The 144,179-nt window shown below is 44.1% G+C and overlaps 2 protein-coding genes and 1 long non-coding RNA gene across 3 annotated transcripts; 2 read left to right on the top strand and 1 right to left on the bottom strand.

Annotated features, from left to right (window-relative positions):
* Nucleotides 1–15,247: 15,247 nt before the first annotated feature.
* Nucleotides 15,248–40,927, top strand: ATP1A1 (ATPase Na+/K+ transporting subunit alpha 1). Its single transcript, XM_088531330.1, has 23 exons — nt 15,248–15,312; nt 21,670–21,771; nt 22,887–22,946; nt 23,932–24,135; nt 24,486–24,599; nt 25,152–25,286; nt 25,476–25,593; nt 26,673–26,941; nt 27,666–27,864; nt 29,207–29,316; nt 30,492–30,626; nt 31,204–31,396; nt 31,878–32,053; nt 32,624–32,760; nt 34,607–34,757; nt 35,429–35,597; nt 36,273–36,427; nt 36,742–36,865; nt 37,642–37,787; nt 37,902–38,032; nt 38,564–38,665; nt 39,709–39,800; nt 40,585–40,927. The coding sequence occupies exons 1-23, from the start codon at nt 15,301–15,303 to the stop codon at nt 40,611–40,613; spliced, it is 3,063 nt and encodes a 1,020-aa protein (XP_088387456.1). The 5' UTR covers nt 15,248–15,300; the 3' UTR covers nt 40,614–40,927.
* Nucleotides 40,928–58,520: 17,593 nt separating this feature from the next.
* On the bottom strand, nt 58,521–99,119 carry CD58 (CD58 molecule; the record flags this gene model as incomplete). Its single annotated transcript, XM_088531348.1, has 8 exons — nt 58,521–58,587; nt 91,208–91,265; nt 91,944–92,012; nt 93,401–93,451; nt 93,652–93,708; nt 96,682–96,777; nt 97,794–98,039; nt 98,801–99,119. Coding segments are annotated over 8 exons (963 nt in total), but the record flags the coding sequence as incomplete, so codon positions are not given.
* A 14,013-nt stretch (nt 99,120–113,132) lies between these two features.
* LOC148593367 (uncharacterized) lies at nt 113,133–115,248 on the top strand. Its single transcript, XR_015913739.1, has 2 exons — nt 113,133–113,249; nt 115,161–115,248. It is a non-coding gene; the product is annotated as an uncharacterized LOC148593367 (long non-coding RNA).
* Nucleotides 115,249–144,179: the final 28,931 nt, after the last annotated feature.

Below are 144,179 nucleotides of genomic sequence, written 5' to 3'. Positions count from 1 at the left end.
ACATTAGTTCTTTAAAATAGCCACAATTATGGCAGGGTGGTGTGAGTGTACTTGATCCTGTCTCAGAGTAACAGATGGATTAGATCAGCATGAGCTAAGTGGTGAAGTAATTAGGTATAAAGGCTTTTAGGATATGCATCACCTATAGAGTCAGAATACACTTAATTTGCCTGTGTGCGGCTGGGTGATTAGAGCCAGGGTTCTCACGACTGTATCACTGTGGAAGAAGGCATGGAGGCAGGCACCCTTTGTACAAGTGTGTGGCCCAGCTGGGAGCTACTTTTTTCTGTTAAAGATGTAACTAGGCTCTGTGGTGAATCCTCACCAACTATTTTAGACTTAAATGTGGTGAGAAGTGAGGAGATTCTTGTGTTGAGACCCCCATAGATAGATCTTGGGTCACCTAGGTCAGCTCTAAACACTACTGTTTGGCTCAGCATTCATTCCTAGATTTCTACCCCAAATTCAAAAGAGAAAAGAACTTGTCTCACAGTCTGGTGTAAAATTCTACATCTTAGCTAAACACAGAAGCACATGCAGTACTTGAATTACCTTTCTATGTTACATTGCTACAATCTCCCTTCAAGGCATTCAATTTTATACTGACACTGACTCAGTTTATAGTCATTAACCTGGGTAGATTGACAGCAAGGAGCTTGGCTTTCCTGCCCCAGCCACATCAAACGAAAAAGAATCCTGCAGCAACAGAGACAAGTGCTACTTGCCAGTGGGAGCCATAGGTGTAAGCTGCATGTGACTGCACAGTTGTATTGCCTCAGCCCTCTCTGAGCACTGTATGTGCTGAGGGTTTACTGCCTAAGAGGGACCGCTGGTGATGTGCTGCACCATTCCTGAGCAGAGGAAACAAGGTTCCACACAACACATTAGGAAAGCAGTAATTTAAGAAGTTAATAGTGTAAGGTTGTGCACCAGCTGTGCCAAGGTCCCACTGCAGTCCTGGTGAAGTGAGAAAGCTGCCATCTTTCTGCTACACTTCAGCTTGCTTTATCTGCTTTGTAACTCCATGCATGGAGATCCCACCTTTGATCATACACCATCTTGTTCTGCTGTGGGTTTAATTTTCTGTCTTTCTGTCTTTCTCCCCCAACCTTAGAAGTTGACTTCAGGGTTTCTAAATGGTCATAGATCATGAAGGCAGGACTTTGGAAAACTTCAGCATATTCCTGATATATTGCTATCTGTGTTGGCAACGCAGACAAATAATATTTCCAAAACACAACTGCAAAGCAGGTTCCCTCTTTGGAAGAACAAGGAACAAACTTCCTTTCCTCCTTTGCCCAAACAATCAATCTTTCTGTCTTTTTTTTTTCTCTCTCTCTCTTTCTCTCTCTCTCTCTCTTTTTCCCCTCCTCACTTCCCAAAGAGAATTGTGCCTTTTGATGACCCTGTTTATACTGTCATGAGAGAGGCACAAAGCTAGCATGGCAGTCCATTTTTCCCAGGGAAGAAGCTCTCCCAAGAACCTCAGCCTATTCATGAAATGTGATAGCCCAGAGAACCACCTACCTAGCTCATACTTAAGCGATTTATTGAAAGATCATGTAATACAGTCTGTTCCAAACTCTTAGAACATCAAATAACTCCCTTATTTATAGTATACACACTTAAAACAATGAACCTCCTTTCTGAACTTGATTGGCCAATATAGACTTAAGAGACTTCTTCCCATTAATCAACCTCTCAATCTGTTGTTTATGCTTTCAGTGCTTGTGACTTTTGTGACTTCCTGTAGGACTTGTTGATTAGGTTTACAGAACCTCCTGCTTCCTTCTCTGCTGTTCCCTGGAAGAAGAGGGTACCAGTCCCATTTGGTAATGTCAGCTTCTTGCCTAACAAACCCAGCTTGCACCAGAAAGACTATGAGGCAGCTGTGTTTTGAGTTTACAGATAAAACTGGGAAATATTGCCCCAAAACTGAAGGAGGAGGAGAAGGGTATTTCTTCAAGCTGTGAAGCAAAATTAAAAATACAACTGCAAATTTTGAGAGACATGGAAGTTCCATTTCTATGATAGGTTTAACCTGAAAAAGTTGGAGTAGAGCATCAACTATGTCAAGCAGTTCCCTCTGTGCCCACTGCAGACCCACTGGTCAGTAAACCGAAATAACATGTTTTGGCCAATGCCCTGGGCACTAAGTCAAGCTCAATGTACACGTCTTGCTCTTCCTTGCACAGAGAGCCAGGCAGGTAGAAGTCCAGCAGCAGCTCCAGGTTGGGTGCAGCATCTGAAGCCCACAGGCCCAGCAGCAGGACAGCTGAATCTGTGGCATGCAGAGCCCAAACAAGGTCCAGGGTGGCTTAACAGCATAGGCTGAGCTGAGCCAGCAAGGGGACAAGCCTGTGCCCCACTCCCAGTCCTGCTGCGAGTTATTCCAGGCCCCTCTTATTTCAGCGTGAAAACCATTTATTCCCCAGATTTTTCTGTGTCTTCATTGCTTGTGACTCCCTTAGGGCAAGGAAATACTTTCCTTTATGTGTTTTACAATACCTAGAAAATGAATTGCCTTTTTTTTTTTTTTTATGGGCGGTCCATGCCCTTGCCTGGAGAAGCATGAAAAGAGATTGAGTGGGTGTGACGAACTTGAGCTCTTTGGAACATACCTTGAGGAGGCAGTCGGGTGAGTTTGACAAGGCCCTTGGAGAGCTGTGTGTGCATGCTGCAAAAATAATATGCAGAAATGAATGAAGATGAGTCTGGTGGTGTTTGTTGTTCCTATCTTCTTACTCATTGGCATAAATAACAGAGAGGAAGATCTCACTGTTTATGTAGGAGCAAAGCCTTCTTTTCTGTCCATGGGGATGGACTGGAGACTTAGTCTCAGGCTGTTTTCCTCATGAGCAATTTGTGTTCTTTTTTTTTTTTTTTCCCTCTTAGTGAGGTCTTATTCTTAAAAAATTGAGGAAGAGCCATGCCAGCAAACCTTCCTTGTGGAAAGACTACTTTTGCTGTCACAAAAGAATTTCGTTGGCTTAGATGCTTTTGATGAATGAAATAAATATGATTACTTATTGGCAAAAGATTTCCATGTTGATTCATCAGCATCTGCTCTAAAATTTTTGCCATTATAGAAATTTCAAATTCTTTGCCCTCTCCTCCCCCAAAAAGGAGGAGGAGGTGGGAAAAAGTGTTCCTTAACAATATTGCTATGCTGGCACAAAAAAAAAAAAAAAAAAAAAAAACCACACCTTTTCTAGACCTGCCAGTGAATTTTCTGATGTATTTACTAAACTCGCATATAAGCTATTTCTATTAAATACTTTCAATCTAACTAGAGCTCAGGCGTGGAACAAGCTAGGACATTGAACCTCCCTCCTGAACACTGCTGTTCAGAAAGCGAACTGAACTCTCACACTGAGCCCAGCCTTTCCCAAACCAAAATAAATTCCTCTGGCTCCTCAGATCTGAGAAATTCAGCTCTGGAAAAGCTAGGTCTGGTCCTCTTTTTTTTTTTTTTTTTCCCTTTTATCTGCAAGAGAGGAATCTGCTAGATTTGAGCATTAGATCAGAACATCTTGAGGCTTAAGGGTGGATCTCAGTTATCCAGCTCAGGTCTATTGCTAGCCATAATGGGCTTTCATTGTTTCTGGAGGACATGCCCATGCAGACAATAGCTATGTGCTGGCAAGCCAAGGTCTAAATGTATTTAAACACTATATAATCATGAAGAACCACAGTGGGGTATAGGGCTGCTGGTAGGTATGTACTTGGCAGACACCTGTGTACCGTGCAGAGCAATGTCATTCGAGGAACAAAGCGCTTTCTTCTGCGACAGGCTGTAACCTCAACACTGCTCCCGCATCTATAGTCTCCACTGTAATTGCTTCTTGGAATGCTAGATGTTAACTCTACGGCCTCGGGGAAGGCTGTTTTTTCAGCCCTCTGCAAGGAAGAGCAAAGAGGGTGATAGAACAGCACCCAACAGGCCCACTCAGCAGAGCACTAGAGAACTTTTTTTTTTTTTTTTTTGTCTTTTAGCAGGGGAAAATCCAAAACTTACACATCTGCTAAATTACTGTAATGCCAAGCGCTGCGAACCCAGTGTTGCAGTCCTGCCACAAGTGTGTGTTGCATTAACACAAACTTTCAGCAGCCTGTCTCAGAATGCATTAAAAAGAACAGTTTATATCCTGATGAACAGTAGGTACATGCCTAAGTAGAGAGTTGGCTTTCTGGTTAGCCTGGAACTGGAATCTTAAGCAGAATATGGGTAAATCCTAGCTCTGTCATTAATTTTACAACAAGCTCAGGCATTTATGCAATCCACTGCCCCTATTTTTTACATGTAAAAATGTGTAGGTCTTTGAACTAGGCCAAAGTTCGTGGAGAATCATGGCAACTCCCAGAGTGATTCCATTTGCTCTAGGTCTGATAGCCGATATCAGAAGAACACTATGTTCTTTGGAAAGGCCTGTTTCTCTCTGCTGAATATAGAAAAGAATGCAAATCCCACCTTTGCCTCTTTTTGTGGTGCCATGTTTTCTCTCCCTTCTGTACAATGCAGATAATGGCATGAGGAGGCCCTTAGTATGGAGCTATATTTGGAGATGTAGTTTGGCAGCAGAGTAAAACCACGAGTGACTAATACAATACATCAAAATGGTTATCGACATGCCTCCATAATGGAAACACTGTGCGCTGATAACTCTGCACACCTTGATGTTACTCATGGCACATGTACAGTGGGGCTCCCCTCAGCAGATATCGCATGGGGCTGTCAGGAGAGACAGCTCATTGTAAATCCGCATGATCTTCCCAATCAATAACATGTTCCTGTGTGCACAGCCTGTGCTGCTGCTGGGGTCTAGCTCATACTGCAGACTTCTGATAATTCGATTAAAACTAGCACCACTTTTTTTTTTTTCTAATTCTGTTGTACCCTGAGACTTATCACAACCTCCAGCCAATCACAGAATCATTATGGTTGGAAAAGACCTCCAGGATCATCAAGTCCAACCATAAACCCACCACCACCATGTGTAACTGATTTATCTAGGGCAGCAGAAACACTGTCCAAGTGTCTGAAGGCTGCGTGATAGTCCATTGGGTACGCCAGGGTGGAGATGGGTGGCTGCCATGTAGGATGGAAGGACCTGCTGCCTCTTCTCCTCAGCGGCGCTGAGGGGCTGCCTAGGTGCCTTGCTGACACAGCTGAGTGTCTGGAGCACCCCAAGAGATTGGACACGTCAGAAGAACATGTGGGCAGATAATCTGGAGCAGCCTTTTGGCCCCCTCAGAGAGCAGCTGCAAATCCGCCCAGTCTGCAGAGCCCAGATAAAGAAGACACAACGGAAGAAATGGAGCAGCAACGCCCTTCCCTGAGCTTCTCGCTGCTGGCTGGCTCTGCCTTTCAGCAAGGACTTTGTGATTTGCTCTCCCGTATCAACAACTCTGGTCCCTACCCAGCTTGATTTGGAGCCACCACTGCTCTGCATGAACATTTGGAAAGATGATAAACTTCCTGCTGGTCCAGTCTGCATTTGGACTGCAGCTACACTAAGAATTTGATCACACAGTGGTGCTACAATGACAGCATCCAGTCATCCTCCTGTGGGTACGTTGTGCGTCCAAGGCCATTCAAGCCCTTCCTTTACAGTGCATATACTGAAGCTGGTTCAAGTGCAAGAGCTTGTGTGTCCTTCTGCCTTTACATAGAGTACACAACGATGCGAACAACATTTACAGGGTCTTCACTCTAATCTTGTCAGGTCTAACAAGCTTCCTTCATCATGAAGGTAAAGCTGATACATCTTGCCCTTCCTGTCTAAGAAAAGGTGTAAACCGAAATGCCCATACATTCTTGTGAAACTTTCCTGGAAAAAAATCTCTGGCCTAGTATTTATCTCTGTGGACATTAGACATCCCAAGTAATGGGACATTACAGAGGAAATGAAGAGGAGGAGATAAGGGCTGAATTTTTGTAGCAATGCACAGAATGGATTTCTAACCATTTGCTTTGATAGAGCTGCCATACTCCTGCCACTTTACAGAAGAACAGTTCTCAAGATCTCAGTCACCCCCAGGCAAGTGTGCTCTTTAGGTTTTCTTGTTTGGTTTCTGAACATAGACATGCTAGTATTTAAAATTACATGCTGGTTTTTGTTGTTGTTGTTTGTTTGTTTGTTTGTTTGTAAAAGCCAGCAGCCACATCTACTATGGGTGTCATTTGAACTCTATCTGCCTCTTTCTCATCAGGTCTCTTCTTGTAATTAATTCCCTTGCCTTTTCTATGGGGCAATACTACAGAGTGTTGATCTCTTCTTCCTCAGAACAAGTGAAGTGAGGGGTGCAAACAGGCATGTTGGAAAATCTTTGAAAAGAAAGGCCAACCAGAAATTGCTACTAAATCAAAATTGTGTTACAGACAAGGAGGAGTCATGAACTTAAACAAAAAGCCATAGCAGGTCAGCATGCTGATTGTTCGTATCTATCTATTTGGGTTGCTCTGCACAGTAACCTCTGTGAGAACACAACACATCTTAGGGCTAGTTTATGTGCATAGGATAATTTTGCTGCTGAATGTGCATTTCTTGCTAACGATAACTGCTCATCTCAAGGCTATAATGATACCGATGCACGCATGATATGAACTGCAACCCACTGTACTGGCAGTTCTCTTATTTTATTTCCCTACCACAACGACTGGAATGAATTGTTGATGAAGCTTGTTTTTGCTGGCTTTCCATTTGAAGCAGGAGAGGATTTTATGAAACTATCTTGTCTGTTTGAAAACCTTTGCTATTTGTCATATTTCCCAGTAGTTACACTGTCCTGAAATAGCCCCATATAAACATCAAGCACTTATATGTGCTTCATGTTTCTCTTGCCATGCCACACAGCTTGAGAGAACTAGTGAGAGAAAGCACCTTCCAGTCATCAAGTAGCCCAGCTGAGGCTGGCATAGCTGAAATCCTTGCTCTTTTCTAGGCTTGGGGTTACCTCAGCCAAGGAGAGACAAGCAATTTCCCTGCATGCAAACTGCAGAAGCCATGAGAGTTTCTGAGCTCAGGATTAAGATCATACTCAGTCTGTGGCCCAAATCCAGTTTCAGCTCCTTTCCCTGCTGACACTGGGGGGGGAGCCTGCGGGTATCTTAACAGAGGCCCTCCCTCTGTGCCTCGGTGTGGGGAGGGAGACGAAAGCACTGCTGTAGCAATTCCCAGTGTGCAGGATGCTTTTACAGTTCTGAAGCACTTGGACATTACAAGGTCCAGGACATTATAAGGAGCTGCATAGGACTGGCAAATCCACGGTCTCCTGGTTCATGGGCTGCAGTCTGAGCGGTGGAAATCAAGTGGGATCAATTCTCCAATCTGTTTCACAGTGTTTGTCCACACTACTTGAGCCCGTGTAAGTGATGGGAGAGGTGGGGAATGCCAGAGGAGCAGAAGGAAGGGACAGAGGATGATGGCAATGTCATACCACCTTTGCCCTGATAGCACTGCCAGATGTGCTTCTGGGACATCCAGGCTCCTGAATCAGGAGGTTACCTCTCCTTCTGAGTGAGACATGTTATAACCCTGCTGGTGGATACCTCTTTTTTATTTTTTCTTCTTACCACATGCTGCTTTTTAAACAATTAAATAGTAGTGCTACTAAAATGTCTGCTCCATAGCACTTGCCTTATTACAATATCTGGTTTTGTAACTTTTTGCAAAAATTTTCATGGGGACTGGATTATCCCAAAAGGAAACCTGCACAGTGATTTACTTTTTTTCATTTCATCACCCAATACTTTCAACCTTTTTTTTTTTTCTTTTTCTATAAGGCAGAAAAATTGCTCAGCTTCAGAAGATATTTCAGTGCTTTTCCAAACCAACAACTAGCTGATTCCCAAAGCTCAAGTGCCCCCATGCCAGTTCAATAACTACTCACTGAAAATGCATTTGGCGGCAGATTTGGAGTTAGAGTCTGGGCCTTCAGAAGGGGGTCCTAATCCATAATCTATTATTGTGCGCTGCAATTGCCAAAAGAGCCCACACAGTGAGGTAAGACTGTACTATGCTCTCTGCTTCCTTGAGTAAAGTGCCTGATTTAATGAGAAGCAAGTCCCTGATTCAGCAAAGCACTTAAGTGTTTTGATGAATCAGGGCCAGACTGAACATCTTGTGCAGAACTCAGTTGTCTAGCGAACAATATCAAATATTCTGTTGATGGATGCAGACTTAAATGGAAATTAAAGACACGGCTGTTCAAGGCTGTAGGTTCCCAAACTCATTGTTAGGGTTTTATTGTATTAAGGTAATCATTTCTACGGGAACGGAACCAGTCACCTCTGGAAGATCCATTCCACCCTTGTCATTCTGGGAAGAATATTTGCAGACCTCTCCGAACTCCAACACCAAGCACCAATTAGACACTTTGTGCATCTTACCTAGAAACTCAGCACATTTGGGCTATTTCAGAACAACAAGTTCCAGCCATACACTCTTTTACTACCAGGAACACCCAGTTTTAATACCCCAACTGGATGTGTTTATAGCAAGGTGTGGGGAAAAGAGGCATGGTCTCCTGTAGGCCAGAGATATTACAGGGTATGACTGACGCACTCAACTCCATTTGGGAAGCACTGGACAAATCTTAAAACCTTCTGTCATCCTTGCTTTACACCTACTCAGTAGGCAAAACACTGATCCATGTACTGACCTCAGTCTTTAAACATATCTAAGGTTCAGATAGGATACAAATCATCAAGGATGCCTATAAACTGCTTCTTTTACAGCATAGACAATTCTGTTAAAAGTGCTCTCAAACTCAGAGCACATTAATCTTGTGAAAAGAAGCATTGAGACAGTGTGGAAGTGCCAAAACGAAGACTGTTACAAACTGTCTGAATACTGAAATGAGGAACTACAACTTCTGAGGTAGTGGAGTGAGCTGCCTTTGAATTAGTATCATCTCCCCACTTTCCATCAGCAGAGGATTTGGCCCATGTTCACTCGTTACATTACTCTATCCAATCATTCCTGCAGTCTTAGGGATTGCTCTGGCTCTGTCATATTCAGCCAATGGTCCAGGATTTCACAGAGCTTGGGATCATGCACTGTATTTTGGTCACACTTGACTTACTTACAATTTGTGTGACCCAGGAACACAGAGTGCTGCAGTAGGTACTAATGGGGAACACCTTCCTGCCTTTGGGGACAAAACGGACTGGGTAAAATGAGCAAGGCAAGGAGGAGAATGATAAACTTCTAAATGTGAAAGCTTGCTCCTTTGCATTCATCAAATGGCATTTCACCTGCATGCTGAAAGAAGCAGTGTATTCTAACTGAAGAGAGCACCATAGGGCAGGCAGGCAGATTTTGACACATCCTCACTCTGGGGTGTCTCTCCCTGAAAGAATCATGTTATGCTAATGCATTTTTAAAGGATTTTTTAATCAGTATTTTGTATATGCTTGGAAATGTATCTAGCATAGCAGGAGGCCAAATACAGTTTACCTGTTTCTAACAGAAGCAATATATGCTTTATTCTTTCTTCCTCTTCAGCCTAGAGAAACAACTAGATAACTTCACCTCTTTTTTACTTATCACTAATACACCAACTTGCCATCTCAGCCAGCTAAAAAACAAGTGGAAGTATTTATCTAAAGAAAGCTGTATTCTTAACCAACTTATATATGCACTTAGATGCATTCACCTCACAACCATGGAATACAGATAGGTACAAAAAGGGAAAAATACATTAAGACATTTTTGGCTTAATCCTATTCACTTTACAAACATTCCCATAGGGTCACTAGTTCTCAAAGGATTCACAGAAAAGGAGTAAGCTACATGGTACTCGGTTTATCTGTTTTGGAAGATGAAGTGCACACAAAAAAACTCTGGAGAGATATAAACTATGGTTCCAGGGAGTCTAGGGATTTCAAAGCTGCTTTATCTTCTAGATAACTAACTGGCAAAGAAGGAGGAATGTAAAACAGTGTCCGTAACTAAAAATGGAATGATACATTATGGGCTTAAAAAAAAAAAAAAAGGTGTCACAAATACCTGTTACAGCTTTGTGTAGATCAATAGTTTAGAATAATAGTTGTAAACCTTTATTATTTTGACTTGCGGACTTTTAAATGTCTTTTTTTTTTTCCTGAAGAAGTGGAAATCCTTGAATAGTGTATACAAATCTGTTGTCAACGGCTTTGCTTTCCTTGTCTTCACAGGGTCCCCCTACAAGCAGTCTTCAGTCTTTGGGGATTTGTGAACCCCTAAGGGTTGTTGAAAACCCTTAGTCTAGCAGTTAGAGCAGGGACCAAACTCCCCTCAGCTGAATCCTTTGATCTCTTCCTGTATGACTATTGTAAACCTCCCATTCCTCTGCAGTAAAACAGTAGGGAAAAAAAAAAAAAGTTATGAAGTTCTCGGGGTGGGATACTTCGAACTTACTATTGACCAGCTGAGCAACTGAAGTTCCCACCTACATAAGCAGCAAGTGCCTAGGAATTTTGTATAAGCACAACACTGAGGCACTCAAAATGACTGGAATGCTTGATATTTCTGCTCTTCGCCTCTGCAACCCACATTGCCATGACTTTGAATGAAGGTTATACCATTTATGTGCAATGGTGAAGGACAGAGACTTAATTTTCAAAGAGTCATTAATGACCCATTGTAATGTTTTTGCAACAGTATTTGAAGGATTTACTTAAAAGGGTTCAGAAAAATGCAAAATAGTGTCAACAGTGCAAAATGTTTGTATCAATAAGCCAGGAGGAGGAAAAAAGCACATGAAGAACTTAGCCAAGCCTGACCAGTGGTAGTGGATCTTGATCTTTGCTCACCCCATAGTTAGATATTGTTTTTCCCAGTTATTTTAGTGGTATCTCGGCTTCATCTCTTAAGGCGATCTCATTAAAGCCAGGGGACAAGCCAGAAGGGGTGTGAGACTGGTAATTACAGCTGGGAGGTCGATAAAAATACAGTTACATACAATCACCTTGTGTTCCCCATGTCCCCAGTTAAGCAAATTACCCTTTAAAAAGCATGAATCCCTTTTGATTGCCTCTATCTGCACGGCGGCTGTTTCTGTTGCTTGCTTTAGTGCTCTGTAGGTAACTTCATCCTCTACAGACTCTACAGATAAGGGAGAAATGGATGAGCAGAAATAGTTTATTTGGGTCCAGCTGCATTCCCTTCTTTTGCTGAGTAAGTAGGAGATGCAGGAACTTGTCATCTCTGAAGTGAATGGCTCAGTACTGTCCAAAGGCAAATTGCCCCAGTGTGCACAAATGTAATTGCCACAGAAGAAGAAGCTTTTCAAGGCTTAGGCCAAAGCATGATACTTGCCACAGCATATGCAAAGTGCTGATGGACACAGGGGATACCACAGAAACCCACCCTGGGAGGAGAGGGGTCCTTTCCTATGCCAGGTAGCATCCATTTCTAGGATCTAACATCCTAGCTTCCCAGCAAATGCAGCCCTAGGCTGTTGCAGTTGCAAAGGGGTGAAGCTGTGTCTAGCTATATGCAGTTTGTTAGTTAAAACAGGAATATCGCAGAGGTTGAGGTTGGAAGGGACCTCCGGAGACCGTCTAATCCAACCTGTCTACACAAGCAGGGTCACTCAGAGCACGTTGCACAGGATTTCGAGCATCTCCAGAGGAGACTCTATAACTTCTCTGAGCAACTTGTTCCAGTGCACTGTCACTCTCATAGACAAGAAGATTTTTGTCATGTTCAGATGGAGCTTCCTGTGCTTCACTTTGTGCCAGTTGCCTCTTGTCACTCAGCACTATCCTTTTGACGCCTTCCCTTAAGGTATTTGTATACATTGATAAGGTCCCCTTTCAGTCTTCTCTGCCTGAGTAAAAGCTGTTGTATCCAGCAACAACAGCAAAGACCCTTGGACTCTTACCTAGAATCTGACAAAGTTTTTCTACATACCTGCCTTCTCCCCTCAGTGACACTGCTATCCCATCCCTAAGATGGGCCCAGTAAAACTCCCTCCTGCAAAACACTCTCTGATTCTCAAAGAGGCTAAAGAAGGATTGCGTGATGTCTATGCTGGTAATAACAGCAGGAGGCATTCACGTATTGCCCTGCACTATTTTCACAATGCCCGTTTTCTCCATTCATTGCAGCTAGTGCTACCTACCCCAGGAATTTGAGCAGCCCACAAGCACACCACAAACAATGAATGGTCAGAAGGAAAAAGAAAGAAAAAACACCAAATCTTCAAAATAGACTCACAGTTACTCCCAGTCTGAAGTGAGTGGGACTCACAAGCCACAAGGCAAGAATTTTCAAATAGTAAAACTTGACTGGATTTAATCCACTGGCAAGGGTGAAGTTCCCTGTGTGTTATCTCTACTTTCCTCAGTCACGCTGCCAGCATATCAAAAAGGGGTTGTAATTGCTTCTAGTTACCGAAATCAGAGCTTTCCTTCTTTTTTTTTCTTTTTCATGTTCTTTTTTTTTTTTTAAACTAATCTCTTAGACCTGTTTGGGGAGGAGAATACAAGTACTTTAGCCTCTATACCTGGTTTTAAGTAATACTATTTCCTTTGATCCCTACGGATTTGATCTTATTCAAATCACTGCCACTAAGAGAACCGGGACACATTTTTCTCCTGAAAGACATACAAGGTGTAAGCTTGCAACACTACCATTGCACGCTGAGGTTTCATGTCTGAAGAAGTGGCAACATGTCAAGTATGCCAAAGAAAATGATGGCAAATTCACACTATTCCATCTCAGCTGTATTGTTTAGGTCATAGCTGTTTCACTTCAAGCGGCAAATTGTCTTGGAAGTTGTTTGGAGGTTTTTTAGTGTCACATGTGTTTCACAGCTACACTGAAAGAAACTGAAGTTTGATAAAGAGTGAAAATGGAATAAGTAGGTGATTTCAGTTCAGAAATTTCTAATTAGTTCCTAATATCTCCCCTCAGCTGGAGAGCCCTAGCACTTTATGAGAAATCTCAAAAGAAGGCCTGAAAGATGCGTAATGAGAGCTAAGTAAGAGCTCTGCCTTGGGGTCAAGATGGTGCAGCCTGACTGCTGCTCAGGCCCCACGTGTTTTCTAGGTGAACAGAAGGCTTCTGTCTCCAAGTCTGTCAAAACAGTGCCAGATGCAATAAAGACCATCAGCAACATAAAACGGATCTCAGGCAGAAGGCTAAAAATATGACTCCAAAAAAACCTTTCTTCCTTGGCCTCCAAAATTATATTTGAGCTCACCACACGTTTTTACATTAAAGTTGACTGTGTTCAGTCCCAGAAGTGTCTCAGTACTGTACAGGCCAAACCTTTTGCCAGCACATCTGGAATGCCAAAATGCAGCATTCGTTGGTGTGTATGGACTCAGATGTGAGGTCCAGGACCTGAAAGGCTGAAGTTGTCTTCTGCAAAAGGGTGTTCAAACCATGCTTACTAGGATGGCGCTTAACTATCTGAATGTGCTAGAATGGAGCCCAACTACCCGAATGAGAGCTGTTCTCTGCAAGGAAGTTCTCAGCACTCCCACAACTGATTCAATGTCCTTGGGCCCTCAGCTGGGAAGTCCTCCTGTGGGGAAGAGGCTACTGAAATACTTCCACAGTGCAGTGGGTATTTCCAGCACACATGCAAGCTCCTGTAGGCTCTGCTAAGCTGTCATGAGCAAAACACTGCAGATTTTCCTTTGAAGCCACATTATGAAGCCACAATTAAAAAGCAAACAGATCACACACATGGACACAGTAACATTTTTAGCATTCATTTTTCCCAGATTTTTAAGTATAAAAGGGACCATGAGGATCACCTAGTCAGACTTCCTCAGCAATACAGAGCATAGAAACCTGCCCCATAGCTTTTCACTGAGTCCTGGGCCTGTAGTAATTACTGAACTTTAAAGCCTTTAGAGTCTTGTCAACTTTATTCACGTATACTGGCGTGCAGTATGAGATTTAGCCTTAGGTTAGCAGGTTTGGAGCATTTCAGGCATCATGACACCCAAGCCAATGGAGCACCTAATGTGGTGGCAGAGAATAAGAGAGCAACTTTTGTGTAAAGGCATCGCCTGAAGTCCTGAATCCTCAAAGCAGGGCTGACTTCAAAGTTCAAGGGGGTAGCCCAGGTCAAGCCTGGCTGGGACACCTGCAAGGACGGACGGCAACACACCAGCCTCTCTGGGTGCGAGCCACAGGGCAGCACCACCACCCTCGCAGCAAAAAAAGGGGTCATCCTCGGGTCAGAACATCCTTCACTAAAACGTGCATACTCTGTGACTGGCCACGGGGCGAGAGCCGCACACATCCCGCTCCTCAGTCGAGCCCATTCACGGAGGGGCCATCGGAAAGAGCCGTGCTGGCAAGCCACAGAGGGGAAGTGTGGCAAGGAGGGAAGCCCACAGCCCTCCTCGGCGTGACCACGTCAGCGTGCCGGCAAGGCGCATGGCGCTATGCGGCACCGCGCGCCCACTGCAGCTCCAGCGGGGCTTCCTGGTTGCATCTCAAGGAGAAAAAAAAAAAAAAAAAGAGGTGTTGCTGCCTCCAGGGCTGCGTTTTGATTTCTTTTTCTAGGAAAACTCTGGGGGTTATCTGCACCTGGGTGCTTTTTGATGTGCTGCCGGCATGTTAGTGCAGAGGGGCTGGATTTCCGCAGGGCGCTTTCTACCTGTGGCTCCGCAGCACTGCGGCAGCGATTCAATATTGACTTAGGGAACGCGAAGGATACACACGGCACGGCCGGTCCCTGCAGTGACCTTGGAGACTCCCGCGGCCACGCAGTTTTCAGCGACTGTAAATAACGGCCGCGTAGCGATAATAAATACACGGGGAAATCTCCAGCTTCCCGGCGCGGCGCGACATGGCGCCCGCGGCCCCTCGGGAGGCGCCGCGCGGGGCGGCGGCCGCTCCGCTCCGCTCCGCAGCGCCCCCCGCCGCGCTCCCTCCGCGCGGTCCCGCCGGGCCCCCCGCCCGCTCCTCCGGGGGCGGCCGCGGGGAGCGCCCCGGCCGCGCGGCCTCGCTGCGGGCGCTGCCCTCCGCCCGCCGCTCCCCCCGCGCTGCCGCTCGCGGGGCGGGGCGGCGGGCGGGACGGGGCGGGGCGGCGCGAGGGCTCTTTAGGCGGCGGGAAGCGGCGGGTGGCTGCGGCGCGGAGCTATCGCGGCGGGAGGCGCAGCCGGGGCAGGGCGGCGGGAGCCGCGGGGCGTCCAGGAGGAGGAGACCGAAGCCGCGGGCGGAGCGTCGCTGCCGTTGCCGCCGTTGCGGCTATTGTTCCGCACCTGCCGGCGGCCGCGACACGTGGCGCCGCTGAGCCGCGCTCCTCGCCCGCAGCCGCCGCTCCCGCACGCAACCGCCCGGCACCATGGGCAAGGGGGTGAGCCAGAGCGGGGGAGGGTGGCGGGGCGGCCGGCCGGGGCGGGCGCCCCTCGGCGTGACGGGCGGTGGGGCGGAGCGCACTGCCCGGGGCGTGGGCGGCCGGTCGGGAGTGGGAAATTCAAGGAGCCGCGGCCGGGAGGGCAGCGCTCGGGCCGGGTTGGGATTCGGTTCCCCCCCCCCCCCCCCCGCCACCGCGGCCGCCTCGCGCTCCGACCGTTGCGCGCGCCCCGCCAACGGGCGCCGCGGCCGTTAGCGGGTGCCCCGCCCCGGCCGCGTGCTCGGAAGTAACGGAGGTGCCGGCCCGGCCCGGGCGGGCACAAAAGCGCCGGGGAAGGGCGGCCCCCGCCGCGGGGCGGAGGGGGAGGTGGAAGGAGGCGCGGCTGGAGAAATGGCCGCGCGGCGCCCTCAAAAGGGCCCTTATTCCGCGCGCCTCTGCCCCGCGGCGGAGACGGTTATTTACAAATTAAAGCTAGCGGCCGAAATACATATGTGTATATAAATATATATGTGTATATATATATATAGGAGCCCGGCGATTTAATTTTAACGTTAAATTTTCAGGCATAGTTTCCCTAGCCTTATGCGGCAAGGTGGGGAGTGCTCGCCTGATGGCTCTTCCATGCGTTGGGAGCTGGGGTGCTCGAGGAGGATGCTCCTCTCTAGTTTTCTTCTTCCTTCCATAATTTTTAAAGCCGAGTGATGCCCCATCCAGGTACAAAGTGGATGTTTTCCCCGTGGAAACCCTCTTGGCTACCCTCTGGAGGTGGTAAACCTCTCTTGTCTGGCCAAAGCATGCTCCTTGCTGAAGGTTGACCTGACAAGTTTTCCAGCCAACACAGAAACATCCCTTGCAGAGTATGGCCATGTTATCTGATGCCCTTTTGGAGCTCATCTCGCAAGTGTGGCTGCTCTAATATCTTTTTTTGGCCATTATAAGAGTACTTTAGACCTGCAGAGGCCTGGGCATGGGTGAGGAGGCAGGCCAGCAGGCCCTGGGTGGTAGTGCTGATATACCCATTAGTAGAAACAAGGGGGTGATAAGATTTGATGGACTAGGGAAGGTAAGGTGATGATTTCAAGATATTACCATGTTCCTCCCAGAGCGCTGCTGTGCAGATTGTGTATTTGCGTGAGGAGCTGCCCGGGTGTCTTGTTTCCTTACAGTCTTCTACCTTGTAACCTGCAATAAAAAGAAGTCCTTAATTCAGATTCTTTTTATTTTTAATAAAAATAAATATTTGAAGGCTCTGGAATGCAGAAGTCAAGATTCTGACTTTCCACCACAATGTCTATTTTTGCACTGTGGAGAGCAGAAATACCTCTTGGGTTGCTCTGATGCATTTTATTTTATTTTTTTGCAATAAACAAAAGCAGCTTTCTGCATATGTCTTTTCTTCTCTCAAATATTTTGCTACTAGATCTTCCACATTTGGGGGGTGATGTGATGGCCACTTATCTGCCTTGCTGCCCCCCTACCCTCACCCCTTTTCTGAGAAAACTCGTAACTGCGTGCTTCCATGAAGAGAGCATATCCCTGAGGACATAGGCATACCAGCATTGCCCCCACTTGCTTGTCTGCCCTTGCTGCTTACAGTTGTTCTGCATTTCCAAAACGCTGTTCAAATATTGATCAGGATGACGTGGAGTCAGTCAGTGCTGTATAGCAGCGGCAATATTGCTGGGAATGGCAGGAGAGCTGGGGACACAGCTATTAAGGGTAGTTAGTTGAAAAGGTGGCTGGAGCAGTGCTACCCTGGCTACCCATTAAGCTCCTTTGCCTGGTGTAATGTATTCCAGTCTACTGAGTGTTTTAACAGATAGTAGTCGCTTGGAAGGAGCTGGCACTGCACAGTATGAGGCCATTTAAGAGATAAAATTTGGGGGGAGAGATTGATAAGAGTTCTGGATATTCTAGTTAATCAAAGCTGGTCTGACTTGATCAGTGGGAGCTAAGTCTTGCTTTCGTTAGGATTCATGTACCTTATGTGTGTAGCAAGCAATTTGCCCTGTGACTGAACCTCCAGCATGATGGGTAATACAACACTATGGCTGCCTCAGATTTTCTGCTAGTAAGTCACGAGACTGGCTCATTTAGCAGTGAGGGGGCATGCAGTAATAGGAACGCCCTGACGAAAAAGTGGATGTGAAAGAGCAAGGAGCTGGACAAGGCTCTGTATGATTGCAAAACTGAACAGCCAGTGCCTGTGCTGACTTAGGGTGTCCAAGGAAACAGCCTTTCTTTCCCTAGGGAGCCTGGTGTTGAAGAGACAGTAAGTGTGTGTATGACACAGACCTCTCCAAGTGTTTGCATCCATGGCTCTGAAGAGAAACTGACTGGAGCATCTGTTTTACTTTAAATGGTAATAGGGGTAGGGGAGGAGCCCGAATAGTAGCTCTGTCAGAGGCTATGTGTAGTGGAGACAGCCTGGAAGCTGTCTGTGTACAGCAGCATGTTTCGTTGCATTTGCCTTGCTGCATGCATGCAGAGCACAGTTATCAGTGCTTGATTTGATTTGCTTCTGAAAAGCAATATTAAATCCAAGTTAAGCTTATCTGCTGTTTAAAACTGGGAAGGCTTATTCCTTAATGCATCAACTGAGGGGAAATTATGCAAATCAAAGCATTCCTTATCTGGTGGACTTCTAGTGGACTAATTAAGGTTTCTTAATATGTCTGAACCGCCCCTACTGAAGTCATCTTTGTTCCAACTTTTATTAGTAGGGAGGAGTGAGAATATATTGCATTTGCCGAAGAAGTGTGCACTCAAGGAAGTGTAATGGAATAGGAGGGTCTTTGACAAGCCTTCTGTACCTGTGGACTTTATCCCCGCAATCTAGGGGATCCTGACATGCCAAAAAACCCCACAAGGTAGCGCATTTTGAAACCTAAGAGCCTTTCAAAGAGCAGCTGGAGCTGCTAGTTGCTCTATGGGAGAGCCATATCCAGTCTGTTGATCCTTCATGTATTTGACTACTACTACTAGAGATGTCTTAAGTTAATATCCTGAGCACAGAGTTGTGGGAGGTGACGCTTCATAGTTGACAGAGCTCCAAAACACACAAACACACGCAGGACTCCTGTCACACACCAGTAGTATTTACAAAGCCAGTTCTGCTCCTGGGTCTTCAAGAAAGAGAGGAGACCTTGGTTCCAGTGCTGAGAAAACATAAAGCACAGGGATGGTCACAATTCACCCCTGGGGACGGAAAGCCTTGCAAGTTTTAAGCTCTCCTTCGCATGAGGAGGGGCAGTCCTGTGGAAGCTTTGGGCTACGACGCAGTAGCCTGCTTGCCGAATCCAAATAAGAAGCATTTGCAGTGAGAAGTTCTGTTCACTTAGCAGAAGTGAAGCACTGCTGTCTTTGCTCTTGAGAATCCGTTTGACTGCTGCAGTCTGTCTGTTTTTAATTAGTGGTAGGAGGTTAAGCAGAGTTTGTGAACGGGAGGGAGAAAGCTCTAGAGAGGGTATTTCTGTCCCTTGCTAAAATTACGCGTGCTCTGTGCAAAGCAGTACATCTCATTCAAGTGAGTGATAGTCACTGGCATGACTCATCTGGCCGATATATTTACTGAAGTTTGACTCATGAGAGAGCTGGCTGCTAGTTTTCTCTGCCCGCTTGATAACGACCTAAATATTAGAGGAGACCAGGCCTCCAGAGTGTACTTAACCTATCTGGGCTTTTTACTTGCTGGTGCTTATGAGGGTAGGTGACGCTAGAGGCAAGGGGCTGTGAAATTGTCCCACTGCCTGCCTTGCACCCCTCCCATTTCCTTGCTGGTGCTGGGCCACAGCTGAAGTGCCAGTCAGAACTGGCTCCATTAGCGCAGGGCGGAAAAGCACAAGCCCTATCTTAAAGACAATAGGGCTTTGGGGAAGGGGTGGTGGATTCAACTTCTTGCAGCTGTAGGTACAAATGTTCTGCTTTGACCAATGGGAATAAAAACAAAACAAAAAGCTATGTTCTGTGCCTTTTCCTGTCACCGTTTTCATGAGTCAAGAGCTCCTCAGCTAAGTGGAGTAGCAGAGGGGACAATGCTGATGAGGCAGACCTTCCTTTGTGTTCTCGGTAAGTTGTAGGTCAGAAGCACTGTGTGTTACAGGAAAAGGAGGGGAGGGCAGAGAAGTCTTACAGCACCCAGGGGAATGGTGAGTTCCTCACCCAGAGGCTGCGCAGGCTGCTGCCTGCAGACAGGGATCGTTGTGCCAGGAGAGAGGCACTGGCAGTGGAGGCAGGAACAGGGGCTATGCGTCAAAATCAGGCTTGAACGATAGGACAGGAAGTTCCGATTCTGAATGAAACAACCTGATAGCGATTGTCTTAACCTTTCCTGTGATGTTGAGGTTAGAATGCAGTAGCAAGGCAAAAAAAAAAGAAAAAAAGAGTAAATGTGCTCCCCCCCCCCCACCCTTCCCTCCTCCTTTCTAGCCACCAGGGCTAAAAAGTTTTTTATTGTTGGGTCATTTTCTTCCTTTCCCTCTGTATTAAGTAACTGTAGTTCTTAGTAGCTTCTGAGAGCTGGGGGTGCTAGACCGCCTGAAAAACTTGCCAAGCCTTTTTGGAAAAAGGGTGTGAATATGAAGATGATAGAGTGCTAATCTATCTACCCATCTTCATCCCCTTCATTGGAAGCCACTTTGCATTTTGAACAGTAATTCATTTAAAATTTCATTTTAAGCATGAATGTTTTGAGAGGGACTGTCTGGACTTGACAGTTCCTGAAGGTCTAATAGACTGTTGTTTGAAGCTGAGGCTAAAGGAAAAAAGGCTCCAAAATGACTGTCTTCAAGTCGCCCTGTGGCAAATTCTTGTGATCCTGGAATGTGTGGACTGTGCTGTCTAAATTTCTGTGGTTTCACCTTTTTTTTTTAATCTATTTATTTATTTATTTTTACAAAATAATGAAATAGGAGTTTTGGTGCAGCAAAGAAAATGTCAAGAATGCTTGCAGTATGTAGTCCTGTGCTTTTCTGGAGGAAAGAACACCAACATCTAGGATCTGCTACATTTATTTAGAAAAAAAAATTTCCACTGCCCAGCTCTGTGGCAGAGTGCAGGGATATGAGGAATTCAAAGTTTGCCTCCTGTTACGTAGTTGGACTTCTGTGTCTGTGAAATATATGAATATAGTTGCAATGTGGTTTGTGTGTGTGGAGTTCACTGAAAAAAATCCTTGTCTAGACATGACTGACAGTTTTCTTAGAAGTTGTATTTTTTTTTGTTTGTGCAGTTTCACTTTTTATTTTTGGTTTCTGTTTCTCTCAGTAAATAATAACAGAAAAAATATTCCTGTGTTTTGTCATTAAATGGGACGATTCTAGGATAATAGCAATAGTTTGTGTCCTGATTGCTCTCGGGAGTGGGATTTGTGATTGGACTTGCTTGTACAAACAGCAAGGCAGTGCCTCAGGGCCCTCCTCTTAACCTTGCTACTGGCCTGACTGTGCTGCTAACTGCTGTTTCATCTCAAAGCACTCTCCAGTTCTTATTGGGTGAAAGTGTCATGACATAAAACTTGGCAGGGATGTAATAGGTCTTCCGCAGAAGAAAAGGGAGGAAAAATCTGCTATTGGAGCCTTGTGAAAGTCTGGAAATCTGTAGAAGATTTAAAGGAGAAACTGCATTGCAATGCCATACTGGTGCCTGACTTGGGTACCTTATAGAGAGGACCCTACACTTCTTTTGTTTAGGATTATGCTTAGGACTAAGTGTAAGATAAAAATTCCATGCAGAAACAATCTCAACTGAAGAAAATCAAACTCCATCTGAATAAACATTCCATCTGGAATGCCAGTTTGAGAATGAATGTGTGGAGCCTCCCTCCAAATCTCATTAGTTAGAGGCAACTGTGGGTTTGTGAGTGGGTTTGTGCTTTTTATTTGGCTGGTTTGTTTTGGGGTGCGGTGTTTTTTGATGTGTGTGTGTGTGTTCTCCTCTCTCTGGTAGGATCCTCCTCTCCTGGAAGAATAGCTAATTCCTTGGAGAGAATGTCCAGTTGCACTTACACATTGGTTTCTTATGATATTGTATTTTCAGGTTGAACTGAGGCTAACATGAAAATTGATTGAAAAATATATAATCTAATTTCCTTCTATGTGATATTGTACATTGCCTGGTTGTAATATGTGCATCATGGGTGCTGCTGAACAGAATTGTCTGTTTACTAGCTTGTTGGATTTTTTTAATTGAAGTGACATAATTTTATTTAAACCATAATCATTTTGTCTGTTCTGCACAATGCACAATTATATGTACAATTGACATTTATGTTTCATACACACAGTTGACATTTACTGCTGCAGAAGTTGACTGTAGGTATTCTTTACAATATTATACTTTTTTCTTTTTCAAAAAAAGGCTGGAAGAGACAAGTATGAGCCTACTGCTACATCAGAGCATGGCACGAAGAAGAAAAAGAAGGAGAGGGACATGGATGAGCTGAAAAAGGAAGTTACAATGGTAAGAGCCAGAGGCAGGGAAAAAGACTGTTCACTACGTCCAAAGCCCTGTACATCACAACATTTAGAAGAAGAACTGTTGAACTGACAGCATGGTGGCTTGCAAGGCAGTGATCTTCTGGTCCCCTGTGTTTCCTAGCCAGACATCCTACAAGTGTTTTAGCATCGTGCTGAGTATGCAATAGGCCCTGAAAACATCACTTCTTGAAAGGCACCTGACATGAAACTCAACCGTCTGCTTGCCTGCGTTACACAGAGCAAAGTCTAGCAGCTTTTCTTCGCTTGGGCTGTCCAGATAGCAGCGGTGCAGGCTTTATTGTGCTGTTGTGTGGACAAGGCAGCTGTTTTCACCCTCTGTACGGCTCCATTTGCTCTGTTTAGACAGACATCAGTAGTAGTAGTATTCCTTCTATGCACATACGATGCTGTGGAGAGATGCCCATCCCTGTATGTGAGGGATGGATGATGCTATACATCCATGTATGACCAGCTCTTGTTGATGTGCTGAGGATTTTGAGCTGTGTTCTCACTTTTTCCGCTTGCTAGGGAGAGGGGAAGTTGAAAATTGCTCCAAGGTCAGGTTTTCTGTTTTATTAGCAACACTAGCTCAAAGTGTCTGCTCCCTCTAGCCCAAATGTTTATGCACAGCAATGCTCTGCACCAATGGGGAGCTTGCTTGTGTTGAAAAACAGCCTGGCTATAAAAAGGAGTCTCTTTAGGGGGAGAAACACTTCTTAAGCAGGCGGTGTTACTGAAAGCACGTATGAAATTACAGGACTGAGCTTCTGTACACGTCTGGGTTTGTTCCTGACAGCCCCCTCCCTGAAAACCACAGAATCTGTGTGGGGAGAAGACTGCACTGAGCTGTAGTTGGGGTATGTTAGAAAGCTGTCATCTCCAAATAGCCATAAGAATAGTGATAATAAGGCTGCCTTGAGTTGCTGAGATAGAGATTCTCTTTGGAGAGAAGATAAGCTAGAGTCTGGTTATCTCACAGAGCTGTTACTGATGGGAGGGTGGGGAAAGGGAGACAAATCACTGGGCTCTTGCTGACCCATTCACAGGAACGGTTACCTTCTATTCACTGTTTTTTTTTTTTTTTTATTTCCTTCTCAGGATGACCACAAACTGAGCCTTGATGAACTTCACCGTAAATATGGAACAGACTTGAGTCGGGTAGGTAGACTTTATTTTCCCTTCTGCTTTGTCCTGGTCTGAAAAAGAACAGCCTCGGCTTAGCGTTTCGTGAAAGGGAGACCCAAGTGGTCTTTTTTTTTTAATCTCAACTCCCCCAGTCAAGTTTCCCAGGCTTTGGAAAAATAGATGTGCTCACTCTGTCCTTCCACTATGCAGCTTGTCTGTTATAGTTTCATGGCTTTGTTAGAAACAAAGTCACTGTTATCTGCCTCTAGGTTGTTTCAAGGTCAAGTTGATTCTTGGACTCCCCCCCCCCTCCAGCCCCGCCCTCAAAGCTTTTAATAAAGGCAAACATTTGTGTCCTGTTGCAAATAGTCTAGCGAGCCAACACATGTCCAGAGACAAAATGGCAGTTTAATTTTATTATTTTTCTAAAAAAAATAAGTAGATGCCCTAGCTAACCTTGAAGTCCAGTGCAGTAGCACTGCAGTGGTATCATGCCTTTTCTCACTTGCTTTTTATTTACTATTTTAATATTTTTAATCTGATTACATATGGCAGCAGCAAGTATGTTCTTACCCTCTAACAGCATAGAGACTTGCATCCTTCTGTCAAAGACTATGGTTTCTAAAAGCTCGACTTCGTAGCAAGCCAGCTGTCGTCTTCATGGCCCCCAGCTTTCACTTATCCTATAATTTGGACTGATCATCTTCTCGGAGCTTGAAAGTCCACTGCTGTAGCCACCTCATCTTGCCTTTCCTCAGTGTTTATAGAGTGTTTGTAGTCCCAGGGTCTCCAGACTGCTCAGTATTTCCTAGCTCCTCTTTTAGAGTCAACCTTTCATATTTTGCAGTTGTGCTGCAGAGTCTCGACTGCTTTGTAGACTTCCATTCCCAATTACAATCTCCCTGTTGTGACATGACTCCTGCATTTTTGAGCTGAAGATTCAAAACTTCAACTACTTCTCTGGTCAGTGCTGCCACAATGTCCCTGAAGGGAACCCCTCTTTTCTCCTCCCTTCTAGGGCTTGACAACTGCACGTGCAGCTGAGATTTTGGCCCGTGATGGCCCGAATGCCCTCACCCCACCACCAACCACTCCGGAATGGGTCAAATTCTGTCGGCAGCTCTTTGGAGGATTCTCGCTCCTGCTGTGGATTGGTGCTCTTCTGTGCTTTCTGGCTTATGGCATAGAAAGTGCAACGGGAGAGGAGCCCAGTAATGATAATGTAAGTAAAAATGTCTGCTTTACCTCAAAGGCAGGCTGAGCAGCTAATTTGGCTCCTAGATCTACTTCATCTAAGCATTCAGTCCAGAAGCTTTTCCCATAAGCATGGGAAATTTGGTGGGTGAGCTTAACATGTCTTGGAGAGCTTCCGCATAATGAAAGAAACAGCTGACTTCCTTCATGCGTTAACAGCACTAGCTCGTGGGTAGCCCTTGTGTACAGAATGTACAGAGTTTGCAAGTACTTTCACACTTTGTATTGGGGCACTTAATCACTAAGCAACTGATCTAGAAAAACTGTAGGCCTTTCAGACAGATCGTGTTCTCAGTCACTCTTTTCTCTTCTTTGTAGCTGTACCTTGGCATTGTGTTGTCAGCTGTGGTTATTGTTACTGGCTGTTTCTCTTACTACCAAGAAGCAAAAAGTTCCAAGATCATGGAGTCCTTCAAGAATATGGTGCCTCAGGTATGGAACAACTAATTTACTTGACCTGCTGAGCTATAGCTCAGCATTTGGGGCTTTTGCCAGGTTTAAGCATGGATTTCAATTGAAAAAAGGCCTGCCTTGATGGGAATGGTATGTATTGGTCTTTAGCAGGCAATATGTCTCTTGTGCCAAGTTGCCAGTGTGGGTAACTTGCTCTTAATGTTGAGGAGTATAACAACAACTCCAATTATGCTTCCAGTGGTCATGCTACTAATCCTGCACAGTTCTGCAGGTTTATTAACAGTTGTAGGCCGCTCCCTGGATAGTATGTGGAGTAATTTGTGTGATCAATAACTCTTAAACCCCAAATCCCTGCATAAAGAGGGTCAATATCTTACTTAACCATCTTACTTGCATCCTGGCAACCAAGAACTTTAGTATCAAAAGCTATTTTTCTTTAATCACATGCCTATCTGAGGTGAAAGCAGAAACTTTCTAGGACCCTGTAACTGTTATTTTAAGAGATTTAGAGATTTCATGCACCTTCTTAGGAGTTGCTTTTGACACAGGTTGTTTTTACTGTCTTTTCAGCAAGCTCTTGTTGTCAGAAATGGTGAAAAAATGAGTATAAATGCTGAAGGTGTTGTAGTTGGAGATCTGGTGGAGGTGAAAGGAGGAGACAGAATTCCAGCTGACCTTCGGATCATATCTGCTCATGGTTGCAAGGTACAGTGGTGACCATGCTTTTGAAAACCATGTGCCATAATGAAGGATGATAAATCAGTTTGGTTTCAAAGAATGTCTTCTATGCTATCAGTGGGTTATGGAAGAGAAAGGTGGGCAGTGCATAGTGTTAACCTTCATCACTGAAGCATCTGCCTGCTAGCGTATGAAGCAATAATCTCTTCCATACAGGTGGACAACTCCTCTCTCACTGGGGAATCCGAACCTCAGACCAGGTCTCCAGACTTCACCAATGAGAACCCACTGGAGACCAGGAACATTGCCTTCTTTTCTACCAACTGTGTAGAAGGTCTGTGACTATCCTAGTTTTGTGAAGTATTAACAGTGCTAGGGAATGAACTGCTTAGGTAAGCAATATGAGTGCTCTTCATGTTTAGTTCTGCATTTGGGAGGCCAGTCCTGTGGTACAAGAACAGGCAAGACATTCCCATCAAAGACTTTGTCCATTCCAACCACAATACTTGTGCAGTGGGCAGAAAAGACTCTGTAACACTAACTGGTTTCTAGCTCCTTTCAGAGGATGTGTAACTTTAACAACTCATGCTGGAGGCAGTGCAGTAAATGGCTTATATTAGCAACTATGTGGTGCATCTTCAAGCCTGATTGTCTAAATACAGCAGTGCTAAAGTGTAGGCACCAAGGATGAACCAAAATGGTCAGGCAGAGCTATTGGGAGTAACACAGCTCCTGCAGAAGGCAGGAACTCCAGAGCATCTCAGATAGAACTTTCTGTAGCAGCTCATGAGTGTGGTAGAAGGCACTGCTTGTTGCAAAGCCCATGGAAACCTATCCACAAAGGCATCAAGGTGCATCTTACCCAGGGATGGTGTAGAAGTTGACTCCTTACACTACCATGTCCTCTCCTGGCAGCAAGCTGACTTCCAAATTAACACATCTTTAGCACTTGAAATTTATGCTCTTCTTTCCCCTCTCTGTCTTTCCATCTCTCCCAGTTTTGCAAGAATGAGGCATATTCTTGATCTTCCTCAAAAGTTGTGGACAGGAGAAAAACAGGCCTCCTATTAAAGAAGGAAAGAGGGCACCATCTCTTTCTTGGAGTGGCTTCATCTAGCTTTCTGTGCAGTTGTCACTTCAACCAGGTGGATTCTTGATTCCCTGGCAGAGGGCATACAACACAGTTATGCAGGAACCCTGTGCTGTCCTTTTAAGCAAAAGGATTTGCAGCAAGACAGTAAAGAAAAGCTATGGTGGGAGATTTTGGCCTAGCCTAACACCCACCTCCAGCATTTTGGACAACGCTTGCTTTACTCTGGGACAGGCTGAAGGAGCCCTAGTGCATCTGGTTTTAGTTAGTGCTCAGTAGGTTTTAAGCCAGGATTTGGTTTCTAAAGCCTGCCTCTCTTCCAGGCACTGCTCGTGGCATTGTCATTAGCACTGGGGACCGCACTGTGATGGGCCGTATAGCGTGCCTGGCTTCTGGACTGGAAGGGGGGAAGACTCCCATTGCCTTGGAGATCGAGCACTTCATCCACATCATCACGGGGGTAGCTGTATTCCTGGGCGTCAGCTTCTCCATCCTCTCGCTCATCCTTGAGTACACTTGGCTGGAGGCTGTAATCTTCCTCATTGGAATCATTGTTGCCAACGTCCCTGAGGGACTGCTTGCAACCGTCACGGTGAGTGATGTTGGGGGAGAAGGTGGAATGGGTTTTGCACGTTGCTCTTCAAGAAATACTGCTCTGTACTTAGTGTGTTCTCAGCAGTAAACCTTATTCTCAGTGCTGAATACATAAGGCCAGGTCTTGTAAACTTACTCAAATCAGTAAGATACCAAGGCCATGTGGATGACAGGTTTTGCAGCTGTTTTGTATAAGTGTGTCTCTAACTTGCAGATCTGCGCCAATGCTTGGCATCACAGGACTGAAAGGAGCAAGGCTAGGAGTTCTGGGCATGCCTTCCTTTACATTTTTTGCCACAGCAGGGAGGGGCCCTTCCATTAGCAAAACAGTTGGTTTAAGGTTTTTTCTCCACACACACAGACACAGAAGGATTAGCAAAGCCCCCAGTAAGTTTCACTCTAGTCCAGCTCCTGATCGGGGAGTGAAACCCGACCTCACTCCAGTGAGAAATGGTCTCTTCTGCAAGCATCACACCTGTGATGCGGCACCTGTAAAAGTGTTCAGCACTTCTTTCTGGAGGTTTTGTGGGGAAGGAGAGTATGTAAACCTAGGAGCTGGACCAGGCTGTTGCTGCTTATCTTGCAATGGGAGGGTGAGTGTGAAGAAGTTGAGGAATCTCTTCAGGACGTACAAGTTTGTCATTCCGTGTCTACAGTGAGTTGGGTAGCAGTGTATTGGTGCACAAGGATATCTAATCCGTTATCTTCTCCCTTGCCTCCAGGTGTGTCTGACACTAACGGCCAAGCGTATGGCTCGTAAGAACTGCTTGGTGAAGAACCTGGAAGCTGTGGAAACCTTGGGCTCGACATCAACCATCTGCTCTGACAAAACAGGCACTCTGACGCAGAACCGAATGACAGTTGCGCACATGTGGTTTGACAATCAAATTCATGAGGCTGATACTACAGAGAACCAGAGTGGTAAGACTATATCTTTGCCCTTGGGGCATCTCATTATAAAGGGATTACTGTGGGCCTTCCAGTACACCTGTGCTTCTAAGAACTCCTCTGTCTGTAGCTCTTCAGGTCAAGGCTGGTTTGCAGTGCAAGGATTTGTAACGTGATCCAAAACTAGTATTAAAAGACTTAATGTGACCCGTAGAAAGTTTTGTACATTAATTGATTAAACCATCGTGATAATGCCACAATGCCTCTTGCTTCAAATTTCTCCATTAGAATTTGGGGCTTGGGAATGTTCTGCCCCTTTAATTTATAGGTAAAAATACTTGCTGTTCCTTTCTTGAACACCTGATTATTTTTGCTAAAATATACCAAATGGATTTGCCCATCTTAAGTCATACACGGAGCCTTGAAAGTGCAAGGAGGAGAGGTATTGACCATGATAGCAACTACAGGGCATATGCTGAAATCTGCATGTTGAAATACTTGGCTGCCCTTGAGAACAGGGTTTTTCCCAGAATGGCCTGACTGTGTTCAGAGTGGTAGCAATGAATGAAACCACTGTAAGACTTAACAGGAAGTTTCTTCCAGAAATTGGTAAGAATGTGATATCTCAGCGCACTGTTCTGCCGAGCAAGGGGTGCTTATCTCTTTAGAACTAAGTTTAGTGTGCCAAATTCAGAATTTCTGTATCATCTACCTTATGAAACATTGTGCTTGCACTATGTTACTAACATAATCTTTTTTTCTGACTCCCTCTCTCCCTCTGCCTCAAAGCATCATGCTTTTAGGAACCATTTCAAGAACTGCTTTGTTCTTAGTTGGTACTTGGTACTAGTGATTTTTTAAAAAGCTAAAAATATGAAGTATTATTTAGAAGCTCTCAGATTTTGTTTGCTAATACTTTTCTTGGCTGCAGTAGAAGTAAACCTATGTACTTTCCCTTTATGGAAAGTATATTAGTTTATCCATTATCTGTCTACTCAATTCATCTCCTTTGAAGCCAGTGTAAGAGCCCACATGGATGAAGTAGGATCTCTGTATTTAAGCATTATTCCTTTGGGAGTTGCTTCCTTTGATGTTATTTGTCCAGATTTACTTGCCCCTGTTTTTTGTTGTCAGCCTAGCTTCTGCTGCTACTGGATGCAGTTGTTATCTGGAATCTTGAAAGAAGAGGTATCTTCTTTCTGTGTAGCTACTTTATCCTCAGACGAATCAGCTGCTTACCAGATACCTGGAAAGCAGCAGGGAGGGAAAAAATTTAGTGGGCTAACAGGCTATACTGGAGCTTCCTTTTCTTGTAAGCTGAAGAAGGCTTCTCACCATTAAGCTTGTTTTCTTGACACTCTTCCCCTGCTTTCAGGTGCTTCCTTTGACAAGAGTTCAGCCACTTGGAGTGCCTTGTCCAGAGTTGCAGGTCTCTGCAACCGTGCCGTGTTTCAAGCCAACCAGGACAATGTGCCTATTCTTAAGGTGAGTTCTTGATAGAAGCACTTGCCGTATTCCTTCTCTCTACTCCACATAATAGTGAGGATAAACACCATGTGTCAGGAGCAACTGTGGAGTGGACAGGCATATGCTGTTGATTTTTCATGCAGTCTAGCACTTTTAATAGCCCACTTGGTGTGGGCAGAGTAGATGGATCTGGGAGGGCATTTCCCACAGCAAGCTCCCTGCTGTCTGCTACTGCCTGCAGTCTGTTTGGCAAGTAGGATATTTGATAGATCTAGGTAGTGGGATTAAAGCTTTCCTAGGCAGTTTCCAGTGCCTGCGCCTTCCAAGAATTAACCTTTCGGTGTTTGTATGTTTAAAAGCAGCAACACGCAGTTTTGGGGGCTGGGAGAATTGCATACCAGAGGCGGGGGAGCAGCAAGTTGTGGGATTGTTTGTCTTTAGCCATTCTACTCTCACTGGCAAATCTTAGCTTTGTAAGCTTTTTCTGGTTCAGCACTAGTGCAAATTCTGTAGCATCAGTCCAGGTTCCAGCACCTGAACTGTGACCTAGCCAGGGCTGAAGCTAAAGTATAAAGAAAAAAAAAATCATCTGCTCAGCAGAGGGCACAGAAGGATGAGGAACAATGGATTTAAATTGCATCAGAAGAAACTTGGGCAGGACATTAAGAACATTCAGATTTCCAAGGCTGGGAACTCTCCCCCACAGTCTCTGCTAGTGTTAACCTTGCTTTGGAAAAAGCAGGTTAGAAGTTTGCTGCCAGGTGCTTTCTAAGTTTATTTTGTCTTGAGGTGGAAGAGTACATAAAGATGTCTCTTGCCATGAAGAACAGTAGGTGGTTAAGAGATCCCCTCTCCAGTTCTCTCAAAGTACCCTTTTAGCCTCATTTTCTGACTGTACCTAGTTATATAGCTTTTTCTGCCCTTTAATAAGGGGCTTGATTCTGGCATTGGAAAACCACACTTCTTTTAAACTGGAAGGCCTGGCATTATGAAAATGCAGTATTTGTTGTCAGTGCTAGATAATAGAATTATTTATCCCTTGCTGATCTCTTTGCTACTCTTCTGCCTTGTTATTGTTGAAGCTGGAATTGGGCAGGTATGGATATATATTTATATACTTTTTCAAAATGTCTGATCTTCTGTGTTGAGTCCACTGCTATGTGCTCTAGTTCATTCTTATTATTATCCCCCAGAGGGCCGTGGCAGGAGATGCTTCTGAGTCAGCACTTCTAAAATGCATTGAACTGTGCTGTGGTTCTGTCAAAGAGATGAGAGAAAGGTACCCCAAGGTGGTGGAAATACCATTTAACTCCACCAACAAGTACCAGGTAAGTGAGAGCCGTCTTGAAGGAGAGCCATCACTTGAAGCATTTGTGTGAATTCACATGCAGCGTCGCCAAAACTTGTTTTGGCCCCAAAACCTTGTCTAGCCAGTGCTACCTGTAAAGTACCCAAGGCTATGAATTTAAGTAACAAGTCATGCTCATTTACATTGTATAAGTGCTTTCAGAGCTCTCTTGATACTGAAGTATAAGAATTATCAGCTGCAGGAGGAGGAATGGTCATGTTTTCTGCCTGTACAGTCAGGCTGCAGAGAGAACAGAAGAGCTCAAATCTGGCAATCTGTTTGCAGAAGAGTGATCTTAAAGGCAGAACATGGCTAAAAGAAAGCCCCAGCCACACCTGAGGTTATAATATTGCGTTAAAGAATATTCGGCAACTCCCCTGTTTGCAGGAGTTTTCTTAGTGCTGGTGAATGTGAAAACCAGAGCAGAATGCTGCAAACTGTTCTAAGCTACTGTTGTCACAAACACTCATTGGTGGTGTTTATTTATATACTTTGGGTGTTTATTCATGTACTTTGCTGTACGTGTCTAGAAAACTGTTGAATTTCTTCTACCCTAGCTGTCTATCCACAAGAATGCAAATCCATCAGAATCCCGTTACTTGCTGGTGATGAAAGGAGCCCCAGAGAGGATCTTGGATCGCTGCAGCTCCATTCTCATTCATGGCAAAGAGCAACCACTGGATGAGGAGACAAAAGATGCTTTTCAGAACGCCTACCTTGAGTTGGGAGGCCTTGGAGAGAGAGTATTAGGTGAGGAAAAGCAGCCTTAGTAAATCACAAAAGATCCGTCCCTCATACTTCTGTGCAGAGTCGTGCAGATTAAATGTAAGGTTGTGACCTGTTCCCACAGTGTAACCATAGCGCAGAGTCAAGGTCATTTCAGCAATTTGTATAGGAACAGTCCTGCCTTCAGCTTTTAATCTAAAAGGCAGCCTGCTGCCTTTCTTGTCCAGCAACTGGGTTGCCTTTAGTTTCCATAGGCTCACATCATATTAAACTGGCCCCACTGCACGTGAACCAAGTTGTGGCTGGGTACCTAGCAACAGCTATTAGTTATCAGAACTGGCATGAGTGTGACTTCTGCCTAATAGCCGTGCCTCAACTCCTGAACACTGAGGCTGCCCTGTTATTCTTGTGTAGCTGCTTGCAGAAGCAGGCAGTGTTCAGTGCTCTCCATCTCTGCCTCCCAGTATGTTGGAATAGGATAAAAATGTCTTCAAATGTGTTGCAGGCTTCTGTCACTTGCTTCTACCTGATGATCAGTTTCCTGAAGGCTTCCAATTTGATGCAGATGAAGTAAACTTTCCTGTAGAGAAACTTTGCTTTGTCGGGCTGATGTCTATGATAGACCCTCCTCGTGCCGCTGTGCCAGATGCTGTTGGCAAATGCAGAAGTGCTGGAATCAAGGTATCTTCTTTTTGGACTGAAAATAGCCATGTTTTTATATCTGTGGGTATTACGGGCTTCACATTTCCTGGGCAATGCTGAAACATGAGCAAAGGGAAGTATTGATCTGATGGCTTTTCTAAAAATCTATTTTTTTCAAGGTTTAACAAATGCTTTGGGCTTAATGTCCCTGAGTTAAATTCCAACGATGGTATTAACATGCTGAAAAATGAGTCAGATGACAAACTTAGTGTCCTAACAGGACACTGATAATTTGGTTTTGTCCCACAGCATCTGATTTGGCTCAGGTGTTCCCTACTACTGACTGAGCAGGGATGAGCAAAGCACAAACTGGAAGAGGAACTGGAAATCTGTTAGCTTAAGACTGACAAATTCTGTCTTCCACTCACCTTACACCTTTGCAAACTGGGAGCGGGTTATATTGTCTGTACCTCAGGCTAGCTGTTTGTTAGGACCTTTTGGTACAGCAAAAACCACATGGCCTTCAGTGTGTAGGGACCTAATCTCTGGAGCAGTGCTGCTCGGTGGTAAAGGCAAGGCTTTCACAGCAGCCTCATGTTTGCATTTCAGGTTATCATGGTAACTGGAGACCATCCGATCACGGCCAAAGCCATTGCCAAGGGTGTCGGCATCATCTCCGAAGGCAATGAGACCGTAGAAGATATTGCTGCTCGGCTCAACATTCCTGTGAGCCAGGTCAACCCAAGGTACTGACCTATGGGGAAGGGGGGCACGGTCGCTAGAGTGATGCAGAAGGCAGTTTTGCAAGACAATAAGAAGCAAGCGCTCAATCTCTCAGACATCTCTCGCTGGACATGAAAAGCTAAACATCTGCCTAGCTCAGCATGTGGTGGCTCTTCTTACATGTATCATGTTCTATGTGAAGAGGGCACCAAGCTGTCTTGAACCTGTTTGTAGATACTAATCTCTTGCGCAGGGGGAATAGTTGGGAATAAGGCCTACGCAGAAAACTTGAGCAGTTTCTTTGCTTTTCCTGTTCCACAGCTCTCACATTAGGGCAGGGAAACAACCCCCCCTTCCGCAAGCTGAGCGTTTTCCCCACTAGCTTATATCACTAGTAAGCTCTATGTGTTGGCCCAATGTAGAGGGCAGGAAAGAGTTGCTTAAAAAAAAAAAGGCATGGGGAAGGGAGATGGCTGCCTGGGGACAGTTGAAGCAGTGCTGTTCCAGAGTCTGAAACCACAAACTCTTGTGAATTTGGGTCTTTAAATAGAGGCTAAGTCTAGCTTGGCCCCCAAACATATATTTAGTCAAGCTTATTTACTAAGAACTGCTTATAGGTGCATGGGAAAATTCTTACACAAAGAAAATGACTAGTTTGTTGGTCACAATGCAAACCGAATGGGCCAAAAAGGGGTCAACTCAGGTTAACTGTTTTAGGCTGTTGAGTAAAAGGAGCCAAAATACTGCTTGTAGACTTGGTCGCTCAAAGCAGAGCTCTGTACTGTCAAACTCTGTTCTGGGTCTGTTTGCAGGTGGTCAGGTAAAGCAGGTCCTAGGGCTGGATAGAAGAATTGAGCCTGTTTGGTCACTGCAAGCAGAATCAAGGTGTTTGACGTGAAGATGGGATTCCTTTTGCTCTTAGGGGTTAATGTGTGCCTGATAGCCTTGTATATAGCTGAGACATCCTAAGAAAATGTGGTTTGGCATAAGCGGGCTGTTTGCAGAATGGTTGGGCTGTCTGCATTGCTTAGCTTGACCCAGCCTCTGTTTGGGCTGGAGGGTAGCCATGTAGCTTATGAACTGTGGATAGAGACACCCTGTGGACTGAATTGCTTGGGCAAGACAAATATTGTGGCTGAATTCCTCTTTTTATGGAGAGTATTTTTATAACCTACTAATGTGCGCTGAAGATCACTGAGCTCTGTGACTGAGCATTTTAGCAGCTGACTGTAAGGGTGGGGAAGGAATTTCCCTGTCTAAACTGTGTGATGTCACCAGCTTCAGGATTAATTTATTGGACCTATAAGGGATGGTATGTCGTGTTAGAGAGGTGGTATTTTGCCATAGCATGCAGGGTACCAAACTAGTCTAAATATAAATGTTGCATGCTTTTGTTGCTCAAATGCATAAAATAGAGACTGAACCGACACAGCAAGAGCTGTCTAGGAAGAGCCAAGTGTAGATGAACAGCTGGTTGCAAAAAGGATTGCCTACAGAAGACCACAGCATCTCCTCTGATGTTGAAAGCTTATTTGTATTTGAGTCAGATGTTCCCTTCTTGCAGGGAGAGCAAGAGCTGTGAAACAGTCTTTGCCTTGATGCCTTTAAAACCATAGAAACAATTGGGCTGCTCATGGGCTTTTGTCTGTTGCTCAGCACTGTCATATTGCCTTCTTCCTTGTGTTGCTTATTTGTCTTTAAACTTGGAGCATCAGACCTCTGTGTAGGGGCTGCCTGGACTGGTGTTTAGTTAAGTGCAGCCAGGAGCTAGTTCTCTCCTTTACAGTACTGGAGAGTTCATAGATTAATAGGGGCACATGGACCTAAAATTCTGGAGGTTAACTGGTGATCACCTTGTCTCAATTGCAGGGATGCAAAGGCCTGTGTAATTCACGGCACAGATCTGAAAGACATGACTAGTGAGCAACTGGATGACATCCTGACTCATCATACAGAAATTGTCTTTGCCAGGACATCTCCTCAGCAGAAGCTTATAATTGTGGAAGGCTGCCAGCGACAGGTAAAGAGGAAGAGAGACCAAAATTTTTGCATTAGACAAGTCCCTTGACTTGCATATAAACTACCAACCAGTGTTGCCTTCTGAAATGGCAGGTCTTGGCCTTCTTGGTGTCCTGAGATTAAAGGCCAGACTAGACTTTGGCCTTTGTGGGCAGCCATGGCTCTATCTTGCAGGGTTAGTTCTAGCTGCTTTCACAGCATCGTTGAAATTGGAAGGGACCTCGGACACCTAGAGCATGAGGCAAAGGGTGGCATCCAGGCGAGTTTCCAAGGAAGGAGACTCCACAATGTCCCCTTAACTCCAGTGTTTTATAACAGCTAGAATTGTACATGTCTGCGGTACAGAAAGGTGTGTTGCAGCAATGCTTTCTGCAGCACTTCCTGCAAAAAGCTAATGCACTTAATCTCTGAATGTTCTGAAGATACATAGAGAAGAAAAAGATGCAACACTGCCATAAATCATTCAAAATCTATTTTGGAGAGAGCAGCATCATTCCCTTATGAGCCTGATTGTCCCTGCAACCATTTCCAGGCTTCAGAGAGAAATTGATGTCTCTTTACTGCAAAATGAAGTAGATATTTGCTTGCTCTCCTGGAAGACAGAAGAAATCTGTTGTCCAAAACATCTTGTGCATGTTTTTCAGTCTTTCCTACGTTTCTTTTTGTGGCTAGGGTGCAATTGTAGCAGTCACAGGTGACGGTGTAAATGATTCTCCAGCCCTGAAGAAGGCAGACATTGGTGTTGCTATGGGTATTGCTGGCTCAGATGTCTCCAAGCAGGCAGCTGACATGATTCTGCTGGATGATAACTTTGCCTCCATTGTCACTGGGGTTGAAGAAGGTGAGCTTAACTTGACAGCAATGGTGTCCAGAAATGTGTGAACATTCTTCAGCAATTTTGCTTACTTATTCCCTCTGATGTAGGAGATGTCTGAGGTCTTTCTTGCATTTGTCACCATGACAAGCATTTTCAAGGGTGGGGGGGGGAACATCTTTCCTCTGTCTTCAAAATCTTTTGCATTTCTATGGGACCTGCATTGTTCCTTTGAACTGGTATCAATGGAACAAGCTCCTAAATTCCTACCTACTTATCCACAGAGGAAAAGGGTGGAACGCAATTGAGTATCAAAGACTACTTTGTCCTTTGCCTATGACTGTGGCCTTACAGTTATTTGCTGAGTCTGGCAGATTTGTTCTCTGGAGTAATAACAGGAGCAAAAGAGCAGGTACCTCTAGGGGCTCTTATTTGATATCTAGCAAGCAGGGTCTGATGTCCTCCTACCGTGTGCATGGGCCCTGGCAGTGGTGCCCAGGAATATTGCTCTGTGCGGATATGGTGGTGTGCTTGGATGCACAGTCCTTGCATTCTCGCGTAGCACCCTTGCAAGCAAGAGAACTTAATTAGCTGCACCACTGCTTAGTCTTGGAGTATTGTCCCCTGAAGATGCCCATGAGCTACTTGGCTGCCTTCTACTGATAAGCAAGAACTGTATTACCCTCTCTTTCCTTGTCCCAGGTCGTCTAATCTTTGATAACCTGAAGAAGTCCATTGCTTACACCTTGACCAGTAACATTCCTGAAATCACGCCTTTCTTGATCTTCATTATTGCAAACATACCCCTTCCGTTGGGAACTGTCACTATCCTCTGCATTGACTTGGGCACTGACATGGTGAGTCTTCCCATCCTGCAAGAAATGTTCTGGATACCCCTTGAAAAGAAAGGTGGAAGGAAAATACTCAGATGTGTTGCTTGCCCTAGTGTTCTGACTTGAAATAAGTGATTGATTGATGGTCCAGATCTCTTGGCTCTCCAAGTCAAAGGATGCTTCAGTCCCATCTGAGGACAAGCTGGGGAAGGGAGTGAGGTCCTCTGAATCCTACAGCTGGGGCTTTTGAACAGTTCAGACTAAAAAAAAGAGCCAGGGAAGTCGATATGTAGTGCAGAATAGAAACTGTTCTAACAGCTGTCCTACCACCCCAAAAGGTTCCTGCTATCTCCCTGGCGTATGAGCAAGCAGAGAGTGACATCATGAAGAGGCAGCCCAGAAACCCCAAAACAGACAAGTTGGTGAATGAAAGGCTGATCAGCATGGCCTATGGGCAGATCGGTAAGCTGATCCCTCTGCTGTGGTCCTGATATGAACTTGGTTGTGGTGAGGCTTGTGCACCATCCTTGGTCAGTGACTTGCTCTGCTTTTCAGTTGGGCTGAGGCTCAGGATGTGCAAACCGGAACCGTGGGCTATGAAACTTGCATTGGTTCTGCCCCCATGGCACATAACAGTAGCTTGTGCAGCTTGAGCCATTGAATCACTTGCACAGTAATTTTGTTTAATTGCTTAGCGCTGGAAAGTGCTGGCTGACAACCAGCTCTCCTCTGGTTCCGACTTGTTTAGCAAGAACATAGATCCCATTGTTAGCTTAATTAGAAGTAAAGGATTCTCTCTAGCATATCCCTAAGCACACAGTATTAGGACCCTTGATTAAAGGCAGCTACAAAGACCAGTTCACAGGATGGGAGCTCATGCTTAATTGCAGCAGACCTTAGGAACCTACTTGACTGTATTTTGCAAGGGGTGGGGGCGGGTGAGGCTTAATAGGAATATAAAGGGAGTTTTATCTGGTGTCCTTGAGTACCATGCCTTCATGGTGCAGGGCAGAACATAGGTAACTCTGTACAAAATTGGGAGAAGGAGCTGCTGAGCAAAAGGTCTGCAGTTGGGCTTGATCTTTATGTGAACTATGTCTACAACTGCTTCCTGGGGGACAGAGTGCCCCGAGGAGTTATTTCTGCTATGGCTGGAGTTTCCAACAAACTGGTTGTCTGTTATGACTACATCATGAAGTAGCTTTATCCATTTTATCCTCCCTTTCTCATCTCATCAGGTATGATCCAGGCCCTTGGAGGTTTCTTCACCTATTTTGTAATTATGGCAGAGAATGGGTTCTGGCCATCTGGCTTGCTAGGGATCAGAATTCAGTGGGATGACCGATGGATTAATGATGTGGAAGACAGCTATGGACAGCAGTGGGTAGGTCTCAAGGCAGAGCTTGCCAGCCAGAGCGCTAACATCGGCTTAACATGAGCGCAAGAGAGGAAAGGAAATCTGTCAGAACTAATGCTCTTCGATTTGTCTGCTTCCTAGACCTATGAGCAGAGGAAGATTGTGGAATTCACTTGCCACACAGCCTTCTTTGTCAGCATTGTGGTTGTGCAGTGGGCGGACTTGATCATTTGTAAGACCCGAAGGAACTCTGTCTTCCAGCAGGGGATGAAGTAAGTAAGGTTGACCTTGGAGGGTTGAGATACAGGCGCCCCATGTTTTCCACACCGCGTGGCATTGTAGTTCTTCACACCCAGCAATGCCTTCCTGGTGGATAAAGGACTAGGTGTCTCTTTCATAATATCTACTGCAGTCTGTCAGACTGGGACAAAATGAAGTGCTAATCTCCAGTGGGGTCAGTGGGACTGGCTCACTTCAAATGCCTGTGGCAGAGAGATTCAGCACAGCAGCTTTGTGCAGCCGGCAGAACAGCTGAGGTCTCCAGAGATCTGGTGGCGTTAATCCCAACCTTCTAAACTTGCAATGAAGGTAATGGCTAGTTGGCCTGGTGGTTAACTGTGTTATCTGTCTCTAGAGATGAAGGCTGCCTTTGACACTGTGCCCTCAATTTGGGCTGATAGCCTCAGCCAGGTATACTGTTGTGCTAGGTTAGAATATCTGCCTCCAGTCACTGCTGTGTGGTAACTAGGTGTTAGTCCATGAAAGTGCTCTGTTCCTGACTGCTTTCCTCTTTCTTCTACTAGGAACAAGATTTTAATATTTGGTCTCTTTGAGGAGACTGCTCTAGCTGCCTTCCTCTCCTACTGTCCTGGGATGGACGTTGCTCTAAGGATGTATCCCCTCAAGTAAGTTGTGTTGTATTTTCATGTAGCAGAACCGTACAGTAGTGCTTGGGTGGAAAGGCAGTTAAAGGCAGATGACCTAGTCTTAAACCAGAAGATCTCAAGCTAGAGGAAATGAGTGAGCTTGCTGTATTCTGGCATGTCAGGGATCTGCTTTTCTTTGCTGCTTGTAAAGCTTGCGGAGAGCTTGTAGTTCCGTGCCCCCGCTAAACCTGAGCAGCATCACCTCAGCCGTGCTGCTGTGCTTGTGTGGGGTTTTTTGGTCCCTTTTATGGGACTGTAATTCTAATGAAAACAGTTAAATTGCTCTAAAATAAAGGCCAGTTTTCTGGAGAACCAGTGACAATGTCTTGTGGCTTTTTCTGCCCCCTCAGAGAACTGGCATGGGCCATAAGTGTTTTGGAAAGATGCCACATCTGTGTGAATGACCAGTGGCACATGAGAACTTTCCCAGCGGTTGGGAGGATTAAGCATCACCAGGAGTGGTGCAGCATTTCATGGCAAGACATTTAGACTTGAACAAATTTTTAACAGTTTAAGGTCCATAAAATTCTCATGGAAAAATGTGCTAGCACATCTGTCATTCCATTCAGAAATGTGTTAGTGTTTTCCAACAAGAAATCTGGCGTCCACCCAATGCCTACAGCGGCTATATGTTATGTTAGCATGCGTAAGTCACAAGAGGAAGCGAACGTGATTCAAACAAGCAGTACCGTGGGTACAAAGATTACATGTGCGTGGAGGAAGTGTTACTAGATTAACAGCAGGGAGGTACTGGCGCTGAGTTGGTCAAAGGTGCTACAACATACCTTTTGTTGGGGTTATAATCTGAAAGTGGATGAACTGATTACAGCAAGAAAGTTGGTGGTAACTGTTGGCTCAGGAGATTCTTGGCAGAACCACAAGGTGATGAGAGTTGGCACCCTGGCATGTTGGGACTTGCTTTACTTCCCAGATCTGCACTCTTTGTCATGGACCAAGCTCTGTTAGGCAGAGTGTTTCTGTAAGACACTGCCTGTGTTCTCACTGGCTCCTCTCTCAAACAGGCCAACCTGGTGGTTCTGTGCCTTCCCGTACTCCCTCCTCATATTCCTGTATGATGAAATCAGAAAGCTGATCATCAGACGCAACCCTGGTGGTAAGAATGTGCTTAAAATCTACATTTTTTTCCTTCCTTGGTCGTCCTCATGGCCATGATCTGCAGAGACTCTGACAAAGCCCAAGGCCCCCCAGTGCTGCACACTGAGCAGCATAGGAAGTCTCCTTGCCTTGTAGCAAGTCCCTAAGCAGGATTTTAGAGGGCAGCTGTAGGGTTAAGGCCTGTTGCTTCAGGAATCCTGCTGGCTTTGCTGGAGTGAATATAATTAAAAGCAGGCAGGATTAAAGTTGGAAAAGGACCAATTCTGCTAACTTTACTGGCTGTCATGCCTGCTGTTCATCAGACATGTGAAGCAGATGTGGAAAATGTTCAGCACGCTCAGTCTTGGGCTATATATTTTTTTTCTTTTTTGGCCTGCTTTTTCCTTGCCCAGTTGAGCTGGTTGGGAATTCAGCGAGCTGCAAGACAGTCCTCTTCCCACAGGCTTGCTAGCGTGGGCCCAGCATTGGCATTCGTTCAAATTCAAGACTTCCTCTGTCACCTTCCTGTCTTCTCCCCCAGCGTGTGAAAGCACCTATATGCTAAACTAGGTTTAAAAAAAAAAAAAAAAAGGTGGATTATGGCTAGGTAGTTTAAGAAAGCCAGAACAGGGCCTGAAAGCTGTGGAGCGTCAAAAATTTGGCAAGATTTTCCATTATGTAACAGGGCCTTTAACTTGGCACTTAACATACATGCAAGTGCCACAGCCTAAAAGAAGCACTCGTGACCTTCACACCCAGGCAACCTTGTAAGCCTAATCTTGCTCTCTTTGCTTTTCCTTTAGGTTGGGTGGAAAAAGAGACTTACTACTAAAAAGCAATTGTAAAACATTCCACGCACAGCCCACCGCCACCTCTCCACCGTCTCCCCTGTGTGCCTACTTCATCTTTGCGAGTGCAGACTTGTGCCTGGGCAGGAATGAGCTGGAACTTGAAGGAAATATGAAGAAGCATGGACTGGAGGAGAAAGCGAGGGAGGGGGGGAGGGAGTGTCTGACCATCAGTCCATGGGGACAAGAGATATTGAGTAGTTTTTATGTGCCTTTTTGTTTTCGTAAAAGGAAAGAATCTGAAGATTTTATATGTGGATTTTTACAAATAAAGATGGATTGTAAGAAGATGCCCCCACACAGTCTTAGGCAGATGTTTTCTCAAGGCAAAACTCTGTTCAGGGCAGTGGGGAAGCCAAGTAGAGGGCCAAACTGTCATCAAGGCATGAGAATGACCAGACAGGTTAGCACTTGGCTTCCCAACAGAGAAGCAGAGCTCCTTGACCAGGAGACAGCAGGGCATGCAGTTCTAAAAGGGCTTTGTGCATCCTGCTTTGCAGGACAAACAACCTGTGTTTCAGAGCCTGAAGACCAGGAAGCCTCAAGCTTCTCTAACCCTGTCTTGACTGCCTGCTGCAAAGGCTTCTGCTAATGCAAATGTAGCATTAGAGAGAGAGATCTTGTGGCTGCTCTAAGAGGCTGCAGCCCCCTTGATGGCTGCAGAATGAGAACACTGTGCCTTGGATCCAAACCTCCTCTTTAAAGACTGAAACTATAACGTTTGGGTCTCTTTTGCTAAGCAGAGGCTTGTGTTTCCTGATGTCCTGGCATGAACACCTCTTTAGCAGAGTATTGCCTCTGTCCTGCTGCTCTTGGCTCACAGCTGCAGTGGCTGGACAGTTGGTTGTGCTTGGAGGAGAAAGTACAGGCTCCTTCTTCCACTCTCCACACTTTCCCTTCCTTCTCTTGCTTTCTTCTAGTTTGTTCTTGTTCTTGGAGTTATCTGGTCTCAGCTCTGTGCCATATGCTGAAGGAGCAGGCGGTGGGAATAAGGAAGAGGCAGCAGGGACAGTGGGGCAGGGGTCTGACATCTCTCAACCCCATCGCACACCCAGCACGAGGGTGAGGGCTGCGTTCAGGCCTCTCCCCTCGGCCACGTCCTGGGCTGTGGTGAGTGTGGTGCCAGGGCCCTTGGGCTGGAGGGAGAAGGTTGTGCTCCTTTAGTCTGGATGTTTGTTTTGAACAGTAAAACAAAATGTACGGGCAAGTGCTCACTTGTATGCTTGACTGATGAAAACTTTAAACTTAAGTTAAACTTAACTATTACAAGAGCAGCCAGCAATTCAGAGGGTTTGTGCTGTTAAAGTAAAGCTGAAGGTACTCCAGGCCCTTGGTCCTCTTCTTGAACTGCCTGTCTTTGCTCTTCTTGGGTGTGCTCCTACCTCTGTATGGGGTCACTTCAAACCTGAATGCCGAAAGGATCTGCAGTTAGAACTGTTGTCATCCCTCTGTTTTGTTTTTTTTTTAAGAGTTATTTTAAAGCCAGGTCATTTTCCTGATCTCCTGTGCAATGCTGACTTGCAAACAGCTCTAGCAGTACAACCCGGAGGCAGGGAGGGGTAGTGAGAGGTTGAGGGTGGGACCTCTGTAAACTGTCTCGGACACTCTGTAATGTGGAACCCTTAGCTGGAGGATTTAAAAAAAAATAAAGTGCTCCACTTGTCTGAGTCTACCCATGTTAAAAGATGATTTAATGCAACTGGGGTTGAGATCATCCTGTCTGGGAGGGGAGGATGAGTTGTGCTAGAAGGGGGAAGGAAAGAGGTGGGATGAACTTTACTGGGTTACAGAGCCGTGCAGAAGAAATTACACATGCTGTACCCAGAAGTGACACTTGCTTGAACTTTCTGAGCGCCTAAGAAGACTTCCTGCTGCAATTAAGTTGTGAAATCAACCTGCCATAGAAAGAGAAAAATACAGGAGGAGTCTGCTCTTCACCCTGATGTTGGCTTTAACCAGCCTTAACTGCAGGGCTTTCAGTAGAATCACATGAAAATTTACACGGGAGGGGACCCATGAAGGTCCCTAGCGCAACTTACCTGCCCAAAGCTGAGCAGTTTTCCATTTGGCTAGGTTGCTGATGACCCTGTTGGGCTGAGGCTTGGAACATTTTGAAGGGGGTTGGAGGTACCATACGTGTGTGCCACCAGTGCGAGCGCTGAACCGGTGCCCTGTGCTTCAGTGACAGGCCGTGCTTGTGCTGGGACAGCAACAGCAGAGCACAGCCATGCCCAAGCTATTCCCAGCAGAAATGTTTCCCAGTTATGCTGTCTGCCTACGAGTAGCATCTCACATGGACACCAGCCAGCTCAGGAGTGGCTCTTATATTTTGTGCTGTTGATTTGTCAGTGTAGCTTGTCAGTGACATTAAAGTACTGTGAGGCTGCATCTAGAACAACCAAATGACTAATGTTAAAGGAAAGCTTTATCCACCTGTGGACCGTTGGGTATTTATCATACACGGCCAGGAAAAGGCACTGAGGATGCTGTAGCTGGTGGCAAATGAGGCTCTGACAGTTGGGAAAGGGAGGGAGGCAACACTAGATATTTTTTATTAGCCTTACATGTTTGCCAATATTTACCAGCTGAGCGACATATGATAATTAAGAGGCCAAATGGGGTTTGGGCTAATGAAAGTTGCAGATTTCTATAATAAATGGGCTATACACACTCCTCATACCACTTTAAGAAACCCAGTCTTGGGAGGTCAGCAAGATACATGAACTAGGCCAGACAGGTTCCTTCTCTGCCCTCCCTTTGTTGTACAAAGCCTAAAAGACTATTTAAAAGCAGATTTATTTCAGCAGAATTTTCCAAACTCTGTAAGTTGAAAAGTACTAATACAGGTGCGTTCCACCTGCATTTGCAGAGTGAGCATGACTTGCTTGAGGCCAGGCAGCCACTGCCAAGTGAATCTGAAGGTACTCCAGGCCCTTGGTCCTGGCAGAGGTTGCTGTCTTTGCTCAAATTGCTCTGCACTGAGCAGAGCTGCAGCTGAAACCAGCCAGGGTCTGGCATAAGATATGAGCGCACTTGACTCTTCCCCATGATTTTCTTTTCCAAAGGGAGCTTCATGCATTGCAATGTGCAGGCCACAGTGCAGAGTCTACATGAAATGAAGAGGGTGATGGTGATTTCTTACCACAGTTATAGTTGAAAACGTGGATGAAGAATTTCTAGGCTTTTGGCATTCTGATATGAAGCTGAAACTTCATTGCTCTTGAAGAACAGCGTGCTGGCTTTGCTCCCATGCCGAATCACCACTTCCCTGCAGCCAGGCCACGGAGGGAGCGAGGTTCAGGTCAGCCCTTGTGTGGGCTCTTGTTTCATGACCTTGAGGCTGGACAGGACAGGACATGGGCCAGGCAGAGCTGCAGGCACGTGCCAACAGCAGTGAGATGAGGCTTTGATGAGTTCCGTTATGGAGGGACTGGGCACCATCCTTGGGGTATCCACAGAGACAGGCCACCCTGCCCTGGGCCCCTCATGCAGCTGCTGCACTCTCTCCTGGGCCAGCAGGAGCTGGATCCAGCCTTGCAGCCCGCCTGCTTCTTGCCCCCCTCCAAAACAAGACGGTCGCCTGGCAGCTTCCATCTTGGAGGGAGCAAGAGGACCAGGGCGGGCTGGCACAAGGATGACTGTGAACAACAGGAAGGTTGTGTCTGCCGTGATTAAACAACACAAGACCTTAAGTGTCTGTCAGCAGCCAGCTTGGCGTCAGTGCACTGCCAACGTTGTTCTGCCTGTGGTTTCACCACCTTGCCAGGGAGTGCTCTTCTGATTGGCCTTGGGAGCCAGCTGAGGTTTTGTGCTGTCCCTTTCTATACACTTTACTGGCTCCGAATAAGGCTCTGGGGCTTTCCTTTTTGTCTCTCCCAGGAAATGGAAGCCTAGTGCGTTGTCTCTTCAGAGAGGCTCGCTGGATGAGTGCTGGGGGGGTGTCCTAAAGGAATGAGGTCTTCTCTAGTGAGCAGTTTGGAAACCTCTCTTGCATAAGATCTTCCCTGGACCTTGCGAGCAAAGAGGTGTTAGAGTAAACACCTGCTTGGCAGGTATTGGGGTCAGTGGGTCTTTACTGTCTGCCCTCAGCATGTCCTATGGAGCAGTGATCTTCCCTGGTGACATCCTTGGGGAAAAGCCCTTTCAGCTCAGGTTTGATGGTACAGGTGGCATTCACAGAGGTGGCATTCATGGTGGCTTCTTTTGACGTCAATGAGCTCCTGTCACATGAGTGAGCTCGTCCTCATGATGCTTTTTTTCCACCTTCAGACAGCAAGACACCCTGGTGGTGACAATTTCGACTTCAGTTTAAAGCAACAGGAAAGCCTTGTATGAGGTGTTCATGATTCACTCCCTCTCAGACAGGGTAGGGAACTGAAATATTGATAGTCACAGAGGAGATGGACACAGAAGGGCTTCCAGATGGCAAAGGAAAAGTTCAGAGAGGACAGAATGACAACAGCTGTGTACGCTTGGCCTGCACTTCTGCTTTGAGCAGGGTTCACTCCGGGGCATAAGGGCAAAGGTTGGATGAGAGGCCAGCCAGGACCAGCCCAGCAGACTGGTGATGCCCACCAGAACATGGGAGTCTCAACAGATCTCTACAGAACAGTTTCCTCAGGCTCTAGCTGAGGTTTGGACTCTTTTTTTTTTTTTTTTTTTTTTCTCTTTCAGTCTTCAGGAGACCCATCAAATAGAAAGGAGCTAATCCATCTAAGGGACCTGCTCCCCAAGCATAATTCCTCAAAGGATAAAGTACTTTTCTCCCAGAACTGACAGGAGGAGGTAGCACATTCCTGAGCCTGCTCCACAGCTGTACTCTTCTCTGACTCCAGGACCTGCAAAGAGAGGGAGGGAAAATGACCAATCTGTGAGGCCTCTGAACCAGCAGATTATCCCAAACATGAAGAAGATTAACTCCAGTTAGGTGGCAATGTGTAAGCAAACACCCTCAGGAGAGCCGAAGGATCAGCTGAGGGCCTTTTGGGAGGCAGAGAGCCTTAGCGGAAGAGCAGGGAGTCTGACTTCAGACCTTTTTTTCTTACTCTCTCCTGCTCATGATCTGCAGCCCTCCTCTCTGTCCCCGGCTCCATACTGTCCTGGGGAGGCTGTCTGGGCTTTAGCGATGAAAAATTTGGTGGAGGGTCCATTTTCACAGGAAGATTTGTTTCCCTCCTTGTCTTCCTCATCATGCTCAGCCTCCCCGCAGTGAGATCATCTGTCGTTCTGCTCCTTTGCTCTGCTTGCTCCAAACAGAGCAGCATCTTCACCCAGCTGAACTTTTGAACCCCCTGACTCTTCAGGAGGTAGGAAAGCAAATACAGTGAGTTTGCCCAGCTCTAATAACAACATTGGCGAAGGGATCTTGCATTTCTATGGCTGCTTTCACTCTAAAAGGTCCCAGATTTCCTTCACAGTAGAGCTAAAATGTCCCTCCACCTCTGGGAAGCTCGTGCCGCTGCTAGGCAAGGAGCCAGTGCGAACAACGGGGAGGGGAGATGTGATCAGGAGCCGGATACAGAATACCTGCTCCCAAGCAAAGTGCCAGGCCACCCTGCCCACTGCAGCAGTGAAAAGCCGTGCCTCCTCGGCACTGGGGAACTTCTGTGCCATGGAAAGTTTGGAAAGGCTGCAAAAGAAAGATAGTTTTTTTTTTTTTAACATTTTTTTAAAAGATTTTTGATAGTATGTAACCAATATGAACTTGCATGCTTAGCTGCATGAAATCTGGGTTAAAAATAGCCATTGATTCTAATGGTGTGGGGCAGCCTTAGGTGAATGAGTCCCAAGGTGAATTATGAAATCTAATATATGTTCTCTCCATAACGAGTTTGTTTTCTATTTAGAGTTATTTACCTTGGTCTTCATACCTGCTGGAAATAGAATACTGCTCTCAGATTTCACAACGGATCCGAGCTAGATCGGGACACAGCCACGTAGCAGACAAGGAGAGTGCTGTTATTGAGGACACAGTGCCCTTCTTAGCTATGCCATTAGTCGAAGGAGTTTCTGACCATGTCTTCTTGCACAGGACCATTGGCTTAGCTAAGATGTGGTGCCAGTGGGTGAATATGGGCTCCAGATACACTTGTGATTTGCTTTATATATGTAATATCTATCTGTCTAGCCACAGATATGTTTGACAATACATGAGTTGATCATTTAATCATAATCTGATCATTTATCGAACCAGTGCACTTCTGCATTGCATAGCTGTATAAATCTGGTCTAGATCAGGCATGGTAATACATTGGGCAAATTAGCCAGAACACTATGACATTCATGTCAGCCCTGGGGCATCTTTGGGAGGGCAGTCAGTACCTGATTCAGAAGAAAAGAATACTGAATTGTTGTGTCAAAAATTCATAAGTGATTTTGAGCCAACAGAGCAAGTTTCTACTCATCTGCCCTCTGCATTGCACGGCCGGGTTGTGTTTAATCTGATGTCAGGAGCCTGGTAGCCAGAGTTACGACCTTGTCAAACTACAGCCTGAATCAGATGGGAAGACTCTCCCTTCAGCTTGTGCTGTTCCAGCGCCTGAAGCTGGTCCCATGGGCAGAGGCAGGGCATGCAGGGGAGAGGGAAGCGGCTTGACAGCTAGCTGTTTTCTTTTTTTGTTTGTTTTTTCCTCAGTAAAACTATTTTCCCCTGTGGTTTTCAGTAGTAATTACAGCTAGTCACACAGGTCCTTTTTTCCGCATTTTTTTTCTTTTAAAACTATTTTCTAAAAGGAAATCATTGCAACACTTAGTCTGAGACATCACTGTCCGTGGACTCCTCTTTCTCACATCTATTTGCCCACATGTTCTTATTTGCCTGCTCTTCCATTTTTTTTCAGGAGGCAGTCTGTCCTCAGAGAGATTAAAATAGAAATGCAAAGAGCTGTTCCCTGGAGAAAAGGATACTCTCAAGTGACCTTCTTTCTCTTCCTTAGTGAAAAATTGCCATCTTGGATGAATTGCTTCAAAACAAGAGCTATCCTTTGCCGGCTTTGAGCCAAGTCATCCCATTACTTTGCATGTACTTGGTTGCTGGCCCTTCCGCTAACATCCATGAACTTTCCCCCACCAAAGCACATGCATGTTTCAAAGCACAACTACACTGTAACAGATTTGTTGGGTCTTTTCTGTCCATAATCATATACACTCCTTAATGGTTGTGCTGTCTTTGCCCAGAACAGTGAAATATTGACACCTGAACACTCCTTCAGGCAAAGTCTGGTTGCTTAAGTATATAACTGCAGTTGTCTCCAGATATCATAGTTACATAAATACCCTTTTGCTGACCGCCATTCAGGTTTGAGCAGGCTTGTCCCAGCACCTAGGGAGAAGGCAGCAGAGCTGTTGCTCCCATGGTGTCGCTGGGGCCTGATCTCACCAGGTGTGCCCTCGAGAAGAGCAGGGAGCTGCCGCTGGGCATCTGGCAGCAGCAGCCCTGCAGCTGGCTCTCACTCCCTTTCTCATCAGAAAGGGCAGTTGGACCAGGCTCACTCCTTGCTTCCCATCCATGTAAAGCGCTTGGGAAAAGACAGCTTTTGCTTTAAAAGGCAGTTTTTTGCTGATCACAGGGAAAACCTTATCACCCTTGATCTGGGAGCGCAGAGCTAGCCAGATTAGAGGTATTTCTCTGTACTCACATCATTCCCAGCAACCTAAATCTCCCATCATCAGCCAAAGCATGAGGGAATAGGGGTTAGTGGTGGCAGTGGAGGAGAAGAGGTTCTTAGCAGAAGATCAAATCTCAAAGCACTGCATTTGCACTCATCAGGAGGCAATAAAGAGGCGAGGCAGGCAGGAGAATTAGAGATAAGGGCAAACAACACACTGTTCCCAGACCAATGTCCTGCCCCGGGTAAAAGTGGGGGGCGCAGCCTGATGCATTCTTGACATTTTGTTCTCCCAGCTGATGCCAGCTCCGTCCTTATCAGATATCTCCACGGCCAGTGATTTTTCACAGTGGATAACACTGCCAAACTCTATAGGAAAAAAAATCATAAACTTTTGTCCTAAGCAGCTGAGCAGAATGCTCCCTTCCCAGACTTCAGGCAGAGGGTTTTTTTTTAGCTTTACCTTTTCCACAGCTCTTCGTTTAACCCCTTCTCTGCCCTGCACATTGATCCGCCCTGACCTGCATGAAGATGAGGTTGGATGATGAATCTTTGGTAAATGCTCTCGAGGTTCCTGCATTGCAGGAGCAACTGTACTGAATATGCAGGCACGGAGTTGAGATAGGGCTGCACAGCCAGAAGAAGGTTGCCCTCACAGGCCAAGTTAGCAGCCCAGAGAGGCTCTGCTTAACCCCTGACAACCGTGTCTCTCCATGGAAAAAAACATTCCCCTTTTCTCCCTCCCCACTGAGGCAAGCTACCCCTGTGCTGGCATGTGCCCAGATCCATAGTTCCCAAGGGCTCTACGTGCTCCACATCCAGATGTTCCCTCCATTTCCAATGCACCAAGGGAGCCACCTCTGCCGCGGCCACCTCTGTTCAGCCACTGCTGGCAGCAATCTGGCCTCACCTTCCAGCACAAGTAGCACCCAGTGCTCCCTCTCAAACACCTGAGCTGATTCTGGCCACATCTCAAGGATGCCTTAGCTGCTGCTCTTCCTTCATGCTGAGTTATATGAACCTGGGCTTGGTGTCCCTGCAAGGTGTGAGAGACACCCTCCTTGTTCTGCTGGGTGCCAGGTTCTTGTCTAAAGTGGTATTTGGGCATCATGGTTACGTATACCAAAGCCAGGGGAGCTGGGGAGGCAGGCTGAATGCTACCCTTTAGGTTCTGTGCACTGAGATGAGACAGCTTTTCATGAAGTTACTACACACAGGCAATGGCTTTAAAAGCACACCCTTACCAAGGGCACCATGTGATGGTATTGTTAAAGTGAGCTTTTTCAATGGGTTGTTAAGGTGCTGCTCTGCCCTCCACCGGCCCATGTGCCACTTTGTGCTCCAGAGGACTTCTCAGCCCTCCCTTGGATGGGTCCTCCTAGCTTGGGCAATAGAAAGCACGTTACCTTTGGCCAGGCGACTCTGGCCTTGGTCAGCTCCAGGCAAATCTGCCATCAGTGGAGGAAGGAGCCTGGCTGGGGTGCGTATTCAGGAGACAGTGCCCACACCCCAGGGTACCAGGCATGGACCCTCAGGCTCCTTGCAAGGGATCTGCCTTATCCTGGACCTCTGCTGAACTGCAGCATCCTGCTCCAATCGCCTGGGCTCTACCATAAACGCATTGCGCCCATTCTCTCGTCTTCCTTCTCAAACCGAAAGGGAAGAGTAACAGCAGGGTTCATTAGTGCAGGGCACAGCTATAAACAGGCAGAACAACTCACCTGAAAAACACTGCCTGGTGACTGCTGCAGCGCTTCTTGCCATTGTTCAGACCTGCCGGATTGCTCCAGGACATCAGACACAGCAACCTTTTTCCTTGTCTGGGTATTTCCTACTCCCTGCGGGGCTCGGGGATCTCATCCTTTCCTGTAGCGCTAGCCTCAGATTTTAGGGGAGGGTTGTGTGCGCTGTTTCATCTTCCTTGTCTCTTTAATCTGCTCCAAATTCCCACTGTCAGAGACACCAGGATCTCTCTCCTCAGCTTCCTCTTGAAGGTGAGGTCAGCTTGTAGAAATCTGCTCTTCATTAGGAGCTCTACTCTAGCATATATAATGTATATTCTATAACATGTAATGTCCATTGTATATGTGTATATACATATATATATATGCTGTCTCTGAGATTGAATATATACACACTGCACAGTTACTTGTCTATAATGTGTGCATGTATTTATACACACTGTACTATATATCACTAACTACTCTGCAGCGCTTTGCAATGGAAGTCTCTTTTAACAATGATGTAAAGGGTATTCATGGTACAAGCCTTGGGGGAAGAAATCAATCATTTTATCAGAGGAACTGATACAGCTGATTAACTGGGCAAATTTCTGGGCCAGGTAAAGCCCTTCTTTGGGTCTTTCTTAAAAGAAGCAGGATTATTTTCCATTTTTGTCCACTCTTGCATTGTATGGAAGCAAGCAGCTCTAGCAGCTACCAGTCTGACTGTCTTCGCAGAGTGCTCTACTGCAGACCCACTGAAGTGTAGCAAATTTTTGCATATAATCAGATCATAGCATAAGATACCAGCTATGTCTAGCCATATTCACATCATCTTGTCTTGAACAGTTTGCCCTGGGCTCACGCACAGTCTTCCTTGACCCACATACTGAGCTCTGCAATCCTAACTAACTCATCTGGACCCTTTTCTGCAGTGCTGCAGATCTCCATCTGAAAGACTAGAGAAGGACTCTGCTCATGAGAGTCTAGCCATTTTATTTTTTGGAGGGAATATGCTGCGTTGCTTGGCGCATTTGGAGTTAGTTCTGGCTCTCCAGATTGTCTATCTTGTTTTAGGATCATGGACTGATCTCTTCTAAAGGATTTGGCTATGCTTGTCCTTTCCTTTCTCCTCCCCTCTCTTCTCTGTATGATGTGATTTGCTCATCCATCACAAGCTTTGCTAATGTCGCCTTCCTTTGACGGAAAAAATGCTTCTCTTATTTAATGTGGACTGTAGAATGCCTCTCATTTCTTTCAAGCTTAGCTTTCTTCACCTTAAGAGGTACTTATCTGAAAACTACCACCAAGTGCATCAGAGGAGACAGTGTAAGAACTGAGGCTGTTTTGCAAGGTCTTGTTATTTACATGCACCTTGTACAGACACAGAGCAAAACTTTGACCTTCCTCGTCTGCTTCCCAAGGTTCTGGAGCTCCAGTGGAGCTTTGAGTGCTCTGTTCTTTGGTTCTAACATTTCCTCTGTATTTCCGGCACCAAGTCATTATAAGCATTTACTCAGTATTCCAGGTATTAATTTATAGAAGAGGGGCCTGCCTATGGTCAATAAAGAGGTGCCTTTTTATCAATTGCACTCAAATTCTGCCTCTTCTCTACCCTCCAAAAAAGTGTTTCCTAGCACCCTCTCACCCACTTCAAGCTTTCAATGCAAAGCACTGGAAGTCACAGGACTGTCTGTTCCTGGATCCTTGCAGTGGCAATACTGGATCTTCCAGGGAAGCAAATCATGCCTCCACGATCCTTCCCTATCCGACCAGGCCAGATTTTTTACTGACTTCACATGTGCACACTGGTTTTATCCCTGAATTTATGAACCAGATGCACCAACGAGGTCTTTGAGAGGTTTTCCAGAACAGCCCAAGTACATACCACTTGGTCTCTATCTAGGGCCAGTCTCTAGCACCTCAAATTGGAGTCAGCTGGGACTATCCTGATTTTACAGGAATATGTAGCAATGGGGGACTGTTACACAAGTGGCTTGCGGACAGCCATGAAATCTGGCTAGACTGCATGCCTTCCCCCTGACTCTGCAGGAATTAAGTGCATCTGTGATGGGAGCGAAAAACTTAAGAGCGTAAAGAGCCCCTGGGTCACAGCTCAAGAGCAGAGAGAAGCTGCAGCTCGGCCAGAGGCTGTTTCTAGGTACCACACAGACACTGCTAGAGGTGCGATGATTGGACATCGGCAGTCAGAAGACGCTGCCATCTGTCCCCACTCCTCTTCACCTTTCCAACTGTGCAAGGCCATGCAAGGACAGTGTTGTGCCTTGTGCGAGCCCCATGGCCATGACTGCCTTTTACAACAGACAGAGGAGGCCACCTTTGCATGGGCCAAATGGACAAAGAGAACAGAGACAGCCCTCTTGGAGCAGGTGTCCCACCCTGAACTGGCTTTCACTTTGGTGGTTATATAATGATGACAAAATTTCATCAAACCGTGGTCAAGCTAAATCACTTGAGACCCATTCAATGTCCAGACACAAGGACAGTATGCCACTGCTGTTACACTTTACAGTCACATCTGGTGTTCGCAAGGGAACCTTCTGTCACGTCTCTCCCAGAAGAAGCTTCCGGGAAGCTCCTGCTGTAGCATTTACCAAAGTCCCCACCAAAGGCAGCCTAAAAGAGCAAAATGCACAGCCCAACTCATTTTGGTGGATATGACTCCATTGGTGCACAGCAATAATAAGTCCATGCTTAACACCGCTTCTCTGAGGACAGCATTGGCAAAAACCTTAATTCGCCCTAGCAATATAAACCCACTGGAGGTGGGTGGAAGCAAGTGGAGTGAGAGTGGATGTGTACTTGTAGTGCTCATGTTGCAGAGAGAAAGAGAGGAAATGAGTCTAAAAGTGCAAAAGAGAGGAAGTGGGAGAAAAACAACACAAAGAAAACGCTGCATCCATTGAACGGGACTTGAATTGTTATCTGGGCTGCTGTTTGACTGACTTACGGTATTACTAAATCCTATTCTCCCCGCACAGGGAAAGAAACCCTGCAACTGTGCATTGTCAGCATGACGGAAGAAACAAGAGCAGCTGATCCCGGTTGGGGCAGTATTCCTCCCGGCCTCACAGACCAGCCTTTGTTCCCAGTGCAATGACAAAGGGCTCCCTTCTTTTCTCTACCCCCATCAAGTTGTTTGGTGACGTGTCAGAATAGTGCATTTTTTCCAAGAATAAATCCAGCCTGGCTTGGATGACCTGGCCCCTTCCACTCGGGCCTCCAGGCCACCTCCCAGCCCCTGGGGAGCCCTCACCTTGTATGCCCGTGCCCATCTTGGTGTAGTCTGGAGAAGCTGTGTCCTTGTGGGAACCCGTTATTATTAAGCTACAATCAGAGGCAGGGCACAACCGTGAGCCCAGAGCCAGCAGATCCCCACGGGAGTTTCATGTGTTGAGCCAGGAGTGTGCACGGTGCTCATATCCCTTTCCCATTCACCTGTCTGGTGGCTCTCAGCATCACCTAAAGCTGTCACTTGGATGCTCTGCTTTCTTGTCCTCTTCTAACAGATGAGTGCGGGGTAATGAAAAACGTATTGGTGGGTGTTAGCTGCTCTTCCATGTTACCTCTTTCTCCCCCACATGGAAGAATTTACAGATTTCACAGATTTTAACTGCACTTACACCTTCATTATTTTTTCATGGTATGCAGAGATGAACTCACACACAGACATGCAGAGACACAAAACAGGGTTCACGCCCTGACCCCCACCCACTGGCCGACATATGAGAAGACACATCTGGAGGCATCAGCACAGACACCTACTTACAGAGCATGGACAGAATACTATAGGAAGATAATAGTAGACAGACAGATGCCTTATAGTGCTATCCAAGAAATCCTAAGTCTGTCACTGTCCCCTGAGGGAATGTGACAAGAGCAGCACAGCACATTCCAGAAGCACAGGATGGCTGATGTTGGAAGAGACTCCTGGGGATCATGTAGTCCAACCCCCTGGATCAAGGAGGGTCAGCTAGAACATGTTGCACAGGGTTGCATCCAGGCAAACTATGAATATCTCCAGGAAAGGAGACTCTACAACCTCTCTGGGCAACCTGTTCCAGTGCTGTATCACCTTCACAGTCAGGAAGTTTTTCCTCAAATTCAGGTGGAACTTCCTGTGCTTCACTTTGTGCCTGCTGCCTCATGTCCTGTCACTGACCGCCACTGAAAAAGAGTCTGGCCCCATCTTCTTGGCACCCTCCCTTAAGGTATTGTACACACTGATCAGATCACTTCTCAGACTTCTCTTCTCTAGGCTAAACAGGCCCAACTCCCTTAGCCTTTCATTATGAGAGAGATGCTCCAGTCCCCTGATCATCTTTGTAGCTCTATGCTGAATGCTCCATGTCCCTCTTGTACTGGGGAGCCCAGCAATGGACACAGCACTCCAGGCATGGCCTCATCAGGGCTGAGTAGAGGGGGAGGATCATCTCCCTCAACCTGTTGGCAACGCTCCTCCTAATGCAGGCCAGGATACCACTGACTTTCTTGGACACAAGGCATGTTGCTGGCTCATGGTCAACTTGTCCACCATTCTTCCAGGTCCTTCACTGCAGAGCTGTTCTCCAGAAGGTCAATCCCAAACCTGCAGTGGTGCATGGAGTTATTCCTCCCTAGATGCAGGATCCTGCACTTGCCTTTATTGAACTTCTTGAGGTTCCTCACCGCCTACCTCTCCAGCCTGTCCAGATCCCTCTGAATGGCAGCACAGTCCTCGTGTATCAGCCACTACTCACAGCTTTGTAGCATCAGCAAGCTTGCCGAGGGTGCACTCTAGCCCTTCATTGATGAATAAATTGAACAAGACTGATCCCATTATTGACCCCTGAGGGACACTGCTAGCTACAGGCCTCTAACATTAGATTTTAAGGATCTTGTTTCAGTGTCTCCCTTTCAGAAAATGGGGAAATCATTTTCTAATTTGTGAGACCAGCACACAGCAGTGAACAGAGGAGCCTATGGCACAGGGGGCAAGCTTCTGAAACAGTTTTGACCTATGAGAAGTGTTCAGCAAGAATATCACACACTAGCAATCATCTGTACACACAATCAACATCAATGCTCTCAGGTGAGTCAAAATCTATCCTTGGAAGTTGTGTCTCCAGTTCTGTTTGTATACAAAAGCTGAGCTACAAGAAATGTCCTGCCTTGATTAAAACACGAGCATTTATTAATGGAAGTTAATAAGGTAAGGCTGACTACATCATTCAAAACAAGGTGCTTTAGAACAATATTCTCCTCTCTCATTATACTTAATTTGGAGCTTGTTCCCTTTTTTCATTTTTTAGCTCTGTCTGATGCCTGGCAAAATAACTCGCATGAAGTCTTGCAGCCACTAATGCAGACATACAGAGGAGACCTGCCTCTGTCCTCAGGCCTCCACAAGCAAGCCAGAAATACTTAGCTCAGTCTTTCCTCTGGAATCTGGGTCCTGGGTCTTTGATTTTTTTAGAGCAGGAATGGGCCAGATGATTCCGCATGTAGGAAGAGGAAGCTCAGGAGAACAGCGATGAAAAGGATAGATAAAAGACACTTTGTGGTGCAAGACTTCTTGCTAACTTATACGTGTTTATTTGTCTTAGCTGTTGGGCCAGTTCCCCATCAGGAGAGGTACTAACATGTCTACTTGTATCAGAGAACACACAACTACAAAGACATGCCAGACCTGTGCATTTCTGGGAGGTTATTGAAGAAGCATCTCTTACTTTTGCTTATAGGAGTCATCTATGCATCCAGATTTAAGGAGAAATGAGACCAGGGATTCATTTTATTTTATAATATAATATAGCTCAAGCTAAAATGGGCCAAAGCACTTAATTTTGCTTCTACATTTTTGGGGGTGAATTGGCCTTATGCAGTTGGAATAGCTTACAGCATAGCTTAACCAAGACTTCCCACAAAAGAGTAGTCATGTAGGTTGTAATCCCTGTGGCAACAAAATCTTAGAGAAGGGTGAAAGAGATGTTTGCTATGATGCTATTTGGAGTTGGTCGAGAGAGGTAGAGTTTGGCTCAAGATGGTGTTTATGGTGCTCAACAGAGAATAATTTACAGTGGCTAGGAGGAAGCCTGTATGTTATTATGGCTAAAATCATCTCTCAGTATCTAGCCTCTGTTTTAAGTAGGTGATATGTATGTGTTCTCATTCCAGTACCCTTCAGTCTTTTAGCTGAAATGGCAATTCTCCTTTGCTGGGATTTATCCACCTCAGGTATTAATAGGCAGCAATCATACACCCTCTTAACATTTATCTTGCTGGGCTAAAAAAAGCAAAGCCCTTCTAGACTCACATGATCATGTCTGCTTTTTTTTTCTAGGTCACACTAGTGCCATTCCTGGCACTTGTTACATCTTTCTCTCTCCTCTTCCAGTTCTTGAGAATGGCACTGCTGTCCTCCTCCATTACAATGTCATTTTAACTCGAAAGAAACATGTACATTCTTCCTCCAAGGAAACACCTACATTTTTCTTCCAAGGTCAGGTACCTCCACTCATCTTCGCTTTTCTTTAGAGCAGTGCAAATCCTTCAGTCTCGCTGGTCCAGCCATGACAACTGCCTGCCATGCCCCTGGGATGGACAGTTTCATTGCCAAGTTCTAGCTCCTTCATTATATTGCTCATGAGCTGGAGAGAGTCCAGCACAGGGCTACAAGGATGATTCGGGGCCTGGAACATCTGCCCTATGAGGAAAGACTGAGAGAGCTGGGCCTGTTCAGCCCGGAGAAGAGAAGGCTGAGAGGGGATCTAATCAGTGTCTATAAGTACCTCAAGGGAGGGAGTGAGGAGGATGGTGCTGGCCTCTTTTTGGTGGTGGCCACCAACAGAACTAGAGGAAATAGCCAGAAACTGAAGCATCAGAAGTTCCACAGGAACTTAAGGAAAAATTTCTTGACAGTGAGGGTGACAGAGCACTGGAACAGGTTGCCCAGAGAGGTTGTGGAGTCTCCTTCTCTGGAGTTCTTCAAAACCCGCTTGGACGCAGTCCTGTGCCACGTGCTCTAGGTGACCCTGCGTGTGCAGGGGGGTTGGACTAGATGACCTCTAGAGGTCCCTTCCAACCTTAAGCATTCTATGATTCTATGAGCTCTTGGTCTTAATGTTCAGTTGTTTCCATTGCTTCTACCATTTTCCCACCTGGACTAGTTACATAACATTGGATGGAGCATCTGCTTCCTGCTCCAATCAGTGTTATGTTCTTGCTGTCATATTTTCCTTTATTCATCATTGTATCTTAGTCTTTATGCTCTTCATCCAGCTACATATCAAAAGTAAAGGATACCACACAAATCCCAACTAAAAAGAACACACAGCCTTGCAAATCCTCCTCCCCAGGCCTTTATTTAAAGTTTGTTTTTCCAACCTCACTCCCAGAGGGCTATGTTCCTGCACATACACCCTTCAACTTCTAAGGAGAGCCCTCTTACTGGAGATGCCACCAATGTGACAACACCTCGCTAGCAGCAATTCTGTTATGCCTGGGCATAGGCTTTGCTCTTTTTGTCCAAATATCATTGAGAAATGAGTGCTGCTTTGGGTAGTGTCTCCAGCCATCCTTCTTTCATTTCAGTGGGAATCTGGCCATGGTACTTGCCTCACCATAAAGGAAATTGCTAGTTTATCATCGTATCACTTTTGTAAATGGAATGAAAGCTTCTCTTAAAACAAAGGTTGTGTTTTCCTGTAGCTTCTGGTGGTCCTTGGCTTCATTCTGCCCCTGCAGCTTTTCCTTGGCAGATCTCCCTGTAGTTTCTCCTCCTTTCCATGTTCCTGGGACACGTGCTCACTCTCATTCCTGAGCATGTGTACTTAGTGCATAGGAACGGCCTGGGATAGGATGACAGGATCTTTGCTGCAGTGGGATTTCCAGCCACATGAGCACATACCTTCTGATAGCCTAAAACCAAATAAAAACCTCTTTAGCAGATGTGTGTAAGCAAGTGAAATATGGTAGCTGTTGAGCAACTGTGGAGGAAAACTACCATATAGCTTTAGTCTTCAGAGCATAGGGACATTTTATTCCTTTAAAAGTTTTGGCTGGAGCTAACTAGAGTGGAAACCTGACCTCACAGAAATGGCTGAGAGACTTCCTTCAGTGTGGAAGTTCTAAACCTCATTTAGCCTTACCAAGATCCCAACTCTCAAGCTCACTTAAAATAGCAAGGACAGGTTGCAACAGAACAGCACCAGAACATACGACAGTCTTTGCCTCAAGAAAGCAACTCTGGTTACGAGTTTTAGCCAAGACTATCACTTCCCCAGGAGATAGGCAAATACTACTACACTCATCATATGGTGCAGTTGACTGACAGCTGTTAAGTGACCTGGGCATTGTTTTTGACAGAATCCAGCCAGACACCACAAATCCAGGCAGTTACAGCTGGCCTTCAGCACTGAGAGCTGGGAGTAGGGCAAGACCCAGGTTATGTGCATCTGCGGTAGATACCCCCACTTGAGCATGTCAGTTGGACTGCCTTTATGTTCAGAGAAGAGACATTGGTGTATTTAGAGCATGAACGCTCTGCTCCGTCTGAGAGATCTCCTCACCTGAGTTCACCCTCCATGGAGAGGGCCTTCTCTTCATGTCTCTCCACCGGTTTGAAGGTGAACCTAGAAGATTAATTTAAATGGAGACAGATAACAGGGGACACATCTTAAGCATCTTAGTCCAGGGGTTGTAGCTCCTTCTCCCTGACACCACCCTTCTTGTTGCAATGCTGCCAGGTAGCATCACTAAGAAGAGCACTTCCGTTAGTTTCACTGAATTTCCATCCCAGATGCCCCAAGCATTGCCAAGGACAAGTGATATAATGCTCCCACTTGCTGTCTGGGAAGCCACCGCAGAGCAAAACGAGGTGGCAGCGTCACGAGACTCTGTCCCATCCACCTCCCATTGGTCTTGCTCAAGGTCATGCCGCAAGGCAGTGCCAGGAATAGTGCTTGCGAATGCCACTTCCTTATCCTGCCTGTCCCAGTGCCAGGTGCCCGGATGCCCAGCCCTAGGCCTCACAGGAAAACAAAAAATAAATTAATAAATTCCTGAGCAAGTGCAGCAGCAATATCTGGGTGTTGCAGTGAAGTTCAAGAACAGGTTAACTGCAACACCGGCTGCGCATACAATAGCAGCACGAGGTGCCAGTGCTGGAGGCCCAGGGAAACATTATGCTGGAAATCGGGGGCCCCATCCAACTGGGTCACCACTCCCCACTGGTGGAAATGCAGACCTTTGTGGGCAATGTCCAGACAGGATGATGAAACAAGCTGGGGGTAGGTTCATTTATGCTCATTTAGACAGCTCAAAATCTGTTAGCATGGGTGAAGATCTGGGCACCTGTCGACTCTGTAGTAAAATGTGTTTCTTTTACTTTAGTGAAAAAGCTGTGCATCACAAGCTACTGCCACCTAATGAGAAATGAGTCTGGACAATTAATTAGTACACAATGTCTCCTCTGCTAATCATACTGATGGAAGACGAGGTGCATCCCCCAGGAAGGGCAAAGGCCATTGAGCTAAACTATTTAGCAGCATTTATTTATATCCTCAGCAGCTCAATAATTTGAATGTTGCCTGATAGCATCAGGTCTCAAGGGCTAGGAAATATTGTCCATCTTGAAGAAAACCCCACCAGATATTTCGTAAGAGAAAATAGCCTTTTAACATAAATGAATACTTTCAAAAGCAAATGCATTCCTTTTCTCTAAATTTTCAAACACGTGCACATACCTACAAAGAACTCCCAAAACACTCCATGCAAATGGTCAAAAAATGTCAATTTCTAATGGAAATATTCAAGAAAACATTAGCAAGGTCTCAGGACATAGACTGATCTCAGTCGCATCAGAATGTCCTACCCTAGAGGTTTACCATGGAGTCTGAAAAGAAAATTTGCCCCTTACATATTCATCCCATACCTCTCCTCTGGCAGGCACAAACTAACATGTAAAAAAACCTAGCCCTTTAGTTAAGGTGAGTTCATCATGCTTGTGCAATTAAAGCCTATGTTGTAACACATACACACCAAGGGACAAAGCTGATGCCAAGGCACAGCTGTTTCTGCAACACAGCTGGCTTTCTGGCACCCTGACTCAAGTCTTGCTCTTACCAAGCTGCAGAGAAGCAGGTGGTAAAACTGTAAACTGCAGCCTGTTGCTCTTTTTCTGTGTGGGCTGAGGCTATTCCGTGATCCCGCATCCTCGCTAACACTAGCACAGCCCTTCCAGCCACCCTCTGCCAGACTCAGTAACCCGTGGAGAAAGGCACTGGTGCTAGCAAAGAAGCTGTTTACATACGCGAGTGCCTGCTGGGACTTATTTACAAAGCACTGCTGAGAGCTACCAAATCTGCTTGTATAGCTCTGGAGACTGTTCAAATTCTCTGTTCCCAGACCAGTGATTAACGCTGGGCAGAGCGAAGTTAGGACTGAGGATAAAACTGAGCTTTCAGAACAAGGGCCTCTGATCTCAGATTGAACAAACATTCCCCCTTGCCTGTGTCAGCTGGTTTGATTTCCACTAAAAGGGCAGATTTTGGAAAGTGCACTCACATGGGTGAATTACCTTCCTGGGCAGAGATAGCTCCCGCGAGCACTGTGTCCTGCTCTATCAGGTCACAGAGGGAGCTCCCTCTCCGAGCAGCTCGCTCAGAGTAGCCTCAGAGGGAAGTCTCCCAGCTCAGACCTTGGCAGGAACAAGAGTCTGCTCTTCAGAGCTTCACCTCCTCATTAACCCTTGTTTATGAAGAGCCACAGGGCTAATGTATGCTCGGAAGGTGCACCTGATCCTACTGGGAGCAGATCACAACACAGAGGCATCAGTGCAACAGCTAAACCTGCCCTTTGACAGGACTGCAGCAGCCAGAGCAGGAGTTTCTCACATTCTGAAAGCATCTCTGGACAGGCAAGGTTAAACTTCATTGGCAAGGACGTGCTCTGTGTGCACAGGGTCTGCAGAAGCCCTGTACAGAGCCCACAGATAGCACAGTCTGTGGGATGCATAGTCCTCTTTAACAACAGAGTGGGTCTCTCCCACTTCTCTGTGCGTCTCATACACTGAGCATATGAAATGTGGTGAATGATTATTAGCTGCCCTTAAAGCCTATGGCTTTTAATCTATACATACAGAGCGTACAGGAAATACAGACACATATACAAGCATGGAAAGCCCATCCAACCAGCAGCTGTTGCCTCCACTAGTGCCAATAATTGATGAGGTCTTGCTGAAAAGTGCTCCAAGCTTGCATGTGCTCCCGTTTAATTTTGTGCTAGTCTTTCGCAGCTGAGTTCACAGAGAACACCGCTATTGTGCAGGCTAGAGCCTTTCTGTCATGCCAGCACACGCAACGCCTGTCGTTTCATAAGCGGCCTGCCATCAGGAGGACAAAGTCCCGTTGAGTGGCCACTGGCTCTGCCTTCCCTCACAGATAGCGAGGCATCAGCTGAATGCAAGTTTGGCAGGGTCCCAGGGCATGGCACAAGGCTAGCCAAGCATGTGAGAGCCATTATCATCAGAGCCCAACAAAGTGAAGACATTCATTTTCATCTCAAACTAATATTTGTCCATACTCTTTCCAAGCAGAGGAAGAAAGACACACACTGTTCCAGATCTCCTACTGTGATATACTTCTCCTAATACATTGCCTCTATGGTTACACTACTGTACTCTAAAGGGGCTGCAAGCATGAGAAAACACATTAAAATCTGAATCCAGGGATAGTATCCAATAGTGTAAAGAATAAAGAAAAAATAAGGAATCTTTGGGGAAGGAGGGTGGTAAAAATGACTTAGTTCCATGTGTTTTCCTACTACAATGGCTAAGGAAGCTAAGAGGAAAACTAAAGGGCAACTGTAAAAGACTTATTCATTTTCTTCTAGATGAATGGGGGTGTTGGTATTGGCCTGAACATTTGCCCTGGTATCTCCTCATCCATCTTTTACATCCAAGGCAGAAAAGATCCAGTGCTGAACCTGTCTCTGCATTTTAGGTCTGGTTAATGGCACAGGCCAGTTAGCCAGCCTCATAAGCTAGCCGAGATGCTCAGTGAATTTATTCCTACTGAGTGTAATCCTAATTCCTTGTAGAGTTTGTCTTCTTTGTAACTTGAAACTGTCCATGAACCAGATTCACTCACATTTATAAGTAAACAAAATCCTTCTTTAAACAACGACTTACGACAAAGCTGAGCCTGAGTAATTTGACACGTTGGAAACACGCTGCTTCTGCTAGAGCAGTGAATACATCATGAAAAGTTGTCCTAGGAAGCTTCTGGTATGTCTATTGCCCACAAAGTAGTGGGGATGATTGGGGTCCACAAAGCACTGAGCTGCGATGTCCTGCTCTAGGCAGGCAAGACAAGCTGTCTACTAGAAAGAGATGTCTGTGCCTGCGCAAGTGCCCAGTCCAGCAAGACAGGAGAGCCACCATGGCAGACACGAGGGTAGAAGGAGGCAGGATGCAACAGCTCTGCCATGGCGCTTGTGCAGCTACATCCTCCCCAAAGTGGAGCTATTTGATTTTGCGACAGCTTAGAGCACAGGCAAAGTGATGTGCCCTGTCTCCTCTCCCTACAGAAATGTGTCCTTTCCTTGCTTCAGAGAGGAATGAAACAGAGCAGTGGCCCTGCTTTTGAGCCGCTCCATTTATTCACCTCCAGGCTTTCTATGGTGTTTGTAGAAGTGGGTTCCTTCAGGCTGCCCCAGCACGATGAGGTCTGGAGAAGGGAGCAGACTGAGAGTCAGTGACAAAATGGACAACACAGCCCTGGAGGGGGTTTCCCTTTTCTAGCCAGCTTTCCTCTCCTTTTGCAGCCTGCAGAACATCCTTTGGGGTCACCACAGCCTTCCCCTGCACCATCCATGTTCCTGAGAGTGAGGCAGTGCAAAGGTGTGCAGTGCACACAAGGAGTGGGACAGGACCTCACCTTGCACTTCACCTTAAGCTGCAGTTTGGACATTAGCAGACTCGCAAGCTTGCAAGCAGCCTGCAACCATCCCTGCAGTTTGCATGTTTCAGGCCTCCTTGTAACTTGGTTGGCAGCTGGAGGTAGGTGTCTTCACTTCTCTGAAGACATAGCAGAGCAGTTGCTGAATGGCTCAACCATTTTCCTATTTCCATGCATAAGCTTCCTGCCCTTATTTTCAGGGAGATCCAATAGGCCTATCTGAGCCAGAAAGAGGTGACTGAGAAATAGAGCCATGGTCAGTGCAAGCTACTTAAATGCATGCTGCATGTGTCTGGGAGGGGGGCAGTGCTAAAGCTGAGCTCAGCATGGGCACCAGATATGCAGGGGCACCTTGCACCTCCCTGGATGCTACAGGTGCCAGGTTCTGAGCCGGGGCTGGGTGCAGGGTAAGGTAGGCATAAGAGCAGCTCCATCCTGCCCACAGAGTCCACAGCCTGCTGAGGGGTGGGGAAAGTTGGGGCAGTTGCAAAGGGCTCAAATTCATCCCTCCGTTGGGGTCTGCCCCAAGGCTGGTAGCAGGATTTGTCACCTCTGGATACTCCTTTTCATGTTTGGGGGTGACCAGGGTTGCTAGCGGTCTTTCCACAGGGTGCAGCGCAGAAACAGGATGAGATTCAAGTTAAGTCTGTGAAGAAAGGCAAGAGCCACCATAAGCACACTTGAGCCTCAGTCCAGCAGGGACAAGGGGTTCCTCTGTGTTGTCTCTTTAAATAGCATTCAGGGAAGCAGGATAAGCCAGTGAGTGGTTCCCAGGAGCCAGGATTCCTGGATCTCCGTGTCTGCCTTGCCCATGACCTTGATTTTTGACTCTGCCTCTGTGTTTCTGAGTCCCTGCTACTGCAGCAAGGGAGAGGGCACCATCCATAAGACGTTTGTGCCCACTGAGAAGAGCAGCAGCGGGTCACTTCGGCTTGGCACTGACCAGCAAAGGGAGGAGAGCGTCACACCTCCGTCATGTACCTGGACTGCCTGCCAGAGCACTGGGAGTGCAGAGCCTCAGGAATTAAATGCCTGGAGAAATGGCAAGTTTCACCCATCTGTTTCCTCCTGGCCACCTGCAGTGGCCTGTCTCCATGGGGCTGCTCTAGAGAGTAGGGAAAGGCCGTGACTCAGGGAGCTGCTGCCACAGAGAAATTTAAGCACCTGCACAACACACTGTGGGCGTGAGCCAAAAAAGCTAAGAAATGTCTGAACCCCACAGAGCCCTTGATCCCCTGCTGCTATAGCACCTCATCCAGTGCCCACTTGCAGCCTGGGAGCGTGCATGAGCTCTGCTCTTGCCTTAGCCCAGAGTGTGTCTCCTCATCTGTGCTACTGCTCTACGGCCTGCTGGGGCCCTGCACCCAGGCCAGCAGTTAATATTTCATCTTGAGGTCCAGGAGTCTCAGTGGAAATTGCCTTGAAATGCCAAAGGTAACTTTAAAATAGTCCCTTCTGGACTCTGAAATGTTGCTATTAGAAGTATATTCACTGATAAGGAAATGGTGCTGGACCCAGGTTAACAGCTTGGGGAGGTTATTCATGGAAATCAGTGTCATGGTTTTCGCTGTATTATTTTCATCTGTCTTTTCCCAACTCCATCTCTATGAAGGCTAATCGCATCATTGCTCTTGTAGCTCAAAGGAGTTGAAGCAAAAGCAAGCTCTCCAGCAGAGGCAAATCTGGCCACCCTGGGCAGGTTTCTTTGTTCTCATTCCATGGGATCATTTTTCTACCATGAAACAGATTTATGTGAAGAACAGTGGTGGCATAGGGAATAATGACACCATTTTGCTTAATAATTAACCTGCACAGTTGCCTGGTGCTTCACGTTCCAGCAGACTCACAAGGCAGAAAGAGTGGTGTCTGTGGAACCAAGCACAAGATGAGCAGTTAGAAGAAAAAAAGTGATTTCTCCTTCTTCCACACTCTTACTTTGAGTTCTGACCTACCTCACTTTGCCAGCATCTGAGTTTCTTCGTCAACAACACTAAAAAGCAAAGGTGCTAGTACCTATATGCATATCTTCCTACTTACAGACCATTACCCCGACGGTGCTTTGAACTCTGCGTACACTGCACGTAACTCCATAAAGCAAACTATTTGGCAAGAATTAAAAAAGGAAGTCAAGAGAAATTCAACTCCTTGATGCTACCTTAAAAATACCACCTTGCAATCTACTACTGCCTGGTTTGGAAACCACCAGGAATGACCTCAAAGACCCAAGATACATGTTTCAGTAGATTTTGTTTGGGACTGTTTGCCAAACTTTTTCTTTTTTTTTTTCCCCCCTGCATTCTAATACCATTTCATCACAACTAAAACATTGCCAGGGAAAGAGCTGCTTTCAAAGAATTTGTAAATCTTAACTTTTGTGGATGGAATGTTCTTTGTGAGTTTGAGAGAAAAAATGATATTTTTTGAAGTTAAAAAAAAAACCAAAATCTAACTGATTTTAATATTTCTGAATAAAATATTTTAAAATTATTCAAGCAAAACATTTTAACCGAAGCAAAAAAAGGGGCACTTTTTTCCCCAATAAAATACCAATTCTCTGATATCTTAGAGACTGAACTTTTTAATCCCAACTAAAGATATGTAGATTTTTCTCAACATCTGGAATCTTGGGGAAAGGAGGACTCCGTTTCCCACTTTGCTTGGCAGAGTAGAGCAAAATACAATAAGCCAAAAAGAATTTGGCTGCAAAAAAATCTACGCCTGAGGCAGAATGCTTTATTTCGGTGGAAATGAATGCCCAGGGTGTTAGCACGCATCCTATGACCTGAACTCAGCTCCTGTATCTCTGTCTATTTTAAGGGGTGTCCAACTTGCTGCTCTCTGAAATGTGATTCCTTCTGGAAACCACCTGCTCAGCGAGACAGCTGCTCTTCTGCTGAGGGCACAACCTGCAACATGCAGTGCAGCACGTGAGGGGTGGGTGCGAATGCCCCACACAGGGCCCTCAGCAGCAGCCGTGCAGGGGGAGCGCATCTGGTTTAGCACCTCCTCCAAGCAGATTTCCAGGGTTACCCAACCGCAGTTCACTCGGGCTAGACTGGTGAATGTGGGAGGGACTTTGGCTTATGCATTTTTACACAGCTCCCATGTATTTCCAGGCCTCCTGCATTAGGCAGTCAGTCTTCAGGCACACGCTGGCACTCCTGTCCTCCCCACCCGCCCTGTTCAAGGTTTCTTCCTGTGGAGGCCTCCTCCACCCGCTGCAGGCTTTAGGCCAGAAGGTCTCTCTGGTTGCCAGTGCCAGGAAACCTCTTCTCCACAACTCATGGAGGCTCCCAGCCAAGCTTTGCCACCCAGCTAGTCCAGTGGGCTTTAAGTAGCTATTGGCTATGTGAAAGTACACAAGCAGATCAGAGCTGGTTATTCAGCATCCAGGTATCAGAGCAAAAGAGAGAAAAGCTGGTTTAATCGTTTCCTGTAAGATGTCCCTGTCCAAGGGTTAGTTTTGGAAGCTTCAAAACTGAAGCTAAGTATAGCTAAAGATCAAGGTAACCCAAAACTCAGGGTGCTGGAGGACTTCTCACTGGGCTCCCTGAGGAAAGAACGAGAATCAGTGACAAACAGGATCATATTACTGCAGACCATGCCTAACACGGGAACTGAGGTATTGATCCAGCCATGGCCTTGCCTTCTTCTACAGTCATCCCTGAAGATGTGGTGTAATCTTTGACTCATCAGACCGAAGTGTGAGATACAACAGTCCAAATCAAGAACAACCTATAGGAACTGGCAGGTTTCAGAGGAAAGCCTTGAAAACTCATCCCCTTCCTAACCCACAGTTCTTGTTGGTCTTGAGATCTCTAATGCGGGTTTCATTTGCTCTGCAAACACTGAATTGTCCTGCCATTTTCCATTCACATACTATCTGGAGAACCTGCAGAGTGCACTGACTTGTTGGAAAATAGCAGGGCAGGAGGGATAGGATAGGGCTACAACTGAGAAATTGCACCCCAAGCGCAATGGCCTTGTTGTGCAAGTCCTTCAGAGTGGAGGTGAGTGATCAAGGAGAGGGACTGTCACCTCCACCACTGCTTTAGCTTAACACCAGCACAGGTCTTTGCAATGCCTAGACTATAAAGCTAAGGGGACCAGGAAAAAAAAACATAACAAAAATTCTCCCTTTCCAGCCCTTGCACAAGCAAAATTGTCTCAACCTATCTTCCCCAGCCCATCAAGCTCAATGGTGTGTGACTAACTCTTTCATTGACCAAAGCCCAAACACTTCACTCACGTGACCTTACATAACTGCTCATCTATTTAGTTAATGAATGGAGCTTGAGAAAATTTCCATTGCCCAAGGCCCTTGGGGGAAAAATGCGTGAGCACAGTCTCCACCTTTTATGTGCCGATGTGGGATTTTCCTATGGATTAACTGAGTACAGTGGAATTTTTTTGTTGTTGTTGTCACTGGTGGCTGAAATGGCAAGTAAACAGTAGAGCACCATGGAGAAGAGGGAAAAAAAAATAGTCTTGCGCTTGAGCCAGAGGAAACAGGAGACTCCCTGTCCCAAGAGGGGTGGCAGGGACAGAGTCATCTCTTATGGTCAAGGACTGCTTCCATTCCCAGGCAGGTGGCAGCTGCCAAGCAATCACGGCTGTGTTTGCTCAGCGCTGTACAGAGCCAACACACCTTCCAGGCCTCTCACTTCCCTCCCCAGCCATCGACCCAGCAGCACTAGCCTGCGGGTGTTCCAGGAGAAGTGCTTGATGGGCCAGATCCACTCCTGGGGCTGGCATGTAGCTTTTGCTGATGTACCAGAAGTAGGACTGAGCGCAGCCCCTGCTGAAAGGGCTGCTGCGGTTGCTCCAGGATCACTGAACCCCTCAGTGATCTCTATAGCTTTTCTGCTGCTCACATGGAAGGCATCCATGGCAGCCTGGCCTGCTCTTCTTCCTCCAAATGTTCTGTATCTCTTCACCTCCCAGTCTGAGGTTGGGCAGCAGTGGAGAGGGTGGAGCAAACCCATCACCTATATAGGCATGTCAAAAGCAGACACATTAGCATTTACTGCAGGCAGGAGCAGGAGGGAGGCTGGGGATACTGTGGTATTTCTCAAAGTTCATAGTTGTGCTTTAGACTTTCCCATTTTAACCTCTGCCTTGTGATGTTGCCTTGGAAATGATGGTCCCTCCAGAGGTGGCAGGCTGTAACAGGAAAGTTGTAATGTTCCAAAAGCACTGTTATGCAAAGGAGTTTGTAAGAGCTGGAGACACGTGATTTACAGAAACATGATTCGTGCAGTTCTCTGATGTACTTTGAAACTAAAGCATGTGTCTAGTGTGCAGTGTGAGCTTCTCACAGCACAAGCTGCAAATGCCACAGCAAAGGACTTGGAGAATGATGCTCGAGTTATTAAGGTAGATGAGCACAACTCATCTGGATGCTAAGCTATCGTGGAACATGGAAGTGACTGCACTGAAATAGTGGAGGATGCTTCTTTCACTTCATGGACAGAAAATATAAATGCAGCCTTAGCCTCTATAATGTCTGGTCCGTGTACAATGATGAGTGAATATTTAACTGCAGGAAGAACATTCCCTTCCAGAGATCGAAGCGGCCAAGTTAATCAGTTCCAGACTATATTCAAGTCACGGATGCCAAGAGGACAATGCAAGTTCAAAACCTTGAGGATGTTCAAAGTCTTTGGCTACTTCCTGGGCAGTTGCCAGTATTCTCCTAAGATGCTAACAGGGAGGGATCTTGCTGGCTGCTGGGAAAGGGTGACAATTAACTTACTCAAGGACATGTTTCAAAGAATGGGGAGGAGGAGCAGAGCATCGAACAAGGAGTTTTCAAATCCTGCTTTTGAATCCCTAAGGGGCTTCAGAAGCTTGTGAGCAGCTGAGCACAGGGAGAGCCCTCAGGTACATCTGCAGAGGTTTCCCAGACAGGCATCTTGCTGCATGTTCATTGTGTCCTGATGGTTGAGCTCCTCATGGCAAAAACTGTCACTGGTTAAAGTTTTCAGGCTTTGAAAGGTGCTCAGTTTCTACTAGACTTCCTCTTACACCGCAACATAGTTCCAGGGATTCTTCCAGCCTGATATAATTTGCCTTCATTTGTCTCTCCCTCACACAGCCAGTCAGTTCCCTCCAGAGATTAAGCAGTGGGAAGAGGAAGGCTGTTATTAGTACTCAGCTTTATAACAAAAGAAGCTCCTGGTGCCACAAAATTGGGCGAGGAAGGGGGGAAGTGATGCAGTAGCTTAAGTCCATCTGGATGACTGAGCATCTCTTAAGTACCTCAGCCAAAGCACTTTGCCTTTTTTTTTGTTGTTGTTGTCAACAGTGAGAGAGGCAAAGATTTTACCATACAGTCGAAATCCTCATTTATTATTCATTATTTATTATTCCTCCTACAGGAATGATAGATTAGAAGCCATAAACTGCATGCTGGCTACAAAAGAAAAAAAAAAAAAAAAAAAAGAAAAAAGTCAGTGTTGCTATTTTCATTTTGGATCCAGGTCCTCTGGACTGAACCATCTCAACCAGGCACTGTGAAAGTTCTTTTTTCCCTGAAATACGATGGCAGCGGTAAGGGGCCCCAGCTAATCTGATTAGAACAGCTAAAGCTGTATCACATTGCTCTAGTAGGGTCACACGATCAATTGCTGGCCTGAAAGAATACTTTCCCCCCTCCTCAGCGTCCAGGATGGTTTTCTGAGCCTCATCTCACCTGCAAGTTTCCATGCTCCTAAATGGCACTGGTATAAAGGCCAGGCCAGAGGCTTTGCAAAAAAACATGAGCATAAAGAAGCTGCAAGCAGTGGAAAGTTAGCGCTCAGCTGCCCTGGGGAACCTGTATTATTAAACAGGTGCAAATGCCAGCTGCTGCCCGCTCTGGGAGAAGGCGGCTTTCCTCTGCGCCTTTGCAAAGCCGTGCTCCTGCCAAACTTGGGGGTTAAAAGAGCTAAAGCTCCAAGTAATGCTTATATGGAACCTCGGTTTTACCTGCTCTCACTCCTTTGCTATTTTACCTCCCAGCCCTACTGTAGACCGAGATCATTTGCCAGCAAATAAGACAAAGGATGCTTGCTGCCAAAATCTATTCTGCAAAACAAGTACTAGCACTATGCAGGCAAGTAGGGGCACAAAGAGTGCGCATAGAGATCACCCTCTATTATTTTGCTAAGCCTCTGTTGACTTTGAGTCAAGACTCTCTGGGAAAGGTAACAGCTTGTATTAGACAACTGATAGAGCTTGAAAAAAAAAACAGACAAGCTTTTAGAAACACAAATCCTCTTTCCAGGTGAATCAAAAGTCTATAAACATCAAATTAAGCACAGGCTGGAAAGGTTTGCTTTAAGTCTTCTTTTTTTTTCAGAGGATAAACGATGTTCCACGGTGAAAGAAATTGCCCCTAGAAACACAGCTGGAGAGGATCCCTGATGAATGAGCTCCCAGGCTCTTCTGCCATGAGATGGGCCTTCCCCATCCATGGAAACCATCCCTGTTGCCAGATCCATCAAACAAAGCCTGCTATTACACGCAAGTAGCAACCTTGTGCAACACTGGCAGATCTTTGCCCCATTTCATCGTTGCCCACAAGCAGTGCACAAGTGCAACTCAGACCAAGCCTTGTAACACAGAACTGTTAGCGTGGTCTACACTCACTCTGGAGGCTTTTGGTCACCTCATACAACTGCTTCACCTCACTCTTCACTATGAACAGCCATTGCATCTCATAAGGAATGCAGGGAGTAGTTGGCAGGCTGTGGGAGAAGCCATCAGGGTTGAACAGTGCTCAGGACCTATGCCAGCACTAGAAGAACCAGATGAGTGAGAGAGGACATGGCATGATGTCACTGTCAGGCTGCAGATGATGGCCAAGGAGGGAAACTATACTCTGACAGGTTTCAGGGACAAGCACCAGAGGTCCTGTCCCAGATGCATGAGCATTCTGGGATCTGTAGTTTTGCTTTAGGCCAGCACTTTCAATTTGAACCGTAGTGCCTTTTGCCTGTGGGCAGATGCCTTGGCTTCAGGGTTGCACAAGACGATTTGCATGAAAATGCACTGCATCCAGGCATAACGCCCTCAAGTGTCACAGGAAAAAACAGGCAGCAAATGCTGGCCCTGCAACTTATTGCTCAATTCTGCAATTTCCCATTGCATGGTGTGGCCATTTTTTGACCTACTGCTTCAGGCCTATCTCACCCACTGCTTTGCCTGTGTTACAAAACACTAGTGATGCTTCCCCAGCAACCATACCATTTTGTTCAGGAGAGAAAAACCCAGAACTGAGTCATGCTGCTATCAACAAGCAGGTGTCTCGGGTAGCAACAAAAACACCCGCATCAATAATGGAGAGGGCAGAGAGAGAGAGATGCAGTGGAGGCAGGGAAGCCAATCAAGTTAATGAAATAAGGCGCAAGGTTAGCGAAGGGCTATTTATAGACTCCAGCTGGTTCAGCCCTGCGCACTTAGAGGCTGGTTCAGACTGGCTCCTTAACAGCAGTAATAATCATTACAGAAAAGAAAGGGGGAAAAAAGTGAAAGCTTGGAAAATTCGCTGCCGGAGGTAAAGCTTCAGAGCCAGGGCTGGCTGGAGTCAGAAGTAACTGAATTACAGAGAGATTGAAAGGTTAATAGGAAACCAGCTGACACTGAAAGGGAACAATTAGAGAGGTTAAGGGGCTTAATATTAGATTAATGGTTGCCTAGAGGAGCAAAAGCAGAGATTTCAGGAAAATGGTAAATAGTGCACAGAAAGCTGCTTCTCATGGATGGAGATCCCCAGGTCTGCTCCTGAAGCTCCCCAAAGTAAATTGGAAGAAGCTTTCTCCGCCACTCCCCACCAGTTTTGTGCAGTCTCCCTAGCGTCCATCTCTTCGTCTCCCACCCCTTCTGCTTGTCTCTTGAACTCCGTTCAGGTTTGCTCTTCCTGTCATGTGCTGTCTGCATGGTCTTCTCTTAATGCTGCCTTTGCATTCCTCCTCCTGTCTCAAAGGTCAAAATAGTAAAAGGATACTTGGACTTCCCATGGCCGTGACATCCCTTGTCAGCTTGTTACTCTGCAGTAGCAAAAGTGTTGGGGAAGGGACATGGCATGAGCTGCCAAAGCTCAGATGGCAGGGCCTATCTGACCTCCCAGGTCTATGCCACAGCAGGTTCTTACCTCTGCATAGATAGATGGACAATACTGACAGCGGAGGAGCTCCTTACTACCAGCAGCCATTTGAAAAGGCTTTCTTAGACATAAGAAGTTGGAGATACCGCAGGGAACAGTGCATTAGCAAGACAAGGACTTATGACATGGATTGATGGTACCTCCAGGCCTAAAAGGGGGATTGAAGGTCCTAAGGAGGAGACATTCAGCCCATGGACTGACAGAGAGACCACAAAGAATACAGTCCTGTTGGACGCCAGGGCATGTGCATACTGCTGCTGCATGGTGTGCTGAATACTGAAGTGACAAAATGTTAAAACAGGCCTCCTGCAAGAAGACAACAAAAGAATGGAGCTTAATTGTATAGCTCAGAGGATCTGGATGCTCTCCTGAAACCTTCTGCTGAAAAGGGAAGGAAACAAGCAGTTCTCTACTTCCCTGTGGCACAGGAGGAGTAGTGAAGGGCTGTTTTTTGTTTTGTTTTGTTTTGACCCGGGGGATCTGTACAACGCACAGATTCCCCAGCCTAACCCTGGCCTGTCCCACATCCCCAGAGTTGCTGCTGTTGCTAACACCCTCAGTCCCCTGAGGTTCCCCACACCTCTTCGCATAGCACTGCCAGCTGCTGCTGAGGATGATGCAGGGGGCACTTAACTCTTCTCTGCATTGCCCTGAGTCACTGCTGAGGCCCAAGGAGAAATCCTTCCCTCCTGCACCACCCAGGCTGCCACACTCAAGGATCTTCTAAAGGCACGTGCACTTCCCACGGGACCCGGGGAACTTTCCCCGAATGCCTGGCCCTTGGCTGCTGCCTGTGGACTCAAACAGGCACGAGCTGGCTGGATCCATCCATATCTTACACTGCTTCCCACAGCACAGACTCCCCTCTGAAAAGCTCCCGGGCAAGATTAGAAAGCAATGCACTCAGCACTTCCTTCTAGGGCTGTAAAAGCCAGCCGGGGACTCAGATGTTGTGCAGGCACCAGATAGAGAAGTTTCCCCACTTGTGATAATGACAGTGAATACCCTGGCCTAGATGAGCTGTGGCCATTTGTGGTGCCCTAGCTTCAGTGCATGCGAAATATTGTGCTCTGCACTAATACAGCCTCTGGAGGCGAGGTGGGGCCTGTCTAAAGGAAAAGACCAAAGAAATTCTGTCTTGCATCAGAAAGCAACTCAGGCTGTTTTCCTCTCATGTGCATGGCAGCTGAGCACCAGTTTCTCCATTCCACTCCTGTGACACAGCTAGAAAGACCATAAAAATTGCTAGAGATACAGAGAAATTCAGGGGACGGACTCATTGAGCCTCTCCCCCATGCAGCCACATCTGCTGAAGCTCAGCAGCCGCAGCCATCTGACAGGAGATGCTCTCCTTCCCACCAGCCTACGGTACAGGAACATTTTCTAGGTCTAACACAGACCTCCCCCATGCCTGGCAGGTCATATCCCTGGGGGTCCTGAAGATCTGATCCCAGATCTGTGCCAGAGACTGGAGATACCCATTACCACCAGCCATAGCATCCTGGAGCTGAATGCACCTCAGCTAAGGATCTTAAAGTGCTTGTCAAATACCCATTAATGCTCCAGACATTCCTAGGAGCCAGGCCTGCATTTATTTGGCTCACCGTTTTTCTCGGGAACTCATCGTGCTGTTCCCCCAGCCTGGAGAGGAAGAAAGGTAAAACAATACCCACCATTTCGCAACAAATTACAAATTAAATGGACTCCAGCACAGCCGTTAAGCAAAACCTTACCTTTTCCATAATCACCCCCTGCAGGCAAGAGCCTGAGAAAATGCAGCAACAGCTATTCACTAACAGTTAGGCAAACTTTGACACAAAATTTTGTTGATATGCCCTGAGTCAGACGGGCAACACAGAGCAGATTTCTGAGAACAAAAATCAGGAACCCTATCCTTGGGTTTCTTGTTTTACCAGTTGTAAATCTCAGTTGTCTTCCACCCTTAAAGATGACTGTCTAAGGAAAAGAAATTCAGCTTATTCACTTTTGTTTTTTCCTTTGGTGCATATTTATAATAGGTTAAGGAGCCTGCAGGATTTCAATCCAAGGGAAAAAAGATGAAATATTTTTCCACTTGCTTTCTTACTTTAAAAATATAGGTCTTTTGGAGCCTAAAAGTCTCCGGGCTGTCTAGCCCAGATCATGACAAAAACAGGAATAAATGAAAGGCAGGAGAGCAGGAGGAGGGCAGGTAAGGGGAGAGGAAATTGAGTCAGACTCCCCAAGTGCTCTTTGCAAGCTACATCTTCATCAACAGACACGATGACCAAATGACCAAAATATGGGTAAGAGGTGTCATTCAGGATTGGACCCTCCCGCTGCTTCATCCAGAACCTGCAGCAGTCAAGTGCAGAGATTCCCAAAGAGAAGCTATGAAGGCATAAGATCATAGATAAGATGGACCCAGTCTCCAGGAATGGGAGGGCTGGGGCAGGAAAGCAGAGGGCTGGCTGTTCCTTTTGTCTATCCCTGTTGGCTAGGCTTGTGCTGAGGACTCCCTGGAGAGGATATGCTGAATGAAAAGAGCTTAGAGGTGGGAGGGGAGAACCAACAGTACAAAAGGCAATTGCGAAGTGAAGCAGAGGTAAAGAAATCTCAGGAAATTGTCCCACTTCAGAGCCTGGAAATTGTCCCACTTCAGAGCCTCAACTGTTTCTTACTGGCAAAGCTGTGCATTTTGCAGACTTTCTCTGCCCCTTTCCTACACTTCCCTACCCCAAAGCCTTTGGTAGGTATGGTTAGACCTGCTTGGGTCTGAGCCTAGAAAACGGAAAAGAATAATTTCAGTCAGTTCCAACTCCCCCTGGCTCTATCCCCGGTTCAGCCATACCTGTTTAAACTGTTTCTGTGGCTGAGAAATTTAATTACAGTCAGGCTGAAACATACAGACTTTGGGCTGCTTTAATAGTCTGGTGCTGAAACCTGTATGGTCATGTCTGGAGGTGGTCCACAGGGGGTACCCCCAAGGGGTACACAGACTGTGTGGGTACAAGGGCACAACATCCCTATAAATTCCCAAGAGCTCTGAGGACTGAAGCTCAGTTCTTTCAGTAAAAGCCTTTCCTTAGGAAACATGTTTTCCCAGTTTCCTCGAGAATCTGCTCAGGTAACTCCTGCAGAAACTTTCAAGAACTTGAGTGTTAAAAAAAATAATCTGTTTAAATCGCCTCCCTCCTGCCCGACTCCCAGCCAGAAGCGTGTTGTTGCTTTTCCTAAGTGCACCAAAACACAGACATCCTTAAACTGCCTGCAGTGACTAAGCGCAGATCCTGGGGGAATGCCCACCCCTTGTCAGGGAGCGCAGGAGTACCCGCGGTGCCCAGCTGAGAGCCCCTGCGGGTCCCGCGTGGGCTTCCCAGGCCCACCGATGCCTTGAGCTGTGGTCCCAGCAGCAGCCCTGCATAGGAAGGAGCTGGCAGGCGCTGTGAGGAGCTCTCGCCAAGCAGATGCCACAGCAGCAAAGTAATTGCTGGTGCTAGAGCACGGCCTGGTGGCCGGTTTGAGGAGATGCACTTGGAAATTTTTTGGACTGAGAATGAACTTGCAGTCAAGTTTGGGAAAGTTTTTTTTTATGAATCAGCCTGGTATTTATTTTATTTGATCCCCAGCCACTCATGATCTTTCTTTATTTTAGAGATTTTGTGATTTTTTTAGCCAATTTAAAGGTTTTATGGTTGTCTTGGTTACTTTGGAATAACCAATGCAGTTTTGATTATGCAATTCCCTGTGAAAGTCCAGATTCTGGATAGTGTAATCCCAGCAAGCCTCTTAACCTCATGGAGGCTAAGAACATAAGGCATCCCACATCACTGAGAGCTTTTGAAAGCTGTGCCCTTCATTTTAGATACTTGAACAGAAACCTGCTCAAAATGACAGCACACTGCAGACATGTGCAGTAGATAGAAGAGATGTGAAAATCACTTTTGTCTTACTCCTCTGTCAATTTTAAAATTACTATGTGCTGGACAAGAGAAATGATGCTGCAGGTGAAACAGTTCTCAATACAGAGGTGGTCCCTTGGATGCTCAGAAAATGATGAATACAAAAAAAAAAAAAAAGAAAGAAAAAAGAAAAAAGGAAACATCAAAAGAATAAACTTCAGGGCAAAAAGTGTAGAAATGCCATGCCACTTCTGTAGAAATGTACCAACAGATTATCTTAGCCTTGGATCTCAGCCTGGAGATTTGGAGGCTATTTAGGTACCAATGAAAGAATAGGTAGTGTATCATGAAATGTATGTATTTATTGTATAAAAGAACATAGACTTCTGGCAGAAGGTTTGCATTATGTCCTCCTGAGTCTACAGCTGGATAACTACACACCCTATGAATACACACACACACAACACAGAGTAGGAAAGGCTCAGTTTCCAAGACCCTGAAGTCTAAATGGATAAGAGAAATCCATCATTCTATCCATTGGCATGGATAAGGTAATGGCAAAGAGGATATATGCATCTGCCCAGATCTGCCAGGGTCTCTCTCAGATGCTTCCTGGCCCATGTTTCCTCACTGTGGTGCGTGACAGTTAGTCTCTAGCTGAGGCTTCCCATTATTCATAGCTTTTGCTCTTTTGCCACATGTGAACTGTCAGCCTGGCACTTTGCATCTTCAGAATAAACAGGGGGGTGTAGGCAGGAGGAGGGCAGGCAGACAAAAACAACACAAAGGCCTTCCTGAAGAATTGGGTGCTAGCTTTGCTCATGTCTGAGCTCCTCTGTGCTCTATGGAAACCCAAAACATTTAGAATGGAATACGTCTTTAATGTCTGTGTGGGACCTGTAGCCCTCCAGAGTTTAATCATCCTACTCTTTCAGCAGCTGGTGGCACCCCTCTCCCCACAGCTGCTCCAGGATCTTTCAGTGGAGAGTGAAACAGCTTAGAAACAGGCCAAGTGCTTCGCCTCCCAGTACAAGCACTGGTCTCCTAGCAAATACTCCAGTAACTTAAAAACCTTCTACTCTTAAAACTCTAGTACACTAAAAGGCTATTAAATTACCTCTTCAGCATATTCCCCTTTCCTCCATACGCCGGGCACAATAAAGAGATGTCAACACTCATATGAACATGTATAGGACATAAGCATTTGCCCACACCCAAAGCACAAGAGTTCCAAACACCATTGCTCCTTTCTTGACAAGTCAAAGCACCAGTTCGCAGAGGTCACTTAAAAACAAAAGTTCTTCTGAATGCAGCGTTACACTTTCTGCAGATGGGGAGAGAAAAAAAAAAAAAAAGGAAAAAAAATCCACCCAGGGAAACCCATCTTCTCTGTACTTAGACCCACAGAACTTGACCACCAGAAAGAATTTCAGCATCTATTTGTATATTCCCTATTTCTCCGCATGTGCAATAAAAGATATTGCTAATATAATCTCTGGTTCCTTGCAGCTGCAACTGAAGGCTTAACCATATGATGGCACCTGTGCATGACAGAAAGCCACAACTTAGACCAATGAATACATGTTCCCTAAATCACTGAACACATCTTACAGACTTGGTCATCTTGCATCTTCTATCCCTGGGATACCATGGGATGATACCACCACCTACTTTGGAGAGCAGGAGTGGAACTGCCTTGAGGGTTTATGAAGTCCTCAGCTGTTATGTGATGGCATAAACATTAAAACACAAAAACACTGAAAGTAAAATGAATTATTTCACAGTAGGGCTTGGGTTATGCCTAATAAAGAAAGGTAAGGACTACATAGAATAAATGCACAAGGTAAAATGAAATATTGAGGCAGGATCCAGTTACTGCCAGACACAAGGATCCGCTGAAAATACCAATGTCATTTTCAGAATATGTAACTATAGAGGGACTAAGTGAAGATGGTGCAGGAAATCTTAAATCTAGCATTCACTAATCCATTAATGTTTGATTTTGCTTGACTTATGAACTTCTATCATCATTTATTTGGCTCTAGAAAAAGAGAAGTGAAAATCTGACAAAGCTGAAATATTAATATAGAGCACATTCATTGTGATGTTTCAGTTCATCACATACTTACTACTGTGATTAGAAAAAAAAAGATTTAAATCAGGCCGATTGATAGGCTGCAGAGCTGAAACAGAGGAGTTTCACATTTGGCTGGCGTGGTAGAGCAAAGCTCATGATTCAGAGCTATGACAGAGGTAGACAATAACATATTCTAGCTGCATTTGATACACTGACATATTTGGGCCCCATGGTCCCAAATGGTCCCAAATTAGGTATGATTTCCTATGGCTTTCTTTTCTCCTAGACTGGCCACAGGCATCAGCTCCAGACCTTCTGCAAGACAACTCTTCATCAATACTTGCAGGCTTTGGAGCATAAGCAACTTAGCAACTGTGCAGGGATAATAACAATAACATTTTGCATCGAGATTCCTTCACTCCTCAACTATACAGGCAAAACTTTGCTGCTGGGGGCTGATCTGCTCCCACTGATGGACCAGGAAGGAGTAGCAGTGGATGTGGGGAATGGAAGGGCTCGCAGAGCTTGGTGCACAAGCATAGGACACCAGCAGTTTATCGGTAATGGAAAAAATGATCTGCAGTAACCCCGGGTCACTGCATCTTCTTGCAAGGTTAACACCCTCCAGCTCAGGGCTGGCTATCAGCCATACCTCTAAGTCCTGAGGTCAATTCTTTACAGCTTCCTTCTTTTGAAATCTGGACTTTTGCCCGCCTTGCCTGCTGGGCCTTGTATTAACCTTACGTCACTATGAGGCTTCTGAGAACATTTTCCCAAGGCTCTAGACCTCTCCCTCTGATGACATAAAGAAAAAACCTTGAGCAACTCAACAAATTTATAAATCTCCCCCCTCCAAAATCTTGTTTGTCCTTGAAAACATCAGCAACAAAACATCCCACAGGGTGAGCTCCCTCCACCCTCATCAAATGTCCCTTGTCTCATCAAGTGGGTGGGAACCAGCTTTCTACAGCTCTGCAGGAAAAAAATAGCTCATCCATAGCTGATTTATTCCCACAAACACACAAACTTTTCACTTCTATCCCTCTCCGAAGCACAGGAGTGTAGGCAGAGAAGTAACCAGAAAATAATCCCCCACATTGTGGTTATTCTCTGTATTCTTCAACAGGCTCTCTGCAGCCGCAGGCAAGGCCTGCCCGAGTCAGTCACCAGGTGTACAACGCCACGCAAAAATGCAGAGCTTTTGAGCTGCCAGTCTGGTACCTATATATATTTTTTTCTTTTTTCCCTACCTGTTTGTCTTCTCTCTCTGGGACAGTCCTCTGGCTGGAGTGACAGACACCATCACCACAAAGGACCTTCCTTGATGAGGTTACTTAATTTAGTTATTTAGGTTAGTTTAACAATCACTTAGAACTGAGAGCTCCAGCTAGAAGTAAAGCTTCTGAACAGGCAATTTGCAATCAGAACTAACATGGAAATGCGAGTATCAATAGCCAGGAAAGTCCTCCTGTGTTGTTGGGACTGTAGGACACAGTCAAGGTAAGCATTTCAAGAGATGAATTTTATACTGATTTCCTACTGGAGCCCTGGAAAGTGCTCTCATTTACATTACTTTTAAACTCTTTCTGTACTTCCCTCTACTTACTGTTCACCACTGATTTACCCTCTGTTTTCTCCCCATCCAATTCTCAACTCTCTTGTTTTTGCCTGCTTGTTTTTTGTTTGTTTGTTTGTCTTCTCCAACAGAGAACCAAACAAGGAGTAAAGGACACTGAAAAATGCATGCTTGGAGACCATTGGATCTCAGTGAAGAGGAATGGCAAACAAGCCTAACTAGACATTATAGGAGCAAAGTAGAAGAGGAAGCACAGTCTAAATGCAAGAGAAACTTGAGATCTGTAAGGCTGGGAATTAATTTTCCAAGTAGACAGGGACGGTTTGTCTAACAGCTGGAAAAAACAGACTTGCAGTAGGATTTGCAGTAGGACTTGCAGGTTCCTCCTCAGATATCTAACAGGGATGAAGCAGAAGTTACATTATTTGGGTCATGTAGAACTTGACAAAGCAGAACTGCAGGCTCCTCCTTGGTCAGAGGATACGCTGATTTCTCCCATGACTGAGCTAGCTAAGCCACAGGATCTATACAGTGCTTAGAGGGAGAGCTCTGCTCAGTTTCGTTCGCTTCATACCCTCCAGGGCCGACAGGGCAAACTGCATCATTCACCAACCAAGCCTTCCAACACTCAGATCCTTACACCTTTCCTGTCAGGATAGCTCACAAAAATGGCATCTCTCTTCTGCTAAGAAGAGAGACTAACTACCTGAGGCTAATACTGCAAGGTACTTAAAGACAAGCAGGAGCGAAGTTCTTTTGAGATACAGCCCTATGGCAAAGCTCCTCAAGATTTTGGTAACATGCCGATCAGGAGCCTTGAAATTGTTTCATGTTCTTCTGCCTATGCTGCAGTTCAAGGTGTACCCAGAGACAGTGGGAGAACACAATCTTACCTTGCCGCTTTGGGTGTCAGCAAGTCTATCTGCTACTGATTGAAGTTCACTGCACACTTATGCTCCATAAACAGCATCTCATATAGGAGTTGCATCACCTCCTTCCACTGTGGCAGGTCTTATCAGCCACAGTTTTAACTCCCACATGCAAGTTTGGTGAGTAGACTGGTATCTGCGCTGCCTGTTCATGTTCCTGCTATCCTTTCCCTGCAAAATTCCATCCCCCATGCAAGTTGCTGTTTCCATAAGTTAAAAACATTATAAAGGGGGTGAAAGTCAAGTGCAAGGCATCGACTGGGATAAGCATTACGAATACAGCATTTATCAGAAGCTCTCACACAACATTAGTTTCTCTAATACTCAGAACAGTGACGTTAGCCACAGCAGGAACTGTTGGACGCTGGAAGGTGGCCTCGCTTCCTGGAACACAGACCGCATTTCCTGGACTCGAGTCACACACCAGAGTTGTAACTGCTTGCTTCCAAAATGAACTTCTGCTCTTTGCAACTGAGAGTTACTTGTTCTTCTGTTCACTGTGAAGAAACACTGGACACATTCTTTTTTATTATTTTTTTGACAAATATTTATTCTTAATTATTGTGCAGGAGACATTCAAAAAGAGGGACATAGGGAACAGTACTGTAAACCAAAACTGGCAGCAAATCAGCCTGTTCTTCCAAATTTCTGGCTTCTCACTCCTTTAAAATAAATAAATAAATAAACCTACACATCTTAAAGAGCAAACAGAAATAATCTGTAAGCTTCAGTCTTGCATTGAAAACTGCCCAGGCTATACTTTGTAGCCATGGTAGAAGTCACGTACATGCAAAGCAGCTGCAGTGCAAATTGGCTGGGAGAAAACAGGCAGTGAGACACTGGAAAGCTTCTAGTTCTTAGTCTTAACACCAGCCTACGATAAAGTGAGTTCTTTACTTCTGAAGCCTTAAATTCCATGAATTACCTTGACTTCTTCTCCATAATAACTAAATAACCAATATAGTTTTTGGAGACTATAGGTTTTTCTTTCGGAAATAAAGTAGATATCCTCAGGTGCAAGGAATTTTCAAAACCATACGCTATGGAAGACTTTTGCATCCGATTTTATATTAAACTGCACAACATCAATACACTGTATTAGATGAACCAGAACTTCTTAACATGAGCCTAATAAGCCTTCTTTCAGGTGCAATGGAGAAGGATAATGGAGCAGGAGCGGTTTGAGTTGAAAAAAAAAGACTTAGGGTTAAAAATGCATTATTTTAGTGATCAGTTACTGAATAAAAAGTGTATGTACCTCTGTATTATGAAAAGATATGGAAAATTCCTATTTTCAAAATTATTTTAATAAATTATGAGTAAATACTTACTCAGATCAAATATAATTAAATATACTCATAAGACAGCAGCAGAGGTAAGATTGTCTAGCTCTAACCAAGTATCTTGCTTAATACTCTTGTAGTGCAGTTGCAAAGCAGAAGAATCTCTGTGTGCATAGGTAAAAAACAAAGTGGTATGTGTAGGAATAAAAAAAAAAGTTTCAAGTTTTCTGAAGTGAATATACTTTCTTCAATACAACAGGTCAGGTCACGGGTAGAGGTTACCTATGATACTTCTCATAATCTTAGTTCTACACTTGTTGGGTTTTACTATCACAAAAAGCATGCAGAATAGCTTAAATATCCTACAGAGCTATAAATGGAAAGGGAAATGACGACGCAATTAAGTGAGATAACAGAGGTCAGGGGTCCAAAGCAAAAGGTGCAGCATAGCGGGCACAAAGGGGTGTGACAAACTCAGGTGTGACAAAATACAGCAAAAGGAGACCTACCTCAAGAGTACATAAACAAATACATGCAGTCTGGGAAGCAAGCAGGAAGGCTTATAATTCTGCATAGGTTTACAAAATTATGATCTTGATGCCATGACTGAGACATGATGATGCGGGTCACATGACTGCAGAGCTATGATAGATGAGTACGAGCTCTTCAGGAAAGACAGACATGGTGCATAAGGAGATCAGCTGCCCCTATGAAAGAGTGGCTTGACTGTGAAGCTCTCTGCAACAGGCAACAGGCTGGCTGAAAGCCTGTGGGTGAGGATCTGAGAGGCCAGTGAGTGTAACAAGAAAGAACTGGCTGAGGATGTGGTAATGAATGACTGCACTGGCAACAGAGATCATGAAATCAGAGTGACAAGATCCTTGTGAGTATAAGGTATCTCTTATACCTTATGAGTATGATACCTTGTGAGTATAAGGTATCTCATACAGACTATGGTATCTCGTAGGAAACTCTGAAGTACAAAGATGCTCAAGAGACCTGGCAGGCCTTTAAGGATGACTTTCTCCAAACATGAGAACAGGCCACTGCAATACTCAAGAGGTCAGCTTTGCTAAGCAGGGAGCTCCAAAGAGAGCTCCAGTGTACAAAGGACTTCTTATAAGAGGCAGAAGCAAGGAAAGGCTAAAATGGAAGAATTCAGAAACATGGGCCTGGGCAGGTAGAGATGGTGCCAGGAAAGCCAGAGCTCAGTAATAGATGCAACTGTCATGGTATAGGGACGACAAAAGCAGTTTCTGCTACTACATTAACTGTGAAACAGACACAGATAAAAAGCTTAATAACTCAAAGTCTTTATTAAAAAGATCTCGCAGGCCTCTGTGCTTATTAAAAAGGTTCAAGGAAAACTACAAGCAGTTAGGTATAACTTGAGAGAATTTGACCTCTACTACTCTATGGGATCTGATCAGATGTATCCAAAAGCATGGTGAGACTTGGCTAATGCCACTATAAGAGTGCTATCATCTTTGAAAGGTACTGGAGACTGGGGAAGGTCCTCGACAAACTGAAGAAAGAGAATTGTTGTATTCGTCTTCAAAAACAAAACAAAAAACATAACAAAACAAAAAAAAAAAAAAAAAAGGAAAAGGCCATAAGGTCAAGAAAGGGATCTAGAGTCTACTTTGGTACTTGGGAAAATAATGGAGCAAGTCCTTCAGACATTTATGAACTTATGAAGGTGGCTGGAAACAGTCATATATTTACCAAGGCTAAATCACTTCTAACTGATCTGTTGGCCTTCTGTGATGATGAAATGACTAGATTTCTGGATGAGAGGAGAGCAGATGAGGCCTTATACCTTGGCCTTAGTAAGTCTCTTGACACAGTATCTCACATTTTTTTATCCCGTTTTTATCCAATTAGGATATTACAGTTTGGATGGGTGAACAAATAGGTAGGTAAAGAACTTGTCAGATGACTAGGGTCAGAGGGTAGGGTCATAGAATCATAGAATCATAGAATGCTTAAGGTTGGAAGGGACCGCTAGAGGTCATCTAGTCCAAACCCCCTGCAAACGCAAGGTCACCTAGAGCACGTGGCACAGGACTGCATCCAAGCGGGTTTTGAAGATCTCCAGAGGAGACTCCACAACCTCTCTTGGCAACCTGTTCCAGTGCTCTGTCACCCTCACTGTTAATGAATTTTTCCTTAAGTTCCTGTGGAACTTTTTGATGCTTCAGTTCCTGGCTGTTTCCTCTAGTTCTGTCAGTGGCCACCAGTGAAAAGAGGCCAACACCATCCTCTTTACTCCCTCCCTTGAGGTACTTATAGACACTTGATTAGATCCCGTCTCAGCCTTCTCTTCTCCAGGCTGAACAGGCCCAGCTCCCTCAGCCTCTCCTCATAGGGCAGATGTTCCAGGCCCCGGATCATCCTTGTAGCCCCACGGTGGACTCTCTCCAGCAGCTCCACATCCCTCTGGTACTGGGGAGCCCAGAACTGGACACAATACTCCAGATGTGGCCTCACCAGGGCTGAGTAGAGGAGCAGGATCACCTCCCTCGACCTGCTGGAGACGCTCTTAATGAACCCCAGGATCCCATTGGGCTTCTTGGCCATGAGGGCACACTGCTGCCTCATGGTCACCTTATCATCCACCATGACACCCAGGTCTTTCTCTGCAGAGCTGCTCTCCAGAAGGTCGGTCCCCAGCCTGTGCTGGTGTCTGGGGTTTTTTCTCCCCAGGTGTAGGACCTTGCACTTGCCCTTGTTGAATTTCGTGAGGTTTTTCACTGCCCAGTTGTCCAGTCTGTCCAGCTCCCTCTGGATGGCAATGCAGCCCTCTGGAGTATCAGCTGCTCCTCCCAGGTTCATATCATCAGCAAATTTGCTGAGGGAGCACTCTGTGCCTTCGTCCAGGTCATTGATGAATAAATTGAACAGGACTGGACCAAGGACTGACCCCTGGGGGATCCCGCTAGCTACAGGCCTCCAACTAGACTCTGCACTGCTGATCACCACTCTCTGAGCTCTGCCGTCCCTCCAGTTCCTGATCCACCTCACTGTGCACTCATCTATCCCACACTTCCAGAGCTTGCCCAGGAGGATGTTGTGAGGGATGGTGTCAAAAGCCTTGGTGAAGTCAAGATAGACGACATCCACCACTCTCCCCTCATCTATCCAACTGGTCATTCCATCATAGAAGGCTATCAGGTTAGTCAAGAATGATTTCCCCTTGGTGAATCCATGATGGCTACTCTTGAGCTCCTTCTTGTACTCCATGTGCCTGGAGACAACAGTCAGTATGAGCCATTCCATCACTTTTCCAGGGACGGAGATGAGACTCACTGGTCTGTAGTTGCCTGGGTCCTCCTTCTTGCCTTTTTGAAGCCTGGCGTGACATTGGCTTTCTTCCAGTCCTCCGGCACCTCCCCCATTCTCCAGGATCTTTCAAAGATGATGGAGAGCAGTATAGCTATGACATCCACCAGCTCACGCAGAACTCTGGGGTGCATCCCATCAGGGCCCATGGATTTGTGGGTATCCAGTTTCCTTAGGTGCTCTCTGACCCAATCTTCCTCTACCTCGGGCAAGTCTTCCTCTCCACCGGCTTCTTCTCTTGTCCCTAGGGCCTGGGACTCTAAAGGGCTGTCCTTGGTAAACACCAAAGCAAAGAAGTCATTCAGCAACTCTGCTTTTTCTGTGTTATTCATAACCAGGGTACCCACCCCATTCACCACCAGACCCACGTTTTCCCTGATCTTCCTTTTCCTATTAACATATTTTAAGAAGTTTTTCTTGTTAACATCCCTTGCCAGATTGCGTTCCAAACGTGCCTTAGCTTTCCTTGTCGCATCTCTGCATTCCCTGACTACGTTCCTGTATTTCTCCCAGGGGGCCTGTCCTTTTTTCCACATTCTGTATACCGCCTTCTTCTGCTTGAGCATTGCCACAAGCTCACTGCTCATCCATACGGGTCTCCTGCCCCCTCTGCCTGACTTTTTACACACAAGGATGCACTGTTGCTGGGCATGGAGGAAGTGCTGCTTGAAAACTAACCAGCTCTCTTGGGCCCCCCTTCCTTCTTGAGCCCATGGGATTCTTCCAAGGAGGTCTCTGAAGAGGCTGAAGTTGGCCCTCCTGAAGTCCATTGTTACAAGGCTACTTACAGCCCTGCTTCCTCCTCGGTGGATCCTAAACTCCACCAACTCATGATCACTGCAGCTGAGGCTACCCCCCACCTTCACATCTCCTACAAGTCCCTCTCTATTTGTTAGCACGAGGTCCAGTAGCACACCTCTCTTTCGTGGATCCTCCACAACCTGTGTCAAAAAGTTATCATGAATGCACTGCAGGAACATCCAGGACTGTTTGTGCCTGACTGTGTTGTCCTTCCAGTTGATGTCAGGGAAGTTGAAGTCCCCCATGAGAACCAGGGCCTGTGACCATGAGGTAACATCCAGCTAATACTCGCCTTGGATGGAAAAGACAAGTGGAGTACAACAGAGTTCTATTCTGGGACTCGTGTTTAATATCTCCACAACTCTTGTCAAATCCCCAGGCTGGGGAGATCAGCCAATAAGCTAAAAGGGTGGCATTCAGCAAGACCTAGACAGGTTAAAACTCAGCAAGGACAAATGCAAGGTATGGGGAAGGAGGTGCTGCTTGTAATGATATGAGCTGGGGGCAGCTCTGATGAAAAGGATTGTGAGGTCTTAATAGGCAGCAAGCTGAACACAAACCCATAATGGGCCTTGGCAGGAAAGGTGGCCAATACCATCTTGGGTTGTATGAAAAGGAGCTCAGCCAGTAGATGAAGTGATTCTCCCTTTTACTTAGCTCTTGTTGGTCCATAGTTAGAGTACTGCATCCGGTTTGGGGCGTCTTCAACAACAACAAAAAAAGCTTGTTCAAACCTAAAGACAAGATGGCTTGGAGGATGTAACAGCAGCTTCCAGTACCTATGAGACAATCATGAAGAAGATGGAGCCACGATCTTCACAGTGGTGCAAGGTACAAGGATAAGAGAAAACAGGCAAAAGTGATTCAAGTACAATGATATATGGAATAGCTTTTTCAACATCAAGACAGGCAGTCAAACAAATTGCTAGGAGAAGCTGTGCAGTCTCCATCCTTGGAATTTTTCAAGACCAATATAAATAGAGTAACTTTTTTTTTTCATTTCAGTGTTGACCCTGCTCAAAGCAAGGATTTGGATTACATGACTTCCTGAGATCCCTTCCAATCTGAATTTTCTTATGATTTCTAAAACAGCTTCAGGTTCCCTCTATGTTTCTGGTCTTCTCACTGCCTTATTCACAAACATGAGGCCTGAACATCATTTTATTCAGGACCATTCAGAAATATGATCACAGGTATTGATCAAATGTATATGATCACACCTAACTGAATTTTCAGCTACTTCATTTGAAGATTTCCTGCAAAGTAGCATAGCAGAATTTAGCACCATGCCAAAATCCCTTTCCACTCCATTTACAAAGTATTTGTTCAGGGAGGCAATCTGTACTAAGAGTGTGGACATTCCCTATACTACTGAGATCATACATTATATCTTGATGTTTTGAAAACATTCATACATGATATTCTTTTCTCTCTGTCTCTTTCTGTGCCTCAGCTTTCAATTTTTCTTTCCAGGAGCAAGCAGTCTGAAACCATAGGATTCTTTAAAAATGAGTAGGTTGACATTCTCTTATAATAATGTGAAGCAGAAGATAAGACATAAAAACCAATCCATCCAAAAAACATAAAAGTGCAAAAATACAAAATAATCAAGAAAAAGAATAAAACACTGCTAACAGCAGACAGCAGCAGGTTTTTTTTTTTTTTTTTTTCATTGAAACAAAAGAGAAGTGTAGCTCTGTAGCTTTATCTCATAAGGTCAAAGCCATCATCAGGAAAAACTGCAGTCTGCCAGTCTTCTGCTGACTCCACGGACAATCATCTTGAAGAATATTAGTCTGGAGCACTCATCACTGCTGGAGAAATGAGACTAGCACATGTAAACTTCCATCCATCTGGAATTTCTGAAGGATGATCCATCTCTCTTCTCACTGTAAAAGGTATTGACGTGAAGCTGCATAGAAAGTCAATGATTTTTTAATTTATCCACGTTCATCTGCATAGATATAACTTTGTTAACCTCTAGCTACAAGTTATAAAAATATTATATTTTTATAGTTATATTTTGCATTTGCAGAGCATTGTTTGTTAAAAAAAATGATACAAAATTAGTTCCTTTTTCTTTCTCCATGATTCATCCTGTTTGTCTTCATGCAGTGACACCAAAAAAGGAGACTCTCCATTCTGATAAAACAAACAGGCACTGGAAGGACCAAAACTAGTCTTCAGAACACTTCCTTATGGATGATTCCAGTGCTAATCAAAAACTGCCAGGACAAAAGATAGTGTCTCTTTCATCACTGAATTCGACCACTTTGCTTCCACAGGGTCAAAATGCTGTTCACTCAACGAGGCAATTGTCTATTTATGATTTAAGATCTGGGGCAAAAGAAAAAAAAAAACACACACACACACAGGTAAGTTACGATATCTTCTTTTTTAGCTACCAAAATTTCACTAGTTATACAAAAACACTGCAGCTTTTAAGCATTAATAAAGCATGAAGATGAACTAAGACATGGCTATATAAGGGAAAGCAATCAAGTTACTACAGCTTAGTGACCTGCGGTAGCTACTAACTACCAACCATTTGCCCCAACTGATATACTCAAGGTTAGACAGGGGCTTTACGCCCAAGGTGGGTTAATAATATTCTTCAACAGTTACTGCCACCCATCTGCTGAGTTTAATGTTTAAGTTTTCAGGTTACCCAGCTGGTAACCTAAAAGGGTGTTCTGTCTCCATGACTTTGGATCACATAACTAGTGATCACATAAGATCACTAGATCACATAACTAGATCTTTGGAAATTTAGTTCATTTTTGCTTGAGCCTTCTTCACCAACAATCCTCCTACACTGTAACTTATTTTCTAATACAAATTTTAATTGCATCTTTTCATGCCCTAACAATGGATAAGGACCTCTAGTGGCTGAAGCTTTAGTTAAACAGTGTTAAAGCTTTGATGCCAATAGTTTTGAAATGCCATTCTTCTTATCATGCTTCAGAACATGATACCCAAGCAGAGCAGGAGTGCATAACATTAAGTGTTTTTTCAGTGCTTTGGTGTGCAGCATCTTTTTCTTGTGCACAAGGAATACAGACTTATACTATGTGTTTTTCTTGAGGTCTGTTGATTTTGAACCCAGGTGGATGTGATTAAAAAGCTCTTCTAGATTAATAGAGAAGCAGACCCAGTGTAAGGAATGAGGAGACCAGTTATTATTCTATATGTGAGACTCATTATCTTTTTCTGAATGGTTATTAATGAAATTGAGGCTGCAAAATGCAATCTATTGCTCAAAATACTTTTTTTCATAGTGCATGATTTGGTCAAATTTTGTTATTTGTTGATCAGTTTTTATATTATTTTCTTTGGGGGGGTATAGATGGCCTCCATTCATAGATCTTGGAAACTATTTTATCCTCTCTATTTTCTCTGATATGTATACAGAAATGCAAAATGACCATCTATGAAACAAGAGGGTTCCAGGCAAAATAGTGAAATAAGCAGTAGCAAAGGTGTTATGTCTCAAAGTCCTGGACTTTGTGACAGCCAGGTGAAGGCAGTAAAACTTATTTCCCTGCCCTAGTAAGTGAAGAAATGGTCACGCGGTGTGTCAACGTGAAACTGTCAGTAGTAATCATGGATTTTTTGACTCCCTGGGAAAACAGCTAAAGTTCATGGCCTACCTAGAAAAATTTTCATTGCAGTCCTGAAAGATTTTCAGAAGTAAACCAGTAAGTAAATACATAATTAAACTTCGTCATTGCTGGTCTATTTGTGGAGCTTGCACAGCTTAAAACAATAGTGAGGGCCATTGCTGAACCTTGAATCCAATGAACAGAGGTATTCAGTTTATCTTGTCTCAGAGACATGGTAAGTTTTCCTGTAGTTCAGGCATGCCTTAGGGAATTCTGCCTTCTCTGCGTGTGGGTGAAAGTTTCTCTTTGTAGTCTACAATTTTTACACTGTTTTACTGCATTTCTGGCATTCTCTACAATATCCCTAGTTTGACTGAGAATGGGCCTGATGGTAAAGAAAATGAGATGGTTTCCCAGAGCTTAAGACATCTTTGAGGAGAAAGATTTTGAGGGAATGTGAAACTGGAAACTATAACAAGTAAACTAGGTGGAGGAAGATGGGAATAGATAGGAAAACAATTGTGATATTTGCTGAGAGATTTGCTTCCAAATTTATTAGCTGAGGCACCTTTTTTGTTTGTTTGTTTTGAAATTTTAGATTTGACTTAAATGTTAAAATAAAAAATAATAAAGCCTGTATGAAATATGCACTATAAGCCAAAGTGGATCAAAGCATATTTGCTTGGAAAGAGAGTTTGTAGGTTGACTCAAAATAATTACGATTTCCTCAAACGCATTCCTCAAATTGCCTTCTGAGGCAGGCTACAGGACAGCGATGTGGGCCTCTGTTTCTGTCAGGGGCAAGGTAACATGTATGATGAAGGGAGGCACAGTAGCTTCTCAGTGCTCCACAGAAGGATTCACCATGTCTTGCTGGTCATAGCCCTTAACTAAGTAGTTCAACTGAGAAAGTTTCTAATTGTTTTCTGCTTTTTATGATGCTATAAAGTTACTCCAAAGCTACAGGAATGGGCTGGGTCACTTAGGGCCGCACCGTTTTCTGTTCTGTCAGGTTTGATTCAGCCGACTGACCAAATAATCCTGTTCAGATGTTTGCTGAAGTCAATGTCAAAAGCAAATAACTCTCAGATTGAGTGAAAGCAAAGACGAGTACAAGGGTAATAGGGAGTGAGGAATGAAGATATGAAACCTGGCTGTGTGATGCAGAAGACACTGCCAATTTTTGGACTTGAAATAGAGCTGAGGAAGCTGTGGTTATCTTCAAACAACTGAGTCAGATCCTGTCAGTTGCCAATAACTAACATTGAAGACCAAATGAATTAGGTCAGTGTATTGTAGCTGGGCTTCATGACCTGTTGCTCTGCACAGATTACTTATTTGACTACACTGTGCTGGTAGGTCATACTTAAATGGTTTGGATTTTGGAATAGTTGCGCAGCAATGATGCACAACATAAGTCCACTGCACACCGCCACAGTTTCTTCAGCAAAACCACTGCCCAAACAAACTCAGCATCGCCACAAAACCCACACCCGCCCTGACAAATACACAGCTCTCTTCTACACTGCTTCTCCACAGGAGCAAGAAGGGGCAGGCAGTATGCATGGTCCTGACCAGCACAGGGCAACGCTGCCGTTCCATGCCTCTGCACTACGCTGCACACTCTCCCCTGGCAAGCGGACCAGCATCCCCACTGGTTGGAAAATTCATCCTGATCTTGTCCGCTTTCATCTCCTGCAACCTGGCAGGCACCTGCAAGGAGGACAGGCAATGCTGACACAAGCCTGGACCTCACACCACTGCCCATGCTTACACTACAAGCAGCCCTTGCTGGGCTTGGTGAGACAGAATGTAAGAGGCATAGAGGAAAAGATGGACGGATATCAGAGCTCAGAGGGTCGTGATAAAAAGTGCTGAATCTAGTTGGAGGCCTGTGGCCAGTAGTGTCCCGCAGGGGATCAGGAGTGGGCCCAGTGCTCTTCAACTTGTTCATCAGTGACTTGGATGAGGGCACAGAAGGCACCCTCAGTTTGTGGATGATCTGAACTATTGGACTAGATGATCTGAAGTCCCTTCCAGCTACAACCATTCTGTGATTCTGTGAAAACAAAGTCAACCCTTTCCCTACAGCCCACTGTCCTTCACCCAGTCACACCTCCCACGGCTGTGGATTCCTTTGCGCACTGCCACAACAAGGGTCAAGAGCAGCCAGATTGAAAAGTGGGCCATCAACTCAACACCATTAACGCCCCCAACACACGCCCATCTCATAACACCTTCCCTCTCTCCTCCCTATTGCACTCGTGCTGGCCTCTCACTCCCTTCCATACCCTGCCAAGGCCAAGCCCAGAAGGCCCTCAGCCCCTTCAGCATCGCCCACAACTTTGCACCAAGAAGTTCTAGACAAAAGGTAACGGACAAGGATCCTACCATCCTCCTTTACGTCACATTCAGCTGCCCGCACAGCGGTCGGGCTGCTCTTTGGCATGTCACTGACATCTGCAGAGAGATCAGAGAACAACTACAGGCCCCAGAGAGGTGACCCTCTGCCCAACTTCAAGGCATCGCCCACTGACATATCTTTACCAGGCCCATCACCCTGGACCTCAGCACATTTTTTTTTTAACCTCCAAACCTGCACAAACTTTAATTCAATTGAAGAAATTAAATTAAGCACGTAACAACTTTCTGCAAAGGTGACCCAGTACCTTATAATCCAAAAAACCTTCTGCTCCAGCCTTTTGGTAAATTCAGCTGGTGAGATATGCTGCCAAAGCCAATATCCCATACCTGCACTTTCTGTAGAAGAGCATCAAGCACAGAAGCCCTAGATGGGTAGCAGTCAAGTCACCAATGGAAAGAAAGGAGACATCCTTCCTCTGCCCATCTCTTCTCCCATCTTGACCGTTACCAGAGGAAGACAGGCAAGGAGGCTTTTGGAATTTATGGTGCCCACAAAAAGTAGAGAAAAAATGAATCGAAAGGTGCTGCTAACATTTTTTTTGTTCAAGAACAACTGGAAGGGGGCAGAGATGGAAAACCAGACAACTGCAGCTTGACACACTGAGGGTAAGCATGCAACTGAGTTTTTCCTTCAACCCAGCCAAAGCAAGGACCAGGCAATTCTGTTCACCAGATTAACACAGTACCTGTCTGCTGCTCCTTGAATAGTATTTTAAGATATAACTGAGATGAACTAACAGTGAACTCCTGAGAGTCTGATGTGGCAATACTTTTGGCTGCCATCACTAAATCTATTACTACATGCACAGTCACAGCCTCCCACTGGAAACATCAGCATTCTGTGTCAAATCCAATGCACAGATAAACCCCACCATCTTTCAGGACCAGACAGAACTGCCCAGCCCAAAGCATTGCATATGAATACTCGGTTCTGAAAAATGATAAACCAAATTCCTGAAAGAAGTTTACAGGAATGAGACAGGCTGCTCAGATTAAAAGACACAGAACCTCATATTTCAGCACAGAAAATAAGCCCCGATTCCACTCCTCATCCCAGGGCCAGCTCCTGTTCCCCATTGTCAAACGAGAATTCACCCTGAAGAGACCTACTGACGAGGCTCCTCTCAGGCCATTCACTTTTGGTAACTCCACACCCCCACTAAAGCATACACAAAATGCAGGTTCATATGATTTTCCATTACTGCACCTCATTTGAGACTTTAAGGCTGAGTCTTCTCATGCTGAAAATTACCTTAGAACACCTACACAGTGCAAAAAGGGGAAGAGAACATGAGAACATTAGACGCCTTGTTCCAACCAAGAGCAGATATTAAAGACAGAGAGACACTAAGCCAAAGAAGTGCAACTAGAAGTTTTGGTAGACAGTTAAAGGTTAAAGGAAATCTACATTTCTCATCTCATACCTGAGTTGGACTGTTCTTGGCAGTTTTCATTTAATTTTGTCTCCTCATCTCCTATAAAGAAAAGAAAATTTTTGACATATGTATTAATGACCTGGAAAAAATAATCTGTAAAATAACTAAGGCCCAAAAGAGAACATGCTCCTTTACCTCTCCAATGAAAGACTGTACTGCTACAGAAAAAAAATACAAGCCTACAAACAAATTAATGCAATAGCCTGAATTCCACACATTCATCACACTCCAGCTCTTACTTGGATCATGCTTCTGAAGATTGGGCTTACATCTTCCATTTCTAAATGGACATCCAACTGCATCAAAAACAACAACAAAAAAAAGGATAAAGCACTCTAATAAAATCCTGTGCTTTTGTACACTAACCAACAGCCTCCACCTCCCACAAATAAAGAATATTTTGAGTACAATGGCATGGATGAGTAAAGAGACCAATAAATTATGATTCTGCGGCAAAGAAAAGCCATGAACCCCACTACAGCCAAGAAAGTTCCCATTCACTCCCTCTAGACTCTAGAAAGATGATTCTTTCATTTTTCCCTAGAAGAATGACTATGTTAAGGATCGACAAAAAACAGAATGACAGCTACAAATATGGACAGATTTCCCCCTCTTCACTGTCCAGGCATAATCTATGGAGCTGTAAACACCTAATCCCAGCTGTCACAACTGTTTGCAGGAAAGATGTGAATGAAAGGCTCTTTTGACCTGCTTACCAGCCCTCATTACAACATGAGGGTGTCTCCTGAGGATTTACAGAACTCCTCTCACACTACCCATTCTCATGCAGGGAACCACTGCCCCAAATTCCACCACAAGAAACTGCAACACACAGGAAATAGTGCTTTCCCCCTACCCTGCAAATACAATTTGTCTCCTTGAAAGCCAACAATCCAATCTGTTTAAACTGTAACATACTCCATAACCTTTAAAAGCAACATATTAGGAGTTTGGTGCTCCTTACTATTAATCATATTTTATACCAGGCAGGTGTTAATATCTAGAGAAAGAAAACTCTACTTCCATGCCACCTGCAATGTGCTAGCTGAGAATTTCTCAGCCATATTAATTGGCCCCAGGACCAAATAGGATGTTTTAGTTTCCAGTCCTATGTAGTGTCTGGGATATGTGACATAAATGGCAAGAGAGCGTAAGCCCAGGACATAAAGAAAATGGAAGCTCAAGAACCTCACTACTAATGAAGGGAGAATAATTGTGGTATCTATTCAGAACAATGAGTTGGCTCTTATTGCCACACTCCACGCTCAAACAGCCCAAAGTTACACTTGTCCTTACAAGCTCCCGCATCTTGTTGATATTGATCAAAATCCCCTAAGCATTTCCCTTGACACTTATTTATGAATCCTTCCTGATTCTCTCTCTGGAAGAAAAGTATTAGATCCACTTTTTTTCCTGAAGACAAAATGAGGACCAAAAAAAAAAAAGAAAAGAAATATTATTATGGTCAAAACTTGACTTGGTCAAATCTCATTTTGATCACTTCTATCCTCAAGCACTCCATTTGATGCATGCAAATTTATGAGTGATATGCTAAGACTGTAGGTCCAAATAAGCCCTCAGAAAAACAAGCACATATTTAGTTTTTTGTGACTTACAACCACCCTAAATGTAAACCAGAATCTAGCCACACTATCTGTGTATTTTTACATGAACTTTCATTATTTTTGAGTAGTTAAGAGCAAAAGTTTCCTACCACAAGTGATCTATCAGCTATATAGTCAAATAATTAATGTTTACAAATAACAAATACAGTGCAAAAATATTACAAAATCATAAGACCCTTATATATAAATAATATAATCCTTAATATAAAGCATTAAAGGATCAATGGAAGGGACCTTTTGCAACAACATGTAAAAACACATCTAAGCAAATTTAAAGCAGAACTCTGAAGTTCATGATGTACAGTCTTGTACTATCATTAACAATCACATCTTCTGTTTGATGATACACCTGCAGTGCTTACCCTACTGACATATGGCAAATGTACTTCCTACCATGGTCAGGAACAGAGCAATCAATTCTTTATTGTTTCAGAGGAAGCAGCTGGACTATTTCAACCCCTAGTCTCTATGAGTGACATTACTCAGGGGCTGATAATAGGCATAACACTGTTTAACATCAACAACTCGAACAAGGACAGAAGGTCTCCTCAGGCAGTGTCCAGATTCAGCTGCTGGGGTGGGTAGAGGTTATGCTAGAGGCCATGACTACCCGTCAGAGGGACTTTAGCAACCTGGAAGAATGGGCTAGTAGAAAACACATGATGACCAACAAGTCCTGCACCTGTTGAAATAACTGTGCCGCAGCACAGTCTGAGTACTGACTGGCTATAAAGCAGCTCCATTTCTAAGGATCTGCGATTGCTTGTGGATGACGATTTGAACATTGGATGGCAACTTGCCCTTGTAGCAAAGAATATCAGCTGTATACTGGGATGTCTCAGCATGAGTGCAGCCAGACATTAACAGAAGTTAATCTTTCCCTCTGTGCAGCATTTGTGAGACATATGTATTTGTCTGGTGCACTGGGTCTAGTTTTGGATTCCCCTGTACATGAAAAACATCAGCATATACTGAAGGAAGCCCATCAAAGGTTTAGCAAGAAAGGGGACAGAAGTTGTACAAGGAGAAGTTGACAGAACTAAGTTTCATCAGCCTGGGAAAAAAAAAAAAGGCTAAGGAGACCTCCAACTGCAATCTTTTGGTAAATTATAGAAAAGACAAAAAAAAAAAGTCTCAAGAGGTACACAGGAAAAGGACAAGAAGCGTTGGCTGCAAGCAACAGGGGAAATAGTAATGGGACATAAGAGAAAAAGTGTTCTGTTCTTTAAATAAAATATTCAAATTCAGGATAGGCAATATATGCTGGCAGAAGGTGCAGAAATCTTGTCTATCTGAGCAACAGACTAAACTATCAGATTACACTTGGCACAAGGTATTCAACATGCTCTGATGAAAGCCTGTTCCAACAGTAAATCTCATCTTGAGGGCAGCTTCATGATACATCCACTTGGTAAGCAGAAACACAGAGCAAACAAAACACCCAGTCTGAGGGAGAAATTTGCTAATACGCAGCACTTCGGTGTTGCCCAGTTCACACAGCATACAGTCCAAATGTTAAGTTGCACTGGTTTCTGGTAATTTAATTACAATACATTACATGTCCAGGCACTTTCATTCATTCTACGGAATCTCAGACTAGCATAATATCAAAGCACATTCATCACCATTAAGTGATATATATACCTTTTTTGTATAAGATCACAAATATTATCACAGCTGCAATTGTCACAACACAAGCCGCGATAAGACCACCTCTACTTCTTCCATGAGGTATTTCCCCTTTAAAAAGTAAAATAACAATTGATTAGCTAAGAAGCAGTATTTTCATATTACAGACACAATTTCACTAGAAATACAACTCTATGTATAACGTCTAGAAATGTAAGCACCAGAGTCAGTTACCAGTGACATCTTAGGCCAGCTCATGTGGCGACTACATTCAATGAAGACATATCACATCTTGAAAGGCAGTGGAGTTTCAAGATATGTGGGGTTTTTTTTGGGGGGGAGGCTGGGAAGGTCCAAGACAGATCTCAGCTAACTGACAGTTCAGCAAATGTCTCATTTGTAACTGGTCTCTAGCACATGCTTCTAGTGAAAAATTCTATAGTGAGAAAAAAAAATGTAAAAATTGCCTTTGCAGTCACTCAATGACAGAATTTTCAATTTCTGTGCCTTACACGTTCCACAAACCAGATTGTTCCAAAGAAGTGTCTTATCCTATGTAAAAAATGCAAGCCTCAAGTTCACTTCAAACTGAGTTAAGGTTGGCCCTTAGGAGGCTGGCCCTCCTTTCTCTGTCCAACTGTGAAGGAGAAAAAGAAGCATGCTCTAAAGTATTACCTCATACACATAGCAGATGAGAAGCAATTTCATCTGATGGCTGTTTGATGACTCACTTGAAGTGACCATGTAGTTTCATTTCAGTTCAAGGAAAGCAGTGCAAAGAGCACTGCAGTCACTAGTATTACACCATGTGAAGGCCAGAAGATTTAGGATAGAGATCTGCTAAGTGCACAGAAAACATTCCTCCTCTCTCTGAGCTTCCTTATCACTCATTTAAAGCCAAAGGCGACATCCTTATTTTGTTGAGAATCCTGAAAAAGGGTCCTTCCATAGAGTACAAATTGTCAATATAGCATCTTTCATCAACTTTAAACATTTTTTAGAAATCAACAGACTTCTGATGCTTCTTTAAATTCAGCTTCCTGAGAAGTCAGCACAAACTTTGCAGTCTGCCTCTCAAGCGAATCTCTCAGAATTGCGCATATCACCTGACCCGTTATTTTTATTACCTGGAAAGCATTCAGCCAAAGAGAATTCAGAGCTCTTTGCTGTTTGAGAGACTTCAATGAGGCATGTCACTTTCTCTGAAACATCAACATTCTTTTTAAGGAAGACAACATTTTGCTGCTGCTTATAGTCTGTTATTCTACCAAAGTCCCAACTGTATGTCAGAGGTCTCTTGAAATCTGCAGCACACATTAACACGAGGTTGTCGTCACTGACATTGCAACTTATTGTAGGTTCAGAAGGAGGATCTGAAAGAAAAGAAAACATTCTCTATTAGTGTTGTTATAAACTGTCTTGCATTTCAGCATGTGATCTGGGCAACATAAGCAGCAGGAGAGCGCACAGACAGAAGTGTACATAGTGGTATGCATGTCAGAGAGAAAGCTCAAGCACATCTTATGTACCTTCAGCTTGAGACACAGATAAAAGCTCTATATTTCTACAAGCAGTCTGTCTTGTGGTTCTTCAGTGCCTCATGTGAGACCCTTTATGGTTGATTTTCAGCTGCTCTAAAACATGTTGACCACATCTATTTCCCAAAAAACATCACTGGAGCTGCGCAGATCTGCACAGAATAATGCCATAAGATATTCCAGCACATGTAACAGCACATAATGCCTGCAGGAGCATCTTTAACAATAGAGGCATATTCTAGATGTCTTTGCTTGAGCAGGGGGGTTGGACTAGATGATCTCTAGAGGTCCCTTCCAACCTCAGCCATTCTGTGATTCTGTGATATTGCTTGAGGTAACAGTTTGCTTCATTCTCTCTCTCTCTGGAACTGCACCGTGCCATTCAGACATGATCCAAAAGCCATGCCAAGCTGAGTAATGATGGGCACACAAATTAGATGTTATCTTTGAAAGGTTCTTTAAGTGACTAAGCAACTTAGCAGCTGAGCTAAATAACTCTGTTTGCTCCCCTGACAAATAAACATTCCTTTTCTTGAAGTCTTAAAGAGGAAAAAAATATGTACAAAAGTTCTTTATACAGTTCATCCACAACTTACCTAACACAGTAAGTATAAAGGTTAAACTGACACTGTTTTCATCAAAAGGCAAATACTCCAACACATATGTGGCAGTGTCATTCTCCTCTAGGTTAAATATGGTCAAGCTGCCAGTCTCGTTGTTAAGTGATCCTCTGTTCTTCAGAGAAGTAAAATACACAGCTTGGCTTTGTTCATCCCATTCAGCAACTTTATCTTTGTTTTTCTTCCAAATAATTTCCACTAACGATTTGTTTATTTTTACTGGAAAAGTATAATTTTCTCCCAAGATGCCAAACACCTCTTCACAGTGGATGTGTGCTACAGGGAGGAAAAAAAAGAAAGAAAAAAAGAAAGAAAGAAAGAAAAAGTTATTTTACCATTTTTTGTTTGTTAAATTTCTGTTTGAGCAATGCTGTACGCAGTTGCAGATATATTCAAAGTTAGGATAAAAGCATATCATGGATGTTAATGATCTCCAGCATGTCCGTTAAGAACCATGTAAACCCAGCCTGCCTCCACAGGCATGTAACAGGCTTTACAGAACAGTCTCATTTCTACATCCAGGTCTGAGTCAGCTAGAAGAGAAGATGAGGACAGTAATTCTACCTTAAATCAAACACTTTCCCTCTCTCCATCTGAATTACATCACATTACATTACATCAAACCACACATCTGAATTACATCATCTGCTCCTGCTCATGGCCTGGTAAAAAAATAAATAAATAAGAAAAGAAAAAAGAAAAAAGAAAAAAAAATGTCACCAGAAAAAAAAAAAATCTCAGCATCTAGGTGGCGAATGCACAGACTGAAATTCCTGCCGAGCACTTTTTCAACATCTTATAAGTTGGGTAACTATTCACAGAGTTAGTAGAAGGCATAGTTCTGACAAAAAATTACTACCCAGTTCAAAGTGCATGCAATGAAATTATGGGAATACTATGGATTTCCTTTGGAAATTTCAGTTAAGATATTTTTAACAGGGAAAAATAAAGGATTTTTCACAGATTTCACTCTGGGAAGCGGTCAAGCCTTTGAGACAGAACATTTGCTCCATTCTGCATTATGTCACCAAAAAAGCCAGCTTATTTCATAGCCAACATATGCAAAATAGCATCTGCCCTGTGAGAGTCTGCCACAGATGCAATCATAAAATGTGAGCTCTGCAGAATCGTAGCTATTAGTTGACTATTAGCTAAGGTTCTGGAAACAATCATACTTTTTTGAAGAAAACAAACAAATAACCAGAAAAAAAAAAGACAAAAAAAAACTAAAAAATCAGTATTATTTGAACTAAACTTAAAATACACAGCATATGCTTGGTACAATTGAATCTGAGACAGGGAAGGTAGGGGACCCTTTTGAAAGGATGCTGCCTCGATCTCAAGTTAACATCTCCCGATCCTGAAAGGTTTTAAAAATCACCACGGGGAGATTCCCAGTATGCATCATGGGAAACTCCCCTTTAATCATGGATGGTGAAAGTGAAAATTTTAGAAGCCTACTCTCGATTTCCTTAGGCCAGCCGTTCCCAAGTGACAGCTACCTCCTTTTTTGATTTTTATACAGCATCAACTCAAGGGCCTACTGATCCTTATTCTGTGTTTCCCATGCTTCCATGTCATCATCATAGCATTAAGAACTCACTTCCATTCATAAATCAATGCAGATACTATAGCTTTATCACACCAAAACAACAATTCACTTCCCCTCGCTGTATGTGTTCAGGAAACAAACCATGGCTCATACCCAACGTCACATCTTTCCATATAAAAGCAGGTAGCAAGCCTGCCAGGTCAGTCCCAAAGTTATACTTGTCTGCACTCTTCTTACACCATGACCTTTTCAAAGCACAGGGATGAATAAATTAAAAGGGCTCAGCTATCACTCTCATATCATTTCAGTACAACCTGCCTCTGCCTTCCTTTATCCTCTATTCCTTTTGCATTGATTTAAACACCTCACTTGTTTCTGCTGATCCACAATGAATATCACTATCCATCCATGTCAGTCATCAGCTCCCAGAGGAGAAGGGAATCTGGGACTCCAGTGTTTGTTTTCAGGTACCACTGGAATGTAAAACCTTGCTTTGATCTGTGGAAGCTTGGAGTCTTACCAGGGACTCTGGTTTCACAATGACAATCTCTGCAACCACACTTCCCTGAAGAAGTTCTCTTCAACTGCCTAGAGATGTACAGCACTCCTAGCGTGAAGCAGATTGTGGAGCAACCTGCACATCAAGTGAGTGGCAAGAGTAAGATAACAGATCTCTGTACTGGGAGAAGAGCAGCCACATGCTAAGAGCTGAAAACATGAGCAAGAGCAGCCACCACAGCTCAGTCAACTCCTAGAAACATGGTAAGCCTAGGTGTGGATGCATGAAAACCACGAACAGCTCCGCCAACTTTCAGTTAGTTTTAAGAGCCTTTTGGGGTTATACGGGCAACATGGCTTCTCCTTCACACCCAGAAATGGGACTTGAGGAGGGAAGAACTGAAAGGAAAGAGATGACGCGTTCCCTCTGCACAGCTTTTGTTTGGCAGAGAGGTGCATTTCGGTGTACTCTCTTCTTTCTGGCTGGTGAAAGAAAGACTCTTCAGCAACGAGCTGAAGGGTTACTGCACACAAGGACATTGAGGGCTCTGAGGAACAGGAGGACCATCACATCTCCTGTCTAAAACCACACAGACACCCTTACTTCCCTGCTTAACTGCTCTAGTGAAAACAAAGTTAGTTCCCACTCATTCTGGCAAACTTCCTTTTTACAAAGAAAATACATGTCATGCAGAAGTGTTCTGCAAGGTCTCCACAGCAACTTTTTGAGCTTCTTAAAAAAAAAGGGGGTGGGGAGGAGAGATATAATTTTACAAGAGAGCAGATTTATTTTCCACTCCACTCTCTACTTCTCTACAGCACATCAGCCAACCAGGACAAAAAAGAGTCAAATGCTCTCTCTTACATTCCTTGTCTTCTTGTTCGGAGGGCTCAAAGTAAGAACATTACTTCTCTCCTTTCTTCCTCCATCCTTATTGTATCCTGTCATGCAGCATGCACTACTGCCTCAAGTAGCCTCTACATAAATCATAAGACTTCTACCCCCTCTTTCCTCCTTCAAACCATTTCAAATTCCTTCTCATACCAGATCTTTGTTTTCTATTCTTCAAAACAAACTGTTTAACAACAGTGTGATTTATTAAAAAAAAAAAGAGTGACTGGCACTGTGCAAGCCAAGAATCTTCTACACCCTCACAAACTCATTCTGCCTACATCATCTTGTATTTTACTCCTTCAGCTGCCAGATATCTTTGCCTCACAGCCTCCTTGTCTAATCAAACTTGACTGAGCTATGGTGACTGCATGGGTGTACAGATTTGTCCTGCAGCAAGCAGAAATCTTTTAGCTGGGCTTGCAATACATAAAAGTTATAATATTTCAGCCTTTTTCATGCATTAACACAAAGCCTGAAACTCCATGCTAATGCAATCAGTTCTCTGAACAGGTAAGTCAGACTGCATTCTTTTCAAGACAAGGCAAAGTCCTTCCCTCCCAATATAATATATAGCACGTGTACAACCCAGTGTGCTGTACGTGAATTGTAATATTTACCTGAGCATTTTTGCTTTTTGGAACTGATGTAAGGATTAGCTTACATCAATAGTTATTGCCATTGCTTAATGCCATCACTATAATCTTTTAGGTAGTGAGTAGCTGTTTGAAATGCATATGTTAGGCTTATATAAGCATTTGTTAGGTTCCTGTATTATAATTATTAAGGTGCTAACACTCCATCTGCTGAAGCAGGGTGGTAAAATACTTACTGATTACATTATGGCAAGGAGCTGCCTACCTCTATATTAAGGCTTTTTTAGAAAAGGGGATTTTTATTTTATCTCTGGCAACTGCCCAGTTATCCTTATTTATTTTACTTTTAATTATAAATTTCTCAGCTACCGTAAGCCGCACAGTTTACAGTCTATCCTAAAGACCAGAACCCCTAGTTTTAGACAATCCTAGAATAAATGTTCAATACAGAAGGCCCGGAGTATTCACTTCAGACTTCCTGTTCACCCAGAGGCCACAAACATCACTCATATCCCAAACCCCTCTAAGAATGTGTTTAGGCCCACGATATAGAAGCAGACACAGCAAATCTACAGTCAGACACAGAAAGAATGCACAAGGCAACAAGCTGTACCTAGTGCCTCAGGCTACTGCAATAGTGCCCCAGATTTGTAAAAGAGGGACTGGATGAGGACTCCTGCTCTGCGATACCTACAGCAGAATTTTTAGCTTGCGTCCTGTGGCCAACTCAGAGGTGTGCATTGCTGTCTCTGGACTACATGGGGCTGCCTGCAGCTACAAAGCTCGACAATTGCAGACAAAGGCAGGTGCCTTTGGCACCTGAAACAAGCTTGGGCCCTTGGTTCTTTCCTGTCATTTTGAAACAACACTGCTCACCAAAAAGGTGGGAGTGTCTGCCTGCTCCCCCTCCTCCCCACCCAGTCATTGGCAACGATACAGCCAAGTAGAGAGTATAATCAGGAAAAAAAAAAAACATGGTTGAAGTTTTTTTTTTTAAAAAAAAAAAAAGGAACAGAAAGGTTAGACTTCCTAGATATGACTTGCTGCACATGTGGGACTGCAAGAAGAACTTCAGTGTTGGTGCATGGGCCGGAGCAGAAACCAGCGAGTTGGGGAGGGCACCCATAAGACTAGTCCTTGGTTCAGACATACAGGCCAAGTTCAGACTGCAGCAGTGACTGCACCCACACCAAAGAGCAGGCTGCTTAGAGTGGCTATAAGGAAGTGACAGTTCAAGCTGTGTCTTAAGTCAAACTTTCTTCATGTGCTTCACAGATGGCTCCTGCCTCTCTGCACTCCAGCTTCACATCTCTCAACCTTCCCAGGATGGAAGCACAGCTTTCCAAAACGCTGTCAGGGATGGAGACACTGCCTCCCTTTTCTCCAGTAACTCACTGGTCAAACTGCTTGGGACATTTTCCTACAGTAGACAGATAAAATGCACACTCAGCTGGAAAAGAGCCTAAAAACTTCCCACAAACGTCCTGACCATGAGACAGAGACACAGCCCCCTCCCAGCCCTTCCTGAGCCCAGCTGTGTGACAGCTCTCTGTGCACAGTTTGGAAAGGAGGAAGAAAGCAGCACATCCATCACCACACACCCAGGGAGCCTATGGTGGGGCTAACAGGAGCCTCAGTGACTCACAGAAGGGCTTTTTTTTGTGGATCCCCACAGAGATTAGGCACATGCAAGATCTGGACATTTCTGAGGAAAGAGCCCGAGGTGCAGGGAGTACAGAGGACCCAAACTTCAGCTTCTCAGAAACACAGGTGCCACCAGAGCCAGGCACCAGCTTGGGTGGCCTATTCTGGCTCACAGCTCAAGGTTTGTGAATAGAGAAAGAGGTGAAAATATCTGACAACTTTTGTGAGTTTAGCCCCACAGACTGACTTTTAGAGTGGGAAATAATAGCAAGACTTTTCAGTATGGAAAGTCTCCTCCTCTCCCCCGGACTCACATTTCTCTCTCATCTGCTGAACCCCGCTGATCACTCCAGCTCCAGCTCCCTCCACCTCATTTCCTGCCTTTCCTGCCCACACCTCTGTTGCTCCCCATGTCATCTGACTGCTCCCTCAGTCTCATTCTCACTGGATGAGCAATCTAAGGATGGGGTGAAACCCCAGTGCCTTCATTTCTGAGTTAAGGACAAAACCCATTTGATGCAAAATTTTGCAGCTCAGGCCCATTTCTTCAAGTCCTGAAGCAGGTGCTCTGAGCTCAGAATTGTGCACTTCGGCTCTTGTTCCCCAAGATGCAAAAGCAACTCTGAGGAAGTAGTTCTGAATAAACTGTATGCTAGAAGTGCCCGCCACGCTGTATTTCCAGGTTGGAAAGGATACTCTGCTCTCTGGGAATGCAAATAGATTTGTAGATTCTTATTTCAGGGTTCTTCTTTTTGCTCAAGCTTTATTTCAGGTTATTGCTAGATAAATTTAATCATTTAATAGTAAGCAAAAACAGTAGTAAAAATATTCCACACCTGGACAGTCTGTCTGCTCATACTCTAGGATCAGGGTGCAATTACAGTGTCATCACAGCTACTCCGAAAGCATCAGCAAGACAGCTTAGCAAGTTTACTGACATTTTAACCAGGATATCGGCTCATCTTTTAAGTAACACAGCACTGTCATCAACATACTGATCAAACTTGCATTCACACCTCGCCCATGCTTGGTAACGTTGCACCTAAAGAACAGCAAGGGGAAATTTATGATATACACAGCATTAGCATCAAGCTTTTAACTACTCACAGTGCTAACTCCACCCTGGACTAAACAGAGTGACTCACTTCTGCTAAGCAAAGATCATGTAGTTTGTTATGTTGCTTCTTAATTATCATTCCAGTACAAATCTGAAATCACCTCCATCATCCCTATTTCTGGGATAAGAATGCAGGGTTGCACCCAAGGCTTCTAGCTGTGTATGGTCTAGCTCTACGTCATGAACCTCAGTTGCCAGAAATTACCTCCGAGCAACATTATGACTTGATTATTTTTCTGCTGCAAGTCTATTTTTTTTTCTTTAGTATAAAAGAAAATGGATGTACAAGATCTTCTCTAGGAAATAAAGAAAGACTGACCCCGTCATAAGAAAGTCTTGTTCATGGGCAGTTCTAGAGCAGGAAACTTCATCTATCCTACAGAAGCCAAATACAGGACTGGTAACAAAGAGTGGTACTCCAAGGAATTCACCATACACAGGAAGGGCTACTGTAGAATTATGGTTCCCAAGTCTTCTTTTTCTGTGAGAGGCACTATATGGGACATCAGCGGAAAAAAAGAGCACATAAAAAGCATACCTGCACATTCTGTAGTTGTTGCATGGCATACCCTGCCTATACAAAGTTTGGGAAGCCTATTTAACTACTGCTTCAGCAAGATTTATCTAGTAGATTCTTACTGAAGATTCTTGAAGGCAATCTGGATTGAGCTAGCTCTGTGGTCAGGAACATAATTGGTGAGGCCCTTCTACAGGTCCCACGCAGCAGGAGACTGCAATGTGAGAACTAAAAATCATCTCCTGCCCTCTGTGCTTCGCTCAGGGTGGTTGGACAAACAGCTGAGCCCACTAGCTGGTGAAGGTCCTGTTCTGCCTCCCCCTCCATCTGCTTTTCCCCTCCTTTCTTCTGCAGCTTCAGGGTCCTGCCCCTTTGCCAACCTCCCTGAACTGAACGGATTCCATTCATTACCTTTCCACCTTTTTGCCAAGCTACATTGCCACTAAGGCACTCAGCTAAATTGAGTGAATGCCCACATGACAGCATGAGGGAGGAAGGACAACTGGGCATTCATATTACTGGCAAAAGTTAGCTATTGAGAGTTCACTGTATCTTGTGGAAAGTTGCCTGCAGAGTTAGAACATTTGACTACGCTTGATCTCTATGCTTTGCTAAAGGACTCAACGTTGACTTGCATTTAAGTGTACCCTTGGCTGCTAAAAAAAAAAAGCGGCTACTCTCATCCTCTAGCCACTTTCTCTGCATAGCTACATTGCACTTCCTATGCTGCTCAGTTGTCACGTAGCTGCATAACTGTTAGGACTGAGGAAATGACTCAGATTTTTTGCAGCCAAATCATCTTTGCAGTTCAGTACATGCAGGACTGCACAAACTCGTCACAGAGAGGAAAGTGGCTTTTGCTTTTCCTGAGGCAGTAGCAACTTAAACACATAAACTATAACCTGTGTCACTTCCACAGGTACTTGTATCACTTACTTGTGTCACTTGTATCACAACCACTTAAACTTGTATCACTTAAACCATGAATACGCACAAACCACTCTCAAGGTGGTATACACTCTGAAGGTGTAAACTCAGAGGAAGGCTGCTAAAAAAAAAATACAAACACACACACAGAGTCCAATTATAATTTTTTGACAAACACCATTAACCCACACAGTGAACTCAAGGGACCACAGGAGTCTGTACTGTCAAAGAAGATATTGAGTTTCTTAAGCCAACAATCTACAAACAAGATTTTTCAGTCTTTGTTCTTCTTGTAATGTTAATAACCAACCTCCCTCCAACCCTTTTTTTCTGGCGGAGGGGGGGGGAAGGGGGGGGAGAGCCAACTATTTATTAAGAGCTTTTTAGCAGGGGGTAAGGCATGGGTTATTTTTACATTTGTTTTGCCTTTACTAGAAATCCACAACTACTTCTGCCTACTCAGGGCTCATAAAAAAGGTAACAAGACCAGAATATCAGCTATATGAGGCAGTCACCTGATAGTTGAAAATATTTTTCCATTCAGGCTATTAGAAGTTCTGTGTTTAACACTTCTGCCATCAAGCTGAACTAAAAACCACTGGGTATGGAGGGGGCAAAGAGATCTCTTCTGTGGGATCCTGCAATAAACTACAAGATCTGGGCTGTGGTTCCTATGATTTTTCCATGTGCAGTCTCCAGGATCCCAAAGCCGAACGCAACTTTGGCTTCTTAAATCTGCAGCATGCAGACGCAGTTGTGTTGGGCCAACTTTCACAGCAAGAGAGCAAAATGCCTTCACACACATACACACACAAAGCAAACAAACAAACAACGCCACTGTTAGCAACACCGTCGCTCATTTAGAGCTGTTATATATATAAAAAAGCTCTGCTGCAGCTGGGATGAAATGGCTGAGCTTAGGTCACGCCCTCACTCACAAAGCGTGCAGAGTCCACCGCTCTCGGCGCTCCGCTCCCTTGCGGCGCTGACTGCCCAGCGAGACCGAGCAAGCGGCAGAGTCCTACAATGCTGCTCCAGGTAACCTCGGGCAGTTGCTCCGGGGGCTCGAATTGACCCTTTAGACACCACGACCCCCTGCGGCGCGGCTGCCCCGGCACCTTCCTGCCTCGGCCGGGCACCGCGGCCGCCTCCCGAGTCTCGCCGCACCCGCCGAGGCCCGCGCGGCCGTTGACGATCGCGCCCCACTTCGCCTCAGCCGCGGCGGCAGCGCCGGACGGGGCGAAGGGCTGGGAGGCAAAGCGGGAAGCCGACTCACCTAGCAGGGAACCCAGCAGCAGCAGCAGCACCTCCCCTAGTCCGGCCGAGGCCAGCAGCCGCATCACTGCTCCTCCAGGGCCTCTCTCTAAAGGCAAATGGTTTGCAAAAAAGGAAGCAGGGAACCGCCCACGTCCTATCCCCCTGTTCCTTCCTCGCTCTTGGCCCATTCGCCGCTGCGAGGTGCGGCGATCATAATTCTCTTCCTGCTCGGGACGGCGTTTGGAATTTCTGGGCGGGTCACGGCTGCCGGGGCAGAACTGGGGTGTGACACGGTGCGGCGAGCGAGGCTCGCTGCTCCTTAGAGTGGGGCAGCTGGGGCTGAAATGGAAGCGCTGCCCTTCGACTAGGGACATTTCCACTCAGTTGCCCCCCAAAAAGCCGGATTTAGAGCATTTGAACGCGTAACGGAAGTCACAAAAGGATTTTCAGTAGTTGTCATGAGGCTCCCATCACGTCGGAAAACTCTGATCCCCCAAACATGCCATGCAACACCAGTTTTCCCCCCCAAGTGGCTGCTGTTCTTTTAAGCAGAAACTTGGCAGTGCCTCATTCAGAGGACTGGGCATTTAATCATCCCTTCCAGCCCATGCTCATGTGTGCTGACCCAAGTAGCACTGCCAAGTGGGAGCCAGCTGGTTTGGGTTCTGTTGAGGTAACCATTCTGCCTGAGTTATGAGGCAAAAAAAAAAAAAAAAAAAAAAAAAAAGAAAGAGAAAGAAAGAAAAGCTTAGCTTCTGGGTGTTTCGTTCAACCCTATGTGCTCAAAACCTCATTCATGTAACTAAAACAACCTGAATTAACACTCCCTCAGTGTTTTGAAAGTGAATGGTCTCTCAGTACTAGAGAGCAGAAAGGGAAAACACCACAATACTTGGGAACCTTAGTCAGCAGTGTCTGCCAATACTCCAGCAGCAACTGTCAGTGGCTGTTGAGATAAACAGATGCTTCACTCTCTCCAAATTACACTCACAGACCAAGAAAAATCCAGCTGTTGGTAGGGCCAAGTGCCCATCTTAAATCCTCAAGACATCCTCCGTTTCCAGGAGCTCTTTTGTCTGTCCCGGGTGAGACCATCACAGTATGAGTGATGGATAGGGAGGCCCTCAGGGCAGCTTCACTCCTTGGCTAACTTTCTCAGGGTGCTGAGTTTGCATGTACACTCCTGAGCAACTGTGTCTGTCCATATAGCTCTCCCCACCTCAGCTCCGCTCTTCAAACAACAGTGTCTGCAGTAGTTCAGAAAAAAAAAAAAAAAGAAAAAAAGACAAAAGTGGGAATCTCAAAGCAGATGACTTTCCAAAATCAACCTCAAAGATGCTCCATCACTGAGGCTTTTTTTTTTCCTTCTAGGAATTCCTGAAAGCTCCTTTGATACACCGCTAATGGCTGTAGCATGAACTTGAATAACACTGTACTTTGGGCTGAACTATGCCATCTCAATCAGTTTCTGAAAAAAAAATAATACTGAACAATTCTTCATGGCTATGCTGTAACAACAGGCTTACTTCTATGTCTCAAAACAGGCATGCAAATGGAGTCTGACCAATCCCATACATTCTTTTGACAGAAACCAGCCATTTTAAGTCACAGAAATTTCAGTGATAGAAACCCACAGACAACTTTCTGCCATTCAGTTCTCTTTCCCTGTTCTCAGTCTCTGTTAGGTGTCAAAAGAGAGTCTCATTCACTGAGGAGGTTCCAAGTCCCAGTGTTTACACTAGAAAAATATGTATGGCCAGTATAATAGTAGCAGGAGCTACTGTTCTGTGCTATTAAGCCGTCCTTTTGCCAGGTAAAATATTTTCCCAAGATGTCAGGAGTTCAGGGTTAGGCCTCATTGCCTGGAAAGATGTCACGATTCTACCTAACATACTAGAGCTTTCCTGTAGGTTATAAGATTTGGGCTAGCAGCGAGAAGTCTGAAGCAGAGACAGACTGTGTCACTTAGAAAAAGAGTATTTTAGGTTGGAAGGGGCTACAGAAGATGACACACACAAAGCAGGTCCAGGTGGTTCCTACTGTAGCTGCTCCACTTTGGAGAGAACAACTAGAGCCCTATGGGCAGCAAAAGTGAAAGGCAAATTTGAGGGTGGTGGCTAGGATCCTCACCTAGGCTCCTCTCCTCTTAAGAGCATCAGGGATACATAGCAAGGCTGCATTCTCCTTTCTTCCGCATAGTTATGCATTGGTACTAGGCAAGGAGTGCATTAAGGATTCAATAAATATTCATAGCAAAAACTGTTTTTTCTTCTATTCTGAGTGCTGAAGCTGACTTGACGATGCGTTTCCTCTCCTTTGGCCAAGCTGATCTTTAATGTTTTGTTTCTTATTGCCTGATAGGTAGGACAGTCTTCTGAAAGTCAGGAGCTTGAATCACTTTTTGCTGAGATGAGACTCAAATCCAGATCCTCTATCCATCCTAGGGACAATACATAGGAAGCCTAAGTGCTTAACTCTCAGTTGGGGGTTCTGCTGCAAGGGCAAAAGACAGAAAGTATGGAAGCGGGGATACTAAACATTGCAGTGGTGGGGTGGATTTAGGCCTTAACATGCAGTGAGCTAAGCTATGTATGTATTTCATACCGTTCCTCAAATACAAAAGCAACAGGGTTTTTAAATCATCATCATTTGCTTAAATCACATTTGGATTTGCCTCACAACACGCTGGCTACCCAGCTGCATTGTTTCTGTAACCAGTCGATAACTTTGACATCTTAGGGAATTTCCCCATGATCAGATCTCCACTTGACTCCTGGACCTATTGCAAGGCTTATATATCTCATTCAAGCTGTGGCTTTGTGGGAAATGGCCTTTTCATCTGAATTAGTCCTAATTTTTGCTTGAATGTGCAATCAGGACCATTTTCAAATTTTTATGAAAAGAGTTTTTGCATAAATTAAGTTTGCTTGCTTTAGTTTTCTTCCTCTGACTCATTCTCAAGTGAATCACACTGGGATTTGAGATAATGCACTGCAAGAAAATGTTTTTAAAAATCTAGTGTAGTTTAAAAGTCCCTATTTCTGGTATAATCACACTCATGGAGAAGTAAAAAAAGTGAGACCAGCACATTTTCTGAAGTAACATAGCTGTAGGTACTGAGTAATTATATTTGTAAACAAAGGAAAATCTTAATAATGAAATAGTTCTACTGGTAAAAGTATTTTAAGCACAGAGGAACTGAATGCCTTCCTCTGATTGCATGAGGGACAAAGACAACATGCTGACACAATCAGAAATTTCCTGGAATTACTAAATCTGAGGTTACAGAAAAAAATGTTAAGAAACATTTTTCACTCTTGTTAAGATGAATCTCTTTTTAGTATAGCAGGGTGTCATTTAACAACTTTGAAACTACACACAGTACAAAACTAAATGTACATAAAACTGTACATCTTGGGTTGCAGGTTAGTTAAATGGCAAAGTTGTAATCCCTATGCCTACCCTTTATGCATGGCATTTCCAAACTTTCATAGAACTTGGCAAAGATGGATGTTTGCATCCTATTACAAAGAGAAAGTGCTTATTTTTCTGATTTTAAGTTTACATATTGAAAGAAGTGTTGGTTGGTTTTCTTTAGGTCCCCTTTGTATTACTTTAAGGAATAACACATTTGCCATTTTCACAAGTGTCCTGATGCTCTGGAGGCCAAACTATGTTTTATGGAAATGTTACTGTTTATGGTATGATTTCATGATTTTATTTAGCTGCTTATTCATTATGAAGTCATCTGAGTCATAATGTTAAATTCGTAAGTGTAAAGAAGGAGGAATGGGCCATTTGCAGTCTAAAGTTAATTTCTGTCTTACATTCAAGGAATACATCTGAGCATATTGCTAGGGTAAGAAAGAAGTGTGGGTTAGAAGCCAGGAAATGGCTTTTTATTGCAATTTTTAAACTTGGAAAATAGGCGATGTTAACATCAGTAATATACTTGTAGAGACAAGAATGCACATCTCTGCCTGAATCTTGCATAATCATGAAACCAAGTATTTCTGGATTAAAATGTACATGTATATGTGTCTCTGGGAGGATGAAGATGGGGCAAGGCTTCAGTAGCCCATCAGGCCAGGCAGCTGTTGCTGCCTAACTTTCCTTGGAGAACAAGAGGCATTTCTCTGAGGATAGTCTTGGAAGCAAAGATCTTCTGCCTAGGCCAGCTTCTCTCCCTCACAGCCTTTGGCCCAAGCAAACTGGGGCAAGTAAATGACTGCTTTCTCCAATATTTGTAAAGGAAAATAGTATCTGATGCTTTTGGAAAGGCTTTTACTCATCTCTGTGATCCAACTGAGCCGTTTTCTCCAGGTGGTGTTCAAATAAGCAGCTATACATTACAGTCTGAACAGGCATGTTCCTCTCGCTACTTATTGCCATTTAACACAAGCCAGGGGAAAGCTGTCTTGTTCTTCCATAAGAAACACCAACATGCACCACTGAGACTTAGGAAACAAATGAGCCCTTACCTCAAAAGCTAATGCAGCCAGTAAAAAGACACTTCTATCTGTGACAGACAGACTCCTGTTTACACAAAGACCTGAGTATGTTTGTGCACGTAACCTTCCTGATCTGCGTACAGCCAAGCGCTAAGGTCTTATATTAAAAGGCCTATTGGAAGTATTTGTCTCCTTACAGTACTGGTGCATAACTGAGAGCATCCTTTGGATTTCTTCTAGTATTCAAAATGCAGTCTCCGAAAAAGCTGGAGAGTGTCTCTGATCCAAGGAATACACAGTCTGAACACAGCACAGCAGATTGTCCACTGTTTACATTTTTGCCTGTCTTTTCTTTCATTTTTCAGAAACAATCTGTCACTTTGGCTTATTTGGCAGCCATGGGAACCTGGTCAAAAATAGAAATACAGGAAAGAGACAACAATGCACAAGGACAATACACGGATTCCAGATCCAAGACCTGTCAGTTCCCTGCTACAATTCTTTCTGGCATGGACATATTTGTGAAATCTTATAATTAATCAGTAAACCTGCTCAGAATTTAGTAGACATAACTAGGCAACAAGGATAAAGCGCTTCAACTGTCAGTTGCTGCAACTGAATTCACTAGCCAATTTCTGAACTGATAACTGCCTTGTGAAAGAGAGTGGGGAGGAAAAGGGATGTCACCATCTTTTTTAACTGAAATGACAGTGAAGCCCTGTGCTGAAACAGACTTTGGTCAATCAAGAGAGGTGATTGCCCCTACTCTATTTTTTTTTCCCAAAAGAGCACAAGTTGATCATTAACAGTCAAGCTACTGAAGCCACTCCACAGTCTTGCCACATTTTTTTTTTTCCTCTGCATAGTCCTTGTATTTCATACACTATGGACTAACAGGAAGATAGTTGAGGATGTGAAGAGAAAGCCTTTAATTGTTCTTGCTGTCATCTTGCTCCTCAGCTTAACACAAGCAGGTAAGAAAGTCATGATTACTTGTCAAGCGATTGAAGGTTTTACACAGAAGGCTCTGAACTCAATTCTGCCCAAAGAACCTGTATTTCAAGAGGTCCCTGCTACAATCTAGTTAGATGCCAGGAGACAGGGCAGTGCAGGAATGGCTCTTTCTTTTTCCATGCTTTGATTCCATCAGTGATTTTTTCCACTGACTTGCTTTAAAAGAAAATGATCCAAGATTATCCTAAAGAGTGAGGAAGTGGGAGAAAGACTACTTAGTCTCTGGTATCAGCATTGTCTGCCTTGAATACTGAGGAAATCTAATCTGCAGTAGTCAAAAAGAAATAAGCAGAGGCCTCACTTCCATTGCTTTCTTTAATTATGTCATCAATGAAAATTGTGTTTCTGAACATCACTACAGTTCCACAGCTTCACAATAATGCACCTTTACTTACCTTCATTTGCAATATCCATGATTCACAATCCCTTTATGCCACTTCTGGCATGCAACATGCTTTCACTGAACATACCCTTTCTAATTAAGTGGACTTATGAGCTACCCTTCTCCTGAACTGAACCCGGAGACCATCTCTTTCTTCTTCCCCTTCCATTCTCCAGAAGACCAAAATAGACAACAATGAGATATCATCACATCCAAAGAGAAGATCTGAGAGTGATCACTAATATCACTTCTTTGTGCTGACTCTTATGCCAGGTTTGCCTAGGTACTATGAAGTACCTTTTGTGGGAATAGTCAGCAATTAGAAAGCTCTTTGCTTGATTTTTTTTCTTATTTTATTGAATATGCAGATTCAAGACAGTGTCACTTCCTCTAGTCCAGAAAAGGAAAGGGAAATGTACTGTCATTTCAGCTGAATGCGTCTATGCTACCCTATAGAGCAATAGTTCTTAGGCCAGATGATGGAATGATTTAGTCAATTTAGTTAACTAATTGACATCTTGCTTGTCACAGACTAATAAATTTCTAATATATATCTCACCATTAGTCCTTCAGTAAACCCAGCATTTTACCTTCAACAAGCTTTCTAAAATGGCAGCCAGTCCAACTCTGAAATGATGAGAGGTGGATATGAGGAGAACCCAGCTCTTCTGTGGGCATCCTGTTCTACTTACTAGCTGTACATAGTGCCGAACTACTTTTTTTTGGTGAGAGTGGTTGGCCATTGGAATGGTTTGCCCCGAAAAGTCATGGAGTCTCCATTCTTGGAGATATTTTAAACCAACTGCATGTGATCCAGGGGAACATACTGTAGCTGAATGTGCTAGAGCATGGGAATTGAATTGCATGATCTCCAGAGGGGCCATTTTTAATCCCAAATCTTCCATGACTCTGCGAGGATTTTTTTTTTTGGCTGGTTAGATGAAAATACCTTGCAGTAGCTATCTTTTTTTTCACATATATTTTCATACTGCAAACTGATTGTCGTTGAATCATTCTATCAGCAACATTCTCATCATTATTCCTGGATACACAAATGTCAGTTAGACTTGTACCTTCTATTTAACCTAGCAGAATGCAAACAGAAATATGCTCAATCAATGGTGACTATCTATTAGCAACCTTTTGAGAATGATAGCCAGCTCTTACTGCACTCAATTGCTGTTCCATGCAGCTGATTTGGAAAAAAAAATAGTCATTCACTTCTCAGCAAAACCACTTCCAGACTTAAAGCTGTCATGACACAGACACTTATCTTCCCCAGACAGAGTTGGAACTTCCTCAAAGAATATAAAAAACTTTATTGGACAAGAGATGTTTTCCAGAATCCATTGATATTATGTTCTTTTACTCTTTATTAATGGGACTCAAATTGCTATCTTCATCTTTCCAGGGAATTAAAATGGACTTTTTTTTTTCTCCCCATTGCACAGACAAGCTTGTTATACTTCTTGATCCCCTCTCATTGCAGAGAATACAGACAAAGCCTCAGGTCATCTGTGCACTGACTTCCAGAGAGCAAATTTCCTGCAGGGCAGTAAACTTAAGGTCCAGTTTCTTCTCTTCCTCCAGACCCAGCTGTGGGGAGCTGATTTTTGCTGACTATGGCATTAGAAACTCCAGTTTCAATAGCAGCCTGGAAGCAAAGATCATAATCCATGGCTTCAGGTGAGAGAAAGAAGAACACTGTGGCTAAGTTTACACTAGTAAATTGAACACTGCATGGAGCTCTCACAGACACAGAGTGGGGCTGGCACGGAAACTCCCTGTTCACGTGACCCTTTTAGTTTCCCTAAGAGAGTGGTTGTGGCCAAAGTGCCTGCTAAGAACAATGTCTGGAGTGCTCGAGACCCTGAACTGTTCATCTCTTGAACCATACCAGGGAGTTTTCTGGGAGAGTACTGATGGGTGAGGACCAGAAGCATGGAAAATCCTGCTAACTATTCTTATTCCAACATAACTGCACTTGTGGACAGTGACCCACAGTTTGTGACCAACTGCATATCTGGTGTGCATTTTACATTTTATGTGTCTAAAACAACATATAGAAAATTAACTATTCTCTCTTCCTTTCAAATTCTTCTATCTCTTCACTTTTTTAAAAAAGAAATATTTATTTAATAAGTCTTTTTTTTCAAGATTCTGTTCTCTTTCAATTGTTTCCTTTCAACTCAGGTACTGACTCATCAGTACCTTGGTCAGTCCTGCAACTTCCACTCTTGAAAATGTGCAGATGGCAAATGTGCAGAATGCAAATGTGCATTACTTGCTTCGATGTGCAAAAGCCTCAATAGAAAGTGCACAGAAACGCGTAATGAAACCACCCGAAGTGTTACAGGAGCTTTTCAGAAAAACAGCTCTTCCCCTCATTTGACATAGCACTCACCGCCCCGCGCGTCCCGCCCTGGCCCCAGCCCCAGCCCGACACACACACACACCATGTGATGTGTCACATCTCGAAGGGAAGGCCCCCAGAGCGGCGCTGGCGTCGGAGCACCTTGCCTAGAGGAGCACAACCGCGGCAAAAGCCGCCGAGCGAGAAAGCGCAGGGAGCGAGAGGCTGCCCTAGCAGCGATCCCCGTGCGGGACCGCCGCGCCCCGGACCAGAGGCGGCTCTGACTCAGCGGGGGCGAAGCCCGCAGGGAAGGCGGCAACTTAAAAGCCGCCCCCAGGGGGCGCGAGCGAGCAGGAGTGTGGTGCGGCAGTTAGCGCGGGCGGGGTGCGGGAGTCTCCTCCCGGCTCAGGAAGAGAGCTCTCCTCACGGTCTCTGCCGTCTGTGGTAATTCAGGTGTAGTAGCCATGGTCTCTACTCGGCAGAGAACCTCTGCTAGAAAGACTGTGGTGATGCAGACCGATCCACCACAGAAACATGCGGCAGTCCAGGTCTCTGGATGTGAGGAGTGTCTGAACCTCTCCATGTTATCAGGGAGTAACAAAAATAACACCCGCCCTAGGTGTGAGCAGGTGGATGACCTGCTTAGCCTGGTGGTGGAGCTGAAAGAGCAGGTGGAAAGGCTGAGGACCATTAGAGAGTGTGAGAAAGAGACTGGTGGAGCCACGCTCTGCAGTTGTCCCAGGTAGTGCACCCAGAGAACCCCCTGTTTCCGTCTGATAATCCACTACCCCCTTGCCATAGAGCAGAGGGGGCAGAATTAACAGTATCAAGTCATGAACAAGAATGGGAACATATCCCTGCTCAAGGTGGCAGGTTTCCCGGCCCACCTTGCCCCCGCAAGTGACCACATCCAACAGGTATGAGGCCCTGGAACTTGACCAGACAGATGAGATCAAGGACCAAGGCCCATCTAGGGGGTTGTCTAGGGAGAGGCAGTCAAGTCCGCACCTTAAGACTGCCCCCAATAAAGAGAAAAGCAGCACCCAGAAAAAGCAGTGAGTGATTGTCATGGGTGACTTCCTATTGCAGAGCACAGAGGCACCAATCTGTAGACCCAACCCCTTGTCCAGAGAAGTCTGTTGCCTGCTAGGGGCTCGGATAAGGGATGTTGCAGAAAGACTGCCAAGGCTTGTCTAAGCATCTGACTATTATCCCCTCTTAGTGTTTCCTGTGGGCACTAATGATGCCATGGGGAAACTGAGAAATATCAAACAAGATTTCAGAGCCCTAGGGAAGACAGTCAACTGTCTGGGTGCCCAGGTTGTGTTCTCCTCTATCCTGCCAATGAGGGGAATGGATGTGAGGAGGAAAAGATGGATATTACAGGTTAACAACTGGCTGCACTGCTGGTGTTGGCAATAGGGTTTTGATTTCTATGCCCATAGGACTCTGAGGATCACCAGCTAGCGGGGAATGATGAGTGCCACCTCAGCAAGAGGGGCATGTGTGTTTTTGCCAAAAGGTTGGCCAGCCAGATTAGGAGGGCCTTAAACTAAGCATAAAGGGGGATAGGGAATGTTACATGGACAGGGCAATCAGTGTCATGCAGCTAAAGTGAGAAGGCGTCCAACAGGAGTATGGTAGTGGGCAAGTGAGTATAGGAGATGATTACAGAGGGTCCTCTTTCACCCCTCCTGGGAAACCCACAGGCTCAATTACTTCCCTTAAATGCCTGCGCACCAATGCACGCAGCATGGGGAATAAGCAGGAGGAACTAGAGCTCTGTGTGCAGTCCCAGCGTCATCATCTCACTGGAATTACAGAGACATGGTGGGATAGCTCACACAACTGGAGCGCTGTCATGGAAGGCTATGTGCTCTTTAGGAAGGACGGGCTGGGAAGGCGAGCTGGTGGAGTTGCCCATTATGTTAGAGAGCAACTGGAATGCATAGAGCTCAACCTTTGGGGGATGGATGATGAGCAAGATGAGAGCTTTTGGGTAAGGGTTAAAAGGCAGGCTAATGTGGGAGACACTGTGGTAGGCGTTTGCTACAGGCCACCTGATCAGGATGAGGAAGTTGATGAGGCCTTCTACAGGCAGCTGGAAGTAGCCTCACAGTCACAGGCCCTGGTTCTCATGGGGGACTTCAACCATGCCGACATCAACTGGAAAGACAACACAGCCAGGCACAAACGGTCCTGGAGCGTCCTGCAGTGCATTCATGATAACTTTTTAACACAGCTTGTGGAGGAGCCACCAAGGAGAGGTGGGCTACTGGACCTTGTACTAACAAATAGAGGGGGACTTGTAGGAGATGTGAAGCTGGTGGGTAGCCTCAGCTGCAGTGATCATGAGTTGGTGGAGTTTAGGATACACCAAAGAGGTAGCAGGGCTGTAAGTAGCCTTGCAACCATGGACTTCAGGAGGGCCAACTTCAGCCTCTTCAGAGCCCTCCTTGGAAGAATTCCGTGGGCTAGGGCTCAAGAAGGAAGTGGGGCCCAAGAGAGCTGGTTGCTGTTCAGGCAGCACTTCCTACAAGCTCAAGATCAGTACATCACTTGGAGTAAGAAGTCACATGAAGGGGACAGGAGGCCTGTGTGGATGAGGAAGGAGCTCCTGTCAAAACTCAAACAGAAAAAGGCAGTATACAGAAAGTGGAAAAAATGACAGGCCCCTTGGGAGGAATATAGAAATATTGTCAGGGAATGTAGGGATGAGACACGGAAAGATAAGGCACAATTGGAATTAAATCTAGAAAGGGATGTTAAAGAGAACAAGAAGATTTTCTACAAATATATCAATGGCAAAAGGAAGATTAGGGAAAATGTGGGTCTGCTGGTGAATGGGGTGGGTGCCCCAGTTACAAAAGACACAGAAAAAGCAGAGTTACTGAATGGCTTCTTTGCTTCAGTGTTTAGCAAGGGCAGCCCTCTGGAATCCCAGACCCTAGAAACCAGAGAAGGTGCCTGGAGAGAGGGAGACTTGTCCTGGGTAGAGGAAGATTGGATCAGACAACTCTTAGGGAAACTTGACATCCATACGTCCATGGGCCCTGATGGGATGCACCTGAGAGTGCTGTGGGACCTGGTGGATGTTATTGCGAAGCTGCTCTCCATCATCTTCGAAAGGTCCTGGAGAATGGGGGAGGTGCCGGAAGACTGGAAGAAAGCCAGTGTCACACCAGTCTTCAAAAATGGCAAGAAGGAGTGTCACCGAAAACCAAGAATAAACCTCTTAACACCAATTTAGTATTAAGAAGCAAGCATTCACTTTATTGCAGCACTGGGTGCACGGGGGATAGCTCCACCTCTTGTGCACACCCTAAAGTGTGTTTGCTAAAGCTTTTATTTCTAAATTATCTACATATGCATTAAATTCTTGGAATGACCATACATATTCATTCTATTTCCCAGAACTAATTATAATATACCCTTCCCTGATGCACGTGTGCCCTCTGTCCCTTTGGTGGTCTCTTTTGAGACCCCCTCATGGTCGTCTTGCTGTGTCCACTCAATGATGACATGGAACTCACTTCCATTTATGGCCCCGTTCTGGCTCAGAGGCCCTGTTTTGGTTCTACTGCCCAGTTCCAGACAATTTTTTGAAGATACAGTGGTCCTTATCTTTGTCTTCAACCGGTCTTTGCTGTTTTGTCCATATTCTCTCATGATGTCCCAGGAACATCTGCTTTTTTTTCTGTATTTTACAGTAACAACAGTGAAAATATGTCGTTGGGTGCATTCTCTATTGGGGTTTTTCATAACAGTTCCCCTAGTTGAGACTTCCAAAGTAAGGTCTCTTTGGGAGTCTCACTTAGATTGCACTTAGACTGCATAATTCTGGTAATACCTTCAGTTCTTCCTGCAACACCGGTGAGAACAGCACACCATAATTGATGGATAACACTGAACTATTACACAAGTTATAATTATAAGAATTATTAAAATCAAAATAGTCTATAGCAAAGATGACAACCATCCATTGAGAGGAATCTCTCCTATTTCCCCTAAAAGTTTATTTAACCATGTTGTTTCCATATCCTTTCTAAGGTCTTGGGCCTTTTGGGCCACCTTTTGAATCTGATCTATTTGCTGATTAAGGTCCTCAGTGACATTAGGAATATGAATGCAACAGTGATCTGAATTTAACTTCAGATACGCACAGCCTCCATGTTCATTAGCTAGTAGAAGGTCTAGTGTGAAGTGATTCTGAAGTGTCATCCTTGTATTTGCCTGGATCTGCTTGTTAAGCTATGAAAACCCTTTCTCTGTTGCTTTTGCTAATGTTTCTACCTGCCATGTAAGATTTTCAAGCAGAAGGCTTTTTTCCACAGCCATAACCCCAGACATTAAAAGACTTTGTAGACCCCAGCCAATTTTAACAGAAGTACTGGGTCTCTGCCAATCATCATCTTCATTCTCAGGGGCTCTTTCATTTTTTCCCCAATATTCTGGCTTAATAGGTGTTCTTTTCCGAGTTGGGCATAATGTAAGCAATCTCAAAGTTACTGGCACACTTACATTAGTATATGACAGTCGTGTGGTCCATAGCTCATCTCCAAGGACTCACATGCTGTACCCAGGTGCTAGAATGCTGAATTTATTGCATCTTTGAATTTCATTCTTACAAATATTTTGCACTTTAAAAACTCGTCTAATAATTCTTCTTCTAGTTTATAGTTTCTACTGTTTCTACTCCTCTCTTTTGTCTATGTAAGGGAGAGGAAGCTCTTTGAAGATGGCCAGAGTGATATGTGTAATGAGCATAATGCAGGGGATCTCCTGTGTCATTCTGAATCCAATATATGTATTTAGTGAAAGTAGTTTCAATTTTTGGATGCCTCACCTTAATAGAGATGCAAGACTTCTTTGGAGATTGGTGCTGGGCTGTACACCATAATCGTCTTATCCCTCTAACATGAATTTCTAAATGATAATGGTACTTATTGTCTATTCCTCTATCTAAATTAAGGATTTCCCCATCCATTACGGCAACAGTATTCCAGCTTTGATTCCTTCAACCACCATATCTCAAACCCACTTTGTGCTCCCTTATAGTCTTTACTTATTATGATTATAGTAGCATGATTCCCGCTGCTCACATTTTTCCATACTGTTGTTGTGCAACTGGATTTAAATTTAACAATCCCTTCAATCCAATTCTGTTCTCTCCCTACCCGACATAATATAGTCAATATTATTAAACCCAACAATATGGCAGTTCCCTTTTCTGGAGATTTCATAGCTTCCCTAGATTTTCAGTTTTAACCCTTTGCAATATCATATGCAACAGGTCCTGTATCAGGCACTGGTATCCTGGGGCCGCTTTTATCCTTGTGTAATGAACCCACAGTTCAATACCCTCTACTGCAGTGTAGGCTGTCAAGAGTACTTGGAAAGGACCTTTCCACTTCTCCTTCAGTGGTTCTGAGCTCCAGGTTTTCATGTAGATGAAATCTCCTGGTTGATAAGGATGCACTAGAGTATCGAGAGTCAGGGGTCCTGTCAGAATGATGTGCCACCGAAGAGTTGCCGAAGTCTTTCCTAAAGAGATTAAGTGCAACTGTAAGTCTGTAATACCCTTTACCTGTATTTCTCCAGGGAGTCCTGTTGCCTGATAAGGCTTTCCATATAGTAATCCGTATGGACTAATTTAATTTCTTGCATTAGGTTGGATCCTGATTCTCAAGAGGGCTAATGGTAAAGTCTGTGGCCACTTCAGTGAAGTTTCCTGACATATTTTACTAATTTGTGGTGTAAGAGGTTGATTCATCCTCTCCACCTTCCCACTTGACTGAGATCTCCAAGGAGTATGTAGATCCCATTTAGTCCCGAGAGCCTTCCCAAGCTGTTGTACTATATCAGCCACAAAATGAGGACCTTGGTCAGAGGATATCCCTACTGGAACACCAAACCTGGGCATGATTTCTTTCAATAACACCTTGATTACCTCTCGTGCCTTGTTGGTGTGACAAGGAAAGGCTTCTGGCCATCCTGAAAAGGTGTCAATTATTACCAAGAGATACCTGTAACCACTTTGTCTTGGCAGCTCTGAGAAATCGATCTGCCAGTAGTCCCCAGGGAAATTACCCTGTTTAATAATTCCTGGGGGAGGCCTCTTTCTATTCATTGGCTTATTTCTGAGGTATAGGGGGCACTTTGCAGTAATAGATTTTACAATTCCTGTCATTCCCACACTGACGAGTGAATTTACTAAATGAGAAATCATAGCCTCACTTCCCCAGTGAGTTTCTTTGTGTTTCCTTTCCACAATCTCAGTCATTGTTGGCTGAGGGACAATAATTTGTTTTGTTGGGGTCACTAACCATCCTTCATTATTCAATGTCCTTATCTTTGTCTTCAACTGGTCTTTGCTGTTTTGTCCATATTCTCTCATGATGTCCCAGGAATATCTACTGTTTTATCTGTATTTTCCAGCAAAAACAGCAAAAATATGTCATTGGGTGCATTCTCTTCTGGGGTTTTTCGTAACAGGAGGACCCAGGCAATTACAGGCCAGTCAGCCTCACCTCCATCCCAGGAAAAGTCATGGAGCAGCTCATCCTGGCTGTTGTCTCCAAACATGTGGAGGAAAAGAAGGTGCTCAGGAGTAGCTAACATGGATTCACCAAGGGGAAATCATACTTGACTAACCTGATAGCCTTCTGTGCTGGATAGGTGAGGGGAGAGCAGTGAATGTCATCTATCTGGATTTCAGCAAGGCTTTTGACACCGTCCCTCACAACATCCTCCTGGGCAAGCTCCGGAAGTGTGGGTTAGATGAGTGGACGCTGAGGTGGATTAACAACTGACTGGATGGCAGAATCCAGAGTGTGGTGATCAGCGGCGCTGAGTCTAGTTAGAGGCCTGTAGTTAGTGGTGTCCCCCAGGGGTCGGACATGATCTGGATGAAGGCACAGAATGCTCCCTCAGCAAATTTGCTGGTGATACAAAACTGGAAGGAGTATCTGATACCCCAGAGGGCTGCGCTGCCATCCAGAGGGACTTGGACAGACTAGAGAACTGGGCAGTGAGAAATCTTATGAAATTCAAAAAGGCCAAGTGCAAGGTCCTGCACCTGGGGAGAAATAACCCTAGACACCAGTACAGGCTGGGGACTGACCTTCTGGAGAGCAGCTCTGCAGAGAAGGACCTGGGCATCATGGTGGACGACAGGTTGACCATGAGGCAGAAATGTGCCCTCGTGGCCAAGAAGGTCAATGAGATCCTGGGGTGCATTAAGAAGAGTGTCTCCAGCAGGTCGAGGGAGATAATCCTGCCCCTCTACTCAGCCCTGGTGAGAGCACATCTGGACTGTTGTGTCCAGTGCTGGGCTCCCCAGTACAAGAGGGACGTGGAGCTACTGGAGAGAGTGCAGCACAAGGCTACAAGGATGATCAGGGGCCTGGAACATCTGCCCTATGAAGAGAGACTGAGGGAGCTGGGCCTGTTCAGACTGGAGAAGGCTGAGAGGGGATCTAATCAGTGTCTATAAATACTTCAAGGGAGGGAGTGAAGAGGATGAGGCCAGTCTCTTTTCACTGGTGGCCACCAACAGAACTAGAGATAATGGCCACAAATTGAAGCACCAAAAGTTCCACAGGAACTTAAGGAAAAATTTCTTGACAGTGAGGATGAACACTGGAACAGGTTGCCCAAAGAGGTTGTGGAATCTCCTTGTTTGGAGATTTTCAAAATCTGCTTGGACTCAGTCCTGTGCTGGAGCACGGGGATTGGACTGGATGATCTCTAGAGGTCCCTTCCAACCTTAATGATTCTATGGTAAGATAAACGGTCAGTGTACAGCCTCCTCAATTTTCCTGATATTCTATATTCTATACAGATATAGTTTTTTTTTTTTTTGGTCTTCTAAGGAGGAGGAAATATAGCAGTGAGAGACTAGGTAATTTGTCCAAGGACTTCCTGCCAGTTGATTATAAAACAAGACTCGTGTGTTTCTGGTCAGTTCACTTTCCTCAAACCAGCCCCAAACCAATGAGCCAGTAGTGGCTTACTGAAGCACAACCGAAAGACCAAGATTCCAGTCTGAACCCTGCCAATGTGAGTCTCACTCCTTAAAATATCTCACTCCTTTCTGAATTAGCTTGGGCTGGAAAGAGTTTATTATACCACAGCAAAGAAATGCCAGATGTGGCTGTCTTTCAAGGCAAAAATCTTTCTCGAGCGTGGAGGCCCGCCTCAAGAACACAGTACAGGATGCCTTGTTAGCAGATAGTCAACCTCAAGGATGGCAGTACAGGTGTCTTGTAAGTTAACCTCAACGACGACAGTACAGAACAACTTATCAACAGATAAGGAACAAAGCAAGAAAAAGAATAAAACTGCAACTGCACGGCCGGTGTGTGATTAAGAAGCTTATTAGATAATCTTGACGTAATTCTTTAGACTATTGGCTTATTTAGCAACTGCCCTTTGCGCGCTTTTTGTAAATAAGGAATTATATCCAGTTTAGTACAGTATGTAAGTTTTATCTGATGCTTAATAAAGTGTCTTTGGTTCATTATTCCGGAGTCCATGCGCATCATACACTGCAAATGGCACCCCACGTGGGGCATGAACATTGAGGAGGCTCACGAAGCCCCAGCCTGGCAGCGCAGCCCAGCCAAATCAGGAACGGAGCAGGAAGAACTCCGGTGTGCACCCAGCACCTAATTACAGGTGAGCGGCTTGGGAACCATGAGAGGTGGAATGTCTCAAAAGCAGAACTGTGAAGTCTCCGGGAAAGACTTAGTAACTCTGTTAGAGTGGATCCAGGAGAAGGTGCCTACCTTTGCCGAAAGGTAATGTGGGTGCTGGAATGTGGGTGCCTTCCCACATTCCAGCGGGAGGTGTGGGAAGATCTTGGAAAGCACCTTAAGGAGGCGATGGCAGATGTGATGCAGCTGCAGTAAAACATGTGACCACATGGTGGCAGATTATGCTTTCCCTGAAGGCGGCGGGGGCCTCTCCGAATGATAAGACTGACCAGAAAGAAACACCAGCACCGTCGGCACCACCGTATGAGGGGATGGCTGACCGCGCGAGTGATGATCCGTTTGACCCCGGCCCTGTGGACCTGGAGAAGGAGCCGGATCTGTATCTACCAGACCCGGATGATGGGAATGTAAGAGGAAATCGGGAGTCAGATCTTTTGGAAATGTTTAAGAGAGAGGCAATCTGGTGGGGGAATTTAGAGATGTTAACGGCCATGCCGGTTGTGTACTGACCGAACATGCTGCTACAGTGGGAGCCGCTGCCAGATGAGGCTGTAAAAGAGTTGCGGGAAGTGGCCATGGGTGTAGTGAGTACTCTGAAACTATATCAAAGTTGCACATATTTTCAAACCTTTTAAAATGAAAAGGCGCTCTAGTGTTCTCCTAACTGTGTACTTTGCTGTTGGTGTAACAAAGCATTTAAAAATGTTTCAAGCCCTTTTTTTTAATTCGTAAGTTGATGTTACTATATGGTTATTGGCTAGAAAATCCTGGGTTATAAACTGAATGTTTCTATAGTTTGTAAAAACTAGACAGATTCTTGTGGTACTTGCTTAGTGTAATGATGCCCTTAAGATGAGCGACATTGTTTTGATACCAAGGAGGGCGTGTGCCATTTTGAGATCAATCCTCGGAGTAATAATCAAACTGCATTAGCTTATGTAGGGAAAGAATGCACATGTTTTAGAACAATGTGTAAATACATGCTAAGTAATGAAATTTAAAAACAGACTGTGTTTAATACATGTTCTTGCAATGTAGTTACTATTAGAGGCTGTGATTTTTTGTATAAGCCACTTGTGTTTACCAGTCACTTGTTAATTAGAAAGTATATCCCATACCATGGCATACACCCAACCCCAATCCGTATGGGTTTGTCGCTTGTAAAAGAGATGTTAGACCCTGCAAATTTACAACAGCAGCTCACCTGGTGTGTGGACACGCTGGTATGGGTCAACCAGAGGCCCGTGTGTAAAGAGCGGCTGCAGCAGCTACAGCTGCTGGTGGAAGAGCAATTAGCAGTGGGACATTTGCAACCAACTAATAGCCCTTGGAACACTCCTATTTTTGTTATTCCAAAGAAAAAAATGGTAAATGGAGAATGCTTCATGATTTACAGGTGGTTAATGCAGTTATAGAGCCTATGGGTGCCTTACAACCCGGATTACCCTCACAGGCTATGTTGCCAGCAGGATGGACTTTGATTGTCATAGACTTGAAGGATTGTTTCTTTACTATACCATTACATCCCCAGGATGCCCCTCGATTTGTGTTTTCTTGTGCCCTTTCTTAACGGTTGTGAGCCCATGCCCAGGTATCATTGGACTGTATTGCCACAAGGGTTGGTTAATAGTCCCACAGTTTGTCAGACGGCAGTGGCAAGAATGTTGCAGCACATTAGGCAGAGAAATCCAGACATTTTAATCTATCATTATATGGATTACATTTTAATTAGCGGATTGTCATTGAAAGCAGTCGAGCAAGTTTCTGAACAAATAGAGTCTGTAGTAATTGTAGTTGGATTGCAAATTGCAAAAGTAAAAGTATAGCAAGTAAGCCCCTGGAATTATTTAGGGTGGAGGATAAGAGATGGTGAAATTTGACCTCAGCGAGTGAAAATTGGAACTGGGCCAATAAGAATGCTCAGTGATTTGCAAAGGCTGTTAGGAGCCATAAATTGGATTCGGCCCGTGATTAGCCTCACAAATGAGGAATTACGACCCCTCTTCTTACAGCTTCAAGGGGATCCGGATTTAAACTCCACGTGGCAGCTGTCGGAGGAAAGTCAGCAGGCCTTAGCAGAGGTAGCACATGCGATTGAGAAAAGACAGTTACGGAATCTGGGAGGAACTAGAAATTGACTTTATTATTATGCCTAACAGTCACCAGCCATTTGCTGCCTTGATGCAATGGGATGTATCAGTGGCAGATCTTCTTCAAGTGCTAGAATGGATCTTTTTGCCTCATGGGCAATCAAAAGCAATTATCACCATATCAGAGCAGTATGTGCCTTTAATCTGAAGAGGAAGAGCCTGCCTTCGTGAATGGTAGCGACCTGAGAGCCATTTACCTCTCTGCGACAACGGAGAACCTGCAGTGACTATTAGCTGAACACTTGCCTATGCAAGTAGCGCTAGCAGATTTTGCAGGACAGATAAATATTCACTATCCTCCGCATAGGATGTGGCCCGAGCTTCCAAACATTCCCTTACTGTCAAGATCTCTTTGGCAACAGACTCCCGTCTTGGGTGTTACTGTCTTTATAGATGGATCTGGATGAACTATCAAGGCAGCTATTGGCTGGAAAACCTTGGCGGATAAGGAATGACAGAGGTGCAAATGGAGGTACTGAGTTCAAGACAGGTGCTGGAGCTGGTAGCTGTAATCATGGCGTTTCAAAAATTTGCAACAGTAAACTTTCACATTGTGACTGACTCTCTATATGCTGCAGGGCTAGTAAAGCGCCTGGAGGGGGCTACACTCCGAGAAGTTGCCAACCCTATGCTAATGGCCTGGCTGCAATACCTATGGACATTATTAAATCGACGAAGTAATCCTTATTTTATCACTCACATCTGATCACACAGCTCTGTGCCAAGACCATTAGCCAAAGGAAACGGAATAGTAGATCAATGTACTATGGTAGCAGAAGTTGTGCCTGACTTATTTCAACAAGCCAGGCTATCATATAATTTCTTTCACCGGAATGTGTGAGCTTTAATGAAGCAATTTCAATTAATTAAGAATCAGGCACGTCAGATTATTCAAGCATGTACTGTCAACGCGTAAGCGCAATGCCATCACAAGAAGGTGTTAATCCTCAAGGCCTTGGGGCTTGTGAACTGTGGCAATCAGATGTAACTCACGTAGGAGAATTTGGACAACTGAAATACGTTCATGTTACCGTAGATGCACATTCGGGAAAATGCACATCCTGGGGAAAAAAGTCAAGATATTTGCAAGCACTGGTTAAAGTGTTTTGCCGTTATGGGTGTCCCAAAAATGGCAAAAGCAGATAACGAGCCTGTGTATGCTGCTATACGGACCCAGGAGTTCATCAAGCAGCGGGGCATTCGACCGGCGGCGGCGGCGCGGTTTGTAGCCGGGAGGCGCCCCCTGGCGGGGGCAGGTCGAGGACGAGGCGCTGGTTTCAGCCCAGCCCCGGCGGGTGCGTGGGGGCTGCGGAGGCCGGCGCGCGGATTCAGCGGCAGGAAGTCATCTGCGGCTGCTTGGTTTTCCCCCCAACCCCCGGCAGGGGGAGGCGGGGAGTTTCTGCAAATACCGGCGGGCCGGATTGAGGACCCTGGGGGGCTGTATCCCCCCGCGGGCCGTAGTTTGAGGACCCCTGCTGTGGACTATTGACTACTCTGCATGGGCAAGGAGAAAACATTCTCCCTGAGCAAAGTTTCAGGGTAGCCACTTGGTGCTGAATGGAAGATAAATAAGCTTTTGTTTAATTTCTTTGTTTCTCTGTTTCCCATGGAACTCTAATTTAAAGACATTCCAAGGTAATACATTGGAGGTCACAGAGAAAAGAAAGGGATTTGTGTGCGTGTTCTTGGATGTAATTTTGCTCTTTTAGCCTGCTGGCCAGGCTTTATGCAAATTCTCCTATTGACCTGTATAACAAGAGGGACTTATGTTCCCCAGGGCCTATGGAAATGATTTGGCGTTTTGGGGCCAGATTTCCCAAAGTGTCTAAGACTCACATCCTTAGTCTGCCATTCATATCAATGGTACTCAGTTAACTAAAGGATGTGGGGGAACTGATGCCAGGCAAAATAAACAAACACATGTTGTTGACGTAAGTCAAACCACCCTGATGGTAATCTCTGTTCTGTCTCCAAGCAGTACTTTCCGAACAACTACTCTAGCCCTATTCACTTATATTCAGGCCATAACCATAACAACCATGAAAATATGCTGAGTCAATCAGATATACTGAAAGTTATAACAATAGAAGCAAAGTATCAAAAAATGCTGTATTTTATTGCTGCTAAAAGCTTACAGCATGTGTTACATTGGTTTAATGTGTTTTGTCCAAGATGAGCTAAAGGATGGCTTATCCCTTGGAAAGCCAGATAAGATAAAGATCTGTGCTACAGTAGAGCATGTTTTTGTGAATTGTAGATTGCCCTGTTTACCTTATAATTCTTCACTGTATATGGTAACTAGGATGGAACATCCATAAAATACATGTACTGTTACCTAGTGCTGAGCAAGCCAAATGTAGGCTTAACTGAGGAAGGACTGAGTCTGACACATCTATATTCCAAACAAGGGCATGCTTGGGTCTGTGATGTCTGCTGTCCCCTTACCCAAATTCTCACTGTTTTTTTATGCAAAATGTCTAAATGAGCATGGGGTATGTCTGTATCTGGGCTTGGTCGTGAACTCTGAGATCAGGCTTGATATGGCTGTTAGTGCTACTTATCTTAAATGCCTCCTCAGGAGCAAAGGGGTAAATAGAATCATGTTTACCTATAATTTAAATCCTATGGTTATTTATCCACAGCAAACACACAGCTGTGTTAACACAGCCTGAGAATTTTATCAGACTGAGTTTGACATAGTTGAATTACTTATGAATATATTACACAGGATATGTAGGGTTAGTGCTCCATTAAAATTTTATAGTTAGTTGCCATGTCTATGAATTACAGTCAAGCTATCCTGAAGCATAAAAAAGTTCTTAGCCAATTGCTTGTTTCTTTCCACCCATAAAATGTTAGCTTTATGAATCCTACTGCCAAAGCCAGCAGAAGGACATAAAGTGCCAAAGAGAGCTGAAAACAATTTTTTCTATTCAAAAACCTCTATTAGGTACCTGTACTACCCTTTTCATATAAAATATTGTGCACCTTTTGTGATTAGGAATAAAATCTAGATTTTGCATATGTACAGCTTTGATACACATTTTACGAGCTTATATATGCTATATATTGTGATAGTACTTAAGTACATCATCTTGTTATTAATTGGCAGTTCTCTGGAGGACTTCATAGCGTCTTTTGCTTTAGCTGTCTTTTTTAATATCGCCTAGTTAGCTGGTTGTTAGCAATGCCCTCTTTTCTTGGTGTTTTTCTGTTTCTTCAAGTTTTACAAAGTCACATATGAGTAGAGGGATGTGCTGGTTCTGACTGTTCTTACTGTGGTCACTACAGGCTGACAAAACGGCAAAAATCAGATGGCAGATAGCTCAATGGGCAGAATATAGAAATATTGCCAAAGGCATTTTAAAAGAAGTTTAGCAATAAAAATATTCTGTGGTTTTTCTTGTCTTTCTGAGTCCTAATGCAGATCCATAAATATGGCAAGTGCTGATAAAATTGACTGTGTTACACTGAGAATTGCTAAGTACATTTCTTATTTAATGATATTGCAAAAGTTAGCCCAAAGGCTATCACGGATAACTGCATTTGACATCCAGGCTTTTCTGCCAGTTCTTTTTCTGTGATACTGGGGAGCCACAGACCAGCTTCAAAGTTTCTTCAGAATGTGATGATCAAGTCAGTATCTCTCCTTAGTGGTAAAATGAGGCAATTATTTCAGCCCAGTATTAATGACATTTTCCCCCTTCTTCCTTTTTTTATTTAATTAAAAACAAATAAAATAAACCACTTTATGAATGTTTTTCCAAATGCTTGTGAGTGCAGAAAACACACTCACAGGGAATGCAGTGAGAGATTCCTAATAATTAGATTTTAGACAGCTGAAATAGAGCCCATGATGAGCTCATATCCCACTGATATAGGTGGTTTTACAGTCTGAAAATTTTATGTGTTATTGTAATGCTGCTTGAATTTATTGAAAATAAGCAGGAAGAAGTACAGGTCCTTTTTAACTTGTGGCTGAGGAATATCATGGAATTACTCTCATAATAGGTAAATCTTTTTCTGGAGAATTTAAAAAATAGCAGTATGTAATCATTTAAATGCTGAGAAATGGAGAATGTAGTGCTCTGTCACGCTGGGAACCAAACCCTTTGTGTTTCATTCATACAGCTGGGAAAATCTCCCAGTGTAACATCAAAGTTACAGTCTAATTGCATTTAATTGACATTTTAGTCTTGTCACATCAAGTCCTGAGTATTACTAGAGAAGAAAAGAAAAAAAAAGGCATCCAAAATAATGAGGAAAATGATATGAAGATAATGATTTCTTGGAATCTGAAAGTGGTAAATAGTTTGGCCTTTGCTTTGGCAGAGCATCTAAGGGCTCTATCCACAAAATGACTTAGCTACTGTAGTGAAATACGTGAATGCCGCTGCGACCTTCAAAACATTTGCATAAGTGCAGTATAATACTGAAGACTCCTATATACTCTTAATCTTATGTTTCTACTCATGGGATACCCTAATTTCCAGCATTTCCTCCAAAAGTAATGCATGCAACCACCACCCAAATCCTCGCAACACTGGGTTATAGAACACTAAATCCCAGAGGAATTCTTGCAGTTCTGTATATACTTCATTTGTGAAACTTAAGGTGTTTTTTTTTTTTTTTTCTAATAGTGTTAGACTGAATCAGACTTTAGCTTGAGAGGCCACATAGTGCCACAGATTACATCCAATGTCCCGTTCGAATTTGAACTTAAGTTTCCCAGAACATAAGATTCTTAGGCAGCTCTCAGTTCTTTGGTTATTCTCCTTATAAAATCTCTTTGTGTGTCTCTCTCAAACATTATGAAAAAAAGATTGTTTTGAAGAGGATGATAGAGAAATTCAATAATCCAACAGCAGCAGGCCCAAGTATTTCACAAACCTGAATGAGCCATCAAACAGTGATCATATTAATAATAATGTTAGCATTTAAATATTGATGCTAATACCTATTTGTGGGGGTTATTCAGGCCATATTTTCCATCTTCTCCAATAATCACAATGGCTAAATTTGAGGCCTCTAACTCACAAGCTCTCTAAATGCACCTGTGATTGTTTAGGACACTACGGATTCCAGCAGTCTGTCCTACTCTTTTTTATTTTTCTGTATTTGGAGGAATAGATAACTTTGTGAAACAGTTTCTAGTTGTTTCAAATCACAGCCATGCAAGAACAGTAGTTTAAACTAGTGTACTGTGAACTGCATCTTTTGAAAGCTGTTCACATTCTCGTGAACGTGCTTTGCGACAAACAGCCTCTTACAGATGATAGTGATTTGTAAAATGCTAGATTCATTATTGCTTCTAAGTCACAGCCATTACTGCTTAAAAACCACACTGAGATTTGTCTGTAGTTACTTACTGTCATGGTTTAGATCATGACAGACTGATCACATGCATGAGTTAATATGCAATAATTGGATCCATGTGAAGGAGTTTGGATGTAAATTGTCTCTCTGAAAGACTAATTATTAATGCACATAACAAAACAAAGGTGAAGAAACATGGTTGCTCTACTTCCCTTTCTCTTGTTGACAGTGATTGTCAGAAGAAATAGGGTGTTAAATGTGTCAGGCCAGACTTCATGAACTTGTTCTCATGTATCCCTGGAGGTCTTCTACAGTTAGGGACCCCTGAGGACTGTTATGAGGTAGAGATCATCTTCCAGATTATGTTATTTTTACCAGTTTATGGACTGCTTAAAGCTGTTTTTTTGTTGGTGTAATGATTTACTAGAAAAAATATTCTTTTATAAATTTAGATTTGCCGTTTCCCCCAGTTATAAGTATTTTTCATTATTTATGTTTCATTAATTGTGCTTATCCAACAGAAGTGTGTATCCTTAACACATACTGAAGGCCAAACTGTTGGCCTCTGCCATTAGGCTAACTGCTGAATTATGCCAGCTCTGTAGGCCAAGATACCTGCCTCTAAAAAAATACAGCATAAAGAGTGTGACTGACCAATGAGCCCTACAATGAGAGAAAGCTCAGAGAGAAGGTGTCCCATGAATTTCAGGAATATTATAGGTTTTGACTCATTAACCAGAGCTGTTGCACAAAGAGCAAACTTTATCGCAACATAGAGGAGACCAGAGGATGACTTTTGTTTTAGGTAAACTGCTGTATTTGTCAAGTGAATCAATTGGTGTAAACTCTTTCTGAGTTTAGGAAAAGAACGTGAATGTTTCCCTGAGAGAGCCAGAGCAGCATTGAGGAAGTTTACGTGTGGCTCAGCCCAACACAGAGCATAAAACCTTAACTAGTACCAAAGGAGTTTTGAAGACAACAATGAGCTTGAGCTGGCTTCAGCTTGCGTATTCCTTCCTGGAGATTGGGGATGCCTGGCATTATGATGATGAGCATATTATAAAGACCAATAATGGGGTCATTTCAAATTTTAAACTTCGTTTGAAGCGTTTCTTTGTTTTTAGTGCGTTTTGCAATTCTTGTCACTAACTAGAAATATCTTTGAGAAAAAAATGGAGTTAAGGCAGTGGTGTGCCAAAGAAACCAGTTTAAAATCATTTCATGAAAAAAAAAGAAGAGGGAAAGCATATCATAGGTTTAGTAATCTCTTGCTTATGCCAGATTAAATCAACAATGAATGCTGATTAAAGATCTCTCTTCCTTCTCCACTTTTTTGAAACACCTATCAGCAACAATAGATAAGCCAGACAGACATTTCCAAAATGGGCAACTCAAATTTAACAATTCAAAATTGTTGAGCACAGAGTTCCTATTAAAGCCTAGGAATTTCTCATGCATTCAAAATTCATGAAGATTAGAGCATCATTATGTACCTTCACTTTCTTACGCATTTCTTAGCCCAATAATGTCTAATTTTTGGAAAAATACTTTTAAGTGCCAAACACAGTGATCCTTTCCTCTGTAAATTAGACCACAGAGTCTATACTAGGAAGTATAATTAAACCCTTTTCTCTAATTCAAGAAAAGGTGCTCATAAAAGCTTGTTATGCAAGAAAAAAAATAGAGGCAGGTTGCTATTAGCTCTGTAAACTCATGCTTCAATTTTCAATTCATCAGTCATTAGAGTTGTGCTGTTATGTGTCAGAGTACAAGGGCAGTAAGTATTGTGCATAGCTGTCTCTGTACTTTAAAGACATTTCATAGTTTGAATTCTGAATTAAATTATACAAGCTAAGTTCTGAAGTTATTCATTTTCATACATCATACTGGTCCACTTTTTGTATAATTTGATAAAACAATGATTAAAGGTCAAGACCTCATGTGATTTGGAATTTAATATTCCCAGTTGCAAGGTTACAAAGATGGGTAAGGGTGAAAAACAACATTCATTTCAGAATGGGAAAGATGACATCACCATCCAAAGAGGAAGCAATCATTCATAGACATACAAAGAAATATAAGGAAAGAGATAGAAGAAAAAAATCTGTGTTTGCATGTTCATAACATTCTTCATTAAGGTAATTAGAAGGCTGATGCATATCTTGCTCATGATGTATGATGCTATTACTTCACTGACTGCCTGACTTCTTGGCTTATGCATGTTACAGGGTCTAACTCAAGTTTTCTGCCCTTTATCAGAATAGATTCAACCTATTCAACCAATATTCTGGTTGTCTGAAGCTGACTTGCTCGTTTAGTTCAAGGAGCTGGGGAAAGACAGACTTCAACAAGATAAAATAAATGGTTTTGTCACTTTGCTCCAAAATAATGACAGTCTCTGCCATTTGCACAAAAGTACCAGATCATGCCAAAGGACAGTTAAAGCTGTAACTAATGGCCTCCTTCTCATTTTTATATTTTCATAATGTCTCTTAACAAAACAGCAAAGTGGACATTTTATGAACAAAGGAAATTCTAAGTAAAAGAGAAATCAAACAAATTCATAAGAATTAAGGAGTTAAAGTCAATTCACAGTCAGAATAATATTTCTTTACATCATCACAGAGATAGAGAGTAGCTAACACTTTTATTGTCGGAAGTTCTTTGTATTCGTATCAGCATGAAGTTACAAGAACATCCTCCATTTCAGGGTTCATTTAACTCCTGTTTACATTTAATAAAAATGCAATTTAAAATTGGGCTCAAAACTCCGTTTCACGAAGGGACTGCTGCACTAGAGAACAGGTTTGCTCTCATTTTCAAAAGGTTTTCTAATTCTAAGGTTATTTTGATGTAAATGGAAGATATCTGCTTAGCTCAGGCATAAATGTGAGAACATAAAATGTCATTAAGATCTTTTTATGAACTTAATGTTTAATTCAATTTATAACTTTAATCTTATCCTTATGTAAAATCTAGAGGGAAATGCCCATCTTGTTGGGTGTTATTTAGGCATTATTACCATGTTATCTGAACTTCCCACATGTTTTAATGAACTCATCTTTTGATTTCCTGTAAGATTAGTAATGTCAACAGTCCAGAGAGATTCTCAATAACTTTCCTTTAAAAGTAAGTTCCTGAATACTTTAAGGTAAATCACTTTAGCCCAAAATTTTGATATTATATGTATAGGAAATCCATCTAACTAGGCAATTGATATCCTATCCTTTCAAAACCAATCTTGAAAAAGGTCTCAGAAGTGGTGGGTGAGGCATGAGACAGCAGGAGAAAAATAATCTGCTGTATGAGGAGAACAGTAGATTCCTAGTGCTGGTCTTTCTCCCATCTGTCTGACCTCCAGGTTTCTAATAAACATGTTTCATCATGTGGGAAGAGCAGATAAGGGAAAAGAAAAAGAATTTACATCAAAATGAAAATAAGGAAAATCTTCTCTAACAGCCCTACAGGAGATGAATGCTCCCTTTAGACCACGGCCTCGTCATATGCCACCCATATGACCACAGATCAACAGTCAATAGGCTTGTGTATTTCCACTGGAGATGAAGGGGTTTCTTCCCAGTGATATTACGATCTCAGTTAAAGCTGCAGAGATGCTTAAAATACAATTTAATTTTTAGCTTCCTCATTTTGTAAGCAAGAAGCGCGTGGATTTAGAGATAAAAGCAACACTAGTAAAACATCATAATTTAAGGCACAGGAAAACAAGAATTCCATGGTTTATTTGCCCTTACTCTTGGGATCCATTCAGATATTGCATTGATTCAGGTAGACAGGACCATGGATATAAATGTCATCAGCAAGAGGCCTGGGGAAGGCATGATTTCATGGGATGGTTATGCATAAGCACGTGAAGTTCTGGATTGCAGTCAGTGGAATAAAATTAGTAGCTGATTTGCCATTAGAAAGGTGAGGAAAGGCTTTAGTTCACACAACTTTCACCTAAAGACCCAAAAAGTGGGAACAACAGTAGTAGATGAGTGCCAACCTAATAATGGTGGAATGCTGCTACAGACAACAGACCCACAGGTGCATTGCCAACTCTTACTATTCATTCTGTTCTCTCAAAAATATAAAGGACATTTTTCTGAAGTATTTTCTTTATGCATAAGCAGCTTGGAGGAATCTGTCTTAGAGTCTCCTGAGCTTTGTCCATAGATGTATACATGATTTTTTTGTTTGATAAAACATATGATTCATTCCTGCAATCTTTTCCAGGACCTACTTAGGTTTGGGAAAAGTCAAGGTCATTAAGAGCGCTGTGGCTCCCATGCTGAAGGAAAGAGAGGGCACCATAATTTGAAGAACAGCATTTGTTCCACATCAGTGAATCTCCAGAGCTCTTAAAATATTTCTAAATAGATTTTCATTACTTCTGTAGATTCTTCAAAACTGTGCACCTTCTGCTGCATGCAGAGAATTATTGGGAAGGCTGCAGTAAGGTAATCCAGAATAAATGCTGAAGATCAGGAGTTCTTTCCATTTCAGAGACAGGAAGTGAGAGGGGGGGGGGGGGGGGAAGGGACTGTGGATGTTTCCGATACTGGACTGAAAGCAAAGGGAAGCAGGGTTGCCGGAGAATCACATGTAAGTTTATGTGACAATATGGACTACAACTAATATGTCTGCTGTGAGTTATCTCACTCAATTCTGGTCCTGATTCTGCCTGTTTTCCTCTCTTGTGATACAACACCTTACTAGAATCGTTCAAACAAAATGAGTTATACTGCAGCTATTGTAGAATGCATTGTAGAATACATATCATAATGCACTCCAACATGTTGCTCCATCTATGCCACTACTGTCAACTTTATACTATACAGGGAATTATTTTAGCCCATGGGACTTCCTTAATCTCTCTGTTACTTTGCACAACCGCTGCATGAAATAGAATGAGGCCAAAGAGATATTTGAAATCCTGGCCTTCATTTTGTGTTTTCCTACTGACACAACATAAAAGCATGTGAATCAGGTTTAAAAGATGTTTTGAAAATTCCATTTGTGGCTGGGAGTTCTTGATCCGCATCTTTTGTAGGGACCTATGGTTGAAGTGAGCAGTGCAAGGTTAACCTCCTACAGATTGCTTCCCTGGCCTAAGGGAATATATGGGAAAAAGAGATACTTCCCAGAAATGGGACAGGAAAGCCTAATACTCCAGAACATGGGGACTGACCCACTCTATTACATACACTAGATTCTTCAAAGTTCTAAGACATAAACAGAAGACAACAGTCCTTAGCTGTGCTGCCAAATGCTGATGTACTCTGAAGGATTAATCTTAGAGATAAAGTAATAAGATAACATAGATTCAGAAGGCTTAAAGTCAGGCATATTGTTTATATTTCTCTTCATGAACTCAGTGAGTCCACTGTGTGAGAGAACAGATATGAAAAAAATCCTGAAAGATGTAGAAATGGAAAAGAGGTCTGATTTCTCATTAAGGAGAGAGGAGTGGCCATCTAGAAACAGCAGTCCAGAAGTATTAATGATTCTTCAAAGCACCAAAGACCCATGGTGGTCTAGGTGTCCCCATAGTGTTTACCAGGGAAAGGAACCTTGTTATGGAAAACATCACTAGAAATATTATCCATTGGTAAGCATTTAAATGACTCCGACACAATGTGTGACTCACATTGTGCGTTTTTTAGTGTCAATGTGTGTGTGTATATGCATGTGATTTTGCTTTCAGCTTCTGTCATAATATTTTCCTTTCAGTCCCTGTGAAAGGTGGGTGTTAGTCAGGTGTTAGGCTGTTAAGAATAGTTTTATAACTGGGTGGTGTCATAATAGCTGCCTAATTTACTTAATAAATTGTTAAATTACTGTTGATAGTTGTTCATGTTAGGTCATGTTAGTGTTCAGACCTACATGCTTCAAAGAAATACATGAGAGTATGATTCAAGCTTTTACTCTGAGGAAAAATATGAATGCTATAAAATGATAATGGATGAGTGGAAAAACAAGAACAAATAAAGTGCATTTGTTAAAGCAAAAAAAATAGCAATTACAGTTTTCAAGTCAACTTAGAGCACTGGGTAAAATTTGTCAATTGTCTTGGGCAATAGATCTCCTATTCCTTGGGTCCCAGGAGAGGTTGGAGGTGTATTAGACGACAAACTGCTCAGTCTTCTTGGAAGTGTGGTATTATGAGATGTGTATTGCAGGAATTCTAGGCACTTGTTGACAATTCAGATAAAAATCTTCTACAATAAACAAGTAGAGTGCCTATGGATAGTGGATGCTTCTAGTTTCCAGGTTCAGGAGAAAAATATATATATATATGTTTTATAATGCTGGACATGTGCTCCTGATTTCTACTTATATCTTAGTCTGTAAGACCAAATTCTTTAATGAATCCAGCCCAAATTCTTCCTCTGCATTTTATTTCCAGACCAGAGTGAGTAATATGCATCCAGATTTTACCTAGGTGGATCATTCTGGCAAAGTTATCTTCACAATAGCATTTTACATTTCTATATTCTGAGCTATGTAAAGATTTCAAAGCACTGAAGTCTTTATAAAGAGGGATTTAGATATTCATCTTAGCAATAGTCATATTTAAGAAACTTAAAAGAGGATTTGATTAAAATTCCCATAGGTTAGAGGGAACATAGTTAATGAACTTACCAAATTAAGCACACAACAACTGAAGATCCCTGAGTATTAAATATAAATATTATGCAAATTTTCAGGAGAGATGACAACATAGAACATTTCTGTTCTCTTTGCAATGGCAGAGCTGCCTTCCTTTCACGACCTTTCAGGACAGTGTCTTGTGGCCCAAGTTTCCTGAGATCACTAATTGGTTTCTCTGTAGAAAGCTAATCTAGACTATAATACAACTAACTAGCACACCCGTTATGAGCATTTCTTGTACCACAACATCTGATTTAACATAGGAATTTGACACTTGATTTCTAGGAGCTGCAGGTGAGAGGGCGAGGTCTTTTGTGGCATTTTTCCATTCTGAAAATACATTGCTCCCTTCAATCCATAAATGTGAGTACTTTGCAACCTACTGTTATTTAGTTTTTTTTTTTTTTTTTTTTTTCCTGTTTTACATGCAGGAAAACTGCAGTACTGCTGCTCACAATAGCAGCAAGACAAGAGAGGTTGGTGTCAAACCCTGGCTTACAAACTAGCCCAGGCTTCCAGAATACAGAGTGCCTAACTCTATATCTAACTAACTATCCTTAGTTAATTTGATGTAGCTTGTCCTTTCCTCTGCACGTTGGTGCTCCATTTGTTAAGAAATGGTGATTTCTGTAATGTAAATGTAAAAATGTAACCTCTCTTTTTTTAATGTTGTGCTACTACTTTGTTTTTAACACTGGAGATTCAGTGTCAAGCTGAGAGTCATGGTCACTTTGGCCAGATTTTTTTTAACTGAATTTCCAATGGACATTGAATCTCTATACCTTTAGTAACCACTTTTTTTTTCATTTTCAGATCCTTAGTTCAAGCAGTTACTGCTCCAAACAACCACATTCTAAACCTTTTCTTGTATAGAAAATCTAACCACATGCAAATTTAAAGGTATTAGTGTCTTCTCTGTGGATATTTCTCTGGATATAATAATGTCAGGTTCAAAATTTTCTAGTCCAAAAGTTCAGGCACCAGCTATTTGATGCTAGTGGTGCACAGTTGAGTGGCCATGTTTCCATCTGGTAAAAGATAAAACATTGACATAATAAGCCACTTGAACATGCCAGTATTATACAACTAGGATTCCTCTGGAGAAGGTGAAAGACTTTTCTTTGCACAGGGCCAGACTCAAGCACAGTTTGAGAATAGGAATTTACTAATGTAAATTTAGTGTTATCTGATAATAAATTGGATTTTTTTTTATCTTGTGGACAATGTCTTTATCTTGGTTTGTGTATATTAAACCTTATCTTCAGTTACACACAGGAAGTCAGGTAACTGACACAATGTGAAGCAAGGTTTCCACTGCTTGTTAGACATTAACACAGATAATAATATAAAAATAACTTCTGTGGGCCATGTTTTTACATGAACAATGTAGGAAGATTGATCATGCTAAATGCATTTTATGGCGAGAACTCACAGTGAAGCTAAAAGCTCTTTTTGATTTCACAGGCAAGCTGGAATGAGTCTGAGCTTCACAGTAGTAGAATGGAAGAGATGTACTTCATTTTATGCCCCTGCACCAACCCAGGTTCTTATCATGGCTGCACCCAAACATTGCAGTCACGGCGTGAGTATAAGGATCAGGACTCTGGAGCACATCTTGAAGCACACCTGCTTTCTAGTGTGGTTGAAGTCACTGATGCTGAAGGAAAGAAGGATGTTAGAGTGCTGAGGCAAAGTATATATCAGGCAAAAGGTGAAAAATATTTAAGGGAAGAAATCAATAGATGTAAATCCCACTTGTAGGTTCCTGTAAGTCGTCACACTAGAGACTAAGGCTGCCAGCTCAGAAAAAATGTTGGCTTCAGTGTAGCAGGAAGCTCAGGTTAGGGTAGCTGTCTTTTTCATACGCAAGCAGATCTTTCTCTGTCCAGAACAGTGATGACATAACCTAACAAAGCACTCACTCAGTGGATTGAATAGTCCCTTTGTAGCTGCCTTGGTGAGAACCTCAGGATGGTATACTGGAAATGCCTGGACACATTCTAGCTCTACTCTAATGCAGAACATATAAACTTTTCTGTGGGGTATGAGGCTCATATTCTGAAAGAAAAGCCCAAGTAAGTTTAAAATATTGTAATACCACCTCTCCAAAGCATAAACAGGAGACTGTGCGTATATTGACTTTCTGAATGGTTTCTTACTTTTATTCTTCTTTCTTATTTTTTCAGATTTTTTTTTGCTTGTTTTGTGCTGCGTCTCCCCTACTGTTTACTCACTGAATGTTTTCTTCATTCTGAAAGGGCTTTGTTTCCTTTCTGTCCACAAAATCCTTCCATTGCCAATGTGTTTTGCATTTGCTCAGTTTGCTCTCTTCTTCCACAACCTGCTATTAGATTTTACTTTAGCTTGTTCTTCCCATCTTCTGTTTCAGAGTAGGAAGCCTTGCATAGGTAACTAGACTTATTAATGCGGCTATCATTTCACATTGTTAGGAACCTGATGATACAACAGCCAGCGATGTTGTTCCAACTGTTCAATATGATGGCTAGTGATAGCTAGATTTCCTAGGCAAGGATTTGTCAATTAACATCACATCCAGTATCTTCTTGTTATTTTTGGAATTATATTTTCAGTTAAGATAATTTTTATATTCATCTTTTTTTTATAATTTCTTAATTTTCTCTAATTATTAGGGTCTGAAAAGTTGCATCAGAGAAGGTGTGTCTTTTTAGGATATTGGTTATATAAATGTTATAAAAGTTTAGTAAAAGTTCAGTAATCCAGTCAGGCAGTGGAGTCATTACTATGTGAAGATTCAGAAAAATCAACAATTATATTCATTTTATTTGCCATGTAAAATTGTTGTATTAGAGTGTGAGAGTTGTAATTGTGCACTGGTGTTCTATGTCACTGTCTAAATAACTAGCATTTTATTTTACATCATGACTGAAATTGGAGAGTAAGAAACAATGTTGCTTTCAGCATACAGAGTGAAATTGTGAAGTTGGCAATTAATATAGATGAAGATATTTTTAATTTTCAGCTAAGAAAATTGAACTGTGAGAGAACCATAGAAGAGATGGTCCTGGGAAAGCTCCATATTTAGAGATCACTTCCCAGAGCTGTGTCCACATAGCCAAACATCAGGTTTTCTTTCTAGACAACATTTTTATGGAGAGAAAGGAATACCTGGGGGAATTAATTCTCACCTTAATTTAGCCAAAGTCCTAACTGAGAGGAGACTCTTGTTAGGGTTACCATTAGAAAGTATTACTATAACTGATTTAGGCTTAACTTCTAACTCTCACTTTCTGACTCTCTCATTAACTGCAGCTTCCACAAAACTATATATTCCCTGCTCTTCCCACTCCTCATTCCTCCTGCAATAGTTCTTCATCAGCTCAGAAAATCAGAATGTAACTAACTAATGGATATTTTTGAGTGCCTTGTATCATAACTCAGCAGAATTTCATAGCATCTCTTGCTTACAGAGAAGGTACATTTGCTGATGCCATAAAAGTAATCTATCACAGTGTTATCTGAGATTGTCACTTAAGGCTAATTGGAGCTAATTGGACCTACTAGGACAAATTAAATTTAGTATTATTGTCCTCATTCTGAATGTGATGGAATTCACTTGCAAAATAAATAGAAGTATTTAGCACCTGCTGCTCTGTGTCAGTGTCAAACACGTTAGTATGACACCTGAGATAAATATTGTGCATTGAATAGTAAGAGAAAGCAAAAAATATCTTTTATTCTCTGTCACCCTCTCCTACATAATTTACATATACTGTACATATACTACATATACATATACTGTGGGTTCAAGTCATCTTCAGTTCTTTTTACATATTATAGTAGTACTAACTGTATAGTATATAGAGAGATGCTAGAATTTGGGGTGTTTAAATCCAAATGCTGATATGAATACCTTGCCATGCAATTCAAAATCATCTACAATCTGGATAAAAGGGGTCCATTTAAAATTTTAAGGACAAGACCCTATCTGCATTCAAGTAATTGAATTTCCTTTTCAAAACACTGGAAAAATATTTTGATATTCCAGAATATTTCACCCAAACTTAAGCAAAATCAGTCAATCAAACATTCTCCTTAAGCGTTTGTTGCCTAATCTTTTTGTTTGAACAGAATCCTGGTTTTCTTTTTGTATGTGGTGGAATAATCTTACTTAAAACAGTAATTCTCAGATGATGTTGTAAAGCGTGCTTCAGCTCCCCACACTGTTCTCATCTACTGCTAAGGCAGTGACACCCAAAATGTGACCTCTTTGTGCCCTATGATGGATAAGTCTCTCTTTTGTTATGGTGGCTGCTGATCTGTGAGGAAGGCAGTTTCTATCATCTGCTACATCTGCTATCTTTTCCACATAAAGATAATAGGTCAGTTGTTTCAAAGTCAAATGGCTGACAGCAAGTTGGAGAGAGTTTGACTTGGGAAGGCAGTAAAGGATTTTACCCTCCCTGGACTTTTTCCTGGTCAAAAGTCAAACCCTTGGTATTAAGGCACTTTTTAAAAGACTATTCACCAGCTAAAAGAACTGTAGCAAGGTTGTCTGGTATTTCTGAGCAAGTGTTTATGGGAATATATAATGGAAAGGAAAGTTTGGTCACAACCACCAGCAGAGCAGTTATGTGTAAAGTAGCTTGCTGGTGTGAATTTCTGTTACCATCTTAATTGAATCCACTTAAAAAAATCCTTATGTGAGAAGGAAGGAAGGCAGACATAGACTGAACACATATATCCCCCCCGCCTTAATGCCATTCATCTTTTCACACAAAGGTAGGTCTGCTATCCTGACTGACCCTGATGCTAGGAGGAAGTAGAAGTTTATGGTGCTGCTCACTAAGTTTCTCACAGATGCCCATATAACAACCTTCCCTCTCAAATTATTTTAAAAGAAAGTGGCTGTCTTCTTACATTCATCAGGCTGGTGAAATTCTCTGAGTTCATAGGGTTTACGCTCATATAGTTCTGTAGTCAGGCTGCCCTGAGACATCAGGATCAGGCCAGCTTGCCAAACCTGCAGCATTTTTATAATCATTTCAACCTATGCTTCAATGTCTTATGGGTCACACTGAGTTTTGTTGGATTTCTGGTCATGATTATAGAATTAGGCTGTCCTTCATGGTTTATGCTGATAACCTGGCCATTCTGTGATTATTTGCTATCTCTGTTTAACAAGAAACTCATCTAGCTCATCCTCATAACCTTTTAAGGTGGCATGCTTTCTATGCCCATTACCTCATTTGGCTGGATAGCCTGATTCCTTTTATTTTCTTTTTTGGTTTTGTTTTGTTTGTTTGATTTTTTTTTTTGGATCAAATTTTTGTCCAAGG

The sequence above is a fragment of the Tinamus guttatus genome, unplaced genomic scaffold, assembly GCF_059628265.1.
Source record: "Tinamus guttatus ecotype Peru unplaced genomic scaffold, ASM5962826v1 Tinamus_guttatus_pri_ptg000408l, whole genome shotgun sequence".
Classification (NCBI taxonomy): Eukaryota; Metazoa; Chordata; class Aves; order Tinamiformes; family Tinamidae; genus Tinamus; species Tinamus guttatus.
This window is presented reverse-complemented; position numbering and strand designations above follow the sequence as displayed.

Bases quoted from the DNA above. Each gene is read 5' to 3' on its own strand.
- ATP1A1 (XM_088531330.1), top strand. The intron at 26,942-27,665 runs GTGAGTGATGTT...CCTTGCCTCCAG, and splicing joins GACTGCTTGCAACCGTCACG to GTGTGTCTGACACTAACGGC. The intron at 30,627-31,203 runs GTAAGTGAGAGC...CTTCTACCCTAG, and splicing joins ACTCCACCAACAAGTACCAG to CTGTCTATCCACAAGAATGC.